This window comes from Cupressus sempervirens, chromosome 1 (assembly GCF_028749045.1).
Source record: "Cupressus sempervirens isolate cs-2001-9-10 chromosome 1, ASM2874904v1, whole genome shotgun sequence".
NCBI classification, from domain to species: domain Eukaryota; kingdom Viridiplantae; phylum Streptophyta; class Pinopsida; order Cupressales; family Cupressaceae; genus Cupressus; species Cupressus sempervirens.
Genome location: NC_143118.1, coordinates 137,418,978 through 137,563,156, shown reverse-complemented (window position 1 = coordinate 137,563,156; position 144,179 = coordinate 137,418,978). Strand labels below are relative to the sequence as shown.

General features: G+C 34.3%; 4 protein-coding genes across 4 annotated transcripts in view; 1 reads left to right on the top strand and 3 right to left on the bottom strand.

Annotated features, from left to right (window-relative positions):
• Positions 1-2,819: 2,819 nt before the first annotated feature.
• On the bottom strand, positions 2,820-3,957 carry LOC149576556 (uncharacterized). The gene has a single exon (XM_089816630.1). It carries the CDS (start codon positions 3,599-3,601, stop codon positions 2,954-2,956), a length of 648 nt encoding a protein of 215 aa, XP_089672756.1. The 5' UTR covers positions 3,602-3,957; the 3' UTR covers positions 2,820-2,953.
• An 18,868-nt stretch (positions 3,958-22,825) lies between these two features.
• Positions 22,826-26,679, top strand: LOC149576555 (uncharacterized). Its single transcript, XM_089816601.1, has 11 exons — positions 22,826-23,276; positions 23,374-23,467; positions 23,872-23,885; positions 23,986-24,210; positions 24,461-24,532; positions 24,646-24,732; positions 24,818-24,856; positions 24,959-25,057; positions 25,802-25,973; positions 26,129-26,238; positions 26,341-26,679. The coding sequence occupies exons 1-11, from the start codon at positions 22,968-22,970 to the stop codon at positions 26,440-26,442; spliced, it is 1,323 nt and encodes a 440-aa protein (XP_089672727.1). The 5' UTR covers positions 22,826-22,967; the 3' UTR covers positions 26,443-26,679.
• Positions 26,680-55,351: 28,672 nt separating this feature from the next.
• On the bottom strand, positions 55,352-117,931 carry LOC149576554 (DNA-directed RNA polymerase subunit beta (DUF616)). The gene is made up of 9 exons (XM_089794722.1): positions 117,670-117,931; positions 116,773-116,963; positions 89,936-90,428; positions 89,675-89,797; positions 86,782-86,999; positions 86,335-86,511; positions 86,080-86,235; positions 60,147-60,423; positions 55,352-55,888 (listed from the first exon to the last, which is right to left on the bottom strand). The coding sequence occupies exons 1-9, from the start codon at positions 117,929-117,931 to the stop codon at positions 55,650-55,652; spliced, it is 2,136 nt and encodes a 711-aa protein (XP_089650848.1). The 3' UTR covers positions 55,352-55,649.
• A 16,609-nt stretch (positions 117,932-134,540) lies between these two features.
• VTE5 (phytol kinase 1 VTE5) overlaps positions 134,541-144,179 on the bottom strand; it is an 18,157-nt gene continuing 8,518 nt past the window's right edge. The window contains exons 3-6 of the mRNA XM_089817821.1: positions 136,190-136,321; positions 135,900-136,015; positions 135,059-135,173; positions 134,541-134,837 (exon numbers count right to left, since the gene is read on the bottom strand). Coding sequence (XP_089673947.1) covers positions 134,651-134,837; positions 135,059-135,173; positions 135,900-136,015; positions 136,190-136,321 — 550 coding nt within the window. The 3' untranslated portion in view covers positions 134,541-134,650. The remainder of the gene's footprint in view (positions 134,838-135,058; positions 135,174-135,899; positions 136,016-136,189; positions 136,322-144,179) is intronic.

Here is a 144,179-nt window from a genome sequence, read left to right as displayed (position 1 = left end):
CATCAATAAATTTAACATCCACAAACACGTTAGGAGTTCTATGACTTTAGCTAAGTCCAAATTCCATGGGTTTTCCTTTGGAACACATGCATCCCTTTTATTATAGAAATACCAAAACAACGTTTGACCTTAGACTAGTATTTTTTGCATCCCTATGCTCTCCCCATAAGTCATAAAATGAATCCTTATCACCAATATAATTTAACCCTGAAAATGCATCTAATAAAATGTTCTCCACAAGAGCCTTGGGTTCTTTTTTCCTTTTACATGTATCCATAGTTTATACAACTTCCTTCTTTTTATAGGCATCAATGGATTGAAATATTTCAAGCTCAAAGAGAAGTTTAAACTTACTCATTAACTCCTACCTATGAAATTTATGAACTTCTACAACTAGTGTCAGAACTAATTCAAGTTCTCTACACCTGCTATGCCCATAACTTAAAAATCTCAAAAACCCAAATGGCCATTTGTGTACATTTATTGAATGTACCATTTTTTTTATTTACAAGCTTATCAAAATTTAATTTACTTTGTGTACTCATGTGTGTGTTTTTCCATCATAGTAAAGTGGCGGTAGTTTCACTTTAATTTATCCTTCTCCATATAGCAAGTCCATCTTTTTGCTTCCAAAAAATTGTGACAAGCTTTTGCAAGTGGTCACAAATGCCTTCATGGAATAGTAATTTTTCCCACTTTGCAATGCCCTAATAACTTACTTGTAAAATAGTGGTATTTATCTATATTGCAACCCTTTATTTCATACCATGTGAAACAACTGACTTCAATAATTCCTGGCCCCTCTTTTGGCAACTATGAAACAAAAAATTATATAGGAACTAAGGCAAGAAAATTTATTAAGAACTTTTCAAATGTTATGATGACACTTATGGTTCAATTTTGAGAAAAGTAGTACTCTTTGGGTATCAAAACACATAAATCTTGTAATGCTCTATGGAAAAAAGTATTGATATAAGTTTTGACTACTTGTTGCAAGAAAACTTTTTAAACTTCAACCTTTATAAAGGTCTCTCCCTACTTGATCAAATACAAAAGTTTAGTGATGACTTGTGAGAGGTGACAGAGGGAACGACTAATCAAAATACTTCAAATTTGAAGTTTTTTCAAAATTTAAAGGCTCCATTAGGGTTTAAAAATTTTGAATGGATAACAATGATTTGAATATAGATAGAAATATAAAGATGTAAAAGAAATGCTAAAGAGAAAATGTATACATATAATATATAGTCATAAATAAGGGGTTTTTAATTTAGCTTGTTTATTGGGAGGGGGTGACAAGAAAGGAGTATAAGGAAACTCTTTTTCAAAAGAGGGGATTTTTTAGTATGCCACGAACGAGCGTTCTATAATCCAAGTTCACTAAGTGAAGCCCTTGTGAAGCTTCCATAATGCTTGTAATTCTCTATAGCTTATCTGCTCATGGAATAATTTTTTAGTTGTTTATTTGCAAGTATTGTTATGCTATACTATGAAGCTGAAATTACTTTGAAAATCAACATTTTAAACATTGAAAGAACCTTCCTCTACAAATATTTATAGCCATTGTTTAATTTATAGGTGATGAAAATTGTGTCATGTGGATTTGGACACCCATCTCTTGTATCTTCCTCTAGAAGCTTCCTTCATGCTTGAAACTGTCTATAATTTGTATGCTTATCGAGTGATTTGTAAGTTGTTCATTTGCAAGTATTTGTATTCTATTGAGATGTTGAAATTACTCCCAAAATAAACATCTCGAACACTCCAAAGAAACTTACTACACAAGTGTGTGTAACCATTGTTTAATTTGTAATATATTGAGAAAGCTCTTGAAATGTGGGGTTATTCTCCAAAAATAGTTGAATTTCCTATGTATATCTTGTGTTGTGTCATTTTATACTTGCATGTGACACTAGTTGACCTTTCGTATATTTAGCAATCGCATCATTATACAAGTCACCTAATTAGATTTGTGTGAGAATATGTGTTCTCCATACCTTGCTTACTTTAAATATTCTCAAATGAATTTAATTAAGCTCAATTAGATCATGCTTAAATATGGCAAAGTTAAAAACTTATGAAATCTTAGTATGAACTAAACAAGCTGTATTGACTGATGTCGCCAATAAACTTTAGAATTAAAAAATATTTTTAAAAATAAAAAATAAAGTAAACTATGATATTAATAAATAAAAATTCGAATAACATTATATATTCTAATACAAAAAATTAAATTTTTAAAAAAATTGCCTAAAAATCAGATCACTGATTGATAATATTAAATATAGAAATGTGTGTTGATGTACAAGGGACTTGGGGAAAAATGAAGATTTAAACAATGTAGATTTAAACTAGTGTGAAAACATGACTAGATCTCTTAAAACTCCAAACTCGGAATATCAAATGGAAGCAACATAAAAACCAATTTCAACAAAATTACCTCTAATATTTTTATTTAGGAATAGAGAAATAACTTCTTTGAGAACCATAAAATAGTAGCCTATACAAGAAAAAATGTTATTTCTAACTGGATTTAGAAGAAAACAATAGTATTATCATTTTTATTTTTAGGACATAGATAAGAGTGCTAGTGTCAATGTATAGTTCAACATTTTAATTTTCCGATCAACTAACGTTACAAATTAATTTAGAGCAATCCTCCCTAGGCAAAGGGCTTTGATTTTCATTATCAAGGTTTTGAATCACACTACATAATCCATCATCAGAATAAAAAAGAGTTGAAAGTATAAAAATGATGAATCACAAAATATGATTCGAAATATATTGATACTATAAATTTTTGACACGGTTAAAAAAAATGAGAAACAATATGTCACAATTATTGAATTACAGAAATCTAATATTTTCCATATGTGAGGAACAATTTGATATAGAATGAACTTCAATTACATCACATGAAATAGGTAAAATTCCCAAAGACAGAATTGTGTTTTCAATCTGTAGGCTGGCCTTTATCTGGTTTCCAAATCTCAGGCCAATTCTTTTGGGCCTCAGTCCATCCAAGGAGAGAGCCTTCTTGTTCAGGATCCCAGCTTGCAGAGACTGCTCCATACATTATTCCCAATGCTGATGTTCCAAATGTGAAGAACACCGTCACAACAGGAATCCATATTGGAACATCCACATTCAGACCACTCTTGAGATAATCATAAGATGGGAACAAAATGAAGCCCATGATGATGGGTGCCACCACATAAAACCCAATTCTCTTGATGATTCTGTTGAACACAACCTCCGGAATCTCATCATCTTCAACAATCTTTGCATCCATTCCATCCCCTTCAACAGTCTCTTCTAATTCTATTGTCTTAATCTTTTTCCTCTTGTATCTCTTCTTTGGGTCCTGCCCAAACCCATTGGGACTCTTCGTTGATTTACATTCTATGAGTCTGTATTTGGGCAATGATTTTGAAGTCATGGGTTTCATTGCATATTTGTTCAAATTGGGAAAACCCTGCAATGCTGTTATATTGAAGATGGTATTTGAGGGTTTCAATTGTATAGTATGGAGGTTTAATCCCAAGTAGGCAGAGGATACACATGAGGCCATTATTGTGTGGGAAGAACTGTAACAGGCCATACTCTTAGGATTGAGTTTCACATAATAATCTATCTACTAAGGCATCAAAATCCATTAATGCATTCATGGAAACAAAGGCATCAAACTATGACTTGGTTTATACCCAATAAGCCCACTTCCCACAACACTGCTTATGCTTACAGTGTTCCAAAAAAATGGGAAAATTGCTTACCGTGTTTGCAAGAAATCATACAGAATACTGAACATATTTCTGCTTCTTCCTATCATCCAAGTTAGATATTCTGAGCTTACGCAGTCCACATATGATTTTCTTTCTTTGTTTTATCACAATCATGTGAACCTTATCCTTTCTTGACTCTCTCGAGCAACATATGTCCTCCGCACAAATGAAATAACTATCGGGGATTTGCCGCAATATATTAAGGCTCTTATGGGCATGGTATCTACAAATATATATCTCAGATTTTAATTACTTTTTTAACTTTTATTACATGTCTACATACATTTAGCATTATTTCTTATTCATATACAAATTTTACATCAATTCATACTTGGAAATGACCCAGTAGCCTACAAGCTAACTTCGTTCACCTACAGTTTCAAATCTGTACGTCGAAATTTGCCAATTATTACAGTGAACCTCCATAGGTGAGTGAAGAGCTTAAAGCTAACCTTTTGGCTTTCCCACGTTTACGGAGTTCTTTGTAGAACTCGTAGAGTGCGAGGTGGTCTTACAGTGTCATTTTAAAATGTTCGCCCAATACCCACCACTAAGACCCCCAAATAGCCATTATAGTACTTTTTAGACAAGTGGACCAATCAGCAATCAAAAAAATGAAAAAATGAAAAAAAATCAAACATCAATTGGTGTTCATGGTGATTTATTTTGGCATGTTTGTATGCACTGAGGTTTTTTTGGGCAGTAATTGTGGGGGAAAGGTAATGGTTAACGTGGCGACATTGTGTACATGGGCGGCAACTGGCTCGTTTCCCCTTAGTGGTGTACTATTTGATGAACGTTGACTTAGAAAATGATTATCATTTATCTATGTCTATTACTTGTAGCTTTACACAAACCAACTTCCAATAAGATGAGAGGGGGAAAAAAATCTGCTATGAACTTAACGTGGCAAAAGTGATATGCATGGAATGCCATGGAAAGTTAATTTTAGGCATCCCATAAGAGAGGAGCCTCCATAAAGTGAGGCTTTGATGGTAAGAAACAAGGAAAATGTGTAGGTTAATGTGAATGTATCATTAGCCCTCTTTAGACTAAGTTGTATTTCCTAGTTTGTAACATAATAAGTAGGAGATATTTTCCATGGCAAGTCAAATTGTGATGTTGTTGCCAGGATTGTAGTTTTTGAGTCAAACTCATTGACTCATATTTCATGAGTAGTGATTTACACAAACTCATCTCTCATGATAATGAATACAACACTTAGTGAAGCACCAAGACTTCCCAAGAGGTCACCCACCCCAGTACTGCTCTAGCTCAAGCACACTTAACTACAGAGTTTCTTCCATGGTTAAACCCACATTGCTTACAACCCCTTGCAAAAACTTCAAAAAGTGTTGTGCCTTATGAATCATTCATTAGAAAGCCCCTTAAGCTCATTTGCAAATGGGGTTGCAAGTGAAGTGGATTTGACCATGGAGGAAACTCTGTAGTTAAGTGTGCTCAACTTGGAGTAGTCTTGGGATGCATGACCTCTCAGGAAATCCCAGTGCTTCACCTTTGTGAGCATCACCTAGGAATCATGATAGTAATATCACAAATTGCAACATAATGTTTAGAAGGTAATTGTGTGAATGTGCATATTATTATCCCACCTCTAGAAGAGATATTTTCTTATTGGTATAAAGTATTTATAGTTAAGGGATGATTATCACTAGTCATTATAGTTAGCTTTGAATATTCTAAGTTTCTGAATAATTCATTAGATTTTGACAAGAAGAAAATTTGTTGCCTTCCAACGCTTCTCAAATGCTTATAGGTAGTATTTTGGCTTATGGATAGCTACAACAAATGCTATGTTATTTTTTATGCACACAAAGGTCATATAATAGTCATTTTTGGTTGCCAACTCTTATATATTTCATTTTGTCTTGTTAAGTAGTCACTTGACCACCATAAAACTTGCAAAATTGGTCCAGTACTTATGCACAAATGCCCCAATATTTGTAGGGCATTAACACCAACAAGTTGCATGATTAGTCTATTCACTAACTTTTTTCCTACTTACTAAGTATACTAAAGAGAAAATATTGGTTGATTAGATATTTTTTAGTGGGTTTTTAATTAGTGAAAGCCAATGAATAGTAATTAGAACATAGGTGGCAATTGGGTTCCTTCCCCTACATTGGTGAAGAGCGTGAAGGGGATGTTGATTCATTTTGATTTATCTAGAAAAACTACACGTAATATATATGTGGATTAATTTTATTGATTAAAATTATGTCTAGATTATATATGGTCATTTAAGTAAAACTTATTAGGAGATTATATGAGATATAAAAGTGTAATGTCCCCCTTTTAGATTATTTGGACACTACATAGGTGAATGAGTATAAGTGTAGTTATATGACTTATGATAGTGAATTATGAACACTAATTAATGAAGTATGTAAATGACTAGGAAATTCCAAATGCTATGATAATGGAAATGCACTAATTATAATGCAACAATTTGACACAATGTATGAATGACCAACAATTCTAAATGCAATGATAATGGAAGTGCACATACAAATTATGTAATGGAAAAGGAAAATATGTATATATTACTGTAATTTCAAATGTCATAATGGATAGTGTAGTTCTATCATAGTTACACCAATGATTGGTATATTTATTTAGCAACTTGAATAATGTATAATTCAATATTTGTGTAAATTGGTTGCCCCTAATTTAGCTATATAAAATATGCACATTACCCTCTAAGTCGTCTCTAATATGCAATTAGATGTGTGCCACTAGTTAATGTTGATCACATATTGGTTTTGATATATGAGTGACAATACACTTAAGTCATTACTTAACAATACTTAGTGCATGTCGAGTAAGTAGTATATGTCGAGCATAAGTTGTCACATAATGCATGACAAGTGAAATATATAGTATGTGCCGAGCACCAGTATGTATCGAGTAGACAAATAGTGCCAAGTCACTTTAGTGACAAGAAAGCTAATACATGTCGAGTGATTTAGATGTCGAGTGAATAGTGAATGTCGATTCATTCAGAGGTTGTGTTACAGCACTGAAGATATAGTGGATGTCGAGCATCAGAGGTTTCAAGTGTCGAGTAAATAGTTTTGAACATAGTTGTTTGTAATGGCACAAACTCCTATGTAAACCATTTTTGGGTCGACTTAAGGATTGTTTTACGATTCTAGGAGATAAGAACAAATCTACATTGAGAATCCTTGTATAGTACATGCAACCAATCAGATAAAGGGATGAATTAAGCAAAAAAATGGGTGAATCACAATTATTGATTCCTACTTAACCTTAGGTCACCTAAGTATTTTTAAGAAGGGTAAACCCTAAAGATTTTATGTGCAAAGAGAGAATTTTGCATGCATAGACAAAGCATTCATGGTGACTAAGGAGTTGTGAGAAAGATGTGAATTGTAGAATCAGTTAGAGAGAACAAAGGAAAGCAGAGAGAGGACAAAAGTGATACGCCTGATCAGGAGGATCAAGTATACATCAGGAAAGAAAGGATATGATATCTAGCAGACCAGTGCTAACTGAAGGATCAAGGTTGAAACATTCTAATAGGTGAATCAATAAAAATCTATTAATCAAGTAGTCCTAGTAGGTTTTTGTAAATCCTTTAATGGGGTGCTTAGTTTATTGTAAGTTGATGTCCTTTAACCAAACACACTTTTAGCAGGGTGTTGAAATCCTTTAACAAGTAAGATTTAACAGTCTTTGTAAGCCTTTAACAGGTCAGACCTTTCATAAAGTAGATCATAGTTTATGATCAAACAAGTGTAACCTTTATTGGATACACTTTAAGACTGCAGTAGTGAAGATTTGTGGGTGTCATCCCCACCCCATTTTTACCTTCTCATAGGAGGGTTTCTAAGTAACCAATATTTTGTGTCATATGTGTTAATTTTTTTCATGCTATGAATGAATATGATTAGTTTGGTTTTTTATTTTCAATGCAAATTGTGAGACGGATGTGTGGTGAATATTTTAATAGTTAGAGTTTTGAAGTATTAATTCACCCCCCACCTCTCTCAGAGTTTAATTTCCCTATTGTTATTTCCAACAATTGGTATTTGAGACTTGTTCTCTAGAAAGGAAAGCTTTGTAGCTTTGAGGAAATATCTTGAAGATGGAAATCTACAAGTTGGGAAAAGTTGTTGACAACCAGAAGATTGAAATTCAGCTTGCCCTACACTAACTCAATGAAGCAAGAGATGAGTTGAAGTGCTCATTAAAGAGAAGGAAAGAGATAGCTATTGAGGAGAATGACACACATTACCAAGAGGAAGACACTACTGAATTGTTTCTAGATTAAAACTCAAGTGAGTTTGATGCAGTAGTTGCAGATCTAATGGAAAGGAATGGTGCCCTAACTGAAAAGGTTGAAAATCTTAAGATAGAACAAGATGTCCAATCATTATTGCTATGTGAGGTGACCGAACAGAAAAATAAAGATGAGGAAAACAAAGTCATGATTGAAGATGACAAAAGGAAACTAACCAATAGACCAGAAGAGAAAACATCAAAGGTACAAAGGATTGCTAACATGCAACTGAAAACAATGAATCAAGTGATGATTGCCAATCATGAATTGAATGGTAAGGAAATTGAGATCACAACCCTAAAGTTACATAATGAAAAACTGAGGAATGAACTAAGAAGAGAACAAAAAATTGCTAAAAGTTTCAACAAACCCAATGAAGCCATCAAATACTTTGAGAAATTGATGAAATCTCCTAGATCTAGCAATGATACTATTGGGTTGGGATACACCAGTACTAAGAAAGGAGAATCATCTAAAAGTGGTAAATAAATAAGCAATAAAGGTAAGAACTACAAACCCACTTGTCATAGTTGTGAAAATCTAGGTCATACAACTAATGTTTGTAGGAGCAACAATCCAAATCAAAACCCTAAGTAGAAATTCATGGGTTATTGTCATAAGTGCAACAAGTAAGGACATCAAGCACATGAATATTAGATCAAGACTTCAAGCACACAAAGATTTGAAGAATATTGCCACAATTGTCAGAAGTCTGGACATAAAGCATATGAATGTAGATCTAATGCCAAGCGGACATCTAACAAGAAGACAAAGGTGCAACACAATGGAAAATCCTATAGTTGGGATTACAATACAAGGTATAGTTGTCACTATTGCAAGAGTATGGATATGTTGCTAATAATTGCATAAGAACACATTTCAAAAGTGATTACAATAGATGGTTGAGTCAAACTACATGCTTTAGTTGTTTAAAGACTGGTCACATCAGTAAGAACTATCCAACAAGGTCAAAAGCACCAAGCAATGAATTCAATAAAGGCAAAGAGAAGGTTGATGTTGAGAAAGTCAAAGTGTAGATGAATAAGACATGGAAGAAAAAGGAAGATTCCAACACATCAAGTTCAGATGATGTCACTTCATCCGATGGATCAGGCGATCACAACACCCCCAACTAGGCAATCAAAAGGTATGTGGGACTGATATTTTAATGATATATTTTACATTAGTTCCAAGAATCTAATTTCTGAAAAGATTATATATGCATGAATTAAGATGCAATGTATTGGTCATAACATGGAAGAAATATATAAGTTTTTGTTAGGATAAACCACGGACAGAAAATAAAAAAAAACTACATGCAAATATAACCAATAACAGAAAAAATAATAGAACACACAGAAATGAACACAAGGCACCAAGATTTAACGTGGTTCACCTAATCCCTGGGCTATGTCCACCAAACAACAAGTTCGATCTTATTACAATCCAGTGATTACAACCTGATTATAATCCGTAATCCCTTACAGCTCAATACCGCCGCAAGAACCAATTTCGCATCACAACATAATGAAAAATACCCAACCCTAAGCCCTTTTATACAAGTATTAAACCGCTTTAGGGTTATAACATGTCGGCCATAATATGTCGGCTACCATGTCGGCCACTGCCCAAAAAAAAAATTTATGAAGTATGTACAGTACTTTCCTGATCAGTCACCACAATCTAACAATCTCCCACTTGGGGACTGATCAGGCTCCACACTAAACAACAATCTCCCACTTGGAGACTGATCCTATAGCAATACAACTACCACATGGGGCTCCCACTGGATCAAACCACCCTGGATTCTGTTGTTCTTTTATTCACGTTTAGTCTAAAAGACCAACTGAAGCTGAAGAGGAGTTCAGCTTCTCCCTTGTTACAACCTTTGTCAACATATCTGATGGATTGTCATTGGTATGTATCTTCTCCAGCTTTAACTGTCCATCCTCCAAAACTGACCGAATGAAATGGTACCGCAACTGTATGTGTTTGGTCTTAGAATGCAGAGCTGAATTCTTAGCAAGATGAATGGCACTCTGACTATCTGTAAACAAATAATTATCCTTCTGAGGATGTCCCAATTCTTCCAAGAAGAACTGAAGCCATATCATCTCCTTGGCTGCCTCTGTAGCAGCAACATACTCTGACTCTGTAGTGGATAAAGCATTAATCTTCTGTAACCTAGAAACCCAGCTCACGGCTGCCCCACCAATAGTAAAGACATAACCTGTAGTACTCCGCCTGGTATCAATATCCCCTGCCAAATCTGAGTCAACATAGCCCTGTAAATCAGTAGTACAACCCCCAAAGTGTAAACACTTATTGGATGTCCCTCTCAAATATCTAAGAATTCACTTGACAGCATTCTAATGCTCAAATCCTGGATGACTCATATACCTACTAACGACTCCCACTGCATGTGCAATATCTAGCCTAGTGCATACCATAGCATACATCAAACTTCCTACAGCTGAAGCATAGGGTACCTTGGACATCTTATCCTCCTCTTCTTGTGTCTTGGGACACATCTCTTTAGTCAATTTCAAATGACCAGGTAAAGGTGTGCTGACAGATTTAGCATTCTCCATACAAAAACGTTGCAACACCTTCTCAACATAATCAACCTGAGATAGCGTCAAGGTTCTGTTCTTCCTATCTCTACAAATCTTCATACCAAGGATTTTTTTTTCTGCCCCCAAATCCTTCATAGCAAATGCATGTGCTAACTGGCGTTTTAGGCCCTTAATATGATGCATGTTAGACCCAGCTATAAGCATATCATCAACATATAGACATAAAATAATGTAGTTATCATCATCCAACCTCTTAAAATAAACACAATAATCTGAATGACACCTGTTATATCCATGCTCATGCATAAAACTGTAAAATTTTAGATACCATTGCCGAGGTGCTTGCTTCAAGCCATATAAACTTTTCTTCAATTTGCACACTAAGTTCTCCTTACCTTTGACCTCAAAACCCTGTGGCTGAGCCATATATATTTCTTCATCCAAATCACCATGAAGAAAGGTTGTTTTAACATCCATCTGCTCTAAATGCAAATCTTCAGTAGCCACAAGACTTAAAACAGTACGAATAGAAGTCATTTTAACAACAGGAAAAAATATCTCATCAAAATCAATTCCCTTTTTCTATGCAAATCCTTTTACAATAACCTGGCCTTAAATCTTTTCTTACCTCCTTCCTCTTCTTTCAACCTGTGAACCCATTTATTCTGTAAAGCCTTTTTACCTGCAGGCAACTTGCACAAATCTCATGTCTTATTTTTCAGCAAAGAGTCCATTTCATCTTTCATTGCAGACTCCCACTGAATCTTAGTATCCACCTGCACAGCTTCATCATAACTTTCAGGTTCACCAGCATCAATAAGTAAAATAGAATACAAAGAGGGAGAAAACCTTTGTGGAGGTCTAATTTTCCTTGTTGACCGTCTAACATTTACTGGTGTGTGTGGTATTTGTTGTTGCAGTTGTTGCACATCATGAGGAATGGTTGGAACATCAATTTTTGGAGTATCATCCAGCACTACATAATCATCTTCTTTCTTCGCATGTTGCTGCAACAGATCTTTGTACAACACTTTCTCATTGAATATGACATCCCGACTTCTAACAATTTTAAGATTTTCAAAATCCCAAAGCCTATAACCAAATTCATTAATGCCATATCCAACAAAGACACATTTCTTTGATTTAGCTTCTAGCTTGGTTCTATTTTCAGAGTCTATATGAGCAAAAGCTTCACAACCGAAGGTCTTGAGAAAAGAATAACTCACCTTCTTACCAGTCCATGCTTCCTCTGGAATACCACAACCCAAAGGAGTAGAGGGACCTCTATTAATCAAATATACTGCACTATTGATAGCCTCCGCCCATATGTGTAAGGGCAACCCTGCATGCAACCTCATGCTCCTTGCGCGCTCCATTATAGTCTTGTTCATGCGTTCAGCCACTCCATTTTCCTGTGGAGTCCTTGGAACAGTTTTTTGTCTACGAATACCATTAGTGGAGCAATAATCTTCAAATTCATGACTGCAATACTCACCACCATTATCAGATCTGAGACATTTTAATTTCTTACCAGTCTCATTTTCAACCAAGCATTTCCATTTCTTCAAAGTTTGAAATACATCAGATTTCTGTCTAAGGAAATAAACCCATACTTTTCTAGTTGCATCATCAATAAATGTAACATAATAATGAGAGCCACCAAGGGAAGATACCTGAGCCGATCCCCATACATCTGTATGCACAAGCTCTAATTTCTCCTTTTTTGTTTTCCTTCCCTGTCTTTACAAAACTCACTCTCTTTTGTTTTCCATACACACAACTTTCACAGAAATCCATATTCACACATTTCAGACCTGGTAAAACTTTCCTTGAATGAAGTACTTTCATACCTTTCTCACTCATGTGCCCAAGTCTATTGTGCCACAACGTTGTATCAGAATCTACAGTAGCTATTTGTTCTCCCTGCTCAACTGCAGTAATTGTTCCTGAATATTCATTTTTCTCTGAAACAATCAAAGTAGAAGGAACAATATGACCTGTACAAAGATATAAGGTGCCTACTTTCACACCTTTTGCTACTATAAGGGAACCTATTGAAACCTTCCAATTTTTATCATTAAAAGTAACTACACAACCCTCATCACCGAGTTGCCCTGCTGAAATTAAATTTCTACTTAGTTTTGGAACATGTCTTACCTCATGTAGTAGCCAATGATTCCCATTCTGCAACTTAATCTTAATTTTTCCCTTTCCAACAATCTGACAGGGTTCATTATCCCCCAAATAAACAAGCCCAAAATCCCCTTGGACATAATCAATGAAATAACCTCTATGAGGTGTAGCATGAAATGAAGCACCAGAATCTAAAACCCATGAATCATCAACACTCTCTAAAGATAGAAGCAAAGCATCCTCTTCGGATTTGTTACTTACCACATTTGCCTCCTTGTCTCCATCTGATTTATCTCCTTCATTTTTCTTTCGATTCCAGCAATCTTTCTTTTTGTGCCCTGGTTTCCCACAGTACCAGCAATCATTTGGTCCTCTCGATTGAGACCTCCTCCCCTTTGACTTTCCTCTTGATTTCCCACAATTTATAGAGTTACTTCCTCTTTCAGTCGTTCTGCCCCTGCTTTGTGCATTTAAAGCACTTCCTGATGTAGATCCACCTGAGGATTTTCTACGAGTTTTCTCACTTAAAATAACACCGATCACATCATCATATTTTAGGGTACTAGATCCAGGAACAGAATTACTCACCGCCATTACCAAGCCATTCCAGCTTTCAGGCAAAGAACACAAAATCAAGAGGGCCCTAATTTCTTCATCAAAATTGATACCCACAGAAGATAATTGACTAGTAATAGTATTAAACTCATTTAAATGATCTGCAACAGATCCACCTTCTTCCATTTTCATATTAAGTAAACGCTTCATGAGAAATACCTTGTTTGAAGCAGAGGGCTTTTCATACAGTGTCGCTAGGGTTTTCATCAAATCTTCTGTCGTCTTTGCTTTTGTAATATTAAATGCCACCGATGGTGCCAAGCATAATCGAATGCTTCCGAGTGCCTTTCTATCCAAAAGATCCCATTCATCCTCTGACATAGTTCCCTGATTCTTGGCTTTTCCTTCCAACGGCTTCCATAAATCCTTCTGATATAGATAGTCTTCCATTTGCATCTTCCATAATTGGAAGTTCTGCCCATTAAACCTGTCAACCCTCAACTTACCCTCATCTTCCATCGCTCCCACTCAATCGTGAGACTCCCACTTAACCGTGAGACTTTCCTGCAGAGGATAACTGAAAGACAACCTCGCTCTGATACCACTTGTTAGGATAAACCACGGATAGAAAATTAAAAAAACCTACATGCAAATATAACCAATAACAGAAAAAATAATAGAACACATAGAAATGAACACAAGGCACCAAGATTTAACGTGGTTCACCCAATCCCTGGGCTACGTCCACCAAACAGCAAGTCTGATCTTATTACAATCCAGTGATTACAACTTGATTACAATCTGTAATCCCTTACAGCTCAATACCGCCGCAAGAACCAATTTCGCATCACAACATAATGAAAAATACCCAACCCTAAGCCCTTTTATACAAGTATTAAACCGCTTTAGGGTTATAACATGTCGGCCATAATATGTCGGCTACCATGTCGGCCACTGCCAAAAAAAAAAATTATGAAGTATGTACAGTACTTTCCTGATCAGTCACCCCAATCTAACAGTTTTGTTAGTTTTCATGTTGTTTCTGAGCATGAAAAGTTTCACAGTTGTTGCCAAGTGAAAATGAAATTTTAGTTGATGTCAAGTTATTAAGAGTGATGGTATTGGTCGATCTTTTTGTGGTTGCGGAGCACAGTAGGAATTATGTGTAAGCCGAGTGAGTTGAAATTGCTATGGTAGTCAAGCTTACAATTGTCTAAGCACTAAGCATTTTTTGTCGAGTTTTAAGGGTTATATAGTCAATTTTCAACTCATTTGCATTCATTCAAGATTGAAGAGAGCACGAAGAGTATAAGGCAAACTGAGGAGAACGATTCAAGTGTTTTTGAACTAGATGTAGCTACTACTTGTCACCAATCATCTAATTTGTAAGGTATTTGTCATGTGCCAAGCTACGTTGTCTAAATTATCACAAACCCTAGTTATTTAAAATAGTGTCTAGCTCTTCTACTAATGTTAGGAAGGAAGGAAGAGGTTTTGAATGTTCAATTAATAAGTAATGAGATTAAACAACTACCTTCCTAGCTATTCCTGAGATAGCATACAAGGGAGATCCTACTAGTGCGTTATCAATGATACCACCATAGGTTTTGATGATACAAGATGTTAGATGCTACTACACTTGTAAGGTTGGTAGTATTAGAGACATGGAAATGAGAGATTTGTATGGGAAACTCTGTGTAGATGGAGTATTGAAGGAGGAAAAGAAAATTGTAGAGAGAAAAGGATTAACTTGTGCCCTAGATTTTCTAAATGTATTCAAAATGGAATGGATTAAGATAGAACTTAGCAGAATACATGATCACTCTATATGGTTGGAAAATGGCCCTACCAAGATCACAAAAAGGATCATCTAATGAGTAACAGGGTATCCTACCCTAGATAGACCCACGACCATGTGAAGTGATGCTAAGGAGGTAATTGAGAATAATACATGGGCTAAGTCACATGTTGATCATCATAATAAGGAAATCTAAGATGCTAAACCAATGAGCAATAGATAATCCAATACAACAATTCATATCTTCTAGACATATGCTAAACATCATAATATGGTAATGCATTAAATAAACTAACATCATCTAAACATGATATCCAAGCATTCCAATGAAAGCATAAATCATAAGAAAGCATACTCTGAAACCTGAAGCATCAAGTGAAAACATCCAGCAACAGTCGTACTAGGATAAGAGACTGTCTCTATACACTAGTCCCTAGCAGTGGTGAAGGTAGCTATGCATCCCAACCATGTGGCGCCCATAGGTCGACACCCACCATGCTGATGGAGATAAAGATCCAACCACAAACACACAAAAACAACATCTATGGCTAACACTCACACTAGACAGTATGATGGCTAAAACCAAGAACTTAAGACAATGCAAGGAGTATAGGTCCTGGACAGACACTCAATAGGCTACTAAGTAGGGACTGACATCATGGAGAGTCACTTGGCATCGAAAAGCCCAAGCTTGGATCATGCGGATTCAGCATCCCTCAACGGAATGGCTCGGCATAGCATTTTATTATCTTAAGTTTTATTACCACTCACACATTTATTTAGTTATCACTTATTTAAAACTTCCTATCCTCTGCCAACCCTATGGGACTAAGGTCACTAGGCTGTACAAGATAGAAGCCCCCTCCATATGCTACCCTACCCTACCCATGCTCATCCTACAACAAGTGCCTGTGGGCATGCATACTCCCATCCCAACCCCAATGATCATAACTTTCGAAAGTACCATGGAAGATCGAGCCTCGCAAGTCACCTGACACATGTATGCGCACGTACTCGTGTGTGGTGCACCACCATCATGAAGATGACAACACAAGGACAGGATGAAAATACAATACAAAGAAAACAACCACCTGAAAGCAACACGGGAAGGATGGATTCTACACGGTTCCCATAGCCAATAAAATCATACATCATGAAATCACTCAATCAATCTCAATCCGACAGTATGGATTCTACATGAATCCCAATGATGCAACAAGACCAAACATCATGAACTCACTCAATTGACCTCAATCTGGGAGCATGGATTCTACACGAATCCTAGTGTCCACGAAACAATAACAAGGGTCCAAAAGAAACCATAACAATAGGTATAAAATCACTCAACCAACCATAGTGTTAGGAGTACAGATGTAACGCGCACCCTAATGCAATATAAAAGTGCAATAGTGGTCTGACTGATATCCAAACAGATCATCAAGGTCCACGACCCACATTGTGCCAAGAAAACCTAAGAAAATAGGGCGGCACGCAAAATGAGGTAAAAACTCCAAAATTTGGGAAATCTTCAAAATTAAAACCCATTTGGCCTTTGGGTACAAAAGCCCCAAAAATTTAAAAATAAATGGAATCGAACACCGTATGCAAAAAAGGCCAGCATAACGGTGCAAAATCCCAAACCCTCATCCCAAAAAATAGGAAAATGTTCATACCCGCCCAACTGGGTAGAACTAGCATACAGAAACAGAGGGGAACACTAGTTCTCAGCCTCCAAACAAATGGCTACCAAAAACAGAAGCAGAAACAATAAAATAGGAAAGCCCTACCTCACAGCCAAAAGGCCAAATAGGAATCTAAACCAAAAAATAAAACACCTACAGAAGTGGCCAAAAATCGTGGTAATCCAAGGTTTCTCCGAGCTAGATCCAACGAGCTCAACCTCGTGACGATCCCACGCCCGTAGCTCCCACAACGAACAAAACAATAAATCCTCATGAAGAGGATTTTAGGTTTTACTCTCCAACTTTTTAATTCAAAAGTGAGAAGTGAGGAATTAAATTTCTTTTTAGTTATTTATTCACTTTTCAAGTGAATAATCAATTAGGGCAATTAACTAGCCAACCTAGTTAAACCTTGAATTGACCCAAACGAAAATAGGTTATTCCTACAAATAGGAATTCAACTATGGCAAAGCTGCCAGAAATTAAAATAAATAAATTAAAAAGCCTGAAAATCCAAAAACACATAAATTTCCTTAATAACTTTCGCAAGAATGCTAACCTCTAAATGCACAGACACACTTACTGGTCTAATCACATAATGCAAATGAGTTCGGATTTAATAATCACCGAAAGGTTTAATTAAACAATTAAAATAAGGATACATCAACCATACAAGGATGACATTGGTAAAATGAATAGCTGAATCATTAGCTCCATGTGCCACTACCAGGGATATAAATCATGCACACTAAACACATGATCAAGTGCAATTGCATATAATAACATAGCCAAAGAAATAAATACATTAAATCACCTAATTTAACCATTTATTTAATTATATTAAAATAATCTACTTACATCACTCATGTTTGCATAAAGCATAACAACGTAGGAATGAAGTAAATAACCATAGCATTAAGTCTATTATAAAATATAATCAATGATATGTCCAAATACAGGATAACCAAGTATCATCATAAAACACACTGTCATCTCAAAATGGCATCATCAAACAAAATGATCAATTGAACAACATAGTAGTCTAAAATCTATGATACTGAAATCAAAGTAAAACATTTGACCCTCATGTCCTCTCAAATATAAAAGATCACATAAGTAACAGATAACTCTCAGATCAAAATATGACAAGGAAAATGTTCGCAGCACATAACCAAATAATCCAACATGAACAATCCATTTCTAATTACTTAAGCATTAATAATGATTGTTTAAACAACACTTAAAGGGACTTAAAACACATAAGTGAACACAATCATAAACATGACTATCCACTGCTACAGGAACCTAGTCCAATGTAGCATGGTAATAGTACACAGTGCAATCTCTGCACACATCTCAAGGAAATCACAGAACAACCTCATGATACCACATTGATCTTGGTAAGCACTGGCACAAACCTCAATGAACCATAAATCATATCATAATCTCCTAAATCAGTCAAAGCATAATCAAAGCAATTGATGCAGAAACATAAATCCAAACACCTCAATGATGTAGACCACTCATGGTCACAATCATGATCCATCACAACAAAAGATCAACAAGGTTGCATCCATCAAGATGACTAACAAAAGTCAAATGGGAGAGGCACTACAGTTACCGTTCAAAAATAGGTTGAAGCGTTCAACAACTATGAAATGTGGCATGACGTTCATCTTTAGATTCACTAATGCTAAGCCCTTTGAATGAATGGACAACTCAAGAAATTATACAAGAAACAGTAGAGTATAATGAAATAAACATAGATAGATATATTGTAGACTAAAATGGTGTTCTAGATTTGCCAAAACCAAAGAAAAGTAATACACTGACAGAATAGGGTGAAGTTGAATCCCACTGAAACTGGAGAAAGTCAAGTAGGAAAGATCTTCCACTTCTAAAATGGCGAACAATACTGAGCTCTAACAGGAATTCATAGTACAAGGAAATAATTCAATTCACATACCTACTACTACCTACATGTCATGCTTAAATACCCTTCGAAGAAACTTCCCAACAGTTTACAAAGATAGCCAACAACCAAACCTATGGAAATTATTAAATAAAAATGGGTTCGGGATATACTAAATCAATCGGCCCATTAAGAAAGGTTTGACTAAATATTTATTTTATGATAGGAACATTACAATTCTTTCACAATCATGTCCTTTTGCCTCAGATTTTACATCTTCCTTCATAGATTCACCTGGTAATCAGCAGGGAAAAACTTCTTCTTCATCTTTCCAATCCTCTTTGTCCATGTCTTGATCTTTTCTTTCCCCTTTTCTGTCTCAGTTTGCAAATTGTCCTACCAAAGTGAAGCATGACCCTTCAACTTTGTGACTCTTATCTTAACCTTCTTGTTATCCTTTGTACTCAAAGTATTTATTCATCTAAACAATCCAATCGAATGCAACATTTGTCTCAAGTCTTCCATCATAGCAAGCAACTTCAATAGAAGGTCTAGCATTCGCCCTAGAAAAAACTCTCAAAATTCTTTCCTTATCTTGCTCAACCTCAAGTTCAAGATTAGGATTTGATGCTTCCTCTTCATCATCACTAACATCCTCAAGATGTACACCTCTTCGATCATTGTGTTGTCTCAACCACTTCAAGTCTCATTGTAATCTATCTCAGCATGTCCATAATAGCATTATCAACATTTCCTCTACCATGAACCATCTTGACAATAGTTCCTACAAGATCATAACCTTCTACAAGTTATAGGTCAAATTTTAGATCTGCTACCCTACAACCAATCCAACAAGGTTCTCCATTATCCAAGCCACAAGAAATAACTTCGCTTCGATGCCACCCAACACAAGAAGTAATAGTAACTCATGAAAACATGTGGAATAAACCCATCTTAACCTACCAACACTTCCCTTCCCAAAGTTACACATGGAAGTTACACATAGAAATTAGATAACCACAGACAACACAAGGCCAGATGCAACATATATAGGTGTAAGTATTTAATTTTGCATACAAAACAACAACATGCACGGTTGTGAGGCATTCTAGGTTGCGGCCTTATACAAAGTAAGAATTATAATTTCAAAGTCTCAACTGACATCTTCTACCTTCCTCCTCTAAGAGTGCTACTTCTTACATCTAACCAAGTTTCTTATATAGACAAGTAAGCCACAAGTCGACTAGTTAGGCATTTAATTACAATATAGGTTCAATCTTGGAAGAGTAAACCAAAACTCAAGCAAAGGACAACATATAAAATCACACGCACTTAAAGGTAGGTCCACACGTGTGTTAGGAGTTGGCTCCCAACTGCGCAAGATGTCATGTAAGAATAGGAAACCATGCTAATCAAAACAACACACTTCACTGGATGAAAATAGCAGGAAACAGGAACTACAAAGGATGGTGCGAAACTCAAGAAATATGGAACATTAGAACTCATGGACTTAGGAAAAGGATCATGGATAGTTCCTTGACATGATATCAACTCCGCACAACAGGAAATCGAAAGCAGTAATTGCTACTTCACAAACAATAGATTGGTACAGAAAATAAAAAAAAATTTTGGTTGATGCAAGATTGCTCAAAGATCCAAGATGCTCTTGCATCATATGGGGACTCTATATAGATATGGATAAGGTAGGTCAAATATGGGAGAAAGTATGTTAATGAGCCTGATTTTCCACAAGATTACACCATTAATCAATATATCTTGCATTAAGTTGTTCTCTCAAAATAAATGCAAAACCTAAATGAGTTCTATGAATATGTAGAAATTGACCATTACTTACATCTATTTCAAAAATATGTATATCACATCTAACTCTAAAAAAGAGGATTTTGATTACCTTAATCCCATTCTATACACTAGTTAAAACTAAAGCTCCAAATCACATTTTTTTATTTGTTTTAGATTATGTAGTGAGGATCAATAAATGCAAAACCCAAATGAGTTCTATGAATATGTAGAAATTTAACATTATTTACATCTATTTCAAAAATATATGTAACACATCTAACACTAAAAAAGAGGATTTTGATTACCTTAACCCCATTTTATACACTAGTTAAAACTAAAGCTCCAAATCACATTTGCTTGCTTTTTTTAGATACTGTAGTGAGATCAATAATAGGGATCCACCCCTAGAAACTAAACTTGTTATTGTTTTTTATGTAATGATTTTCTAGTAGGGATACCATTGGGACTTACAACTCTCCTACTTGTGCTCCTACAACTTGATTGCCTCACCTACTTCTCGCTTCCTTCCTCCTCTTACAAATCATCTATTTCCATCAAATCCATGTTCCTATCTTTTAAACAATTCCCCTTTCCATCTCCTCATAATAGAAACTATTTATTTTTCTTCCTCCCATTCATCTTCAATCCCTAATAAGCCTACTACATACTAATACTAAAATGAAAATATTACTCCAACATAATCATCAATGCTAAAATATCCCTAACAAAATTAAACTTTAAAATAAAAGCCTAATAATATTTCGAATTAGCCACAACCCCTTTCAAAATTCAATTTCTTTAAAAAACTAAAATTTAAAACCAAAAAGTATAATTTTAAAGCAAGTTGGAGTTGAAGAGTCACATGTCATGATTTTCCATGAAATAATTATTACTAAATGCAAAACGGATACATTGTCAAGTCATAGCACATGATTTCCATCATCATCAGGCACACAACTCAAAAAGCGTGCAGTTGTTTTTAACAAGCGAAAACATTGGCATCATTAGTGCTTATCCATTATATGACAGCAATCACAGATTTGTACTAAAATTTTGAACGTGGCAAGCAATTTCATATAAGATCATAACAAATTTTAAGTAAAGAGCTGAAAGAGAAATATTTATTAAAATAAATATTTGAAAAATGTAAAGAAGGCTAGAAGAATTTAAAGTTTTGTGTGTGAGTATAGATGTTTTATGACAGATTTAGTGTATTTAGGTTCAAATTTATGTGTTTTATTTCAATATTATATATTGTAAGTATATTGGAGAGAGGTTTAATCTTGATGATTACAACAATATTATCATTTGATCATTAAATTCTATAACATATCTTAAGGTTGTCTCTTCATTTATAATTTTAAGTTTAATTCAAGAATCTGAATTTAAAATTATAGTTTTAAACTCTAATTTTGATAGATGAATTCAATAACAGTTGAAATGAGAAAAACTATAGTACACAAAAGTCATTTACCTGGTCCATTTAGTAGCGGGAATATGAGTGGAATAGGCATATGTAGATTCTTAAAATTTCAATTTCTCCGTTTGGGTGCATCAAATCAGAATTGTGAATAGGAATATGTATTCCAATTTTGACCCAAAAATGAGTGTTTGCAATTCCACCTAAATAGGTGGAATTGAAATACTTATTCCTATTTCATTTTATTTATTTTAGAAAACATAAATTTTTGGATCTGTGAATTCCCACTGAACCAAACAAGAATAGAAATACGTATTCTTATTCTCAATTCTGGAATAACAATTCTAGAATATGTATTCCTATTCCCATATTCTTATTCTCGCAGCAAACAGACTAAATACAAAGGTTGAATGCTTTGTATAATATAGCTAATATTTTGAAGTATTCTTAAATAGATGTGTTCTATTGAAACTAAAAATTTAGATTCATAGTTAAAAATAATTTTGACAAAATAGAAAATCAATTTTGAGTATTGTATTATTATTTGAACTCTTCTTATAAAAGGGATAGGCTAATCTCTAGACAAAATGCAATTTTGTTGTTATTTTTGAGTACAAATTATGCAGATCATGAAGATCAAATGATGAAATTTTCAAAATCCTTGTAGAGAGGATAGCCGCGTCCGAATAATAAGATCCATACTCTCATAAAAAAATGTTTATCTCAATTAAAAGAAAACAGAAGTAAGAGAAAACTACTTTTGAAATTGAAAATATATTTTTTCTTCTTTAGCTCTATATTCTGGTCATAACCAAGAGTATATTTTTCCCCTCTCATAAGGCTTTAATCCCTTTGACCATGATACACGTGATGGATCCTTCCCTTTTACTCCACTCAGTAAACTACAAATCATTCTACAGGCTTCTGCACGTGCCCACTTGAGACTGCAAGTTGCTGATTCCACAAACCAAGTTGAGTAGATATGTCCAAACCAGTCTATAAAAATACACTACTTTCAGTGCCCCTTATCTCTTATTCATCTCTACCAATGACAAACTCATCGAATGAATTCAAGATTATGCATGGAAGCTTGGGACCCAAAAAATCTGAGTGCTTGTTTTTGTTACTAACACTCACAAGTCTGTTGCTTTTGACAAACTCTGAGCAACTTGATTGCTGTGAGAAAGAGAAACCATATGTTGAAGATGCAAATCTTTTTACAATTTCTTATGATGACTCTTTCAAAATGGTAAAGAATTTGCTTCACAACATGTCTTATAAGCTTATGGAGGTAAGCTATTGTCTGATCCATCTACTCTTGATTGATTTCATAGAAATTGCTCTAGACATCTCACTTGTTTGTTGTTTTTCTTCCATGGATGTTACAGCAAAACAGCAATGTTTCTGCCTTTGACCAGTGTAAGACCGCTAGAAGTTTCCACATTCCCTTGAATAACTATACAACAGACAGCACAATTTCAGGTATTGACAATTTGGCTCTTACAAATAATCAGTTAAACTTTCAGTGTCTATTCAAATGTCAAATAGTTGGCATTAGTTTGTCACAGTTCATATAGTTTTTATAACCAACTCATACGATTTTGAATAGACATTTTGATCACAAGATGTCATTTGAAAGAGAGTTTTCCTGATAATAGATTACACCTAACTCTGTATGTTCTTGAATGTTTTGGATCTCTGAATGTGATTTTAAAAAGAATCTACATAATGATCGATCATACTTAACCCTGTATGAGAGAATGATTCAAAAACATGTACAGTTGATTCAAGAAACAATCTTTTAAATATCATATTTTTAATTTTGGTAAACAATTGTCATGTTTAAGCTTTTAACTAACAAAAATGGTGTTTTTTTTGTGTTGCAGTGGCATACTTTGAGGTGGGTTCCTGTAAATTTGAGATACTTGAGAGCAAGAGGTAATGAATTTATGAAATAGATTTGATGAAAAAGACTGAGCAATTTGACATGTAAATTGCAGTTGTTGGGGATTTTGTACAAGATGAAAGGAGTAACCACAGAATACATATCATCTCCATGTGTATTGAAGTATATAAGGCAGGGTAAAATTAAGCCCATCGATGCCTCAGATCCTGCCCAAACATCAACATATGGTGGAGTTTTCACCTCGTTAATTCCAAGCAGTGAAACAACTCGTTGCACCAATATAAGCTTTGATTCTACTTTTGATCCAGGGCCTCTCAAGGTGATCCAAAAATGCAAATTTTAATAAGAACTTTTTTGCTAGTCGAATCTATTTAGCCTTTAGGTTTCTCAAAATTCAAGTTTTTAGTGGTGAGTAATAGCAAATCACTAATTCGATGACTGTTCAGAAAATTTTATACAGCTTTTGATTAAGCAAATTCAATAAGAAAACAACAAACAAAATAAATTTTATATAATCAATTTGGGAAAAAAAAATATTATCCACTTGAACTGACCATGATTTCATGCAGAGAGCCGAATGGATAAGATATATAGCAGCCTTTTTTAACTGCGAGAAAAGGGCAACATATGTTTACAAAAAGGTAAGGATACATAACTTCCATATTTTTTCATTTAGAATAATTATTATTATTATTATTATATATATATAGATTTCATATACATGAATTGTTTATGAGCAAAAATGTTTCTCCAGATTAAAAAGAATTACAATTGCCTGAAGATACAAGCATCCAAAACCACAATGAAAAAGCCCAATGTTGCATGGCTTTCATATTATCAAGTAAGAAAGCAAGCGTAATTTTTTTGTGGAGTTGTTGCTGAATTTGTGATTACTAAGCCCATTTCATCTGTAAACCTTATTTCAGGGCATTTGGTCTTATTCTGGGGCAACGTACAAATTACAGGCAAGATATTATTGAGAATCTCTTTTAAAATGTATTAAGGATGGCTATAGCAACCTAATAAGATAATATTCTGTTGAGATATCTAACAGTGAATTGCTGCAGTATATTTTAGATGCTGGAGGCAGAGCCTTGAATCCATCCCAGAGTACATTCAATATGTCTAAGCATAGAGATGTGAAATTGTTTCACAGCTATCTTGAGGTAAAACTAAACTATTATTTATAGCTATTCTAAAAGTAGAGTATTATTTATCTATGTATATTTGATCTATTATAAAAATAGAGTATTATCTATTAAATGGTAAGTTTTGTATATTAGAACTTAGAACTTTTATTCAAATTATAATTTGGTCATCCATCTGAATTGGTGAATTTGTATTCTTGTAAAAGAAGTCACAAGTTCAAATCTTTCAGAAACTAAGATATTATAATTTCCATACTTTTATTTCTATAGTATATTGTTTTTATTTCCATCATCGAAGTTCAAATCCCCACTAGACTACTGAGTTTACAGGGTTTAGAACTTCACCGCATTTTTGTGCTCACGAGTTTGAAACTCTAGAGTGGTTCTTGTCCACTAAGTTCAAGCCCCCATTGAGTAGAAATGACTATCCAGCCCCCTAAAATGCACCAACACATAAGTTATAATCTATAAGGATAATTTTGCACTGATGCAATCTACAAATTAAACATCCATTTCCATGGACTGAATTGCACATAAAAATTAATAGAAATGTTAAATGCCCAAAGGAAGAGGTACTTCTTGTGACCTCCACCATTATGAGGCCAATCGAAATAATCTCTGTTGAAAATCTACAAAATTATTATTATTTTAATTGTAAACTAGAAATTCTTAAAATGACATTTATATGAATAAATTTTGTTTTCCATTTTTAACTTATTAACTGAAGAAATAACTATCTTTTTCTACCTGATTGAACTTAAGAGATTGGAGGTGTTCATAGATGAGACTTATGCTCCTATTCCTAAAGATTACACTTTAAGCAGCTTCCTGAATGCAGCAGTAATCAATTCATCTCAAACAGCAAGCTTTCCATTCTTAAAACACAAAGCAGTCTGGAGATATGATAAACGAGTTGGGAATACATATGGACTTGGTAAATTATTATTTATATGTACTCAATACCATCCTTCAATTTTATTGCTTTCAGTATATTTAACACTCTAAATTTCAAGATTTAAGTTTTTCATGTCCTAAATCTGAATTCATGAAGTTTTTCATGTCCTAAAACAATTTCAACTTGCTATGCAGATTGGTTTGAAGGAGCCATTGCACAGCCACAAGTTGTGCTGTGGGATCTCATTCAAGCTTTTAATAGATCTGATAATTACATCACTGTTTTCTTCAGGAACATTGCAAAGGCGAGATCTTTCTCTAGTTGTTTTGATGACTCTATTTTATTTTATTCTCTTCCTCATGGTTTTGCTTCTTTCTAATGGTGCCTGTATTTTGGATTTTGGCAGGTGGAGAGCATAGTAAATACAAGTACATTGAATTGCTCTCACACCATAAAAACTCCCTTACAACCGGAGATTATTCCATGTCATTCTGTGAGTTCCACTTGATCTCATTCAGAAAACTTCACCAGATAACTTCAGCAAAAACGAAGTAAATTGGCAATAACACACCTACCATATTGAAAGATAATATGTGAGCAATAATTGTCTAGACCAATAAATCTTAATGATTTTTCCCCCTTTTTTCATCTCTTCTAAGATTTGGTTTTCTTGTAGAACATTGAGTCAGTTGATATATTTGAGGAAAATAAAAAGGAAAACAGAGTTATTGTAGAACTTAACAAATGTTCTTTGTTCAAGTATGGATCTTTTTAGAAAAAAATAAGAATTTTTTTTTACATGAATCATTTTATAGTTCTAATAGAAAGTTTTATGGAGAGGTTTAGATTCAAACTTCTATGATTATAATGATTCTTTTGGTTTCATTATTTATTTCTTGTCATCCTTTTTACAGGTTTAAGGTCTGTATTATCAAAAGTTGTGTTTTTTATTGTAGTTTATGTTGTTTCTTGACTACAAGGTTTTAAGGTCTTTCAAAACCCTAATTTAGTTTATAGCTTCATCTAAATGTGTCTAGTAAAAATCAGTTTCTAAGAACTTAAAAAAAAATTCTATTAAATATCTTCATCAATATAATATGATTTAATTTTTACTTATATTCAAAGTTAAATTTGACTTTTTGGATTTACAAAAACTTGAATTGTCTTGTTGTACATTCCAATTATCAATGAAAGTTTGTGTGTTTAGATAATTGATGAGATTATAAATTACTTAGTTGTATTAAAAAACTTAATATTCAATGTCACCTTAGCATACAATCATATGTTAATTATAGGAATCTTTAATAATTTCATTAAGGAGAAACGGACCATATTTTTTAATTAATAAAATTTAAAAACTAATTGAAATCTAAATATATATTTTTATTAAGGAAAATTAATTTCAAAAATAAGATAAACCTTCTCCACTAGAAAGAACAACTCAAAGCCAATTTACAATCAGCTCCCTAGCATATTCAAACTACAAAACATCAACAACTATAGGACAATCCAACACAATACATCCAAGATCGCAAAAACCAAAAGAGTATTTCTATTGGAATCTTAAATTCTGGTAAAATTTAAAACAACAGAGAACATTAAACACTCTTGCATAGCCTTCTTCATGCTTTTTTTGGTCATCGCCAAATTTTTGTTGACGCTATGACTACCCTTAAACATCACACACTAAGAAAAAAATTTAAAATATATATACAATCGACAAGCATTTCAACATATCATTTCATCGAAAAAATATCTATCCCTAAAAGCATAACTGTCAAAATCAAAGGCAAAATGTGTTGGCGTTGGCCTAAGCTTCGTAATAGTATTCTCGTGGGAACAATATGTTTCATGCTTCCCTGGTGATAGAATTGAGAAAGGGTATCTGGATTCAAGCATTGCACAATATGAAAAAGCAATCGAAGGGAGTTGTGTTGATAATACAAGGAGGACTCACATAACACAGATCACATCGAAGAGACATATTGAAAGGCTCACCGATCAAGCAGAGAGATGTATAAATGGCACAAGACCAAAATACGTTATTATATCACTCTAAGTTGTAGCAATAAAGACCGGTTGTCACTTCAGCTTTTGGAATTTCAAAATATAGCATTGAGTTTCCAATTGCATTAACAATGAATCAAATGAGACATGAATAAATGCCTCCAAGTTGTTTATCTGATTTAGAATTTATATAGCAGAGTTGTATCTGATTTAGAATTTTTATAGCAGATTTGTAAAAGTAGTGTCTTGTAAGGAAGAGGAACTATAAAATATGTTGATGATTTAAATATTATATATTTTAAGACTTGATTTTTACACTAAAAATGTTAAATAGTCAAACTTATTTTCCTTCTTTTATAAACCAATCTTTTGTTAATCCTTCAAATTACATCAATGAAAAATCTTAATAGTTCAAGAAAAAAATAAGAAAAGAAAATGAAGATAAGAAAAGGAAAATAAAAATAAAAATTGAATGAAAAACAACTAGAAAACTTTATCAGGAAAGCAAATCATCTCAGAAGAACAAGGAGGCTTTATTGTAGGAAGATAAATTTTGGATGGGGTGGTTATTGTTGCTGAGGTTATCCACTCTATGGCTACTTCAAGGGAGAAATTTATGTTTACTAAGTTGGATATGGCTAAGGCCTATGATAGAGTCAAATGAAGTTTCCTTGCAAATGTTCTTCTTGTCTTTGGCTTCAGCCTAGAATAGGTGAGCTAGACTATGAGTTGTGTTACTTTTGCTTCATTCTATGTTCTTCTTAATGGCCAACCATCCCAGTTATTTGGGGCCTCTAGGAGTCCCCAACAGGGTGATCCTCTCTCCCTCTATCTTTTTATTATTATAGCTAAAGGTTTGGGCTGATTTATCAAGTTTTAGGTATCTCAAAACATAATTCATGGATGGCATTGGGATAATGGGTCACCTTCTCTTTCTCGTCTTCAATTTGTTGATGACACTGCACTTGCGAGAATTGCTCGAATAAGTTAATTAACATAAATCCTTAATATATTTTTTAACACGCCACTTCTTCATACTAGTTAATTCATGAGACTAATTCATGAGACCCAAAAGAAGTGTCAATATGGTTCCCAAATTGATCAAGGAACAAGTCTACAAAATATTGCCAACTAGTTATATAATTTTTAGGCAACCCTTTGTACCATTCTTCATTAGTTAGAGACTGAACAAATAATTTCATGAATACATCTTTGTTATGTTCTTCTAATTCTTCAATGGTACTTTTAAGATTAGTGACATGTATTTCTACAAATTGATCTCCTTCCCCATAGAATTTAGGTATACCACATCTCATATCATTGGATATAGGATTAGGGTAACCTGCTATTCCTCGGAAATTTAGTTGCTTATATCCTTCTATGTTCGTATGCGCTCTCGCCAGTTGATTATTTTGATTAAAGTTAAACCTCCTCGCATTGTTTTGATTGTTAACAGTATTGTTCCTCCAATTGTTCACGTCTCTATTTTCCTAGTTTTTATTTTAGTCAACAAAATTATTTTTTTCCTCATTGTTATACAATGGATTTTTATGCACAGTATTGAAAGAGGAATTTGTATTTTTATGGGGGGTGTATTTGGATGACTGGCCTTTGTCTTTATTTACTTTTTCTTCAACACGCTTTGGTGTAGTAATAGCATCTCTACTCAAGCCATATTTTTCCAATAATTCTTTGAGAACTCCTCTTAACGCCTTTGTAACCCTTCTCAAAGACTATAGAATTTCTAATACCCCTATGATATTTTGAGCATCCTCATTTGTTTATTCATCGTCTTCTTCTTCACATGATTCATGACAATTTGGTGGGCTCCAAATCGCCTTAAGCTCCATTCAAAAAATAGATTTTCTTCATGTTGAGTATCTATCTGATCGTCATCTCACAAATGTTTTTCTCTTTTTGCAAAAATTTTATATGTTAATGACATTTCCGCTGATTGCTTATCTTTTCTCCTTCTTTTTTCTAAAGTATACTGTAAATATTTTCCAAAATGCACAGACCTTCTTCCCCACATAAACTTCAAGGATGAATGTATGTTACTTCTTCTATTCTCAAGTACACACAATTGAACACACAAAATAGTAGAGTTGCCAATTTTTCTTCAATCAAAATTTCATACTCCAATAGAGTGTAAAAAGATTCGCTTTGAGAAAACACTACTTACTAGGTCTTTTGAGTTCTTGCTCTAGTAAAGCTACAAATTTATTTTCTCAATTTATTGGTCTATAAAATTGAAAATCTCTAGGTAATTGCACAATGTGAATTGTGAACAACTCTCCCCAGTAGAATTGTCAATCTGATGGTGCACAAAATTGTTGGTCGACTTCCTACAAGCTTTCCTACTTGATGCTAGGAAACTCAACACAATTTTAGCCAACTAAGAAGATTGAATCTTGATTTTATTCAATCTCCACACTTCAGGCTCTGCGAGACCTAGGTGGTTGTACCTTAACTTGTAATGAAATAATGATTGTGATTTCAGACTCAGGAATGCTCTTGAGTTGGCAAAAATTCTCAAGGAGAAATTGATTATAATAACAAATTTTGCAATAAATAGGGATGATCTCAAACAAAATGTAATAGCACATGAAAGCGAGTTGATACTAATTGTTTACCTTCCACAAAATAGTCCTCAATTTCTAAATTTTGATATGACCAATAACTTATGAATTGGAGAGTAGAGTCAACTTTAACAATTACTAAATTAATCGTATGTCTTGGAGATGGATGTGCCACCATCAACTAATAAGTAGCCAAACTGAGAGATTTTAACAAACTTCAAATAATTGAATTTAACTTCAAGATGAAGACCAATTACACAAAACATGAATAAGGATATGAGTTCTATTTTGACTAGTTTGCCTAAATTTTGTTCTGCAAATAGTATAAATCCAAGAGAGATTTAAATTCAAAAAAATCAATGACCAATTAAATATCTTTTAGAAAAGAACACGATATATTTTATTAATTCTAAAAATGAGGTACAACTAGGCTATAACAAGATGCAGTATCTAACTTTTGCTATTTATCCTATATTGACAATGTCTATATTTCCTTTTTGTCTCTATCTCTATCTATACAAGGCCCTGGTATCCTTTGTTATAGAATATGACGAAAGGATGCAAAGAAGCTTCAGACATGTTCATCCTAACTAAATAAAAACTAACTACAACTTGTTACAGATTAATTACAATCAAAAAGAGATTTATAATTCTCTCATCATATCAAGAATTTCTTTTGAGCGCTCAACCACTTCCTTGTCCAGCACTCCGACAAGCATATTCAAAGCTTCCTCTTTTTCCTCTTCCATCAAGATCTCATGGCAGTCACTCTAGTACCAGGCATATGTTGTCCATAAATCCCATGTTTTTGCATACATGTTGTTGATGACATCAAATTAGTCTTCTTCAATTGGTGCCAACTCAAGTTGCATGACCAGGAAAGGCAAGGTATTGCATTCTTGTCACATGATTGTACTGGTAAACCCAAATCTTCTACCTTGCAAAACAAACACATAAAATTGCACAAGATTGGTTTTTTCTATAAAATAATAAACTTACTAAATGTCCTTATATTTATGATCAAAGCAGAATGCATTTAATGACCATATTTCCTTCAAATCCTTCGCTCGAGCCATCCTCAATTAATGTCATATTTGAGAGAAAATTGGACGAATGAAATAAATCCTTGACATAACCTCTTATGCCAGTTTATTAATGAAATAAATGCCTCCTTTGTGATTCTCGAAACTACAAAATGTTTGAGAACTATTGGCATCGAAATCACAAAATCGGAGACCAATGATATCTTCCATTTGTGAGCATAACTGAAAGTCCAATTCCGAAATCAGAGAATCACATGAGACTCAGTTCCAAAATCATGAAATCAAAGTCTAAGAATTTCATATATCCTGAAATCGTGAAATTGAAATGTTGTTCAGGGTTGGATCTCGATTTTGTGAAATTTGGCAAGAGCACTCAAATTTGAGGTTCCATCAAGCTCTCCTCTCACCTTTTACTTCATTGGATATAGGGTGGGGGGCCTTTTTCTATTTCCTTTCCTTATGCTTCGATGTATCTTAGTGTGATCTGAATGAGGCAATATAGACTAGGTGAGCTTGGCATTTCAATATTATGTAGCTAGTAGTTCGTTGTAGCTACACTTTTATGTAGGGCCCTCTCTTACCATATTTGTGGTATTTTGATATTTTCTAAAGATTTGGCCTACTTTCTTTTTGCTATGATATGTGATCTTGTGATTACAAGTTTATAACTATCTTTCTTGGACTATCTCTACAGCCAAAAAAGATGTTCTTAAAATTAAATTATGTTTGGGCCCTTTCATCTTATTAGCTCTTCTCCTATGTATCTTGGCCCTCAAAGTTCATGTTTTTTTCCAATCCCTTTAGCAGAATATGGTCTTTGGACACCATTACTATTCCTTAATTGTTGAAAAGTGCTTTGGTGTGGGGACCTAAGTTCCCCAGAAGCCTATGCATTCCTCTAGCTTTGGTCCATTATTTTGAGCTCTATATGCAATGGTTTTGGGTTTTATTGTTACAAATTGGTTTTTCATACAAGGCCCTCAGTTAATCATGGCCTTGGATTATTATTATTACAAATTTTCCTCATGGGTGATGAAATTCTATTGTGTTGTATGGTTGGTTTATTATTTTGTGAATAACATGATTGTTGACTAGCACTAACCTTAACAATGCCCAATTCAACACATATGCTCGACTCATGAAGCATAAGGGTTATTGTTCTCCTAATCTTTTCCCCAATCTCAACTCCTATAGAATTCCTTAGTTGAGGGTTAAAGATAAAGAGTTGAGCTATATAATACTTTGAGGATTTCAAGGTCTCTTATCCCAACCCTCAGATATATTCTAAAGCTCCTATTTTTTGTCTGTCTCAAAATATCCCTCCTAGGAATTTTGTTTGGGGGTCTCCCTTCCCCTGCTACCCACCCTTATGCTTCTAAACCTCCAAACAAGAGAAATCCTTCACTAATTTTATCTAGATTGATCATTAATGGATTGGATTGTGTTGGGCATCTAGCTATTAAGGAGCTTGTGTCTCCTACTTAGGTAAAAGCACAAACCTATGTCACCTTTTATAAAGAAACAAGATATAAGAATGTGACAGTTCAACATCAATGACCAAAAAAAATGGTATTTGTGTTTAAAATATGAAGATGATGTAAATTGATGAAATGTGTAGAATTGGATGAATTTTATGTCTATAATTTTTATAATTTTTTTGAGTAATAATTTATTCATTTTATTTTATTTTGAAGTCCCTTTTTTAACTATAAAAAATATAGGGTGTAGTTCCTATCAAACAAGTATATGTAAATCATCTTTTTTTGTTCTAAATTGAAAATATCTTATAGATGACATGTATAGCTAGTGAACAAAAAAAGAAATAATTATTTTTTATGTATATTTTCTTTGTTATAAGTACTCAAGTTCGACTTTATCAGAATCCAACAGTTTTTCCCCCGTCAAAACTTCCCTATCAAATCTATACCTTCTTGAAAAAAAAATACATATTCGTGAAGAGGATTCTCTCCTCTAGAGGTAAATATTATTTTTATATTTTTTTGATATGATTTACTATTTTTTTCTCTTTTTTGAGGAAGCATCTTTTGAAATGTTGAAATATCGACTTATAATATTTTGATATTATAACATATTATAACTAATCAAAACACTAAAAAATTTATATAATGATGATATTGAATTTGAGATCTATAAAAGGGTATTTTTAGTTTTTGAAAAATTTTGATTTTTGATAGAGAAATGAGATTTGACCAAAACAAGTTTTGGTATCATAGATGGTGACACAAATCTATACTTTGTTCTATGATGGAATATTATTATTACTCTCTAAATTAACATGCCATAAATACATATTTCTTTATGATTATTTAGCTACTCTAGTCTATTTCATGCTAATGCAAGGGTTCTTTTCATACTAAGCTTGATATAATTGAGTATCTTTTCCTACAACTATGTTGGTTACTAATGGATCATTGTGGTTTTGGTTCTCTATTAGATGGGCTAGCTATCACTTTTTCTACAATTGCTAACCTATTATATCAAGATGAATTATGTTCTCTCTCTTTTTGGGTGGGGGAGCCACTAACCATCTCCCTCCCTCAATCTATGGTGTGCTTTTATCTTGGCTATCTTGTGGATGCAGGGGAGCTAAGTGTAGAGGATCTAGAAGCTTTTATGTTAAAAATTGTCCCTCTTCTTGCTATAGTCCTCTTTTTGATATATATGTTGAAGGGATAATCCCTTTCAAAGAGGCTCTTTGAATTCAAACTCTGATATGTAAGGATTGGTATGCTAGCTCAAAAACTCGCTTGGAGGCACTTTTAAAGGCTACATGCCACCTCTACCATCTGATTATGGCCATGTAAACCAAGGGTATGCCCTTTTTATTTGTAATGGAGGTTCCCCTCCCTTTGTATACAGGACTATGGTCTCGAGCTAGACTAGGGGTTTTCTTCCTTGTTCTTAATAGAATTCGGCAATTTCCTATTATTGATCTTTTATGTTAAAAATTGTCCCTCTTCTTGCTATAGTCCTCTTTTTGATATATACGTTGAAGGGATAATCCCTTTCAAAGAGGCTCTTTGAATTCAAACTCTGATATGTAAGGATTGGTATGCTAGCTCAAAAACTCGCTTGGAGGCACTTTTAAAGGCTACATGCCACCTCTACCATCTGATTATGGCCATGTAAACCAAGGGTATGCCCTTTTTATTTGTAATGGAGGTTCCCCTCCCTTTTTATACAGGACTATGGTCTCGAGCTAGACTAGGGGTTTTCTTCCTTGTTCTTAATAGAATTTGGCAATTTCCTATATATATATATATATATATATATATGGTTTTTATTAAAATCTAGGCAAGAGCATACAACATAATGGTAAACTTTGAGCCTCTTATTTGGGAGGTCTTGGGTTCGAATCTACACGAGCTTAATAAATAATAATAATCAATCACAACACATAATAATAAGTGATCTTGGCTTCGACCTCTTACCTATCAAAATAAAATATTAAAATTTGAAATTAATAATTAATTTTTTTAATTATGATTTCAAAAATCTACATATATTTTTAAAGAAATAAAAAGAAGCTTGGATGCATTATTTTCACATGCATATGTACTTTTAAACATGCAAGACTATTATATCAATCTTTTTCTAACATGCATTTATTCATTTGCACATGCATAAATATATTTGTTCTTTTATATGGATAACTACATTGATTGACATATATTCATTTTTTAACATAATTATTTTCACAATTAATATATTCTATTTTATTTATTAAATATGTAAATATATTTTGACATCTTATTTTTTCAAAAAGAAAAATTTAGATATTAGAGTTAACTTCTAATTTGCATAGTAATGTCTAATTTATCTTTGACTTTCAATTTGTTTAAATTTTATAAATTATTTACAATGGCATTTAATCAAACTCCTACACTTAATGAAACACATTTAATGACCATGTTTCCTTCAAATCTTTAGCACAAGCCATCCTCGATTAATGTCATATTTGAGATAAAACTGGACGAATGAAATAAATCCTTGACATAATGTCTTATGCTAGTTAATTAATCAAATAAATGCCTCCTTTGTGTTTCTCGTAACTACAAAATGTCAGAGAGTTCTTGGCATTGAAATCGCAAAATTGTAGACCAAAGATATCTTCTGTGTCAAATTCACAAAATCAGAGCACAACTAAAAGTCCAAATTTGAAAGCAAGAGACTCAGTTCTAAAATCGTGAAATCAGAGTCTGAAAATATCATATATCACGAAATTGAAATGTTGTTCAGGGTTGGATCTCGATTTTGCAAAACTTGGCAAGAGCACTCAAATTTTGAGATTCCATCAGGATCTCCTCTCACCTTTTATTTCATTGGATATAGGGTGGGGACCCTTTTTCTTTTTCCTTTCCTTATGCTTTGATGTATCTTAGTGTGATCTGAATGAGGCAATATAGACTGGGTGAGCTTGGCATTTTGATTTGTGGTATTTTGGGGTTCTCTAAAGCTTTGGCCTACTTGCTTTTTGCTATGATATGTGATCTTGTGGTTTCAAGTTTATAATTGTCTTTCTTGGACTACCTCTACAGCCAAAAAAGATGGTCTTAAAATTAAATTATGTATGGGCCTTTTTATCTTATTAGCTCTTCTCCTATGTATCTTGGCCCTTAGAGTTAATGTTTGTTTTCAATCCCTTTGATAGAATATGGGCTTCAAGCACCATTACTATTTCTTCAATATTGAAAAGTGCTTTGGTGTGGGGACCTAAGTTCCCCAAAAGCCTACGCATTCATCTAGCTTTGGTTCCATTATCCTGAGCTCTATATGCAATGGTTTTGTGTTTTATTGTTACAATTTGGTTTCTTATATGAGGCCCTTAGCTAATCATGGCCTTGGATTATTATTATTGCAAATTTGCCTCATGGGTAATGATATTCTATTGTATTGTATGGTTGGTTTATTATTTTGTGAATAACATGATTGTTGAGTGGTACTAACCTTAACAATGCCCAATTCAACACATATGCTCGGCTCATGAAGCATAAGGGTTATTGTTCCCCTAATCTTTTTCCCAATCTCAACTCCTGTAGAATTCCTCAGTTGAGGGGTAAGGAGAAAGAGTTGAGCTATATAATACTTTGAGGATTTCAAGGCCTCTCATCCCAACCCTCGAATATGTTATAAAGCTATTATTTCTTACCTGTCTCAAAATATCCCTCCTAGGAATTTTGTTTGGGGGTCTCCCTTCCCCTGCTACCCACCCTTATGCTTCTAAGCCTCCAAGTGAGGGAATCCTTCAAGAATTTTATCTAGATTGATCATTAATGGATTGGATTGTGTTGGGCATCTAGTTGTTAAGGAGCCAATGTTTACTAACAATGATGAAATATTATTATTACTCTCTAGATTAACATGCCATAAATACATATTTCTTTAGGATTATTTAACTAGTCCAATTTGTTTCATGCTAATGCAAGGGTTATGTTCATATTAAGCTTGATATAATTGAGTATCTTTTCCTACAACTATGTTGGCTACTAATGGATCATTACAGTTTTGGTTCTCTCTTAGATGGGCTAGCTTGTCACTTTTTCTGCAATTGTTAACCTATTATATCAGGATGAATTCTGGTCTCTCTTTTTTTGGGTGGGGAAGCCACTAACCCTCCCCCTCCCTCAATCTCTAGTGTGCTTTTCTCTTGGCTATCTTGTGGATGCAGAGGAGCTGAGTGTAGAGGATCTAGAAGCTTTTATGCTGAAAATTTTCTATCTTCTCGCTATGTTCCTCTTTTTGATATATAAGTTGAAGGGATATATCCCTTTCAAAGTGGCTCTTTCAATTCAAACATTTTTATGTAACAGTTGGTATGCTAGCTCAAGACCTCACTTGGAGGCACTTGTAAAGACAGCATGCCACCTCTATCTTTTTCTGATTATGGCCATGTAAACCAAGGGTATGCCCTTGTTATTTGTAACAGAGGTTCCCCTCCCTTTGTATATAGGACTATGATCTTGAGCTAGACTAGGGATTTTCTTCCCCGTTCTTTGTCCCCTAGTGCCTGTACTTTGAATGGGATAGAAATGATGTAAATATTTATTAACTTTTAATAGAATTTCCTATTATTGATCTTATATATATATATTTGATTTTTATTAAAATCTAGGCAAGAGCCTACAACATAATGGCAAATTTTGAGCCTCTTATTTGGGAGGTCTTGGGTTCAAATCTACTTGAGCTTAATAAATAATAATAATTAATCACAACACATAATAATAATTGATCTTCGCTTCGGCCTCTTAAATCTGCATATATATTTAAAGAAATAAAAAGAAGCTTGGATGCATTATTTTCACATGCATATTTACTTTTAAACATGCAAGATTATTATATCATTTTTTTCCTAACATGTATTTATTCATTTGCATGTGGGTAAATATATTTATTCGTTTATATGAATAACTACATTGATTGACATATATTCATTTTTTAACATAATTATTTTCACAATTAATATACTCTATTTTGTTTATTAAATATGTAAATATATTTTGACATCTTATTTTTTCAACAACAAAAAATTAGATATTAGATTTAACTTCTAATTTGCATAATAATTTCTAATTTATCTTTGACTTTCAATTTATTTAAATTTTATAAATTATTTACAATGACATTTAAGCAAACTCTAAATTGGATGAATATTCATATTTTCTAATTATTTTGTATGTAAGTTTTCGCAAGAACAACTTAGGGTTTTGACATATTTCCTTCAATATAATTTCACTAATATTAAAACAAGGGTTTCTAGATTTAAGTTTCATCACAAATTTCTACACAAGTTATAACCCAGAAGTAATTTCTCTTTAAATTTTCATAATAAAAATCATTATTAATTTCAACAATCACTATAACAATATGACAAACACGAAGAAGAGAATTTTTTTAAAGAAAGATTTGTAAGGTTATCAAACCCTACCTCAAATCTATGACCAAAATTTTCAAGACAACATAAACCCAAATTTAAACAATCCAAAATACTCATAAGCTTTTAACAATTTCTTTAACTTTACTCCTAACAACTACTTTCCTAAAATTTGTCTCTGACTCTAAAATGACCAAAAAGCCTCTAATAGAGAGCCTTAAACCTAACTAGGGTTTTCTAATTTTGAATTTAATAAAAAATCCTTTATTTGTTTTGTATGATGGTTTTAGAATCATAATTTATTATTTTAATTAATAATTATAATTACATCTCATTATTTAAATGCAACTTTAATTCAATTATTATTAATTAAATAACTATAATAAATCAATATTTGCTCTTTAATATTTTAATTCTCTTATACTCAATTTTCTAATTTAGATTTTTAAATTAAAGCACACTTTTAATTAATTTATATTTCATTAAATATTATCATATATATATATATATATATATATATATATATATATATATATATATATATATATATATATATAATTAAATCAAATAATATGTAATAATTTGAATATGATAAGAATAATCCAAGCATCATAACTAAATAATTTATTAAGAAAATCACATAGTCAAACCCACATAATAGCAATGTAAGCAAGATCGAACAAAAGTCCAAATCAAACAACATGTACAATGAAAAACTCATGGGTTTTGAAAGGGTGGGTAGTAAGATAAATGTCCTTCTCAAGAAAATTAATTAGGCCTTGTGATGCAGAAGCATCCTAGGTGTAAGGGAAATCTTGCATCACCCAAAAATATTTTATTTTTCAGACTTTTCTATTTCAATAAGGGCTGGTAGACAGGGTGGTTACTGTTAATGGGAACTTGCTATTTTTATTAAATTTTTCATTTGAGCTTGGAATGTTTTCATTTTCTACAGTAAGGTTTATTTTAGAGATATAAGCCTACCATAAAAATCTCATTGCTCCAGCTTAAGTATCAAAGAAGTTATTGTGGATTTTCAGTAGAAAAATCTATAGATCAGGAGCTATCATTTTTGAAAAGTGGTTATAATAGCCAATTGGAGCAATGGTTCGTGACTTATATGGCCTTTCAAAGTTGGGCTACCCAAATATCTAAAATAATTGTCAAAGATGTATTTGGTTGACTCTATATGTATTGTTAGGGTCTGTCGGCCCTAGGTATTAAGTTTGAGCATCTAGAACCTTCCCATACAGCATAAAATTGCCTATTTAAGAAAGGACTAAAATTTGTCTAGGACAGCTCTGGGTGATAGTTCGCAGCTTGTCTTGCAAATTATTGTATTGAAGGTGCCCATGGGGGTTAGCATATTGTACTTAAGAATTCTGCAATTCCATCTTTGCGGAACAAATAAGTCATCCATATTTGTTCTCACATTTTCTATTGTTTCTTTGTTTCTGTTAAGAGTTTATGGTATTAAGGGGAGCACCTTGCATTAAGTGGTATCAAAGCTAGAGTTCTTGAGTGTGTGGACAAATTTCCAATCATGAGGTAGTTGACACCAAGATCGTGGTTTGGGTTGAGTGTGTAGACAGATCGCCAATTGTGAGGCAGTTTGCACTAGGGTTTCAATAGAAGCGCAAAAATGCCTCCATGAAGAGAGCGTGGTGGAAGAGCTATAGGTGTTACACCTAAGGGTTTATGAGCCCTCCAAAGGAAAATGCAAGCATTGGAAGAACAAATGCAAAGAGGACTAAATCTTCCAATAAGAGATGAAAGCAAGGATGAGGACAAAGTAGAAGAAAATGCCAGAGAAGAGGCAGTACTGAACCCAGAGGAAGAGAGGCTTTTTAGGGCTATCTCAAAGATTGGAAAAAAGACCTATGTTTGAAGTTCCCACATTTTCAGGAAATCTTAATCAAGAGGAGTTAATCAATTGGATCAATGAACTAGAGGAGTACTTTGAGTATGATGATATTGAAGATCTTGATAGGGTCAAAGTTTGCGAAGGCAAAATTGAAGGGACATGTCAAGATTTGGTCATAGGAGGTTCAGTTGGAGTTAAATAGAAAGGGAAAGGACAAAATCGCAAGATGGGAACAAATGGTAGCTAAACTAAAATGGCAATTCATTCCCATGGATTATGAGCTTGATCTGTTGAAGAAAATGCAAGGGTTGAAGCAAGTGGAAAAATCTGTTCAAGAGTATACTGAAGAGTTCTACCGAGTTCTCATTAGAACTGGCCATGCAGAAGCTGATAAGGAGAAAGTTGCCCATTATCTTAATGTGTTAAGGCAAAGAATTCAGGACGAGTTGAGTCTAGTTCAAATGAATAGTATTGAGGAGGCATACCAGTTTGTCCTAAGAGTTAAGGAGAAATTGAGCAAGAAGTTTGACAATAAGAATAGTGGAAGAGATCGTCGTGGAAGATCTAGTGGACCATCTTATGGTGGTTGTAATGATGATCAAAAGAACAAGGATGAGGTTGGAAGTAGTAGTCAAAACCAGAGGGGAAGCAATTTCAATTGTTTCCGTGATCAAAACAATAGAAATCAGAGAGGACGAGGTAGAGGACAAGGATCTCGAAGAGGAGGCTTCCATGAGAAATGTTTTCATTGTGAGGAAGAAGGGCATAGAGCATTTGAATGTACCCAACGCCAAGGAAGGACAGGTCAAAGAACAGAAGGCCAAGCCAGAGTTGCACATGATGAAGATGTCAGATCCTCACATTTTAAAAATGTTGAAAGAGGAGAAGTCCTAGTTAACCAAAGAGTCTTATTGAGTGGTGAGAATGAACCTAAACAAAGAAGGAGTTTGTTTTGCACAAGGTGCATATGTGAAGATAAGTATTGTGATGTGATCATTAATGGTGGAAGTATTAACAATCTAGTGTTGGAAATGATGGTCACCAAGTTGAAGTTGAAAAGGCAGAAACACCCGCATCCATACTATATTGCTTGGGTGCAAGATGACCATAAGGTCATGGTCAATGAGCAGTGCTCAGTGAAGTTCAAGATTAGAAGCTACCAAGATGAGGTACTATGTGATATCATACCTATGGACATATGTCATATGTTGTTGGGTAGGCTGTGGTAGTTTGACAGACATGTTGTACACGATGGGCGAGAAAACACCTACACTCTAACTAAAGATGGAGTGAAACATAAGTTGAAGTCATTGAAGGATAAAGAAGAAAAGGTATGAAATGTTGCCAGAATATGTTTTGTTGATGGAAAAGAGTTTCTTAAAGGTATAAAGCATGAGCATATGTGTTTTGATATAACTCCTAAAGATAGTAAAGAAGAAGTAGAGGAGGTACCTGTAGAAGTTATAGATATGTTGAGAGAGTTTTCTAATATAGCATCAGATAATGTACCTGAAGGATTGCCCCAAGTGAGGAAGATCAATCACTAGATGGATTTGGTTCCAGGAGCCAGTTTTCCAAACAAGGTAGTGCATAGAATGACACCAACGAAAAGTGAAAAGTTGAACAAGCAAGTTCATGAGTTGCTGCAGAAGGGGTCGATTCAAGAGAGTCTAAGTCCATGTGTTGTACCAGCAGTATTAGCACCAAAAAAGAATGGAGAATGAAGGATGTGCATAGATTCTTGCATTATCAACAAGATCACAATAAAGTATAGATTTCCATTGCCAAGGATGGATCATATTATGGATTGTTTGAGTGGAGCTGAGTATTTCACAGAGATAGATCTGAAGAGTGGGTACCATCAGATTCGTATCAGAGAGGGTGGTGAGTGGAAGACTTTTTTCAAGACAAGGGAAGGACTATATGAGTGGTTAGTCATGCCTTTTGGGCTAACCAATGCACCAACCACTTTCATGAGGCTCATGAAGGAGGTACTAAAGGAGTTTCTAGGAAAGTTTTTCATTGTTTACCTAGATGATATATTGATCTTTAGTAAGACATTGGAGGACCATTTGATTCATATTCACGAGGTATTTGATAAGTTATGCGAAGAAAAATTATTGATGAAGAAAAATTTTTGATAAACCTAAAGAAGTGCAGTTTTCTAAAGGAGTTGGTGTACCTAGGATTTGTAGTCTCGAGAGAAGGTCTGAAAATGGACCCAGAGAAAGTGAAGGATATACTTGAATGGCCTACTCCAAGGAGTGTGACAGAGGTAAGATATTTACATGGACTAGCTACATTTTAGAGAAAGTTCATAAGAAGTTTTAGCAATATTTGTGGACCCTTGACTGAAACAATGAGAGGGGATAGAAAAGAGTTTAAGTAAACTACAGGAGTAGATAAGAGTTTTAATTTGTTGAAATAGAAAGTTATTGAGCAGCCTATTTTAACACTTCCTGATTTTAACAAGGTGTTTCAAGTAGATTGTGATGGTAGTGGTTCTACAATAGGAGCTATTTTGAGCCAAGAAGGTAGACCTATTGCTTATTTCAATGAGAAGTTAAATGATGCAAAAAGAAAATATTCTATTTATGCTCAGGAATTTTATGCTATAGTTCAAGCATGGAAGAAGTGGAGATGTTATCTTCTTCCTAAGGAATTTGTTTTGTACTAATCATCAAGCTTTGCTATATTTGAATAGCCAAGGAAAATTGAACCAAAGGCATTTAAAGTGTGTTGAGTTTTTGCAGAGTTATATATTTAATTTGAAACACAAGAGTGGGAACTCTAACAAAGTTGTAGATGCTCTTAGTAGAAGATAACTTTTGATAACAGAAATGCAGATAGAGGTGGTTGGGTTCAAGGAACTCAGTACTTTGTATCCATATTATTCTAATTTTGGTGAAGCATGGAAGGCTTGTGCAGAACCTATTACACTTGACAAGACAAGGTGGTTAGATTTCATGATCCAGGACAATATGTTGTTCAAAGGAAGCTAGTTGTGCATTCCTAGAAGCTCAATGAGAGAGAATCTCATCAAGGAGAAGCATAGTGTAGGATTGGCTAGACATTTTGGTAGAGATAAAACCATAGCTTTGGTTGCTGAAAATTATTACTAGCCACAGTTGCAACAAGATGTGATGAAATTTTTACAAAGTTGCAAAGTATGTCAGATGGCGAAAGGAGTGAAGTAGAATGCAAGGTTGTATCAACCATTACCTATACTAGAGAAGTTGTGGGAAGATGTCAACATGGATTTTGTTCTTGGATTGTTGAGGACACAGCACGAGCATGATTTTATTTTTGTGGTGGTTGACAGGTTTTCAAAGATGGCACATTTTATTCCTTGCAAGAAGACTAGTGATATTGTTCATGTAGCAGAGTTGTTTTTCAGAGAAGTGGTGAGATTACATGGTCTACCAAAGAGTATAGTTTTAGATAGAGATACCAAATTTGTTGGGTATTTCTGATGTACATTGTGGAAGAAGTTGAAGATAGATTTGAATTTCAGTTCATCACATCATCCACAGACTGATGGACAGACAAAAGTTGTGAATCACAGTTTAGGAAACTTGCTAAGATGCTTGGTTGGAGATAAACCAAAAGGATGGGATATGATTTTACCATAGGAGAAATTTGCATATAATAATTCTATCAATAGGAGTACTAGTAAATCACCATGGAAAATTGTATATGGGAGTAGTCCCAGAAATGCTTCTGAATTGAGGCAATTGGATAAAGGAGAGATAAGTAGTGTTGAAGTAGAAGATCTTGTTGAACATTTGAAGAACATCCATGAGGAGGTGAGAAAGCACATCATAAAGATGAATACACAATATAAGGCAAAGGCAAATGTGAAAAGGAGATATAAGGACTTTCAGATTGGAGATGAAGCCGTGGTTCATTTGAGAAAGGAGCGTTTTCTAGTAGGTACATATAATAAGCTGAAGATGAAGAAGTTTGGACCGTGCAAGATAGTGAAGAAGCATGATTCTGGATATGCATATGAAGTGGAGTTGCTTGCTGAATTGAATATTTCACCAGTATTTAATATTTTAGATTTGATAGAGTATTATGAAGGAGGTGATGGAGATGAAGTTGCAGAAGTGTAGTGGAGCATTCCAGTAGCTAGTTTAGCTACAAAGGAGATTTAGGAGATATTGAATAGTCGTGTTGGCAAAAGTACCAGAAATAGAACTTATGAGAAATATCTGGTCAAATGGAAAGGGAGGCCAGTTGAGGATTCATCATGGCTAGCAAAGGAGGTTAACCATCTTGGTTTTCCTCTGAACACCTGAGATGTGACAAGGTCACTTCTCAAATTACCCCGAGTGTCTGATGCAGGAGCATCCTGGGTGTAAGGGCAATCTTGCACCACCCAAAAATATTTTATAATTAGACTTTTCTATTTCAATAAGGGCTAGTAGATAGGGTGGTTACTACTAATGGGAATTTTCTATTTTTAGTAAGTTTGTCATTTGAGCTCAGAATGTTCTCATTTTCTACAGGAAGGTTCATTTTAGAGATATAAGCCTACCATAAAAATCACATTGCTCCAACTTAAGTATCAGAGAAGTTATTGTGGATTATTGTGGATTTTCGATGGGAAAATTTGCAAAAAATTCTTCAGGCTCATCATTGGAGGCCTTAGAGTGCCCGGATGGGGTCTGAAAACTCGATGGAAGGGCACTAGTGTGATTCCAAACCTGTAGATCAAGAGCTGGCATTTTTGAAAAATGGTTATAATAGCCAATCGGAGCAATGTTTCATGAGTTATGGCCTTTCAAAGTTGGGCTATCCACTAAAATAATTGTCAAAAATGTATTTAGCCAACTCTATATGTATTTTTAGGGTCTGTAGACCCTAAGTATTAAGTTTAAGCATCTAGAACCTTCTCGAGCAGCATAAAACAGCCTATTTAAAAAAGGCTCGAACATTGTCTAGGATAGCTCTGGGTGATAGTTTGCAGCTTGTCCTACAAATTATTCTACTGAAGGTGCCCATGGGTGCCCATGGGGGTTAGCATGTTGTACTTATGAATTCTGTAATTCCACATTTGCGGTGCAAATAAGAAGTCCATATTTGTTCTCGCATTTTCTGTTGTTTTTTTTGTTTGTATTAAGAGTTTATGGTATTAAGGGGAGCACCCTGCATTACTTTGGTACGATGTACCACTCCCCAACTCACAGATGAATACAACTCCCTCCCTCAACCACATCAGGCTCGTCAAACATAAATATAAAATAGACATGCACACCATACACATGCAAGCATAAGTAGCATTATATTCTAATATAAACAACTCATCATCATTGTGGAAGCAATTACATTTACTAACTAAGAGTAATTTACAAAGATAATCATAATTATCGAATAGACACATGAAAGTATCATCATTGTAAGTAACCATTACTATCTAGTATTATCAATTACCTTATATATCAAAGTATCATATTTCAAATATCAGTTAAGGGCTAACATGTCTCCAGAAGAGTCAAACAAAACTTTAATAATGAAGTCTACAATGATAGTAAAGGAGGGGTATTACAAAAAAGAAAAAAAAAATTATAATTTTCTATGAGTACTTTTTTTACAATTTTTTGAAGTGATTGTATGTTGAAAATATGGTACCTATTCATGTGTTGGGCATAACTTATATCAAAGCAATTGAAAATGCAATCCTCTTTTTTCAAAATATATAGACTCAAGTATAGAACTATGATATATAATTTATTTCACAATTGGTCAAGTAGATCAAAAGTTAATAAAAAAATGGTAGATGTATGTTTGTGACGCATATCAAGACACTAGTAGAAATAATTAAATTTCACCATGTTAATATTGTTCAAAAAAATTAAAATAATATGGTTAGAAAGATGAGAAAATGTGTGAGATTATGGTGATAATTTTAGAGATGTTTACTTGATCATTTGTAAACCTGATGAAGATGGAGTTGAGAATTGATGTTGGAAGATCAAAAAATGTGTAAAGGAACTAAAATGGAGGGGAAATGGAATTCCAAGCCTTAGGGTTATTTACCAACCCTTTTTTCAAGCCTAAATTGTGTATGATTTATTTTATCCGTCATAACAAGCTCAAGTTTTGAAAAACAAAAAGTACATTTCAAGTTTTGCAAAATGTGTACACATTTTGGAGATGTAAAGGCATGCACTTTTGGTTTTACATAACACTACATGTTTTGAGAATGTAAAGGCATGCCTCTTCTTGTTTCCTCTATCTATCTCACTTTCCTTCCTTCGTCAACTTCTCTATCTATTATGAGTCATAATTATCCTCCTTGATCTCTATCTCATCTTTCTCCCCTTCCCTCTTCTATTTTTCTCATATAGCTCACACTCTTCTCCTTCTCATGTCTTTTCTACCTTGTCTCTCTCACCCTCTTTACATTCTCTCTCTTTCCCCCTATCTCATTGTCTCCCTTTCACCATCTCTCTCCCTCTACTCTCTCATCTCTCTCTCTGCCTCTTTATCTCTCCCCCTACCTCTCTTCCTCCCTCTAGATTATTATATTGTTGGTATAAAATGGTACTAAGAGGGGGGTGAATCAGTACAATAGTTAATCTAATAATTCAAACTACTAGTTAAACTATTCAACCAAATAACTAGTGTAATTAAATAAACTTAGTTCACCAATCATTCACAACACATAACACTAGTATTTTGGTTATGTGAGAAAATCTCTATTAGAAGGTAATATCTGTGGTGGGGATGATAACCACAAGCCTTTCACTACAATTAAAAGGTTGCCCTTTTAAGAGCTTACAAATACTCGTTCTATGGGTTCACCTTGCTAAGAATGTTTTGTACACTGTTAGGAGTAAAATGAGATATGTTAGGATCTAACTTAGTTAAAGGATTTAGAACTCCTTCTAAGAGTCCACCTTGTTAAAGGGTTTTACAATAACAAGATCAGTTAAGGTCTACCTAGTTAAGGGATTGCCCTCATTATGATTGTTAGGAAACAATAAGATGACCTATCTTTGCAACTTCTTTCCTATTAAATCTTTTTTGTTCTGCTCTTTCTATAGTTTTTCTCCAATCAATATCTACTTCTACAAATGTATTCATTTCATTGTCTCTTTCTTCACATGTTTCTGTGTGTATTGCTCACTTTCTCTTTGTTCTCTCTTTGTTCATTTTCACTGCTCATCCTTCCTTTACCTATGCTCATTTCATTTGTTGATTAACATATTTTGTCTCTTAATCTCATCCCTCAATTCACATTATTTCCTTTCCACATGTGCACCTTGTTCTCTTCACTTATCTTTATGTCCTTGGCACAATCCCAATCTTTATCTTTGACCATTATTAGATCTTCTTGTTTAATTCCCAAGATAAGTCAAAATGTGTTTGACCTGTTAAGGTTTCTTCTTGAATTCTCTTTACATGTCTTTCTTCCACCTTCCAACTATCAAGTTATTATCACTTCTTTTGAGAAAAAATCATCATTATTACTTTTCCTTCGACCATACAAATTATGCTAAACATTTAACCATGTTTCATGTCATAGGTTTATGTTACCTATCACTTTTCCTTACATTACCGGTCGTGACTAAGTGTCACCAGTCATGTTGGTTTCTTTTGTCACTTTGCTTCTGCAAATGAGTTGTCATTATCACTCACCTTCTTAATACTAAGTTTCCATTATGACAACCTAATGACTACTTGTCACTTATTTGGCTTTGATGGGTACATCATTAATCTCCCAAACTTCTTTTCCAAATGTCAACAATCACCCCCTATGGAATTGATGAAAAAAAATTGAATCTTTCTTGAATTTCCTCAAATTCTCAAACTATTCTTCAAACAATATGTCTTCTTTTCTCCCCCGAATTTCCTCAAATTCTCAAAATATTCTTCAAACAATATGTCTTTTCTTTTCTCCCCCTTTTTTCATCAATTACAAAGGTGTTTCATAGTTTATCAAAGATTTCTTTGAAATATACCTTAGCTCTTTTTGTTGATGCCTCTAAGGATTTCTTCAAGTGTGATAGAATAACTAGTTGCTCATGCACTCCTTCTCATTCCACCTTGGAATCCAAACTGCTCATATTAGGTAAACTAAGTAATTCCTAACACTTTGTTGAATCTTCTTCAATGTAGGTGATAGATAGGATTATAGGTCCAATAGTTTAGTTGTCGTTTTCTTTTCCTCTTCTTGCATTTGTTTTAGCTTTAGAGTAATCATTTTCACCTTTGAGTAGTATTCCATTGTTGAACCTGATACTAGATCAAATTGTTCAATTAATGAATCCATTTCCTTTTATATTGTTTGTTTGTACTTCACCATGTCATCTATGAATTCTGACAATTTTGATACTTCGATCACTAGTTGTTCAACTTCCTTAAGTATTATCTTTGTTTCACTCATCTATTGAGATAATGTAACCATGTCCTTGTCTATTTTTTTGTCTCTCATAGTTATCTACATACATTATTGTTTCCAACTTTGGTACTTGGTTTATAATTGCCTTAATCAATGTGTCAATTTGATCAATGATGCTCTTATCCAACATCTGGTACTAGTTTTCCAAGAATGTCTCTTTGAGACATGATATTTAGTTTATTTCATAAATGCAAAAAGGTGCAATCTTGTTGTTGCATAGCCATTTCGATATCGAAGTATATGACTGGATAGTCATTGCACATGTTGTGCTCATCAATGTCACCCCTACTACATCAATAAGAGCATTTTTATTGCTGGAAATGGAATTGAAGGATATTCCCATGGAGGAGGATGCCACTGACCTTGACAGACCTCTCAACCTATCTTGAATTTATTTCACAACCAAATTTTGAGTAAGCATAAGCATCGCTACTAGGAGAGGGCCTTAGCACGTGAGGTCATTGCATAGGAAGAGAGAGAGTCCTTGATTCCTACATAACTACTCCCACTCTTGCTTCTACTTCTGTATCTATTGCTCCAGCTTTTCATCCAACCACATATTATGTCTTGCTTCCCTCTACACTAGGAGTGACTCTAGCTTTTCATTTCTCCTTTGTATGAGCCCACATTAATCACATCCTTCATAGATATCTCACTTCTTTTTTTCTCCTATGAGCATGTCCCAAGAACAAGTCGTGTCTAATGTAGTTATGTCTACTCAATCAACACGAACTCCATATATTTTTTGTCATCTTATCTTTCCCAAGGTTTTAAGGCCAACAATAGTGGAACAAAGAGTCTCTCCACCATGCTTCAAGAAAAGGTTTGAGCAAGGCCTTGTGCCTAAGCTTCACTGCCAACAACACGTCTCTCACTCATCTCAATTGAGCTCTTGAATGAGGACATTGAAGCGGCCTCATCCTTGGCGTTGGTTGTCGGTGGGGGTACTTAGGGCTGCTATAGTGTTATAGTTTCAATCCTTCCCATGTGATCAAAGATTTAGAGGACAATTATTTACTACTCGATGATTTATCATAGCAATATCCACTTCTATATCTCTAGACTAGAGTGTGCCTATTTATGTTCCTTAATGTTTTTTCTTAATGTTGTTGCACTCTAGAAGACCCTTGTACTTAATTGAGAGCTAGAAATATAAGGTTATATGTTGTACACCTATCTGTCATCTTATTCGTTCATTTTTTGTATATTGATTTTTGACATTTGGTAATGTTGCAAAGTGTTGAGAGCATTTAGAGTTCCCTTTCATGCTAACTCATTATTTTCTATCTTCATGTGTTATTCTTCAAAATTGAGATGTGTATGTCGTGATGAAATACTCATGAGAGATCTTATATCGTATATCTCTATCCCTCTTCTGGGTTCTGATGCTAAGTAATCATATCCTACTATCTCCTATTGGATGTTGTGGATATTCATGGGTCACCCTTAAAAGTGATATTACATGGAAACATCTTGTATGTTGAAATAGTCACAATTTCTATTTCTCTCCTCCAAATGCCTTGTGTTCCCCTCTAAGCAACAAAATCCATTTTGAGGGGAGTTTGTTATCTATTGTCTTATTATATGATTGTCTTATTATCTCATGGTCTCTACATCACAAGTTCTTTTCAAAAAATTATAAAAATTGTTCTATTTGTCTATCTTTGTGGAGGGAATCCACTTATCAAATCTCTCATTCTATCATTCAACCATCTAGCATTCTCTACTTGTATCAATTTAGCCAAAGTCGCTCTCTCACATAACTATCTAGCTTTTTCTACTCCTATCAATGTGTATCTAAAGTCATCATATCATTGTGACTATCTACCTTGTGCTACTCATATTGACACACATCTAAAGTTTTCCTATCATGCAACTATCTAGCATCTTACTACTAGAGTTAGTTCACTCAAAATTACCCTATCATATAGCTATCTAGTATAACACAACTTCTTACCCATACCATCCTACCATTGGCGGTCTTTATTTGGCAAGCTATCATTATTATCTAGTATGCTTATCTATGTCTTGCATGTTGGATGCAACCTTTCCATGATTTAGGGCTTTCACCTAGGATCAACCCTATGGAGATGAAAGAGCCATGGGTAAGTTAGGTAATTTTTCTATATTTTAGCTTGCAACTTGTGTTATAATATGGTCACTAAAGTAGGGGCAAAGTGCAATGCCACAAATTTGAACCATTGTGTAATTTACCATCATTTATTGTCCCTATCTTAGCCAAAATATGAAATTCCATCCAAGCCTTTGTTATGCCTTGTCATCCTCCATTCATAGTCTTAGCCACACATCCTAGTTGGCACAAGACATGTATGTTGTTGTGAAGTATGTATTCATCCCAAAAATCTTCAAACATGCATTGAATCGTTGAGACATTAAAATTGCCACCTCTCTAGTGTAATGCTCATTGATGCCAATATTCAAACTAGTAGCGTAAAAGTTGTTCTTTTTCTTTTATTTCATCTTTTGTATGTTTGTTTTCACTTTACTATCACACGAACTCCAATTTTATAGTTGCTTCGCCATATTATTGAGCTTCTTATTGTCTTGAGATAACTTATATAAAGTTTCCTCCTTGAAGCATTGAGTATTCATTGTCATATTCATCTTGCCTTAACTTTATCAAGCCTTTGGCTTTCTAGTCTTAGAGGGAAGTCTCTTACCCTCTCTTTTCACATTTCATTGGGTATATCATAACATTGTTAGAGTAGTATTGTTGACTATTAAATTTGCCATTATGTATATTGACTTCTCATTGTCTTTGTGGTAATTTGTCATCAACGTCTATCTAGTTGCTGGGGAAGTCGAAACACTAAAGCAGAGACTTGAGGCAAGTCTCAAAATAGCCCCAATAGTTTATTTGTTTTTGTATACAAGTTTTGTAGGAGAGAGTGGAGTTCTTTTTAGGATTCTTCTACCTCTTGAATTCTAGTTGTGAGTTCTCCTTGTGCTTTGATTACTTGTGTTATCTTTGTATCTTTAGTGTAATCATTGTCAACGTGTTCGTCCCTTGAGACAATCAAATATTTTTCTTCACTTTTGGAAAGAATTTGATTACAAGGTCATCAACAATTTTGTTTGTCATTTATGAAGGACAGTGATTATACCTTTCATATGGGACATTCTACATTCACTCCCATTTTAGTGGATGTCAACATCTTTAAGCATCTTCGTGGCAATGTGGTCTTGGTGATTATGAACAGGTCTTAATACAATTGTTGGATTATGAGTGCCTCCCTTCAAATACTAGTGTTGTTTTTTATATAGATTATTTGGCTTCAAATTGATCTCTCACCTCTAAACTGAATTGCTACATGGTGTAAGAACACTAATCGGGATCACTAGATGGTTGAGGATCATCTCTCTCCCTTTGATGGCTCTTCCTCATATTCTGGCATATCTATTTTTTATATGCTTTGTCAAACATAGAGGTCCTTGCTAAGGCCTCTCTATTTATGTGTTCTCTAGTACAGCCAATAATCCCACTTTTGTCTTCTCTTGATATTAATTCCCACCTTTTGCATTTTCTTATGATTGCTTCTAATATAAATTGTCCCCAAACATGGGATCTTCTCTTGTTTCCCCTTATAGAGGGGCCATGGATGATAGCATTGATTGGACTATGGTACATAAGAGGAAAAATCCTTATTCAATTCATATGTTCAGAGAGATCAGCCTTAAGTGTAGGGGTGTTTCCCTAGTTTCTCATTGATTCCTTATTCCAATCAAAAGCTTCTTTAGTTTTGGTTCACACAATCTTACTGCTAGACTTGCCCTACTTGCCTTGAAGAGTTGTAATGAATATGGGCCCTTTCTCAAGCATATCTAATCAAAATAATGAATTTTTATAATCACTATGAGAACAACTGATAGCAAGATTGGAATGATTCTTGTTCTTGGCAATTCTAAGGAAGAGAGAATCAATAATTGTGTTAGAGTACTAGTTTTATGCTAGGATCTTGGAGATGGTGATGAAAATTTGTGGGTTTTATGGATGGAGACACTTAACCCTATATAGGAGCAGTAGGAGACCATATTTCCCTAGTTTTTTGTGTTTGTTGCTTCTAATGACAAAGCAACTCTAAGGTTGTATAGGGATTTTCTCTTCAATACAACGTGTTCTCCTTCCTTAATATTGATCTTGGAGTTGATTGTGGCATTGGTAACCACATTTAATGAAGGGCTTCCTTGTGATCCCACAAGATTATCATATAGGGGCTGCCACTTATGCTGCCCAAGCCTAAAATGTTTTACATACAACCTCTCCTCCTATGTTAGACTCAATTCTCACGTCTTGGTCAAATTTCAATTGAGTACTTGAAGGTTCAATTGATGTGCCTTCTTAATACATGGTTTTGACTTATGCAAGGCTTCCCTTCACCAAGTGGTTGCTCAAGTCAAAAGGATCATTCTCTCACAAGACCCATGGCGTACCTTTTCTCCCTCAATATGTGTTGCTTCACTCCAATGGTGTGTTTGTGAACTTTGAAATAATGCTCTATATTCCTCCTTCAATCCCTCCCATGCAATGCTCAATGTTGTCACCACCTTCTACCTTGAGGACCCATGATGCTTTGGTGAACAGAACTTCTATTGGATTGCAATCTACCCTTACTCGGAGACTAATTAGAATTTGACCGAACATTGATAATATTCAATACTAATATGTTAAAGGATCACTTGCTCTCCTTTTAATCTTTGGAGGATTGTTTGTGTTTCCTTTGGGAGGAGCTTGGTTCCTTGGTGAGGCTTATCTTCACATAATAAAGATACATTTTCAGTTTTGATGCTACTAAGGTGAACCTGTCTTCTATGCACGGGTAAAGTTCCCTAATCTTTTGTTGGAATTTGGAAAGATGGTATCATTGAAGGCATTGCTAATGTTATTGACCAATGTGCTGCCATTGAGAATGCTACAAAATTTCAAGGAAGTTCCATCTATACCAAATTGTCGTTGTGTCAAAAATGATGAGGTTTTGCCAAGCAATTCTGAATCATCCTCTAAGCAAAGTGTTTGAGAGGTCAAAAACTACTAGTCTTCTTCCTCAACCAAAGAACACTCAATGTGAAGGCAAGAAACAAAGGTTTCGGAAATCACTATGGTGACCCACTCAAATGAGAATTTTTCTTACTCTCGCAAGCAAAAAGGATAAATAAAAGTTAGATTTTAGTGCCCTTTGATTTAGATTTCTACCTCTTTCAAAAATGGTAGAGCAATTAATTCCGATCGTACTCCTCTTAAGAGTCATTTGATTATATTTGCTTTCAAGCCACTTTGACTACTGGTTTGGTCTCTTTTGATTTGATGGTTCTGTTGCCACTTGTCTTTTTTTGTGGGGGAGAGGGGATCTTTGTCTTTCTTTGTTTCATGTCCTTCATCTTGATGATAATGGTTTAGGGAAACTTGCAAAAACCATCTCTGGTTGATAGCTACTGTCCCAATTGTTTATGTTGATCACAACTACTACTTATAAACATCAATGCATTAGTAAAGTCCATCTCCAGCAATCACCACATAACATATAGACCCCATGAGCTCATACCCCTGCCATTGAAGGTCATACAAGAAGACTGGTGCTGATGTGTAACTATAATTTGCCATAATTAATACTCAACAGTGATATAATAACCACAAGAAACTATGAATTCAAATATCAATCATTTATTATTTGCACACGCAATAATTATAAAATGTAAGTTGTATAGAGGTGGGCATCAAACGACAGGGAAAAGTGTGCTTGATGACATCTCTTCATGCTAATCAATTAGAACTAGTAGACAAAACTTCAGACCTGACGTTCAAGATTAATGGTTCTCCAGGGGAATCATTAAAATCACACATCTATTTTAAAGTACAGAATTAGAATCAATTTAATTAGCATTAGAGCTACCATATAGCACTTGCAGTAACTATTTAATTAAGCTATAGCTCCATTTTCCTTCATCGAGTGAACCAATATGTCAAGTGAGCACAAGGGGTAGACTAAATTTTCATCATTTCACATATTTAACTGCATAAAACATATTCCCCGGCAGTTTAATGTCACATATGTTAATTGTGTAGCATTTAATCTGCAAAATAAATTGAAGATTTTGCTGAACAAAAGAAGAAAAAGTTGTAGATCAAAAACAGGGAAAACTTTGCTTATGAATAATAAAAATGACATTCTATATATCATTGTATTCACTGATTACAAAGCATGAAGATTTGAAACGAAGATTAACCATCGTTTGAAAGAGAAGATTGCAGTGAAGGCAGCCTCAGTTATCTCTAATGTAGGCAATGAACTAACCTTAGACTCAAGTTCACCGAAGGAAGACATGTGATCCACCAATTAGAGAATAGAATGAAGGCATAGCATGCAGTTAGAAACGTACAGTTGAAATTAATGCATGTGAGTTGGAATTAATCACCAACAAACTGTCTCATAAATAAATTGCTAGTCAACATTTACTATTTTAATTTGAAAATGATCAATTGCTGAATCGGAAATGCGCTAAAAAGTAAATTTATTTATTTTTAAATAAAGGAATTGAAACAAAAAATTCTACCGTCTTTGCCCGTCACCATGTAACATGCATTTTGTCCACAATGACACTAGAATTTCTGAGCTGCAACCCGAAGGTTTCATTCATATTTACATCAATATAAAACCGTACAAAATTTAAATATACATTTTTTAGTGAAGGAATTTCAATACAAAAAATTTCTCTACTGTTTGTTCATCATGTTATGCATTTTCTGCACAAAGATCAAAGAATTGCTGAATGCAACATGAAGGCCAGCTTAAAATTCGCCTTCACGTTTACACCACTATAAAATCATGTGTTAAAGAGCAACTCACAAAATGCACCAAGCATATGGCATTAAAATCAAGATGATTTCATGAAACACGGGCAATTTAAAAGGCTTCTCGTATCAGTGGCTTTGCTTTATGTTTGTGACCCATGCTGTTTACAAGTGCCCTACGAGTACAAACAGGAAACATGTTGATTTGCAATGCCGGTAAATGTTTTAAGACAAATGGGAAACTTAATTGATCCCTTGAAGTGAACCTGACCACCTCATTGAACCAAAGACACATTAATAAGTTTGTTATTGGTGTGTGCTCCCTCACAATAACAGAGGCTTCGGCAAGAGCTGCATTATGCAATAAAAGGGTTAAAATAAAGCAACCCATAAAATTTTAACACAACATAGCAAAATAATTTAAGTACAGAAATTGAAAGAATCATGGTGGTATTCACTAGATCCTTTATACACATCAATGCACAACTCAGAATAGCTACTACTTGAAATTTTACAACTTCATCAACCACTCATGCCATACTCGCATTGATAGAATTTTAAAACAGGAGATTGTGTAGACGTAGTTCTTATTTATTCATAATAAAATTTTAAAATGATAGATTTCTACAAATTAAATCCCCACTCATCAAGTTGAAAAGCCCTGCAGATGTTGCAACTGTAATAAATTCAATGCAAAGTTAAAGCCCTGTAAAAATTATGTACATAAAAAAACAGTTCAAAATTGAAACTGAAAAGCCAAAGAGTTTGTATCATGCCTTTGAAAAATTTTGCGACTATTGATTTGACCCTGACAATCATTATACCTTATTCTTTTTGACATCAAGGTGTTCTCCACAATTTTGTGTTGGCATCCCATTTTGTCTATATTGTGTGATGCATGAAACTCATATTTAGATTTGGCAGTTTTTATACTTCACTTGTCTCTGTAGACGTGTATATACGGATATTTTTATTTTGTTGGCAATCTAGATGATTGTCGGTTATCAAATTTCTATGTTTATGGTGTGGATTTGAGATAGATGATTCTCTCATCCTAACCTTGTCTTGTGTTAGAATCAATAATCATCATCATCATCATCATGGTGTACTACCACTCTATTGTTAGATCCTCGTGGTTATTTCATAACAAAATTTGTAATTCCACTTGTCCTACACTGCTTGGAGCAATGGTGATCTCTTGTAAGTATTGTCGATGTCTTGTGATGTGCATGACATGATGCATCACCATAATGGCCTTGTTAAGTTGTGTTTGCCATTGTGCTTGATATGCTATGAAAGCATACAGTGCAGCACATTAGTGTTGCGTCTTATTTGCTTAGAGTCATTCTTATGTTGTTCTTTCAAACAAAAGAGTTGTTTGCATAGCTAATGCCCTGGCTGTGAAGCTTGGGGTGTCACAGTTTCAACCACATGTTCTATCCTACCAAAACTAATCAAAATGTTAAGACCCTTTTGCTTACCTAGATCCTCCGAGGACTTTAGAACCTTCTAATTCTATAACCTCTGATATCCCAAATGATTTTATATGGTGTTTGATGATTTGTTAACATGGCATTTTGAGTTAAGTTTGAGCAATCCTCATCCAAAGCTATTAACACTTACTACAGGAAATTCTCTGAGTGGGCTGATTCGAATGAACACTGGTTTACCTCTACAGAAGTGCTGGATGTAAGCTTTTATATATACCAGTAAATTTACAATTTCAAAATATAGATCTGTAAGAATTTGGTGATGGAACATCTATTCTCCACCCTAATGATGTAATAGGACTTAGTTTTCATATTAGTACAATATGGTTCAATTGTAAGACCATTTGGCTTGAGTGGCAAACATATAAGCCCTCAAGTCAAACCTGGTCAACAAACCACAAAATTGTCAATTAGCATCTAGAATTCCAATTAGGGATGTTTTACATCATTTCTAGTCATCAGGTGGGTTTTCATTATCAAAAAGATTCATAATTCACAATTTTGCAAAATGTTGCTTGACAACCTTTTGTCAAGAAGTTGCAAAATATGCAACAACTCAACCCAACAGTCATTTGGTTCAAATAACAGTTGAGGGAGTTGTATAATGTCATTTTAAGCATGAATTAATCGAAGGAACACCAGGTTGGTTGGAGCACATGTAATTTTGGCTTTCAAACTAATAAAATTACTCTGATTTCCTACAGTTTCCATGTTTTCATGATTGTTATTTGCTTATTTTGATATATCTGATTGAAAAGGCTATTGAAGTAGATGGCATTGTGAGTAATGGATTGATTGCAATTGGTTTGAAGACATTCCATTAAGTTTTGAGCAAGATATTGCTGTTTTTGTTGTGACAGGTCTGAAACCTTCACTCTGCCTGGGGCTTGGGACAAAAATGGTCCTAATTTGAATTCTAACCATAGGATTTTAACAGCCATTGGTGGAATTCAACCTAGGACCATGCCCTCTCAGATTCCAAAAGCTCTGACCGAGAGATGTTGGTTTATTATTAAAAACTTCAATGCCCTAGGCCAGGCATCTCAATGTGACTGGCCATAGCAGTTATGAAATTTGCCTTGAAGATGCCAAAAGGAGTGAATCTCTTCAAGATTTGTTGTCTCTAGTCTTTGTTGAACATATCAAACCTATTCCAGGCATTGGATTGATCAGGCATAACCATTGGTGTGTACATGTAGTTCATTTGCAATCAATTAGGCCTATTAGCCCATAATAGCGCATGTGGGGTTTTCCCATCAAACCACCATATCAGGATTTTTAAGTTTGAAATCCTGTAAAACTCCAAAATGAATGTCTGAAACAATGATCTGTTTGGTGGGTCATTTGTAGTTTTTGAAAGTTATAGCCAGAAAACTTAATAGGTCGACCTAATTCAGTTAGGTCTATCCTACTACACTTAATTGTGCAAATAACGAAATCGGTATTGGAGAATGGGTTTGATGTTTGAAGTTGATCATTTTGGTGATGAGAATGACCTCTAGGTTCACTCCTATCCTTGTAGAGGTCCTGTTAGGTATATTGCACTCTTGAAGAGCAAGGATCAAAGGATCTTGCAATACATATAGAAAGTTGCACTAAGATCAATATATAGAGATTGGAGAAGATTGACAAATGGATCTTGAGACGAAATTGCTTGTGATATTTGGCCCTTGAAAGAGGATTTGTCACCTAGATCAAGATAGTGGAGATTTCCTTACCTTGCCCTGTGGAAGTTGGTCTATTTCCCACATTCTCTAATGCAATGAATTCGAACAAAATCTCAGAAATGCTAATCAAGCAACAGTCTGCAGACTAGGACTAAATATTATCATAGTTGCAGCAGCATCTACACATCTTTTTTAAAGCCTTTTTATACTGCTATTATGTCACTATTCTAAAAACCTATTTTACCAAATCCTTCCTTGGAAACCCAGGATCCTGGTCCGATCCGGCCTGACTTTTGGTCTGGATTCAGTCTGCCAAAATTCATCCAGGGTTTGGAATGTAGCCAAATTTGTCCTTCACAGCCCAAGGTCCTGATCTGGTGCAGCCCAAATCCTAGTCCAAATCCAATCCTGCCAAATTTGTCCATGATTCGGAATTTTAACTGTGGGTTCGCAGTGAAGGACCCGGAGAGAATCTAGAGGAATTTGGAATGAGTTTTGACTTGAGCAGCAGAAACCAGGAAGAATTTGACCAGTTTTAGGCTGCTTCTTTTTTTTGAAGTTATTTTTTTGGTCTATTATAGTTTTACATTATGTAGGGATTGTGTTCTCTATATTTAGTAATGTTGCTGATGCTTGATTGTTGTTTTAGGCAAGATGCTGGTGTTGCAGAATTATACATATGGATGAGAAAGTGCATAATTCTCCTTTTGTAATTTTAGTCTGTAGACGAGTGACTAAAGTAAAAGTATGCATTCAATATTCTAATTTAGGTGTCTTGAGAGCATAACAAAAGGTTGTGTTTCGGTTCAATGGACTTAACAATATGGGCCCCAAACAGATGATGGCATATGTAAATACATGTTTTTTAGGAGTTAGTTATCTGCAACCATTAGGAATAGGGAGACCTACCATTGGAGATTGAAAAGAGTGTTAGTAGAAAATTCTGTGCTTCCATTAAATACTAAAAGGACAAATCTACAAACTTGGAGGATGAAATTAGACAAAAATAGAGCAAAACAAGACTTATAATAAATGGTGGTGTATTTTTCTATGTTGCTTTACTATTTGCTGGTATATGTATAAATATATATCTATAGGCACACGCGCACGCACACACACAAGTTTTTGTATTTGTACAGATGAACCCAAAGAGAACCCCACAGCCCACCCCCAAAAAAAATTGAACAAATCTTGAACCCAAATCCAAATCTGAACTGAGTCTAGCAACTTAGCTAGAAAAAGATACTTATTAAAGCATAAAGATTTATAAGATTCTAAGTAAGATGGATCAAAGGCTCAATTCCTGAACAACATAATGAATCTAGATGAAACATGCTTCCTAAATGTGTTTCTTTCTGCATATATATCATATTCCTATTTTCAAATTTTAAAACTTTGTTCTACAGTATGTGAAAGACAATATACAAACAACCCACAACATTGGACACTTACCTTTGTGGCCACCAAATCGAGCATCTTTTGGTAACCCATCAAGACGATATTGGGTTAGTTGTCTATGTACCTCCTCTGGAGTAGCTTTGTTCTTTTTAACTATTGCATTTCCCTCGTCATAAACGCAGCTCCGAGCACCATGCTCTGAAATAGCAAGTACAGAATTTGTACGCCAAAGAAGTGCCTCAAATACACCAATTGGATCTCTGCGGAACTGGGACTTAGAATCAACCCAGATGGAGTATCTAGCTTGAGGAAAAAGTCGATGGCTTAGCATCTGCAGTCAAGAGCAAATAAAAAATTATGTTATAAGAGCTACAAAGTATTTAGTTCAAGAGAATAAAAACAATTATTAAACTCTTTAACACTCTTAGTCCTCCAAAAGCATGCATTTGAGATTGCAGAATCTCGAATCCCAGACATACCTTATTGGTATAAAACATATTTAGGTATTCTTTCCTTGCTACATTTTCTAACAGAAAAAGATCAAAAATGATGAAAACAGACAGAAGGAATGTATAAAGACATTAGGAAATCAACTGTAAGATGAATATTTGGTAAAACAATAGAATGTATATTAGGCAGACAACTTCAGCAACTGAGATAGTTTGTTGATTGTTTAGTAATAAATTTTTTATGCAGTCGATTTGTTCTACACACACACATATGTATATATATTATATACATATATATTTACTATTGTAGTATTTTGTGTGGCCTATAGTGTTTGGTATGTACTGTTTCAATCTTCAATTCAACTAACTGTTTCAATCTTCAATTCAACTATTAAAGAGGGGATCATGAAATCAGCTCTGATGATAGAAGATAATGTGTTGTTTGTTTTGTAATAAATGTCATCCAGTTGGCTGATTCTATATATATATATATATATATATATAGGCTCTTATACAACTAGGCCCGTCCTAAATATAAGCTCTGATGGTTGCAGGGCTCCATTTATGATGAATAGACAGGAGATTAAAAAAATTGGTGCAGTCAGTCCTCTCTCTCTCTCTCTCTCTCTAGGATGCTACCATTACAGAGAGTCTAATGAAGGCAGCTTTCATGGCTGCAGGCCTCAATGTAGGATGAACAGATAGTCTATCAGTTATCACTGACATGTGGGCATAACATTTACATGACTAATTCAATGCACTAACCTTTCAACTCAGCTGTGAATTTGTTTACACTTGGAGCCATTGCATCAGTATTGAGAATGTAGTATGGAGGGCAGTTAAGCCTGTTGATTTGTCAACAACCACTATGGCCAAGTATGTTATTGTTAACTATAGAAACTACACGACTGGAACCACGAGCTGGGTTACAGGCAAATGACAGAAAACAATTGTAGGAGAACATAAAAAGTGATGCTCTTATTTAAGGGCTATTATTCAGTACAACACTGACAGTGCAAACTGGACGTGTCATAAAATCAATGCCTTTGCCCTGACAATGGCAGTGCTATTTCAGGGACCAACAGTTATTAAGTCTTAGACACAGCCATGAATCTAACTGTTTACAACCACCATATATCTTGCATTATGTGACAATAATAACAACATAACTAAAGTTGACACAACAGCATTAACACAAACACATTGCAATCTAGATTCTAAAGAGATCAACCTGTTTAAGTAATGATGAAGGTACATTAGAAGAACCACAAGAAATGCCACAGTACTGTCCCTGATATTATACTAGATATCTGCTTCCTCAGACATGAAAGATTGTTAGATAGGAATAACATCCAAGTCAGGATGCTCTGGCTCTACATCCCACAACTATATTACCCATTTAAAAATATAACACATCTTTTAATTCGAGAAAAAAGGTTGGTTGTGCCCACAAGAACGCCAAAACCACATTAAACAATAGCAAAGCATAATATAAGAATAAAATATCCAAACAGAAGGAATAAAAAACTCATTTTCACACTGCAAAGGAGAAGAATAGTAACAGAAGAAAGGGCAGCTGGTCAAGGAGTGAACAGCATTTGAAGGAGGAGATTAGGGCATTCAATCTACCTGATTTAATCTCTCAGACTTACCATCTGTTGATTTAGATTACGGACAGTAATATCTTATGATATTTTTGTAGTTCCATGTTAAATTGTTCACAATTTAACAATTTATTATTTATGTCATTTCAGGGTTGAAATTTGGAGCCTTTGGGCATTTTTGTTATAACTTGAATATGATATGTAAGTACATTGACTATGAAAGTTTCTTCAATGATTAATCACTTTTCCAAATCCTCCCAAACTTATTAAGCTTCTACAATATAAACAATGAATGCTTCCTCAATGTTATGATATGCATATTTGTCTATAGTTCAAAAAATAACAATGTTTTAACAGCGTTCCCCTAAAAAAAAGGCCGTGAAGTATCCCCGAACCAAAAATACATCCCACCATCCCCATCCCAGAAACTCAGTGTGGAACATAGGTATGGTAGCATCCTCCTCAACAAAAATTAAGGATCTTGAAGCTGCAATATTTTGGAGTCAATGCAAAGGCAATGAGCAATGTAGTGATCATTTTGTTCCACCATTCAACACAAGTTGTCTACACCAATTTGAAAACAAATTCTTCAAGATCTTGCTCTTTGTCATTTATAATCACCTTCTAAGTCAATGTCATCATATACCTCTCCCAAGTGTGGCTTATTCATGACAATAAGATCAATAATACTCAAAAGAACTTTAATGAAACCAAGAAGATATTCTACAAAATCCCACAGTTTTATTAGGATCATCTACTAAATATTAACTACCCTCACAATGTTAGATTGCCTCCATACGAACCAAAGCTGAGTGATAACCAGACTAGAAAGCATAACATGCACCTTCACAAGCCTATAGAAACTATTTGAGAACAAATATAATGGAAAACATATTTTATTTTCTTTAAATAAATTAATAAAGTGAAGAATTGTTTTTTGTTTCACTTACCTTCAACAACTCCAATTTCAAAGATGATCTATTACCTATGGGATGTGATGGCCGATTTCTTTGACCTCTATATGCACCTATTCAAATGTTCCACTTAAGTCTTTATCACTACTGATTGAGAAAGTGTACAACACAACGTATTCAAAGATGTATAAATAGTATGCCTCGACCACAAAACCAACTGCTTTGCGACTTCGGAAGTTGTTCTTAATGGCTTTTAACACATTTTTATGCTCTACTTCCTCAATGACTTGTATAGCAATGTTAGCAATGATTAATGCATCATTCCACTACCCTTCAAAATCCACAACTCTCAAAAACATTGCCCCTTCAAAGACGTACTGATGTGTGTTTTATGACTCACCAATAGTAGAACAAGCTCTTGAGATATTTTTTCTTCTTGATCAAAATCTTGTGTGTGCTCATATTGTGGAAGATCACACAGATGCAATCTTCTAATCATGAGGGGCTTTACGTTTGCTCTACTCAAGTTAATTTCAGATGATAATAGAGATAGGAATTACCAAGATATATGGCAATATGGTACTTTTTATATTTTCACAAAATATGCAGAAAGTGAGGGAATAAAGTTTAGATATTCTAATCTACTCCCCAGGGTAATGACAACAATAAATAATGCTTTGATCGACATATTCCAAAATAACCAAGCTCCGCTTCGCCGAGATAAACTACTATGCAAGAACTGGTGCAATCTTCAATGGGTCATGCAAATGATTTTCATACCACAATGAGCACCATCAGAACAAGCAATGCATGTTGAGTGAAAGAAGTTAAGCATCCATAAAAGTAGGGTTCAAGCTAACTTTGCACAACAACTTACAATTAGCAAACCATCAAAAGTATGAACCATGGAATTCTTCAAAACATCAACACATTCTCCATTCAAACCAAAACACATTATCAAACAAATCCAATCTAAATGAGGGAACAATGAAACCATGCAAGTACCAAAATATATCAAATGATCACCATGAAACCAACAATGAACACTATTATCTTAGTAGCTCTAAGCAAAAATCTCAAAATTCTACTGCTTACAAATGAGAAATGAGGCATTTATATAAGTCCTCAATTACAACGAATCGCCCTGCCAGATTTTTCCACATAAGCCTTGGTTAAGGTTAGGAAAAGAAGGAATCTACATTAACGAAGAGGTCCATATGGACCAACCAAGAGAGAACCACCATCTTAGTGGGCAACAAATGCCCACTACACATGCCCATTCAACAAGAGCGTAGGGTAACATGAATGCTTTCTAGGCATGCCCACTAAGCATTTCATGCTTTGTCTTTCCAAAATAGCATGACATTTATTCCTTTGCTTCAATGCAGATAATCTGAACATGTCAACCTACTAAGGTGATTAAGCACCACTTTTGTTGAGCATTTTGTCATTGTTGAAGTCCTTCGTACTTAAATTGGATCTAAGGAGCTTGAATGCCTAATATTAAAATCCTTTCTTTTTTCGTGACTACAATCTTTGGATTTATTGGAAGAATTTTAAGGTGATATACTCTTCCTCCTTCATTTATACTTAAATTTAGATGTCTTCAACATTGGAACTAGAACTCTCGGATTTGAATGTCTTCCTCGAATATCTGCAACTAGAATTCTTCCTACTACAAAATGAGATAATCTACAAAAGAATCACATAAAATAATTCCTTTCAGATTTTCTCTCTAAAAACTCTTTCCAACATTCTCACGCCTATTTCTCTATTTCCTCAAACCATTTGCAAATTCTCCTCTCTAGAACTTTCCTCTCCTCAAACTCTATCTTCTATTTCTCATGCCCCTATCTTGTCTCTCTACAAATCGCACACTTCTCTTTCTTCTCTTATGGGTACACATTTGATTCATTTGATTCCAAACAATCAATTTATTTTCCGATTTCGCCACTTTTTCAATTTTTATTGAATAAATATTAAATAAAATCCAATACTTCATTAATTTTCAATTTAAATTCAAAAATATATTCATATTCACTTTGTGATTTTCCTCGATTTATTAATTAAATATGAAACTCGATATTTACTCAATTTTGAATTTAATTCCCAAAAACAAATTATTTTTCAAATTGACTCCTCAATCTCAACTTGGGTTTTAAGTCCATCTTCACAATTTGGCATAAGCACTTGAACGTTGGCATGGGATCTCATCACTTGAAAAAAAATTGGTCCCACCAAAGACTTTTATCTTCCAAATTTTACCCTTCCTTAGCACATATAATCAACAAAGGAAAAGATTTATATGTTTGCAAGACTTCAATCATAAAACTTGAGCATGTAGTTGCCTAGGTCAAGGATTATTAACTTTCCCTTCTAAGCTTCTAAAAGTCATTAAAATATGTACTCAAACATATTTTGTAGTTAACTACAAATTTGTCTTTTAATGAACACTACCTTGTTGATGCCAAATTGCGATCAAGCACATTTTAGGCCTTGTCGTGGACACTTTCCTTACTTTGCATTTTGTGGTTGAGTCAAACTAGCACTAAGCACAATTTATAAAGCATTATGGATTACTTCTTATATAGACCATCCTCCATTTATCTTAAATCGCACTGGGTGGACTGCAAACCTTTTCTTACAAGTCATGTTTCCTTCACCGCTACAAAATCACGTCGGAGCACGTTTTGTCCTCCACATAGTACAAATATTCCTTCACTCAGATGAAATAACCTTCAATGGATTTGAGGCTATTGGCGGATTTATTTTGCAAAACTCCTTCACATCAAAGAATTCACGTTGTAACGCATTGTGTTCCATGATGCACTGTTTTTTGAATCACCTTAGTTTTGTATTGTATTGCATGCTCAAAAATATGCTTTGAGCACACATAAGGGCAAATTGTCGATTTTCTCTTTTGTCAATATTCCTTCACTGACGTGAAACAACATTGGGGTTTTTCTCCTCCCGTGGACTCTTTTGCAAAATGTTTACTTCAATAATTCTAATTCATGATGGGAGCATTTATGGAACTCACTAGCGAACAATCTTGTGTGAGGGGGATTCCACATCCATACAAGATTTGCATTGTTCTTGTACTTTCATTGTTCTAGCTATACTTATGTTTAAGTAGATTGTCATACTAACTTGCATTTGGTCAGCATTCAATGATGGTGAAGATTTGTGTTGGGGAGTGTATATTTTATTACAGATTTTCCCTTTTGCTAGTGCTAATGGGTACATAACTTCCATTTGTGGTAGTTTTAAGCATTAGTAACAAGGCTCTATGGCACTTTTCGTTGGCACCCCCAAGTTTTCATGAGCAAGGAAAGTGCATATAAGGTTTGAAGACCCATTTTTAATTTGAGCATTTTCCCTAAGCACTTATAACATAGATTGACATTAGCAACAAACTTTTATGCTCGAAATGAATTCCTTGGCTTCATCAAAACCACATTGGGCATGAATGCAATTCTTAAGCACAATTTCATTTCGAAATGCTTCTTTATTCTGCAAAGTACACAATGAACTTTCCTTTTTGCATTTGCTAGATATTCTTTCAGACTCGATAAACAAATCCTCAACAGAAATGGGCATTAACCATTCATTCATCCATAGTCTCTTCTATTGAACAAAATTCCTTAACTATGTGAATATGCGCTAGGTGTATTTAGGATTACTTACAAACCATGTTTCAGTCTCTACCCCAAACTTTCCATTTGCATTGATTTCGTGACATGGATATTGTGTTGTAGCGTGACTAGGGCTTGATGCCTGACTTTTCATTTTGTAGTTCCATGACTTTTGTGAGGATGCACTCGAGCGCATTTGGTGTGTCATGATGGAATTTTATTTTTGCAATATTCCCCCAACTCAATGAAATGATGCTCTAATGAATTGCTTCCTTTGAAGTGCTCTCGTGCATTCAACTTTCCATTTTGGGTGGAAGAATGATTTGGTAGAAAGGATTCAATGTCAACAACCAAATTCTCTCTCCCGACATTATTGGGAATGTGCTCCAGGCTCCGAGGCACGATTTGGGGCTTTTCAAAAACTCACACTTGAAACATCTTTCATGCATTCATGTATATGCATTTTCAGCGTTAATTGGCTAGCACTGCAAACAATTTCCTCTCAAAACTTTCCTTCGTTATGATTGCATCATTCAAGCTCACTGGGAAAGCATTTGCACTATTCACTTAGGCAAGATTATGTGTGGAGTGCACGCAGAAATTAGGGCCATATTGAGGATATCACTTGATCAATTCATCCTTAGCACCATCAATTCCATAGCTCTAGGCATGACATGGTATAGGTGGGGTTGGTAATACATCGAATGTCTTCAAATATTCTTCACCATTTGTGTTTGGGTATCATTTGAGAAGGAATAGAGCCTTATGAAATGTCTATGACTTCTTCGAAGCTTTAATTGGTTTGTGACTATATCTCACTCTTGCTAATTTCCACAGTTCCAAGGATTTTGTCATGTCTATAAATATCATTATGTTTTGATATAGGAAGAGATTTGGTTACTTGGAATTTCAGCCTCTTGATTTATATTTTGAAACCATGGATCTGTAATGAGAATTTCAAAGCTCATTCATTCCCATGTCTTCCTAAGTTCTTAGATCTCTATCTAATAAGCACTTGACCTTTTCCCAAACCTTTTCCATCTAGAACCTTGATGGGATAAAACCAAGGATGTTTCCTTCCCCCTTGGCAAAATTTTATGTTCTCTTGTTCCATAGGTGCCTTTTCAAATTGCATTTCTAGGAATGTCTTCTTTGTGTTTATTGGTAATTTGACATGACAAAAGTAGGGGGTTCATATAGACTTTCAAATCTCGTAGGCTCTCATTGAAAAGATTCAACTTGGAATCTCAAAAACCAAGAAGTGCTTCAAAATTGGGACCTTGAAAGATAGGGAATAGAAACTTGACTCGAAACTTAGCCAAACTTACCATTTCTCAGCTAGAATGAATGAAGCCTAGAGAGACCAAAGCTAAAGCTACTGAGACAATGAAAACCAAAAAAACCAAGTGAACGAAAGGATAGGGGGTCCCATCTTTCATGGACGATGCGTGAATTGGTCACAATCATATTGATATAAGGTTGACTTTTAGCATCCTTCCATCCATTAAACACAATGGACATCTATCTAGATCCACAAATCCCTTAAGAACTAGGGTGAATTATCTACATATTTCACTTGCTTTGCTAATTAAGTGTTGTGCACCCACTACACACCCAAGCACTTGTACATTTTGGAGCCTCATTAATTTTTGCACCATTTCTTCTCAATAAGCTAACCAAACATTGAAAGGCCACCCCTTCTCAAACACATCACGATTGTGTTATTTAGTTGTCTCTAGAGATTCATGTTAGTATTACTTCTCAAATGACCCCTTCATCCTCTTATGTGTACTAGCCTCTTCTTCATACATGGCCAAAACTAGGTGTCTCACAATCACAACTAGAGGAACACTGCAAGATAGGGAAGGAGGGATTTGTTTGATCACTAATCTATTGCAAATGGTCTTGGTATCCTTCATAGAAGATGAAAGGATGTATACAAGCTTCTGTAAAGCAACACTGCGAGATAGAGAAGGGGGGAACTCTATTTGCATAAGGATGCCTAATCTAAATGCAATTGTAGCATTTGCTTGCTCTTACTCTAAAATGTATTCAAGCACTCTAATTGTTGTTTGGATCCATTATTCTTGCCTAGGCACTATTGGATGCTCATGCCAAGAATACCACAAATGGGCACTTGATCATTCACACCAAACCCATTACAAATCCAAGTATACGTCCAACCACCTTGTACTTGTGTTGTCATGTCAATGAAGAAACAAAGCGGTACATAAACCTCACAAATAAATCAAAAGCTCCAACATCAACAACCAAAATAGTATTATATCACACTAAACAATGTTCTCGAGTATAAAATGTAATTGCGAATTATTGGTCAAACTACACAACCAAGAAAATAAAATCTGCAAAAATGTCATTACAAATTATTGGTCAAACTACACGATCAGAAAAATAAAACTTGCAAAAATGTCATTGCAAATTATTGATCAAACTACATGACCAGGAAAACAAAATCTGCAAGGTTTTTAGTAGAAGATTTAAAATCTTACTTTTGTTATCTCATAACCTAACATTTATCAAGAAGCTAAGAGCAAGCTTGAAATAGGTGTTAGAAAGGACAAGGTTGCCATTGCACCAAAAGATCGACCTGTTAATGCCCAATACAACCAATAGTCTTATAGAACCACAGGAGGCAGGTAAGCCATGTTGCAAATCCTACGAGGGACGCTGGCCCACTGCCAACAATCCCCCTCCCAACGTCACTCACCGTGGCCAACAAGGTTCAAACTTGTGACCAAGCTCTGATACTAATTGTTAGAAAGGACAAGGTTGTCACTGCACCAAAAGATTGACCTGTTAATGCCCGATACAACCAATAGTCTTATAGAACCACAGGAGGCAATTAAGCCATGTCATCAATCCTACGAGGGACGCCAACCCACTGCCAACAATAGGATCTTCCATAAGGGTGGAGTTTGATGCCCCTAATACAAGGCAAGACTTGGGTATTGTCAAAAATTATCCCAAGGTAAGAAAGTAAATTTGTTATCCAATGCACTAGGGAGCTAGAATGCTATTGAAGCTTGACATAAAAAAGGCATATGATAAACTTGATTAAAGGTTCTTATGCAAAGTATTGGAGGCCTTTGGATTCAACAAATACTGGATTAATTGGATATTCACATGTATCTCCACTCCCAAGCATTCAATCTTGGTAAATGGCGCTCTAGAGAAATGTTTTGAAGCTTCAAGAGTATTTTGGCAAAGGGATTCTCTCTCCCCCTTCCTATTCACAATAATGGCAGAAGCTCTTGGCAGGGCAATTAGAATTGGACAAGTGAATGAAATTGTCAAAGTCATTAAAGTGATTGGTATAATGGAGGCCATCACGCATTAGCAATTTGTGGATGACACAATGTTGTTTGGTTCAGCAAATAAAAAGAATGCCAAAACAATTTAATAAGCTATTCAAGCAATATTTGATAGCCTCAGCTCAAGATATCAGTCAAGAGAAATCTGAGATATTCTTTTTCTCACTCACTCCAAGAATGTAAACAGAAATTTTTAGAACATTGGAATTCAAAAAATGCAAACTGCCATGCACATATCTTGGACTTCCAACTGACAAAATGTGAAGAAACATTAAATTATTGGATCCTTTAAAAGAATAAGCTGACAAGAGATTCTCATCCTGGAAAGGTAGCTGGCTCTCTTGGGCTTCTACAATGGTCATGTTGAAAGCAGCCATCTCGTCTAATCTAATTTGTTTTCTATCCTGTGTTGCTGTCATCTCACTCCAAGAAAGGAAACAGAAATTTTGAGAATATTGGAATGCAAAGAAGGCAAACTGCCTTGCACATATCTTGGACTTCCAATTGATAAAATGTGAAGAAACATTAAATTATTGGATCCTTTAAAAGAATAAGTTGACAAGAGATCACCATCCTGGAAAGGCAGCTGGCTCTCTTGGGCTGGTACGATCATCATGTTGAAAGCAGCCATCTCGTCTAATCTAATTTCCTTGCTGTCCTGTGGTGCTGTCATAGCTGGAGTAAATCAGTTTCTAAATCAGAAAATGTGGGGAAAAAATTGGCAAGGGAAGGCTGACAACGATAAAGTTATCTCTAATATTCAGTGTAAAAGTCTGTAAGAGGGATTTGGTGGAAAAATTGGCCAAAGGAACCATTTGTGGCAAAGTAAGGCTCTTTTCTAATATTCAGTGTAAAAGTCTGTAAGGCGGAGGGATTTGGTGGAAAAATTGGCCAAAGGAACCATTTGTGGCAAAGTAAGGCTCTTGGAGCAAAGGCTTATATGGAAAGTGTAGAAAAAAACAAAATTAAAATGGGTAAAGATCCTCCAATGCAAAATATCTGAAAAGAAACAACTCAACGGACATATTAAGAATTGCTAATCCACCAAAAGGTTCCAAGATTTGGAACTTTATGCTGACCAGCAGATCAGTCCTAACAGAGTTAACAGAATTCTTGTCATAAGATAAGATAAGATAATAACATTAATGTCCAACAAAAACCACAAGGGTTTATGGGACTAAGCATACAAATAGAAGAGCCGACCAAAACAGGTGCACCAAACGGTGACTGAGAAGAAACAAAAGAAGACACGAAACCAGACAAACCTGTAAAGTTTCTGCAACTTCTGCTATAAATCAAACTGATATAATGCCTTTCTGATTGCTGAAGATGATCTTGAATATACAGACCTGTATATGAAGTGTTACTTGAAGTATAATAATTATTCTGAAAATGTTTTTTTATCCCTGCTATAAATCGCATAAGGCAGTAATGCTAGAGGAGAAGACTTAATTGTATTTGTGTGTCCTCTATCCACATTCTTACCTTCCTTTATAGCAAACCCAAAGGACATGTCCTTACAAAGGACATTACCCTTTCTAGGTCGGCCCTCCATAAGACATATTATTATGCCAAGATAGGCATCTCCATTTGCTAACTAATAGTTAGTTAAACTAACTGCATTTAGTGTTCACAAAGGATTGCGATCTGTATTATAGTTTAGTATATCTTAAAGGCCAATGCTATAAAGGAAATTCATGCTTTATCAGATCTGTATGATCTGTAGAATCAGACCAGTATGATGTCAGAGTTACAGAATTAACAAAACCAAGGTAAGGACTAAGGCTCCTTCCTTGGTACAAAGAAATCAGTCACAGAAGGGTAAAACCGTGAACATTCCAGAGTCTTAGATCGTCACCAAGAACCGCTGGAGCCTTGACCGTTAGATGGTAACTCAGCTTTGTTCTAGCAAGAGTCTTGAGGAGGCTTCAGAATTCAGACAGCATTTTAGCAATGAATCAAACCAAAAATAATCTTAAAGAGAATTGGGGTTGTGCTCTGAGGAATTATGTAATTTTCTTCAATAATGATCCAACCTAACTTAAACAGAATTGGGGCTGTGCTCTCAGGAATTATGTTACTTTCTTCAATAATCCAACTTTAGATTGGAAATGGAGAGACCTATCCCTTCTCGCTCTGCTCAAGGTAGAGATCAATAGGCTAACAAATGCTCTCAAGAACAAAAGAATAACCATCAAAAGTGGGGAAGATGGACTAGATTGGGTTAGGTCCAATCTTAAAGAGAATTGGGGTTGTGCTCTCAGGAATTATGTAATTTTCTTCAATAATGATCCAACCTAACTTAAACAGAATTGGGTCTGTGCTCTCAGGAATTATGTAACTTTCTTCAATAATGGTCCAACTTTAGGTTGGAAATGGAGAGACCTATCCCTTCTGCCTCTGCTCAAGGTAGAGATCAATAGGCTTACGAATGATCTCAAGAACAAAAGAATAACCATCAGAAGAGTGGGGAAGATGGACTAGATTCAGTTGCATCTAAAATTCAATGCAAAGAATGGTTAATGGATCATTGCAGAAGACGTTCAACAAGGAGCTACTGAGATCTCAATTCAACTCTGCTGGAGTAAGTTTTGCCTGCCTAAGGCAGCAGTGGTACTTGGGCAGCCTTACAGAAAAGGAGTTAGACTTCAGACAAGTTTCAAATGATAAGCTTTCTGGGCATGTCCAGGTGTGTTTTGTGTAAAAGCAATGAAGAAACGGTAGATCATTTTATGTTGGGATGTCCCTTCTCTTAAAAATTTGGAGGCGGTAATGTGCTGAGCTTGTATGGTGACTGCACTTCCAAATTATATTTTGAGCCTGTTCAAAGGATGGCCAATCAAAACTAGAATGGGTCTATAAAAGAGTTTGTGGATTACTCGTCCCTCCATATTCCTTTGGGAAATATAGAAAGAGAGAAAAAAAAGAATTTTTTAATAAATTTTAATACTATGAATGTATAGTTTTTTCTCAATAAAGTAGAAGCAGCAGTTGTTGAAACCACGAATAGCAAAGCTATTGTGCATCCGAAGAAAGGGAAGTTTTCAGAGTGGGATGGCAATATGAGATTAAGATGGAATGAACAGAAAATACATCCATTCATTGGGGATAATCAGTTGCGGACTCCAAACACAAGAAACTGGGCAAAATGGAAGCCCAATATATGCTTTTTGGATGGGGGGCGTTGAAAGATTAACTATTCTACTTGTGAAGACACCAATTATGTGGTAGAATCCTTTGCTCTCATCCAAGGCTTATAACTCTTCAAAGACGTTGACATCAAGGTGGAAATCAAAGGTGATTCAGCGATAATTGTCAACGCCATTAGAAGAGGGGGAACACCAAATTGGAAATTGGGAGCTATGGTTCATAGAGAAATGGAAATTTTAAAAATTTCTGACTACACTATTAATCATGTTTTACTGAGAAGCTAATAATGAAGCAGACGCACTTGATAACTTGGCTTCTGGCAAGGCGGCTTATAGGTCGATTGGCACAAAATCATGGCAGTCATCATTACATGGCCATCCGATTTGTTGAAGTAAAAGCACTAAATTATTATGATGCACTTCTCAGGCGTTACACATGCCATAATCTACACAAAATATTGAATTGCAAGTTCCAATAGTTGAATGCTTAATTTGTTAACAGCAGTAATGAAAAAGGCACCATATCAGTTGGCAGAGGCTCACATTTATGAAAGCTTAGTTATATGCAATCAAGGACACATGAGGCTTATATAAGCAGCAGCGATATGGATGGTCACATGATTATAATTCATTCACCTTGTATGTATGGTCACATTTTACAAATTACCTACGACAAACAACATACTGATGAGTTTTATCACAGATTGTGTAGGATGGAATGAGAGTTATCAATAAATTGATCCCTAATTAAGTTGTTGACATCTCCTAGCTTAATGGCTCTGCTACCTCTTGTTCCTTTATTCCATAGTTTCTCATGGATTCTCCAATTTGGATGGAATCTAATAAGCGACAGATGTCCTTCATTGAGGATATTAAGGAGGAGAGGCACAAAATAATTATGAAATGATCGCATGGATTGTATTGCATTTTGTGCAAATGAATACTTGGCGGGGAATTTATATATTCGGACAACCAAAATAGAGTAAACACAAATATTATCACATTGTTTTTGGCTACCATTCTAGTGATCGGTGAGTCTAAGGTGGCTGCCAAGCACCTGTGCAGAAAGGTCTTGAAGGAAGCTCTTTTGGGAGAATCGGATTTGGTAATTGCTAATGTGGACGAAGATCTGAGAAATCCTTGTTCACGAGACTATTTTGTAGTTTGTGTATGTAGGAGCAGTAAAGAAGTTTTAAAATGGCCAATACTCATGGTTTGGAATCCCTTTCATACTGGGGAGAATGAACTTCTTAAAAAAGCTTATGGGTCTGAAAATGGAGGATGAAGGAGACTAGATTAATGTCTTTAAAAGGGAAAAGGACCTCGGCAGTGAGGAAGATGAGGATTTCAAAACAGAGATTCAAGAAGAATTGTCTAACGAGACGACAAGGGGTGCTCACCGACCCAGTCATTGTGGTGCAGGCTGCTCATCTATGAAGCATCAATATTTGTCAAATGGTTATTATGTTTTCCTCTATGTCTTCTATTTTTTGTTTTGCATACTAGAATTTTGTTATATGTAAGGTGTGCTTCAGTGGTCAATTTAGGAGTTAGGGTTGTTTGATAGTAGAATTTTGAAATCATTCTCTACCAAATTTGGTAATTAGGGTAGGTGATAGGTGGATTTTTTTTTTCCTGCCAATTTTGATAGTATATGAATACAAACAATGGCATTCTACTTATTGAACCAACGTAATTACTAATTATCAATGTAATGTTTACCAAGTGACAAAAACGGAAGCACAATTGTTGTAAATGAATTTACAAGACAAAATGTAGATCAAAATTAATCTTTGGACAAACACGAAATGTGACTTGTCACCATAAAATATGCAAGATAGGAAGGGACAAAAGAAATAGTTTCCCCTAATCTAATGTCAACTTTTGATCTTGATTTGGAGAGAAGATTTATAAATGGATGCTAATTGTGTCTTTCTAAAATGAAGACTTGCCAAAGGACTACATGGATTACCTCCCAGTGATTCTAGGTTCCAACGAAAGAGTATTTAGTTTGCACATTAATTAAGTCCTTGTATGGATGTAAAATTGTACTCCTCAATCCCACTACATCGATATTTGTCAACACTTGGAAATCTAGGATGCAAAATAAGTCTTTTTATCCATATCTCATATGTCAAAAATAGTGATAATGATATTGCCATCAGTGATAGTGAAAGCCCATATAATTAAAATCTGGACGTCCTACACTATTCCTAGGTGTACAATTTGAGCAACTTGATCAAACCATTTTTTTATCACAAACAAGTATACAAAAGCATAGATGGAAGACTCACCGGTTACTCGGCGAGTTTTTAAAACTCGCTGAGTATTTTGGGACGGCGAGTAAATCGCCCAAAAACTCACCTGCCAAAAAACTCGGCGTGAGTCCAAAAACTTGCCGAGTAATCGGCGAGTTAATATAAAAAACTCGCAATTCAGGGAACCCGCGGCCAATGACGCCTAAATAGGTCAAAATGCATTGTTTTTTGCATTGTTTCTTTCATTTGTGTGGAGCAAAGAAGGTTTTAGCTGATTGCAAGTGATTAAAGGCAGATTGGAGTGGATTTTGGAGGATTCTAACCGAATTTAGAAGAGAAATTTCTTTCCAGGTATGTTCATCTTATCATTGTTTGAAAACTTTTTATAGTTTTAAGCAAAGCTTTTATTGTTTTTGTTGTTGTTTGTAAATGATTTCAAATCATTTGAAAGTTGAAACCCTGGTTGTTCTAAACTTCTAGCTTCTAAATTCTAACTCTAAGTTCTAACTTTGTTTATTCGTTTTTCTATAAATTTAATTATTTATGTGTAGGGCAGCAGACAAGCATTAAGAAAACATGACAAACCCGCAAGAAGAGTGGCAACAAACACCATGCCCATCTGGATATATAGGCACTCAGCCTAAAAATGCAAGAGATAAGGCATGGCGGTATGCCTATGAAGCTCCAAGTCCAAATGATATTGGGAAGGTGATATGCATTCCCTGTGAGAGAATTATTTCTGGAGGCATAAACCGCCTCAAATACCACCTTGCAGGCATAAAGAAACATGACTCAAATCCTTGTCTCAAGGTAACTGATGAAGAAAAAAGATTCATCCATGCCCTACTTGCAGCTGCTGAAGAGAAAAAATTGAATTGGGAGAGGGCAAAATTATCTATGAGGGCAGCCATAGCTGAATCTGAAGGAGCTCCTTTTGATATGCAAGAGGAAGAAGAAGCACTTGAGAACATACCAGGATCTCTTCGTGGCCCATGGATCCGCAAACAAAATTTCTCTTTTACCGATTCCACTTCTTCTACATCTCCTACTTCTTCATCATCACCATCCGGATCCCCATCAGGGATAGGTGGTTATTTTGTGCCCAAGAACACACCTGGAGCACAGCCATCATTAGAAGGCACTGCATGGTTTAAGGAGGTGCATGAGGAAACTGATATTGTAGCAGCTGATTTTTGGTTTTTCAACAATATCTCAATGAATACCGCTGATAGTCCCTATTGGGTCAATATGGTGAATGCAATGACAATATCAGGCAAAGGGTACAAGCCGCCTAATTGCAAGGATATGAGTGGAAAGTTAGTATTTTACTATTTAGTAATTGTAAATAATTGTGATTCACTTTAGTTCATTGTTATATTTTAAATCTTAATTGTTATAACTTATTTCCTAATTTTTTACTAACACTTACACTTTATTTAATATTAAACCTAAATTTTGTAGGTTGCTTGACAAAGCGGTTGGTAGGGCAACATTGTTGATAGAAGACCAAAAGAAAGAGTGGAAGAAGTATGGCTGCACCATTTTATCTGATGGATGGACAGATGGAAGAAGTAGAACCATTATTAACTTCTTGATTGCTTGCAAAGATGATGTGGTGTTTTGGAAATCTGTCAATGCAGCCACATTGGCTTTAATGTTGGAGAATGTTGTCATGGAGGTGGGAATAAAGAATGTGGTGCAAATAATCATAGATAATGCAGCAGCATATGTGGCAGCAGGTAGATTTAATTTTTTATATTTGAATCAATATGAATCATGAATGTAATGCTATGGTATTATTCAATTTAGATTTGATGTAATTTGTAAATACTAAATATGGAAAGTTTGTTACTGATTATTGATTTTTTGCTAATCTTTTAGGTAGAATCCTCCAAGAGAGGCATCCCACACTTTTTTGGTCACCTTGTGCAGCACATGTCCTTGACCTTCTTTTGGAGGACATAGGAAAACTTGATTGGGTGAGTCCAGTTGTGGAAGATGCTAGGCGAGTCACGAAATATATCTATAATCACCCATGGGTTCTCAGTTTGATGAGAAAAGCCACTAAAGACAAAGATTTGATGAGACCAGCTATGACAAGGTTTGCAACGGTCTTCTTGACATTGCAAAGTATTCTTGACCACGTATTGGCTTTGAATCAAATGTTTGTGTGTGCTGATTGGGTTGCTTCACCTTACTCAAAGAAGCCCGAAGGAGAGGCTGTGGCACGAATAGTCTTCGATGATAGCTTTTTTGCAAAGGCTAAGGAGATTGTGGAGGTAACTTCATTATATTTTTAGTTTATTCAAGTTTCATTATCAATTCATAACTTACTATGTTATTAACTAATTTGTATTTTTCAAATTTCAAATGTAGATGTCTCTGCCCCTGGTTCTAGTCTTGCACACGTGTGATGGGCAGCAATCCCCAATGGGATGTCTTTATGAGGCCATGGATAGGGTGAAAGAGGCTGTTAGAAGTTACTATCACGGGGACAGTCTCAGATTTGACCCCATTTGGGAAATAATTGATAGGAGGTGGAACAATATGCTCCACCAACCTATTCATGCAGCAGGCTACTTCCTCAATCCCAAATTCAGGTACTATGATAATTGATTGTCCTTGAAGTTGGAATTTTAATAAGTCTTTATTTTACTTTACTTTTTAAGGTTGTGTAGTAAGACTTGATATCATTTTCTATTTGTTTTAGGGCTGATGATTCCTACTCAGATTCTAATGGACAGGTCATGGAAGGTCTCTCTAAATGCATTGTGAGAATGATATCAAGTGAAGAGGAGAGAGACCTTATTGTGACCGAACAACAAATCTATGTGGAATCAAGGGGTCCTTTGTTCTCTTCTATGCTAGCAAAGAAAGCAAGATCTACTCAAGCACCAGGTAAAGCATCAAACTTTAAAACTTTTGCTAATTGATAAGTTGTGCTTCTGATTTTTTTTTTTATTGCTTTACAACTTTTTTAATTTTGTTTTGCAGATGCTTGGTGGGCAAGTCGGGGTGGCAATACCCCCAATTTAAGGAAATTTGCTCTCAGAGTCCTATCCCAGCCTTGTAGCTCATCCCATTGTGAGCGCAATTGGAGCTTATTTGAGTCCATCCATACAAAGAAAAGAAACAGAATGACTCAAAAATGGCTTAATTATCTTGTTTATGTGCACTATAATCTTAAATTGCACATAAAAAAAGCACAGCTCTTAGAACTACCTGGTCCGCTTGATCTAGATGAGATAGATCCTTATTCTGATTGGACAGCACAGGAGCCAAGTTCATTGTTTACACCAGATGAGATCGCTGATTTGGAGAGGCAAGCCATGGAGGGGGAGGCTAACACTGATTTTTAGTTCACTATGGATGACATTGAGGATGAGGACGAGGATGATGATGATTCAGGCGAGGATCAGGCATTACCATTAGGAGGAGATGCATCCTCTTCTAGGACGCCGAGCCAGTCAGTAGGGACGTCAAGCGAGGGGGCACAGCCACAGAGTTCACAGTCACGCAGCTCACGCCCTATCCCAGTGCGGGGCACTTCTTCTAGGACTAGACCCCCTCGCTTTCCTGCTAGTGCAAGTGGAAAGAGGAAGATGTGATTGACATTGTATTGATGTATTTAGACTTTTAGTATTTACTTCTAGTTTGACAGATTGAAACTATTTAATAATTTACTATTTTGCTTCCTACCATGAGCATTCTGCATGAGAATGCAATTTTGTACGCATTATGCATTTATATATATCTAAACTTTGTTTCTTTCTTTTGTATTGTCTTTAATTAACTTATTAGATTCATCTTCTCATTAAATTTTGCAAAATAAGTGTATTTTTAATTAAATTTCAGCGGTTTTTTAGGTTCCCGAGTTTTTCCCGAGTTTTTTTTTTAAATCGCCAAGTTTTTCCCGATTAAACTTTTGGGGGGCTTGGTGAGTTTTTGCATTTGGCGAGTTTTCCAACTATGTACAAAAGCACTTTTGCAAAAATTGACTTTACTAAACAAATCCAAAATCTATGCATATGAAAGCAGGTCTAAAGCAATTAACTTCAACTGATTCACAACATTTAAATCATCAATTGGTAGGTAGTATCATTAATCTTCTAATTACTCAATAAATAAATAAATTGCAATAAGCAATCTCTCTAAATACAAGTCTATAAAGTCGAGTTACCTGGTGACACGTCCTTGGGCCTAATAGACCCATCCTAAAACAGGAACAGTCCTTAGCTGTCACATAGCATTAATGTTTGAATTTTGATAATTTAATTGACTTTGACTCTCACGTGAACAGTCAATTTAAGTTACTTAACAGAAATGTTATATAAGATCTATTAGATTTCCACAATCCATTAGAATGAGATATGCTTTCTAGATTTGATTGTGTAGAGATTTTTATCATCAATAATGTATAAGTGGATGTTTTATCCATGTTTTCATATGAATATTTGAAATTTCGCAATATATTTTGAATTTTCTGTGCCCTTTGCCTCATTATGTGTTGAGGCAAAATATAAAGCAGCAAATGCTATAGATTGCAAAGCAATTTGGTTGCACAGGGTATCTATCAATCTTCAAACAGACAAAACAGCAGAAACCTCATTTCTTGTGGCAATCAAAGTGTTCTCGAATCCATAGAGAACATCCATTTCATGTCAAACCCAAGCATCTAGAAGTCTGTCACCATTACATACAACAATTGTCTTTATAAATGTTCTAAATAAGTGCAGACATAACAACTAAACCCATAACAATTGAACACCTGGTAAGAGATACATTTATCAAATTCAGAAATTAAAAAAGGTATTGTATGTTGTTTAATTATTATAAGAGGTAGTAGAAAAAAAGGTAAAACAACAATGATGTTAAAATTGGTGAATCATTTCAACCAACAAGATAATATTTGCTGTTTGCTTTGAAGTGCATTTGTTGTGCGGTCACCTGGTTATATACAGGCACTTTTATAATTGTTTTTGCAATCTGTGTACTCATACCATGTTTCTCCAATCCACCAGCTGATATTTTAGAAAAGGATGCAAAATAAAATCCGTCAAATCAAGAATTACAGTTTGTAACTAGAGCTCAAAATAAACAGGAAACAGAATCTTCAAACTAAGTGTTTAATATGACAAGACCGTGGACACTGACATACTGATTTTCATCACAAAAGAATTCATAATATTCTAAAAGCTTTTGTGTACATGGATGCATCTAAAAAAATTGGGGCTCGAGTTGTTTTGGATTTGTTCATACAAATAGCATTTAAAAATGTGAGTGTGTAAACTCACACCTGTGCACATGGGCATGTGTGTCTGTGTGTGTATGCTTGTGTGTGTTTCTTTGTGTGTGTCTGCATGTGTGCATCTCCATGTATGTTTCTATGTCTCTGTGTCCATATATCTGTTGTACGTGTATATCTTTGTCTGTAAGTTTGTGAGTGCATATGCACTCTCAAAACAGTAATTAATTTCAGAATACCACAAAGCATCTATTTTATTAAGTCTATTTATAGTAAATTTCCCTACCTCCCAAATTGAACTTATTTTGACTTTTGGACAACTTATTATTTTTAGAAAGTTCATTTTTGGCAAGTCTATTTTGGCAAAAAGTGAGCTCCGGATGAGGTAAGAGCCTACAACACAACTATAAATTGTGAGCCTCTTATCTAGAGGTCTTGGGTTCGAGCTGCTCAAGCTTAATAAATAATAATAATAATAAATCACAACACAATAATTAATCTTAGCTTCGACCTCTTACCAATTAAAAAACAAGTGAGCGTTGGATGATAAAGAGACAAAAGGGTATCTATTTCTATATCCTAAAGAATGAGAAACAACGGCAGTCAATCAGAAAATGGTTAAGTCTCGAATCACCCTTGAAATATCCAAAAGTAGAAAGGCGTGAAAATATCAGGAAAAAATGGTTGTCATAGAATTCTTCTATCATTGACAAAATCCCTGACCACTCAAAAAATCACACCTTGGAGAAAATCGTCATCATGGAATTCCATCACGGATAAAATCCATGACCACTCAAAAATCTTGTCTTGGAGAAAAATGGTTGTCGTGGAATTTTTCCATCATGGACAAAATCCATGACCACTCAAAGAAATTCCGCCTTGGAGAAAAATGGTTGTTATGGAATTCTTCCATCATGGACAAAATCCATGAGCACTCAAGAAATCCCACCTTGGAGAAAAATGGTTGTTACAAAATTCTTTCATCATGGGCAAAATCCATGACCACTCGAAAAATCCTGTCATGGAGAAAAATGGTTGTTGCATAATTCTTACATCATGGACAAAATCCATTACCACTCAAAAAAACTCGCCTTCGGAAAAAATGGTTGTTTTGGAATTCTACCATCATGGACAAAATCAATGACCACACAAAAAATCTCACCTTGGAGAAAAATGGTTGCTACGGAATTCTTCCATCATGGGCAAAATCCATGACCACTCAAAAAATCCTGCCTTGGAGAAAAAAGGTTGTTGCAGAATTCTTCCATAATGGACAATATCCGTGATCACTAAAAAAATCCCACCTTGGAGAAAAATGGTTGTCGTGAAATTCGTCCATCATAGACAAAATCCATGACCACTCAAAAATTCTTGCTTAGTTGTTGCAAAATTCTTCCATCATGGACAAAATCCTTGACCACTCAAAAAATCCTGCCTTGGAGAAAAATGGTTGTTGCAGAATTCTTCCATTATGGACAAAATTCATGACCCCTCAAAATTTTCACCAGCAAAAAAACAAGAATTCTTGGAAAAAATGGCTAAATTTCTCCTACATGGAAGAAAAAACAACAAAATGTTGGAAATTTTCTCCTTCATGGAAGAATAAACGGCTAAGTGTTGGAAAGTTTCTCCTTCATGGCAGAAAAAATGTGTAAGTGTTGAAAATTTCTCCTTCACGGAAGAAAAAATGGCTAAATGTTGAAAAACTTCTCCATTATGGAAGAAAAAATGGGCAAGTGTTGGAAAATTTCTCCTTCATGGAAGAAAAAATGGCTAAGTGTTGGGAATTTCTCCTTCGTGGAAGAAAAATAACGGTCGAGTGTTTTTATCCTTCATGGAAGAAAAAATGTTTTAAGTGTTGGAAATTTTCTCCTTCAAGGAAAAAAACGACTAAGTGTTGGAAATTTCTCCTTCATAGAAGAAAAAATGACCAAGTGTTGCACATTTCTCCTTCATGGAACAAGAACTATCCAAATGTTGGAAATACTCCCACGACTGAAGAGATAATTGATGATGATAAACAAGGGAAGGGGAATTCTTCAAAAACATTAAAAAAGGTGTAACAAAGTGAATTTAAAGCATTTGAAGAGAAAGGTGTAGAGAGAGAGAGAGAGAGAGAACTTTGGAGAAAGAAAATATCATTCTAGAGAGAGAATATATACCAGGACTATGTTTCATTTTAATTTCTTACACGATTCTTATATCAATTATTTCTATTTTGCAAGAGGAGAAAACTCCAATTTTAGAAATTCAAGAAAGATGCTCAAATCCCAAATTCTAGTCCCAACATCAAAGACGTCCAAGTACTGAGTGATTCAATCCCAGGCATTCAAAGTTCAAAGATCAAAGTCCAATCCGAAAATCCAAGAACATGGCAAAGGAAGTTTCATATGAGGAAATTCTAAAGTGACATTATCATCAACAAGGGGTTTGTTTCATTTAGGGAGATAAATTTCCAGGCAGGTACATCGAAGATGAGAATGTTTGAGAGATTTTCATAAAATCAATCAAAGTTGGATCTTAGTTACAAAATGACACGGTTGGAAGGGACTCAAGCTCACATGGCCTCCATCATGATTTCGTGGGACCCAATTATCTTTGCTGGTGAGTTTAAGGTCTCCAAGTCAAACTTCTTTGCATTCAAGGAATGGAATCAAGAATAGTCTATTCAAGGAAGAATGAGCATTTATCAAGTAATGGACATGCATAGTGGACATTTATTGCACCCCACTCTCTATCAGTGCAAGCATGCATAGTGGGCATTTTTACCCACTATGGTAATGGATTTCTTATTGTATAAATGTAGATTCCTTTTCTTTCCCTAACCCTAATTAGGGTTGATGTGGCATGATTTGAGTCATCGGTTATTATTTTCATCAAGGCCAACCATTGTAATCGAGGACCTATAAAAATGCCTCCCTTCTCATTTGCATAGGAGAACTTTCCGAGATTGTTGCTATCAGCTACTATGATAATAGAGTTTTCATTGAAGTTTGGTGAATACTTGATGTGTCTTGGTGCTTGCTTATTCTCTTGAATTCCCTCATTTAGATTTAGTTTAGTTTAGTTAAAGTGTTGTGATTGTAATGGAGAATATGATGGTGTATTGATGAATTTCTTTGGTTCATGCTTTTGACATTTTAGTGATTCTAAATCGTTGTGCAAAGTTAGCTTGAACCCCCTTCTTGCATACATTTAATTTATGTCATTCATATACATTGTTCTTTATGATGGTGTATGTGGTGGTATGAAAATCTATCACATAAGTCTTGAAGATTGCACCAATTCACGTGTAGTTGTAGTATAACTTGGCAAAGCAGAGCTTGGTAAATTAAGGAATTTGTCCACCGAAGTACCATCTATTGTCATCACTTCCCTTAAGAGTAGAAAAGAACCTCTAAACCCTATACCATTTCACTTAGGCATATTTTGTGACAGCCAAAAAAGTACTTCATTGCAAAATCTTTGGATAGCTCTAACATCTAGTATGGCTTGAAATGAATCTGAGTAAACATATGCAAGGCCCTTTGTGATTATCGGCAAATCAAGTCAACCACTAAGCTTTTGCACAATCATGACCTGACATTGAAGGAACCTTGGAGTCATCGCATGATCTTCTTGCAATCTTAGCATACACGAGACTTTGTTCAAGAGAGGATAAGATACTTTGGTATTTTGTTCTACTGTTTGGTGGGTCATAAAACACACATCAACAAATGTCAATGACCAAGAGTTGCCAAAAAAAACTGAGAAGATTGTCCCCCTCTTCAGAATGGCCTGCAACATGAGACAAGAACCTGCCACTGACACTATTATTGAAATAAGTTTGTTACTAACCCTCCCAAAATCTGCAAAACTTTCACCAGAAATGATTACAAAACATCCAACCTGATATTAGATAACTGAGTTGCCCTTCCCTATAGATAGAAACACACACTGAGAATAGTTGTCACAATTTTGAGGGAAAATCAACAAACCCTCCAAACTATGCAAATGAGCATGATGCTCTGAAAAAACTGCCATAATTTGAAGTTTACAAAGCATTACTTTTACAGAAAACCAAAAAAAAAACTGTAAAATCCCTAAAAAAATGATTTTTTAGGAGAAAAAACAATCAATACCAAACACATAATATATAACTTTGTTGTTAAGGAAAAATGGTCATACCCAACTGAATTATTTTTTTTGAACGGAAACCCACTAGATAATTTTTTAGGAAAATTTATTAAAACCCACAGATAACTTTTGAGGAAAATTTTATTAAAACACTCCCACAAGGAAGTCACACCTAAGTGATTGTATTAACAATACACACACTTGAATAGAGTTTTATACAAATGCTAAAAATAGGGTGAAATAAAAAGAAAGTTGACTAAATAAAGACGATGTCTAAAATAGACCAAATTGAAACAATAAAAAAATAAAGCCTAAATGACCATTCACTAAGGTTCTAGAAGAACAAGCTAAAATAAACCAAGAACCTAGGATAATTATAAATATTTATGGGCATTCATGACCACTAACTAAGCCTGAATGACCATTGATTCATTCAATCAATCAATACAGGAATTACATTATGCTTTTCTAAATCAACCCCTCTCACAACATTGTATAGCACTCAATCTCAGCTTGTTTTCTTCAGATGCAATAGGATATTTGATTGCAGGTAATGTATTGGAGTTGTGGGGTTCATTATCAACTCCAACAATAATGTGTGGCTCGAGCTGGAGTTAATTAGTTGCTAAACACTTGATATGGCATTGATCCTATGTTAGCATGCCATTCATTTACGTTAGTCCTTGACTCCTTGTGATTGTTCATCCCAGCACTACCCTCCTCAAACACAAATACCTTAGGAAGCATTCTGTACTTATCCATCTATGGACAAAATTCCACTTCAAAATCAGGTATTCATCTAGAACAAGAAAGAGACATCACCTTACAACAGGTAAATTTAATCTTTAAGACCTAAATATTAAATCTTAATCCACCAAAGCAATCCTTCGTAATACTGTATATCTTGATTCTTGATAGTCATACATCTGGATCTTGAAGAAAATTCAAAAAACAAGCACCATTTTTTTATCAAGCACATATGTTTTTGCCTTAAATCACTCATCATTTCACTTTCATTTTATAGCAATATTACTACTGCCGTCACTTTTGTCAGGATGCCAGTGCCTCGTATGTCAGTAAGCCTTGTATTTGACTCAGCCTATTATAACAATAATTTGATGCCACCTCATCGCCAAAAAGTACAGGCCAAATAGGATTCCTATATTCATTTATAGAATTTGGAAGCAACAGAGAGTTATTTTCCATACCAAATAAGTTAAAAACCTTAAAGTGGAAGCAGCCCATATACCTTAACAATATAAAATAGCATGATCCAGTATCTTACCTTTGGGATTTTACCATTTAGTCTTTGATCCGCAAAAGGAAGGTTGCGGACAACAACAATATGCCATAGTCCAATTGTGCGGTTGTCACTAAGCTTCTTTCCTTCTTTTTCTTGTTCCAATAAAGTGATTTCATCCCAAAATGCCACATAGCAGACCTGCATGTCTTTTTTTCATTAATATATGCCTCATAGATCCAGCATCCATAATTTGAGAACTGGAAGTCTTAATTTGAACTGTAAGACATAGTTGAACACCTTTCTTAATGATGCCTGAGACATGCCAATAGGTTGGTATAGATCATCGCCACCACCAAAAGTACATGTGGACACGATTGCTTTGCAGCTATTCATAAATGTTTTATCTTCAAAATCAATATCAAAACCTCCATGGTCACTATAGAAAGCACAGTGTACAGTCATTGTCTCTCTTACCTAATCACAACATCCAAAAACCATTTAGAAACAACTATTCAGATGAAGCATTGCACAGAACTTGAACAAACATATGTTTTGGTTGTGGACAGAGAAACATGACACATGGCAGAACCTCTAAGTCATTATCCACAAAATGTGTCATGCCTATCTAAGTGTTGGACAAATTGCTCATGTGACTTACTGTTATATCAAAAGTTACATTTGGCCAAACATTTGGACTCCCATAAAAATCTCAGTAATATCTGATATCTTGAGGCAGCTTATAACCTTGAAACTTTCTTGTCTTTCTTGGAGTGTTTGATACCCCGTGAACATATTGAAATTGTGGCTTTCTGTCTCTGATTGCTTCAAAGATGTTGAATTGTCTGCATCTGTTGTACTCTCCAATAGCTCATAGGCTATGTTTCTAATCAGACTACCACGTGTCTGCACAAGAGGCAACTCCAAGTGTTCGATGTCCTCTGAAGGTAGAAGCTTCAAACAAGCTGTCCAGACAAATAAAAATTAGTATGAATACACCTCAAACTCAACATTTAGAATACAATTTTAAACAACTGCTCTAGTAGTTTAGTAATCCAATAATGTGCATCATTGTAGCACAAAAGTTGTACTTCTGAACTGCTACTGAGGAAATGAAGCATGCCATTGCAAAGTTCAAATGTAGCTTATACTAGAGAAAATTCAAAATCCTTTAATATATATGCATGTGATCAACAAAAGTAACAAATAGTACAAACTACAAAGCTAAATATAAAGAGCTCTATACTGAACACAATATGTTTCATATAGAGGTCTCCTGACACAAGGTTCCATTTGGATAATAAATAATCAATCTACAAAAATTGAACGAGAATACCGCAGAAATTCATCGTAAGCTAAATAAAATAAGAATAATGTTCCGCAAAAGAAAAAGATGGTTACAGTTTTCCAATAATTTAGTGGCAAAAAGATGTCGGACGATACTTCAAAATAGCCAAAGCAATTTCAATACGCCAAAACTCCTGCTTCATAAGATATAATAGAAATTTGAGAGTTATGACATAAAAGTAAACTCTTGAGGAGGAGGAAGAGTAGAGAGTATTTCATCACCGATTCCAAAATGTGATGCAAATGAGCATAACTGCAGCCCAAGACTCTTCGCAACAATAAAGTCTGCCATTGTTAGCTTCCATTGTAAGAGAAATGGCTTATAGCACAAGAATATTATTAATTAACATCTACATCCATGTCTATTGTATGGAAAGAGCAATCATATTAAAGAGATGTGTTGGAAGGAGCACATCACAAAACAGCCCAAACACTTCATGAAGAAAGCAAGCAACGGGCAACACTCCCAAAAAGAAGTCAAAAGAGGCAAGAGACATGGTCATTCTTCAGGGCAAGTAAAATGCAAAAAGATGTAATCCATGATGGACAAACTATTGCACTTCTTGCCACATACAAAGTCATTGCTATCCTAACTATATGTTACTTCACCGAAAGCAAAGTGCAAAAGGATTTCCAGAAGGAGATGCCAGTTGTTCAGACGCCTACAGAACAAGAGGGTAAAGAAGGTCATTTGCAGCACCAAGCTGTCCAAAGAAAAAGCCATTAAGGAGCGGCAGCACATAAGGTGTCTCCATTTCATGCCCAAGAAGCTAGACATGGTAAAAAGTTACTTCTGGTTTCTTAGAAACAGATGACCATCTTAGATTCTGTTTCTGCAGATAGTTGTCGAGCACAAAAAGACTTGAAGAATATTAGCAGGTGACAGCGTCAGCCTTAGCCAATGTGGTCATGCAGGTTTAGCTTGGGTCAAATTCATCATACTGTCAAAGTTCAAACCGAGGGAACCAAAATATACTTGCAGTATTGTGCTGGGGATTGTCTAATCATTGTTTCAGGGACAGCATTGCATAGATGAAAAATAAGATTCAAAATAGAAAGTGGAAGCCATTGACTTGAGAAAACAAATAAAAGAGACAAATGAGAGGACAATGCAAAGAAGTTTCCTATCTGTCAATGTCTTGGGTATGCATGTGATCTCCTCCTCCATAAAATTACAACACCTTTGTCAATTCGTCTGGCTTCCTCAATATAAGGCCCAATGAAAATAGGCATTTCAGTTATTGCAGTTCAGATAGTGCCGAAATTTGCATGCATCATATCCACAGAGCCTCAAAGAAAACTTTGAAATTTTGCCGACTATATCTTCAGTAAAGTACAACTCAAATCAAAAGAGAATCAGAAGGCCTAAATCTTGTAGATATTATTAATTCAATTGATAGTTTTCCCAACAAAAAATAATTATTATTAATTTTTTTTAATTTTATCAATTTTTTCACCAATTTCCCATGGACAGGCGACTGAGGACCAATAACCCCACAGAAGAATTCATATTTTCTTGATTATTGGTGCATCAGAGAGGAACAAATAAACTACGAAAAAAAATTAACACTTGGCAAATCAATTTAACATGGCCGGTAATGCCTTGCGTTTTCTTCCACTATAGACCCTCGTCTGGCTCCTTGGGTGGAAACAAACCATACTCTTAACAGAGAAAAAAAAAAACCATTGCTTATGCTTCGTACACTATATCCCTCGAGAAAACTGTGCAAATAGTAAGACACAATCTTTAGTAGACAATGTGACTCTGGCACCTAACGAAAACTTTGGGCAAGAAAAGAACGAGTCTTCGCAGGACACAGCAAGATTTTTGCCTGGAAAGAAATATATCCACATATTTGTATACTGCTGATATTTATCTAACCGAAAAAAAGGTTTTGAGGATGTCATACTGTATCTTATATGTTCTTTTCAATCAAAGCGGAAACGGCAAAGACAGAACTGCGACTAATTATTTCAATCACTATCCCACATACAAATCTTAAGATGAAGTGCAAATAAGCTCGAATCCTACCACAGAACTGCTAAGCTTTCCATGTCACAGTAGCGCAAATGGGGAGCCTGCCTACTTATCTCTGAGGATTGTAAGCAAGCGCTTAAATAAAAAGGACTCCGAGCGTTCTCTACAACAAATTTTTTAAAGCAGTTCACAACCTCACCAAGAGTTGCCAAACGAAAAATAAAAATCTCTTATCAATCCGGGCAGCCGAAGATTTTAGTTTTTACGAAAAGATTAGAAAGTAAGGGCATACTCCAAAGCAAAAAATCCACTTACGCTCTCTCACGCCATTCACAGATCGCGTAGGCATGTCCAGACGATTTAAATTGCTCTCTCCCAGCTTCTCCGTTTCTTTCCCGCCCCGTATGCGTCCTTGGCTGCTATTTGAAGACATCGTGTCTGTGACAAACAGAACGGAAAAACATCAAAAAAACCATCAAAAAGAATCGTTATTCTCCAAAGCTAGTGTAAATGTATATATCTCTCCTGCTACCCTCCCCAGATAGTCTGAAACCCTGATCTAGGATATTTCCGTACCTGATGGTGTGTGCTGGCGATGTGAGGAATTAAAGAGTACAAAAAAGAAGAACCCAATCGCAGGCAGAAGTAGCAAAAGAATCCAGCGTTTCCAAATCTTTCTGAAAGTCCTGAGCTGTAAGCTGGGCCGCTCATTTCTTCTCTTTCTTTTCACTTTAAATCTCATTTTGGAGGCGGCCTCATCGGAATCGTCCTCAGCAACAACTACAGAAATGCTGTTGTATGATGGTCGATCGGGTGAAGTGGAGCTTCGAGATGTTGAATTACTCCACGACGCCACCATTTTTTCACCAATTGGCCCAGAAAACTTATGTTTCCCGCTACAAAAATCTGGAGAGGTCTGAACACAGTCATCAGCATACCATAATTTTCTGTGAAAGAAATTGGAACAGAAAAAACGTTCACATCCGTTATAAAGGACGTTACGTTTCCCAGACCCAATACACACGTGGGGGCAAATTGAATTTAGAAGAAGAGAATTTATCACAGTAGACTGAAAAGAAGAAGATAATTTATGATTACAAGTTGATTGAGAAATTAGTGAATTGCTTTAATATCTATCTTTCAATCATACAAAATCATTAATCAAATATTTAGAAAGTTTATATATTAATTAATTAATATTAAACTATTTATCTGTATGGTGATTGGTCTATTTGATTTGGTGTTATAGGACTCTTCTTTCATTGATTTACCTTTTTTTTTGGTGTTATTGGACAATCAATTATCACATAGTGGCTTGTATTTTGGTAAGTTATAATAGTTTAATTAAGTACGATAGTTGAGATTAAAATATAAATAATTATAATAATAATATTTAACATAATTTAATCAGTATATTCAAAAATCAAATAGTTGAATTCGCTTGCTGGTAAACTATGAAATGAAGCCCTAGCCTGGCTTCTGTGTTCTACACTCTACGACCCCTTCCTGGAGATTGCTCAATGTTCAACTATTATGTTAAAGAGCCTAGTTTGCCACAAAGTACTTCACTTTTCTAATTTAATGGTTGCAATAAAGAGCCCAAAAGAAAATATAATTTTTATGTTCTATTGTTCTACAATCAAAATTAGATCATAAGACAGTTACAGAGGAGTAGTCAAAGTACTTGGCGAGCTTGTCCAACATGGGTACAACGAAGTAGACATGGAATGATTGTTGAACCTGTCATTTCTACAACAATTTTAATTTTTCATCTATCAAGCTATTTCAACTATCGGAAGGACAATTTGAGATTGAATCTCTTGGGCTAACAATCAAAAGATCACGTGTTGTTCATTGTGGCATATTTGTATTCGATCACCTTCGCTAAAAGTTTAGTGTTAAATATAGGACTATAGATTCAATCAAAAGTTCTGAGTGGCAGCAGCATAGGGATCGAACAACTCCTGCGTACATACTTTTCTTGAGGGAAGTCGACTACACTATTTTTTATAATTGATGAATATGTAACTCTTTTTTTTTCACATCAAGGAGGGCAAAATACAGAAAAATGGCAAGAATTATAGAAGTTGTGAATCAAGCGAATAAATCAGCATTTCCTAGATTCGTAAATTACTCCTTTTCTAGAAAACACCAACATCAACAATCAATGGCAAATAAATTTTGCCCTGATAAGGGTTCGACTTTTTCCCAATCAACATATAAGCAACAAGAAGACAGGCTGAAAGAAAATTAGGTGATCCCATGTATTTCGATCAGCAACAGATTTGCAGTTTTAAACAAAGATCATTCAAAGTCGAATACATTTAGTGCCCTAGTTAAACAACATGAAGCCAGGGATAGGAAGATGATAAAGTTAAACAAAGAACCATGTGAAAATAACAATGGGTGGAAGTTGTAATTTCAAACAGGAATCGAAGAAGAAATGCATTGCAACAAAATAGAGGCCAATGATGGAAGAAAATAAAAATCGCTAGAAACAGTCCACCCAAATTATCAAACCGGTAGAGGAAGAAAAGCGAATGACAAAATCGATAACTTCCCCAGCAAAAGCAGACAAAAATTGTAAGCAAGCAATATATAAATCTACCAAAATTTTTGAAGCTAACTGTATTCTGCTAGGCCAAAAACAGCAGCAAGCAAACTTAGAAAAAAAGTGCTTAGGGTTTATGAGAAAAATCAAAAAATATATATACCACCACATAAAAGGGAGAATGGTAATTCAAATTATACAAAGCTACTAACACATAAAAGCAATATGACAACCTCGCCACCAGACAAGGTAAAGGAAATTAATTGCTATAATTGTTCTGATATATTAATCATTAGTGAAAGGTACACAGAAGAAAAGTGGAAGGAATACTCAGAGCTAGGAGTATATGTTTACTAGAGTGGACCAGACAAGCATTTATCAAAATTGACAAAGAAATTAGAGAAGATCTGCAAACAATAAGTAAGTATTAGTACTTCCTCAAAATCATCAAGTTAACTTCATTGCAAAAATAAAGAAATTAGAAATAAAATACTTTTGATATCAAAATGTTATTATAAAGGGCATGTAGTTAAATTTCAAACTTGGATACCTAATTGGAATGATGAAAAAGAGCATATGATACCAACTTGGTATGAATGTAGTAATCTTCCAGTAGAAATTAAACTTTTATATACATTATTCAGAATAGGTAAATTAATTGGTAAACTTATAGGTATAGACTCAGAGTATGACAAAACCAGTAATGTTAAATTCCTAATAGATAAGGAACCAAATCAAAAAATGATTAGAAGCAAAAAGTTTATAACAAATAGATCCATTTATGAGATTGAATTTAAGAAATATGAAGGGGAAATTAAAGGCATTATTAACACAAATCTAGAAATTGATCATAATTTGTCAACCATAGAGGAATTCTTTAGAAGTATTAAAATAAAGATGAGGGAACACAAGATTAAGGCAATTAATAAGGACAAAAATAAGAAGATGGAAAAACTAGATGAAAGGAAAAATTTTGAGCAGAGCACACAAACAAAAAATACACCTATAGTAAGAGTAAAGAACAAAATCAACTAGAATGTTTAGAAGTACCAGAACAGAGAATCGAAGGTATACACAAGGAAATGACAACAGTAACAGTGTTGAAAGGATGCAATATTTGTTAGAAGGAAAATGATATCTTGAAAGAAACAAAAAGAAGCATTAAAGAATGGTATAAAATGACACATGAGATTAAATTATTACAAGAAGACATTGAAGATCAGGCTATGTTAGGAGAACAATTTCATCAGGAATATGAGGTAAGACAACAACTTACAGATCAAAGAAAAGAGAAGGAGAATTATAATTCAAAGACAAAAATTGGGGTCAATATGGACAATAGGATGGCAAACAGATTAGATATAAACTATTTTAAGGAAGACACTAGTCAAATGCATTGGGATGGGGAAGACATGAACCAACAACTAGAATTTGCAAAGGAAAACACAGAAGAAGAAGGTTTAGAGCCAATAGAGTGTACAAAAGATCAGGAAGAAGAATATATAATTCCAGCAACAGATTCAGAACAATAGAGTAATAAAACAATTAGAAAAAATTCAAAAAAGAAAAGTTATAAATTTTGGCAAACACCAATAGATGGGAAAGATATCTTTGAAATTAAATATATAGAGGTGAAGGATAAAACAAAGGAATATAGTATCCCTCCAAAATTTGAAGCTTTTCTAAAGGAGTTTGAAATGTACAATCAAGAATATTTTATTACAAAGACTGAGCTTATTGAAGTGTCACAAAACTAGGAGGAATTTTGGGTACTAAAAGAGACCCCAAAAACATTGGAAAAGGAAAATTTAGAAAAAGATATAGGTATAGATGTAGAGGAAAATGAAATAATAGAACAAATATTAGAAGATTTAATAAATGAGGAAGAAGATAAAGATGGAACTACAAAAGAAAACAATAACCATATAAGTATAGATAATTTGGCTATTTCAATTAACCAAGAAGGATTTAGAACTTCAAAATGTGGCAAATCAAAGTTGAAAAGAGCAAGAAAATCACTCAAGGAATTAAAAGATGTAGATTGTCAGGCCAAGGAACAAAAAAAGATATTTCAGGTTCTTAAATCTGGGAAGGGGAAGTGCTTCCCGAAGAGCAATGAGGATCATAACATGGAATACTAGGGGCCTGAATGCTCCTAGTAAACAAAGAGTGTTAAAATGTAACCTAACACTCTTTGAGTCAGATATAATTATGATACAAGAAACTAAGCTTAACAAAGAAGAAGAGGAAAAGCTAAGAAAAAGACTAGGCAGATGGAATGCGGAATTGAAGGAATCAGATGGAGCATCCGGTGGAATGGGAATCATTTGGAATACCAAAACAACAAACATTAAAATTATAGTATTGAATAGCAATTGGATGGGGAGTGTGGTTTCAAGTAATAAGCATAATCTCCAATTTATTCTCATTAATGTTTATGGCCCAATACGAACTTCAGATAAATAGAAAGTCTGGGATGATATATCTGTCTTTATAGAGTTAGATCATAGACAAACATGATCATAGTTGGTGACTTCAATGTCATACTTGACCTCAAAGAAAAAAATGGAGGTTCTTAGATTTTAATAAGAAACATAGTAGAATTCAGAGAATGGGTCAGAGTTAATAAATTGATAGAAATACCAACCATCAATGGAGTATTCACATGGAATAATAGAAGAAAAGACTTCAGTTATATTGCAGAAAAATTGGACAGATTCTTTTTTAAAGGAGAATTAGTAGAATTGGATCTCACAATCATTGCCTCCATTCAGTCTAATGCAGGATCAGATCATTATCCAATCAAAATTGAATTAACATAACCTATAAAACCTAATAGGAATCCCTTCAAATGTGAAAAGATGTGGTTCTTAGATAAAACATTCATGGAGAACCTTAAACAATGGTAAGACGAAGGCAAGTTTATAGGATAAAAAATGTATTGTTTTGCATCAAAACTTAAAATACTCAAAGAAAACATACAAATATGAGAATAAAACAAATTTCAATAATATATTCCAAGACAAACTGAATAATGAAGAAAATCTTTAAAAACTAAATAATGAAATTATTAAAAATGGTATGGATAATTAAAAATTCATTAAAGAAAAAGAACTATGAATCATACAAGAAGACATTTTAGCAAAAGAAGAAGTCTTTTGAAGACAAAATTCAAGGGAAAAATGGTTAGTAGAAGGAGATAGAAATACAAAATTCATTCACAACAGTACAATACACAACAGGGCTTTTAAAACTATTATTCAAATTAAAGATTATAATGGTAGTACTATTGATAATCCAATAGAAATTGCTCAAACCTTCCTCACATACTATGAGAATCTATTAAACAATTATGACTTGTCAAATTTAACTAAATAAAAAATTATGCTTAACAAGAGCTCTTTGGGAGCTAGAGTAGGGACCTTTGGGGATCATTGCGGGGATCTAGGTAATAGTAATTGTTTGAAAAATCATTTTGTGTGCACTTATAAAACTTATCTATAAGTGCACTATAATTGAAAGATTTGTATAAGATGACAGATATCTAAGCTTGGTTGAAGAAAAAGTCAAATGATAGTTTAGCATTTTTAAATTTATTTCCACTTTGCTAAATTCATTTAAGTTGATTTGGAATTAAAATTATAAAGAAAATAATTAGAAATATAAAAGAAAATATTAAATGTATAATAATGTATATCTAGATATTTTAGGTATAATTGGTCGATGGAAATAGTTTTTTATTATTTTTTAATTAAAATATATAATTGACACCGAAAAATAGTAATATAATTTAATTGACTATTTACTATATTTGTATACTAATGATGCTTCTTTTTTATAATTTATGTTGAATTTGTAGTTTAAAATATTTTATAATTATAATTTCTAATAAGAATAATATAATTTCAAATTCCCTTAGAAATTAATAATGAAAATATTTAATTTATTAATTATTTATAAAGAAATTTTAGAAAAACTGATACAAATAATTTTTAATCTCATAAATTTCAAATTTTTAATATATTTATAACCTTAGCATTAGCCATTTACTCGTCTACTTTATCTTTTTTTTCCATATTTCAATAATTTTAAAAAAATACTATGTATTGTGGATAAATTAAATAGTTCCTTTAATGACTATTATTAGTAAGGCAATTTTAAAAAGAATTTATTTACGCCTTCAAATATGCCCTTTCACATTTTTAAATTACAAAAATAATTGAAATAGACCTTCCTCACTATATACTAAATAAAAAACATAATAATAAAAATTGTCATTTTCATTTAAAAAATTAATAAAAATAATATGAATATTTTTCCTAACAATTTGGGATGAATACTAATTCCAGTAGTAGTGAAAATGTTGTCATACGTTGTCTGTTGGGCATTTATTACATTGTTATCATCAATCTTTTACAATTGTTTATCCTTGTCCTTATATATTAACTCTAAAAAATCACAAAAACCTAGCAAAAATAGGCCTAACCAATAGGAAATTTGGAATTCATATTTAATAAATGGATTTTTGTAATCATAGCACACAAACTTTAGAATATGTCCATGCTTCAGTAGAAAAAAAATAAAACAATAGTTCAAAGACAAGAACTAATAATACTCTTCCTATACAATACACAAAATTGTGATAAAATCATTCATATAATTTAACCTAAATATTTATGCACTCTTTTCTTATCATCATACAAATCACATCAAATGTGTTAATAATGATCCAATCTAGGTGGGGTAGTAGATACCTCTGTCAACTCCACAAATTTTATTTTAAAAAAACACGTAAGAAAAAACCAATCAATTCCCTATGTGTCAAATGCTAAATTCTAAAAGCATTCATAATACCTAACTGCCATATAGTCAAATGGTTAATAAATGCAGCAAAGATTAGCATATGAAAGCACAATATGTGTCACTTCATGAGGGGCAATGTCACTTCATGAGGGGCACTGTGAGTAGTTGTTGTGTACATTTGCCACCTGCTACTCATTTAACTAGTATTTCATGTTCCATAGACTCATCTAAATAATGACTAAGCACATTCAATTCTGACATGAGTATTAATTATATTCTTATCGTTAGTGTTTTTTTTTTTTTTTTTTTTTTACATTTTTCAATTCGAAAAATTAAGATATATGTCCAGGAAAATGGTCCTTGGCCAATCAGACAAAAAGATTTTTCTTTTGATAAATGAATTGTAAAATATACAACCTAAAACTTTAGAGATATGATTATGGGAAAAAAAAAAAAAAACAAATAGACAAGGGGGTTAGACATAAACATTAGTACCATGCCTTATATAATATAAGGCAGGTACTAATAATACACCTAAAGTTATCACAGAATTTGACAACATGGAACTCAATAAACTTTTTACAAAAGATGAAATCAAATTAGCCCTTTTTAAGCTTAGCCCAAATAAATCTCTAGGGCTTGATGGTTTCCAAGCTTTTTTCTTCCAAAAATGTTGGAAAATCTTAGGGGAAGAATTATGGAAAGCAATAGAGGTAGCTAGAAATGGGGGATCAATCTTAACTAAATTTAATCATACTTTTTCAGCATTAATACCAAAAAAAGTTGTAGCAGTGTCACCTTTACATTTTCACCCCATTGCATTATGTAATACAATATATATAATTTACTCAAAAGCAATAACAAATAGGATTAAAACTTTGCTTCCAAAAATTATCTCAAAAGAACAAATTGGGTTTGTACCTGGTAGATTAATACTCGATGGAATATCCATCATTCAGGAAACTATACATTTAATAGTTAATAACAAAAAAACATGTATGCTTATGAAGTTAGATATACAAAAAGCATATGACACAGTAAATTGGAGGTTTTTATCTAAATGCTTAGAAAAGTTTGGATTTTCCAAACAATGGATACAGATAATTTTTAATTGTATATCTACTCCAAAAATCTCACTACTTATTAATGGCACTCCTGAAGGTTTCTTGAAGATTTCAAGGGGTATCCAACAAGAAGACCCCATGTCACCTTTTCTTTTTATAATTATGGAAGAAGCATTTGGTAGAGCTATTCAAAAGGCACAAGGTGTAGGATTAATTAAAGGCATTAAGTTGTTACTGAGAATGTTCCAAATACTACCCATCAGCAGTTTGTTGATGATGGCATTCTTCCAGGAATTAGTACCAAGGAAGAAATCAAAGCTTTTAAACAAATTATATTGGATTATTCATCAACATCAGGACAAAAGGTTAATGAAGAAAAATAAAAATTTAAAAATTTAAACACTCCAGAGAACATGGAGGAATACATATGCAATTATATGAGATACAAAAAGAGTAACTTTCCATGCAAATATTTAGAGATATACTTAGAAGAAGGAGTTAGGAGTAAAAAAGGATGGGATAATATCTTAGAAAGAGTAGAAAAACAAAGAGAATCATGGAAAGGAAAATGGCTAACTAAAGCTAGGAGAGTAACAAAAATTAAATCTATTCTATCAGCTATTCCTACTTATCCTCTATCTTGTCTTCCACAACTGAATAATGCTAATAAAAAAATGGAAGGAAAACTTATAAATTTTTGCTAGAGTGGAACAGAAGAGAAAAAAGAAATAAGCACTAATAAAATGGAATAAGATATGTTGTCCTAAGAATAAAGGAGGATTGGGTATAAAAAATCTCAGTTAGCAAAATGAGGCATTAGGAGCAAAGCTAGTGTGGCATCTATACAAGGAAAATGATTTTTAAAAAAAGGGCAAAAATACTTTATAATAAACATCTTAATCCATTAGACCCTTCCTCTCTCTTTAGAATCAGAAATCCACCAAGTGCTTCAAAAAACTGGAATTTTATGATGAAGTGTAGGCTTCTGGTCAGAAAATATCTAACTTGGGATTTAGGTAGAGGTGATGAGGCATTATTCTGGGATGATTCATGGGATGGTCAACCCCCGATTATTAATTTTGGAATATCCAGAAATAACATCAATGTCATTACTAATATTTGGGGACCCAAGGTTTTAGATGCCAAAACACTTATCAGGATTGATGAGACTGAGACTTGGGTATGAAAATCTTTGGACAATATTAATATTCCAAGTATAGATAAAACTATCCTCAAAAATATCCTTAAGGGTAGATCTGTGATTCATAATAATCGAGTAGATAAACTCGTTTGGGAAGTATCTAATGATGGAGTATACAAAGTTAAGTTAGGATATGATCTTATAATTAACTCACATAGATGGGATAATATTGCTATACCCTTGGATCTATGTTGGGATTAAGCATGCCTACCTAAGGTTGGTATCTTTCTTTGGATGACAATTCAAAATTGGATTCTTACAACTGATAGATTCTCTAAAATGGGTTTTGAAGGACCATCCAGATGTAGTCTATGTAAAAATGAATTTGAAAATATAGAGCATATTTTGTTTAAGTGCCCCTTTGCACAAGATTGTTGGTATTGGGTTAAGAATAAATTGAATTGGACATCCCCTATACCTCAGGATATTGAGGGATTTCTTAGGGGTTGGCCTATTAAGAATAGGTTTAGCATATATGAGAAATTATGGAATATCACACCTACAATCATTATGTGGGAAATATGGAAGGAAAGCAATTTAGAACTTAGTAAGATAAAAAAAAATCAGTAAAATCGAGGCAACCATCATAGAAGTTATGAATCGCCATCTCAAGAACACACCCAAGGTGGAAGGTGCATTCTCAGTATGGGATGAGAATATGAGGAAAAACTGGCCACATTTGATTAATCCTCCCTTAGTTTATCCTGAAAAGGATAATATAGCCAAGAAAGAATGTAAATGGGTTACACCTCTGATAGAATAGAAGAAATTAAACTTTGATGGAGCTTTTAGAGGGAATCATGGGAAAACAAGATTGGGTTGTATAGTTAGATCAGAAAACAAAGATTGGATATTAAAACGAGCTAAACCATTAGGTAATGTAACTAATAATATAGTTGAATTGGAAGCATTGAAAGAAAGGTTAAAATTAAACATAAAAAATAATATTAAGAAATTAATTATTGAAAGTGATTCACAAATCATCCTAAATGCAATTAGAAAGTGACAAACATAGAACTGGATACTAAATGCTAAACTAGAAAGTGTACTTAATCTTGTAGATTAATTTAGGGATATTAGAATTCAACATATTTATCAAGAAGGTAATTTAAAAGCTGATAAATTGACAAATAAAGGAGTGGAGGGAGAAGACTTTATATATTTAGTAGGACAAAATTAAGTTAAGCAGAATCCTAAGATTAGAGCAAAGGATAGTTTAGTAGAAGTATGACACACCTTTATAAGAAGTAATTATTAGACAGACATTCATAGCAAGTAAATCTACTTACATTTATAAGGCATCTGAGATACAATCATGAAACATTAAGTATAGTCTCTTTTAGTGTATTTTAATAATTCTACACAAATATGAGTAGGCATCAATCAATGCTTAACAACCCAAGAGTTGCCATCTGTTATTTAACACTCAGAGTATTAAATCTTTTTACGACTCTTCTTTCTTAATAAACCCTATAGTTTCTCTATGAGCATGGAGTCTTCAATTGCCCCCTTTTATGCTCTAGAAGTGAGGACAATGGTGTTCAAAGGATCTGTCAAACAAGATAGGTGGAATAGGATCATTAACCTGGCAGATGATGTTTCTAGGTTTTTTTATTACTTTAGTTGTTGCCTTAGCCTAGCTTGGATTGAAGCCTCTTATGTTCCCTTTTGATTTCTTCTTTCTGATCTTTTGGGACTGAGCTAGATCTTTATTATAAAAGATTATAATCATTATTGAACAAATGTTGGTGGTTTTTAGCTACTAATGATGATCTATGATCTGTTATTTTATTGAGTTTATTTCCTCAATAATAATTAATGAAGGAGACTTAGATAGAATATTAAGTCAATTTGTATTTGTGAGGTATTTAAAATAAACCTTTGGGCCTATATGCATGAATTTATATTGTATTTGGTTACCACTGCTCTACTTCTTCCACTTCATCATTATGGATTTAGTTTGCACTTCATTATACTTTAAGCAGAGGAAGGTGTTTATTGATTCCCCTGCTACTAATTATTTTATAACCTTATTTAGGCAATATGTATGAATTCAAGTTGGCTACTGATTCAGACTTCTCCTCTTAAACTCATAAGTATACGATAAGAATAAGATGAAACAATGAACATCTTAAATTATTGAAATTAGTTAATATAATCTTGATTGATCTATTCATTTGAACTAGTTAAGAACCCTGAATATCTAATCCACTCTAAGTAAAAACCAGTAAACTGAATAGGATAAGGGATGAGATTTTAGATAAAGATTCATTTAAAGCCTATTATAAAACTCTTCTAATTAACTCCATTGGTACAATTTAGAATTCTTATTGTATGAATAGCCTCTTAGTATGTTGATTGGTCTTTTTACTCCTCCCATTTTTCTGATCACATTGATCTGGTTCTAATCCCATTTTGGAAGATAGTTGTATTTTGTCATGCAAATGGTTGGTTGATCACTTCTTCATGGTAGGATCCTTGATGAATTTAGTTCAGAACCTTGCCTCTCCTTTGATTTATATTCTCATTTTCAAAGGAAGTTTATTTGTTATTAATTATTTCATCAAATTTTGTATAAACCTATACAAAGTTTCATATAAACTGGGGTATGCCCCTTTTAAATTGTATAATATTGGACTTTGGTCCTGCGTGAGACTAGAGGTTTTCTTGCTCTATCCTTTCCTACTAGTGCCCGTTTGAACGGAGAATTCTGTAAATTCAATTTTATTTTATTCAATATAATACAAGGCTTCGATTGTTTACTGATTAAAAATAATAATATTTTAATTAATATTTTAATATAATTAGATAAAAAATATATATATAATTTCTAATTTAGAATTATAAAAACATTTATCGTTCTATTGTAAATACATATTTAAATATTTAAATAATAATATATGTAATAGAAAATATATACAATGAAAAATAATTTCTAATTTGATATAAATGTAATTTTATAATTATAATCTAACTATAATATTAAAATTTCTTAAAATGTAAAATCATTAAAGAATTGTTAGATATTTTTTATGTCTTTTATATTCTTATATATAATTGTTTGGGCATTTTTAACCTATACTTTCTAATTTTATTTTCTTGGTTCTTCTAGATGAACTTCATTTGGCTTAAAATTTGTCTTTAAAAACTCAATCAAATAAACTATTTTAAATTTATTTAGTCAAAATTATTAAAAATACAAAAACAAGAAAACTGGAAATAGAAATATTTCTTAATGATACAAGATTTCCCTTACACCCAGGATGCTCTTGCATCATACACCAGGGGTAATTTGAGTAGTGACCATGTTATGTCTCAGGTAGTCAGATGAAAACCAAGACGATCAACCTCCTCATGTGTTAGCCATGATAAATCCTCCACTAGCCTCACTTTCAATTTGACTACACACTCTTCATATTTATATTCCTTGTGCCTCTTCCCTCACAACTATCCAATATTGCCTCGATCTACTGTGTAGCTGACGTAGATGTCATAATACTCTATTGTGCTTCTTTCACTTCATCTGCATCACCTCACTCATAATATTTTGGCAAATCTTAATATTGAACACTAGTCAAATATTTAGTTTAGCAGGAAACTCTGCTTCGTAGGCATTTTTGCAATCATGTCTTTTTGCTATTTTGCATAATCCAAACTTCTTCATTTTTAGATTATTAAATGCACCTAGTAGAAATATCTCCTTCCTCAAATGAACCATGACTTTATCACCAATCTAAAATTCTTTATACATCATTTTCACATTTGTCTTAGCCTTATATTGTGTATTCATCTTTGTAATGTGCTTCCTTACCTCCTCATGGATTTTCTTCAAATGTTCAACAAAATCCTCTTCTTTAGCACTACTTATCTCTCCTTTATCCAACTACCTCAATTCAGAAGCATTTATGGGACTGCTTCCATATACAATTTGGAATGGTGATTTACCAATAATCTTATTGACAAAATTATTGTTTGCATATTTTTTCTGTGGTATAATCATATCCCAACCTTTTGGTTTATCTCTAACCAAACATCTCAACAAATTCACCAAACTCTAATTCACAACGTTTATTTGTCCATCAATTTGTGGATGGTGTGATGAACTAAACTTTGAATGTGTCTTTAACTTCTTCCACAATGTATGTCAGAAATACCCAACAAAATTTGTATCGCAATCATGAACTATACTCTTTGCCAAACCTTGTAGTCTCACCACTTCTCTAAAAAATAACTTTGCCACATGAATAAGATCACTAGTCCTCTTGCATGGAATATATGTATCCTCTTTGAAAATCTGCCAACCACCACATATATGGAATCATGCCTTGGTTGTATCCTTGGTAAACCAAGAATGAAATCCATGCTGACATCTTCCCATGGCTTCTCAGGTATAGGTAATTTATGATACAATCTTGTATTCTACTTCATGCCTTTTTCCATTTGACATACTCTGCAACTCTGTACAAACTTCTTAACATCTCATTGCAATTGTAGCTAGTAATAATTCTTAGCAACCAAAGCAATGATTTTATCTCTACCAAAAGGTCCAACCAATCCTCCACTATGCTTCTCCCTAATGAGATTCTTCCTCATAGAACTTATGGGAATGCACAATTGACTTGCCTTGAACAACATACCATCTTGGATCATGAAATCCAACCACTTTATACTATCAAGTGTAACAGTAATTGTACAAGCTTTCAAGCCTCACCAAAATCAAGATCATCCAGATTAATATTCTTGAGTTCCTTGAACCTAACCGCCTCAATCTACATTTTTGTTAGCAAAAGTTGTCTTCTCCTAAGAGCATCTACAACTCTGTTAAACTTCTCACTCTTGGGTTTCAAAATAGATGTATAACTCTACACAAACTAAACCCATTTAAAATGCCTTTGATTCAATTTTCCCTAACTATTTGAATATTGTAAAGCTTGATGATCAGTATAAATAAACATTCCTTAGGAAGAAGATAGTGTCTCCACTTCTTTAATATCTAAACTATAGAATCAAATTATTGATCATAAATAAAATACTTTCTTTTGGCATCATTTATTTTTTCACTGAAATAAGCAATAGGTCTACCTTCTTGGCTCAAAACAACTCCTATTGCAATACCACTAGCATTATAGTCTACTTGAAACACCTTACTAAAATCTAGAAGTGCTAGAATAGTCTGCTTTGTAACTTTATGTTTCAATAGATTAAAACTCTTATCCACTCCTACAATCCACTTAAATTATTTCCTATCTCCTATCATTGTTTCAGTCAAAAGGTCCACAAATACTACTAAAACCTCTTATAAACTTTCTATAAAATCTAGACAGTCCATGAAAAAATCTTAGCTTTGTTGCACTCCTTAGAGCAAGCCATTGAAGAATAGCCTTCACTTTCTCAAGGTCCATATTTAGACCTTATGTTGATACCACAAATCCCAAGTACACCAACTCTTTCACAAAACTACACTTCAAATTTATCAGCAATTTTGCCTCACTCAACTTATCAAACACATTACAAATGTACATCAAATGCTCCTCCAATGTATTAATAAAAATCAAAATATCATCTAGGTAAACAATGACAAACTTATCCAGAAACTCCTTCAGCACCTCATTCATGAGCCTCGTGAATGTGCTCGATGCATTGGTTAGCCCAAAATGCATGACTAACCAAACGTACAATCTATCCCTTGTCTTGAAGGCTATCTTACACTCATCTCCTTCTCTAATGTGAATCCAACAATACACACTCTTCATGTCTATATTTTCAAAATATACAACTCCACTCAAATAGTCCATAATATCATCCATCCATGGTAATGGAAATCTATATTTTATTGTGATCTTGTTCATAGCTTAAGAATTTGTATGTGTCCTTTATTCTTCATTCTTCTTAGGTGCCAATACTACCAGTACAACACTTGGACTTAAACTGTAGCGTATGACTATGACATGGATTAATCTTATTATATGTGTGGACCTATTTGGGATCTTAGTCATTTCTCCTATGTGCATTTAATGATTGTTGTAAACCGACTAAGGCATATTAAGTTTATTTGGGTTCTAGATTGTTCTATTTGCAATAGGTTGACTTGTGGTCATGCAAAAGTTTATAAGGAGGGGTTTAGGTAGTCTTTAGGCATTCCATGAGAGTAGCAGAGATTCAAGCTAGGAATCTGGAGTTACAAATTTGTGAGCAGAGCTAGTAGCTAAATGTGGGCTTAAGAAACAAAGAGATTGCTTGGTAGCTTGCGAACACAAGTTTAGACCTTGCTTGGGGTTTCTACTAGATTATTGTTGCAAATCTAGGCTAGTTAGTGTTTGGGTTAGATCTCAAGAGATCTTGCAGAACTATTACTTGCTTTGTATTTGGCTATAATCAGGAAGGTTTTACATCTTGACACATTATATGCAATCAGTTGTTTGCAAATAAAGAAATTAAATTTGGTATTAGACCATGTGTCTTGTGTTGTGTTTCCATTTTGGTGTTTATTAGCTTGGACATCTCCTTTGGGGATTCTCTAGGCCTTCCACTGCATCATGGGGTATCAAAGAGAAGGTTTGATCTAGTTGGCAATTGTTGGAGCATGGTTCCAAAGAGTTCATGTGATTCATATTGCAGATTTGTGCTCATGGACTTGTGATTTGTTCTTGGTTGTTTGTGCAAGGTGGCAGGTTGCGATATGTCTTGCAAGCAACTCGGGTTTGTCACAAGGTGCTTGGATAGGATTTGTTGCAAAGAGTTTTTGAGGATCTTGGAAGATGCCTCTAAGAATATTGAACCCTAGGATGATTGCAGATCTTCATGATGTAGTTGAGGCAAAGGTAAAAGAGGAATTTTCTTTGGTGGGCATTGTTTTGTCCAAGTGAGTTGGAGAATGAAAGAAGGAAGTCATGCATCACTAGAGTTGGAATCTATCAATCCTGAAGAGAGTTGTCTAACCGATGAACAAGATTGTGCAAGGAAGAGGGCATAAAAAGGTTGAGGTGGAGGTTAGTTTTGTTGATCAGTTTGTGGAGTCTCATGTGAAACCTGTAGAGCAACTTGTGGTTGTTGCTAAAGAGATTCCTAACCTTGTTGGTGTTGGAATGGAGATTTGATTTCATGATCAATTGGTTGTGTCTAACATGGAAATTTTGGAGCACTTGGTCATGGATAATCAGGTTATTGTGGGTGATGACTTACATGTTGCATAACATCTTATTGTGAGCCACGGGCTTGTTGATGTTGAGAGTTTTCCATGTGTTGGTGAGGGCTTTCATGTTGGTCCTTATGTGGTTGGAGATCTACATGTTGTTGTTTTTGCGAATGTGGAGTTAGATGCACTTGTTACAAATATGGATGGTAGTGATAAGTTGCACATTGATTGGTTAGTGGTGATACAAATGATTTTGATGTTTGAGTGAATGAAGCAGAGCTATTGGATTTACAAATTTATTCTCTTGTTGTAGAGGGAGTGGAAGCCTTTGTGAAGATGAAGTTGGGTGCAAAATTTCCTTATGGTATCAAAGTTTGGAACATACTTTTCTATTTACCTAGGGAGTTTGATGTAGGAGCATCTTGGATTTTTAGTGGTTTATGTTTGGTAACTACTTTGGAGTTCTTGGAGGGGTGTTTGGTAGTTTCTTTGGAGTGTTCTTTGGTTTCGATTGAACATGCTTGACAGATGAGCTTGTGCTCGGTAGATGTTGCTCAGTCATCTCTTCCCAGTTCTTGGTCAGAAGATGTGTGGCTTCACTAATGAACTTGGTGGCTAAATGGAGTAGGTGATCTTGGTAGTGCTCAGTGGAACTCGAGCTTGGTGATCTTTGTGGTGCTTGATTGGTAAATAGATTGGTGGATGCATAACTCAGCTAACACTATACTCAGTGGATATGTGTGAGTTGGTTCAAGTGTTCTTTCACCGAGTGGCTCAATGTCTATTGATGATACGTGGTGATGATGCTCAGTGATGTGGCTCACCAAATGAATGTTCTTAAAGATTGGATCGATGGACTTGGTGCATTTAATATACATAGTGTGTGATTGTTATGTGGATCGATATTGGGATATGTGTTGACCTATTTGGGTCTTAGTCATTTCTCCTATGTGCATCTAATAATTGTTGCAAGCCTACTAAGGCATATTATGTTTATCTAGGTTCTAAAGGATTCTATTTGTAATAGGCCGACTTGTGGTCGTACAAGCCTAGAAGGAGGGGTTTGGGTAGTGTTTAGGCATTCAGGGGGAGTAGTAGATATTCAAGTTGGGAATATGGAGTTGTGAATTTGTGAGCAAAGCTAGTAGCTAAATATGGGCTTAAGAAACAAGGCTATTGTTTGGTGGCTTGCGAGCATAAGTTTAGATCTTGCTTGGGATTTCTACCATATTATTGTTATAGATCTAGGCTAGCTAGTGTTTGGGTTGGATCTTGAGGGATCTTGGAAAACTATTTCTTGCTTTGTATTTGGCCATAAGAGGGAAGGCCTTACAACCTAACATATTACAACTAATCAGTTGCTTATGAATAAAGAAGTTGAATTTGGTATCAGATCTTGTGTGTTGTACTGTGTTTGCATTGTTGTGTTATTAGTTAGGGGCTTGGACATCTCCTTTGGGGATTCTTTGGACCTTTCACCGCATCACAAAAGTTATGGTGTAACCCAACCCAAATCAAGAGATTGAAAATTTTATAGCCCCACTAAAAAATATGAAATATTACTTACCCTCACATGATTCAAATCTCAATCCCTCCCAATTACAATAAACACATGACGAGGTTATGGCCAATGATTAAAGGTTGTAAGTCTTAAGAGTCTAACTCAAGCACACTTGAGCCATCTCCATACTCAAAGAAAAAATTATCCCTTAATCATCAATGTAGTTAATTTGCAGGCAACATTATACTCTTCTATCATGTGAAAAATCGCCATCTAAAAAGAAAATGTTTGGTTTAATTCACTCTATCATGGAACCTTGACAATAAGTTTGCAATCATTTGGCACATTGATAGTCTAAAAATAATATCATCTAAACCAAATGATACAACATGACGATTCCTCAACACCATGTCATTGCTCTAAAATTATGTTGCTATATATTAGTCATTGAGATTTGAGAGCTTATCCTGTTTCAAGGCTGCTTAAAGTTGAGCTTTGTAGGCTTGACAGAAAGGTTGTGACACTATGGTTGCTACTAAGATTTCTACTTCCACCTTAGAGCCTATTTTTTTTCTTGTTTTATGCATGCACCCCCAATGCCCACTCTTCTAGAGATCCTTCTTATAAAACCTCCTTCATTCCCACTATGCCACTCACCTTTTCTCAAACATCCAGTCTTTTATCAACATGACCGGTACGCAAATGTCCCCAAATTCTATCATGTAAAATATACATGGCATTTCAAACTTAGCATATTCAACCAATTCATTCTTACTAGGTGGTCATGGTGTCGTGTCAGCTCTTAAAGACACAAAGGTAATATATTGTGAAGTTAAAAAGGGATGACTTCAAAAAGAGGAATTATAGCCTTAATTATAAAAAGAATCAAGGTTATGCATTTAATAATTTGATTGTTCACAACACACATATGGTCACTTGTAAACAACACATGCTAAGTAAAAAATTAAGTTTGGAAAAAGCAAGCCAACTTTGACTATTTAACACTTCTAATTTAGGAATCAAGTATTAGAGTGTGATGTTTAAGTTGTCCGTGCATATATATGAATGAAGGCTTCCTTGAAAATTTATTGGCATCTTTGCTAAATTCAATGACTTATTTGACGAAAGATAATATCTTCGAAAGAACACAATGAACATTAGGAGATAGCCAAAATTGAATTCAATATTAAATTTTATATAAATATATTTGGAGATTATTGTCAACAATGAGAGTTGATGATTATAATCATTATTATTATTATGACAAAGCCCCTCACCCCCCTTTTTAATAAATTAATTTGACTGACCACTAAAAATAAATTTAAACTTAATAAAGTTGAAATGGAGGGATGGAATATTCCCTGTAATGAAATGTAAGTCCAAGAGTTGTACCACAAACATTCAAGGATGAGAAGGGTGGTGAATAAATAGAAGGATAGACAATTGACTTCTTAGTTTACCTATGATAGGAAAATGATAAACATTGATCCTATAACATCGTGACCTTGATTGTCTAGGATGCACTAACTCTATGATGTCAAATCTTACCAAACTTTCAATTTTGTCTTTAGACACAATCATTCAACACACCCTTTTTCCAATGACACCTTATCTCCTTCATAATGACCATGATACTCTTGTGTCTAATTGTAGAACAAGTAGTTAGACTAGTCACAATTTTGACAAAGCATTAATAACTTTTTGACTTACAAAATTTTACTTCTACTCAATAAGAATAGTTCAAACATGTATTACATCATTAGAACATACAATTTCATAACTGATAAGAGATAACCAATTTTACTCTCTAAGCATTTCATATCATCAAATCTATTGTTTCGATCTAAACCATTTATGGTACGAAAGAAAACCATTCTTTGAAATTATAAAAGAAAAACGTTTAGGACATAATATAGACAAAACCACTAGTTCTATATACAAAACCACTTAGGGCATCAAAACCATTGATTTAGCAAAGGTAAACCACTTAGGACATCAAACGATATGCCGAAAGAAATCTAGAAGTTTTTACCACTATTTTATATATGCTCCAATCTCATAACAACATGGGTAAGAAGTACATCAAAGACCAAAAGGAGCTCTTCTAATTTATCACAAAAGATTGGGCCGCAATTATGTTGGCAAACAAATGACAAGGAACTTAGGTTGGGGTCCTGTCTACTAGTAATATTCATTTTAATATTTTTGATACAATGTTGAACTTTGGCAATATTTTGATAATTATAGCCTACTTTATAAAGATGGATATTGTTGGATTGCCTTTGACACCCAAGTTTTAAAATTTTGAAACTAAGCTCCATGGAGAAATTTCTCCAATTTATTTTAGCATATTACATCAATTTTGGTTTAATAATGCTTTTGTGAGTTTTTGTTAAAAAAGGCATTGGGAAGATTAATTTAACTTGAAGCTCAAACCTCAAAGATTCAAGATGCACGCTTTGAAGTTCAAATGCACCAAATTCAAAAGCTCACCTTCAAGTTCAAAGACATAATCATCATTTCCAAATTACAAACCTAAGAGTCGGGTTTAAAAACACAGGCATCATAGGTACAATTGAGTTACTGAGTTCGCTAGTTCACAAGGACTAATCAGGACAATAAGTCCAAAGGATTAGGTGAGATGATTTCAATGGTTTAGAATTCAAATTTTAAAGACTCAAATTGTGAATGTGGAATGCAATAGGTTCACTTTTGTCATGAAATGTACCAATGGAATAAAAGAAGACTATCATTATGAATATCACTAATCTTGTGGTTTATACACATGTACTCTCTCCTCCTTATAGAACTCACGTTGTCACCCATTGGTTTTGACTAATGATCCCTTGTCTTGTTTGAGATGTCATATAGTACCTTGGAGGATGCATGCAAACTATATGACAGAATGCCCAAGCCCAATAAGTGTGTGTCGACCAGTTCAATCATAGGTGGAAGGTTCATTTTATTAGAAAAACAGAACAACAAAATCAAAGAAGATGGAAAAGAGAAATAATATGCTCTTCCAGCTTGTTATTCTTGAATAATAGATGCATATTTGTACAATAGATTGACCCACCAATATTCCTTTATTGGTAAATAGATTGACAACAAACTAATTCATGATTGAGAGCACCCACATATATGAGAGACACATTTATGACATCTACAACTAGTCATTTTTACAACTCAAACTCTTTGCCACATATGCAACACACATAATCAGATATGATTTATTTCCTAGAATTAGAACATTAACTCCAACACATTTTTGCATATGCAATACACAAATGAGAAGGAATTTGCAGTGACACTAAAATGAACCATGTTGAGATCTCTCGGAAAGGGCCAAGAAAAAGATCATTATTGCACTTTGATATAAATATTTGCATGTATGAAATATCTGTTAGCACTTCACTTATCATCAAAATGGAGAGCAGTTGCGAGTACTTTTATAATGTACTAAAAAACATCCTCTAAAAGATCAAGCATGATTCTCAATTTTTAATTTATAAGTTTCTTCAAGGCCCAAAATATTTACACACTACAAAGATACCTCAAACCTAACAATCTCCAGTTGAATGCCAAGACAATTGGACTATTTAATTGCCCCTTGTCTAAATGAAATATAAGTGGATCAGCACTTCTTTTAATTCCACATCATTACTTCTATGGTCGAAGGTATTTGGTGATCAAAAGAAGAGGGAACATATTTTTCAGATTAAACAACACTAGTAATATCAAGGATCACAATTAAACGATAATTTCATTTAGTAAAAATGATGTTATGGGAATGAATTCAAAGATTACTATTAATCATTTAGAAACCTTATTTCAAGAGTCAGTTACAAAACTAAATGAGGTTTTTCATAAACATTATATATTGTAAAAGGTTCTGATTTTTCCAACAGTTATGGGGCTATGAGAAGGAGAGAATACATTTTTTTGAGTTGTGATTGTAAGAGATAGGGGGAAATAATATATTTTGATTTATGTATAACTTGATTGAGGACAAGAATTATTCTTATTATGTATTTGGATTAAAGATAAATGTATTTTCATATCTTATGGTGTGAGATTTATTTTTCATTGAAAATGATCTTATGGTCATTCCAATCACATTCCTTTTGTTGTCCTACTTTTTCTTATCAAGTGTATGCAATATTGTAAAATCTTGTGGTTTTGTATGTATTCATATATATGCAAGCAAAATGTTAAAGGTTTCCTTTTGTTTCTCTATAATGGAAAGAGATAGCATGTAGTTTCTAGTCTGTTTGCGTATTCTTTTCTTAGTTATTTCAATGTAATTTCCATGTTGATGGGTGAATGTTATTGCCTTTTCTTCTCATTAAAGACATAATCAATGTTTAATTCATTGTAAATCTTAAGAGGGTTATCAATCTAATGGTATCTTGTCCAAGTATTAGTGGCATTTGTTCTTCTATTAAGACGTTTTGAGTCGTTTCTTGTATCTCTTTTCAAAGGACAATTGTGTTTACTAACATGTATAATGCTCTACTCTAGTGGTAGCTTAGTTATTCATATGTTTAAAGGTTATCTTTTGGATATTTTTGATGAGTGATGTTAGGATGACTAGTTATATTTCATACCTTGTTAAACTACTAATTATGCTCTTTTGTTGATGATGTTAATATGTGGTTAATGTTCATCTATTGTTGATAGTTCTTTGTTGTTAATCACCCTTTGGACTAGTCATAAAGGGACAACACTCTTCCTTTGTTACATTGTTTTATCAAAAACGTCCAATTAAAAAACAGTATAAAAAATTATCACTATTTCTTTAAATTAATAATTTTTGACATTCTGTAAAAGTTGAATGAGAATTATTCTTTGAGTTTTGAAAGCAAAAGTCTTACCATTTGTTATCAAATGTTGTTAATGCATTGGCATGTAATAAGGATTTTAAAATGAAAAATTAAAATAAGTTGTTTGTCGTTTATGTTAGGATCTATGTTTCCAAGGGACTCATTTCCAAGATGTTTTGAGGAAGGAGACAAAAAGGAAACACCTCATTTCCAATTGCAAAATAATATGCAAGAAATGGTAGGAAATGTCCCTTGACATTTGAGGGGCTAGTCATCCTCAAATTACCTAGGGGACACCAAAACATTCCCTATCTGTCTTCAAAATAAATAAGTGCCCCTTACATATTCAAATGATTTTTGACATTAAAAAAATTGTGATTAAATATATCTTAATTTTTAATTTTTAATTTTTTTGATCGGTAAACGGCCAAGGCCTTGATTATTTTATTAATATAAAAGATAAAAAGTAGATTAGCTATCTTTGTTCAAACGGGCACTGGTAGGAAAGAATGGAGAAGAAAACCTCTAGTCTAGCCCGGGACAAACGTCCTTTATTATTACATATTAAAAGGGGCATACCCTAGTCACCAATAATCAAAGTTCAAAATATATCCAATTGTTATGCAGTAGAAGGGGAATGAACCCCAGATTAATTACACAATTTCTTAATTAATTGGACCATATGCTTTGTCAGAAGCCACTATGATACTTCAAATAGGTACTCATTCACCTTGTGCTAACTTACTTCCCACTCTGATGCGAATAAACAGTCCACTCTATAATCTACTCAATGAACATGGTTAGAGACAAACAATAACTTTAATAAAAATAGCAATCTTTCATCGTCAACAAATTATCCTAATCTGAAAACCTACCATAAACAAAACAATACCGGCTTATTATCATGCCAAATAAAGATGGAGGAATGTAAGATTATCTAACAACTAGAATAATTACTCTTCTAATCATAGCATTTAATCCACTATAATCAAGATAAGCAAATTAATATATGCTAATCATCTACCTTGTAACCAAGAAATTAATATTATACAAACCCCTGCCCAAAGAGATACCTGACATGGTCACAAGCCTATTTATTTAAGTAGAGTAGAAACACTTCAGATGCTTAATCAGATCAAATTCGGAGCACCAAAAATGATAAATACAATGTCGCAATCCAGCTAACTTAACTTTTATCATGGTCATTACATCTAATTTCAACTCACCCAAACATTCATAGAGGCCTTATCACCAGGAACACACATCATCTCAGAGTCTCTGGCTTATTGAATTAATGAATACTCATATCAATCAGGCTAAATAACTAAATTAAGAGCCTTAAAAAGACATTCAATCAACAGACTTGGCCATAGAATGCTAGTCTAGAGCATCCCCAATCAACAAGGATGTCTCTGGCTCATTGAATTGAAATACCCATAACAATTAATCTGAATAGCTAAATTAAGAGTCTCAATAGTTCATTCAAACAAAAAACCTCATCTCAGAATGCTAATAAAGATCAACCCCAATCAATGAGTCAATAATTAGAGATAATGCAAGCCCAATTTGTGAGGTGAAATTCCAACTGGGAGGTAGATAGCAAATTAACCAATGAAGAACTGTTAGAAATGATTGAATTGATAATAAGAGTTGTTGGAATGATAAAGAATGTTCTCAATCATTGTTTTGTCATTGATGTCAAACTTGCTACTTGCAGGAATGACAATTGCTTTAGTGATCCAAATACTATCAATTAGTTGGTTGACAAGGTGGTGGCAATCAATAAGATGTAACTAGAACACCTAGAGAAAGGTTGAAGTTATGATGTTGTAATGAAGTACTAGGATCAGCTAAGCCATTGATGAAAAAGTGTATTTGATAACATACTATAAGATACAGAAAAAAGGGCACACTGAAACATATTAAAGAGGTTAGGTGTTAGCTAAGTCTTTTACAAAGCTCAACTAAGAGAAGGTGCCGAGTATATCATATAAGCCGAGTGATCTTCAGGTGTCGAGTATATCATATAAGCCGAGTGATCTTCAGGTGTCGAGTAAAGAGTAGGTGCCGAGTAACACAGTTTTCTGTAGGTGCCGAGTAACACAGTTTTCTGTAGGTGCCGAGTAACACAGTTTTCTGTAAGTGCCGAGTAACATAGTTTTGTGTAGATGCTGAGTAACACCGAGATGCCGAGCATCAGTAAAACAAATAATGTCGAGTTGCTGCATTATTTCGAAGATCGAAGATTCGCCAGAACTAAGCCGACAAGGTTATTACTTAGAAGTTTGTAAATTAAATAGAAGATAAGAATGATGAGCTGGTGGCACAGAACACCATGTAAAACATTTTTGAGGATACAACTGGCGAAGTTTCTAGAAGAGAACAAGATATGGGGTAGATACATTGTATTTTACCTAATCCATATTGAAACCCTAAAAGTGAAGAGGGAGAATTGAGCGGCAAAGGCATATCAGATCTCTATATAAGGAGTCATTAGTTAATGAAAAAAATGAATGAGAGAGGGGTGGTCAAGCATGAAAGTGTAAAGTGCTGAAGAAGGTGGAAAAGAGGAAAGAGAGCATAGTTACTCTATTTCAGTAAGAAGACCCCTGATATGGATGCATTAGTACAGTGAGGAGACGAAGCTTGAATAGATGACAAGCAGTCAGAGCTGAAGAGATAAAAGCCAAGCATAAGGACTAAACTGAAAGTGTGATCTGAAATTTGCAAAGTATGTTGTAAGTTATATCAGATCAAAAGTTCATTGTTGTTACTTTCTAGCAATTGTAACAATTAGTTTAAATCCTATGGACTTAGGTTGGTTTGATAGCCATGAGATAAATCCTTTAACAGGGTGACATTCCCAGTGAATGTTCTAAAGTCCTTTAACCAGGCCCATTCCTAACAGTGTGGTGAAATCCTCTAACAAGGTCACATTTAACAGTGTGTTGTAAGCCTTTAACAGGGAATCACTTCAGAAGAGTGAGAATCAAGTAGCATGTTACTGGTGGTTTTTCCCAAATTGGGTTTCCACGTCATGTGTTGATCTTGCATGTTTTACCTGTGCATGTTGATTTACTGTAACTTTCTAATATGATTGATTTAAGCTTGGATGGTTAAAAGGTTTATGAGTTCACTACATTTAGTATTAAAAAAAAAAGTTTTATTAGGGCATTTGGGACCTTGAATAACTGATTCACCCCCCCCCCCCCCCCCCCCCCCCCCCTCTCAGTTATTCTAAAAGATTCTAACAAGAACCTCCTCAAAATAGTATAGATTCAAAAGACTAAAGCTATCAACATATAACCAACTGCCATCTACAACTATCAAGCATGAAAGCATCGAGATAAATCCTCTTGAATTTATAGAATAGAATAGGGAGCCCAAACTATAGAGATTAGATTAGCAGAGTTATTATCACTCATCCATATAAGCATTTAATAATATGCTTTCAGTCTAATTAACCATCAACATAAGTTATAAGAAACGAGAGCTAACAATAATCAAAATAGCCAACATCAGCTATCCAACTGCCAAACCAACTAATCTCAACCAAGATAACCAAACAAATATAAGATATACACATACCATTATATATTAACCAGAGCTATTCGTAAGAACCATATAACATATTATCCTTGCATTGTCTGTTTGGAAGTAAAGGAGCAAGTGTCTCCATACCGAGGTGAAGAGCTATATACAACCTATCACCTATTACATACATAGTCATAAACAAACTAGTACAAACCAAAACTAAGCATAAAGCTATACAAAAAATGCCAACCCTAAAAACATATTGGTTCGGCCATTACAAAATTTAAACATATTATCCAATTGAACTAGCAAAATTCCTTATTTCTAGTATACCATTATGACATCAGAGATGTCATTAGGATTTTCTACTTGAAAATTAGGGGGAAATTTGAAATCAAATTTAGCCCTACTTGTCCTTTCTACATTTGGAGTGCAGAAATTTAGGGCTTCTACATCCTCAAAGGTAACCCCTAGCTGAATGTAAGCATTAAATGCTTTTAGATAATTGATTAACCAATCTTTATTCTCCTCCTCCACAATGGTCATCCAACGGAGAAGGAATTGGATATTGGCCTCCATTTTGAGCCATTCTCTATAAAAGACGTAATTTTCTCGAATGACTAAGGATGGACGGTGGAAAGCAACTCTCAGCTATGGCGAGCCCAGCAGGAGATCCATGTACTTCTTTGGCAGTGGGATCCTCAGCTTTTCATCGATACTAAAAACCAATTGTTCTAACCCCTTCCTCCATGTAGGGTCAAAAATACTACAGCAGATACAGATGATATCATCAGAATTCACCTTTGGCCTCGCCATACATCTAATGAAGGAACCAATTATGTCAGTATTAGTTCTCCATGTATATTTATAATCGAAGACACCCTCCCCAATTGCTCTGCTCACTTTAGTTCTTGCCATTTCGTCCATAGGATTTAGAATCCAATTCCAATGTTCAGGTTTGACGTTGCCACAAAATGCCATGGTGCAGGATTCTGAAGTATGGAAAACATAAACATTCGAATCCATGATCAACGATCTCAATCAAACATAAAGCAGAGAAAATGACCCCAATAAAGACAACAAGAGAACCCTCTAGAAGCCCAACCTATCATGACCTCATCTAGCTAACGATAGCAAACCTAATCATAGGGAAAATACCATAATGCTATTACCAAAACAATGAAATCATATCATACAAATAAAATACAGAAAGGAAGCCACCACTCCTAATGATAGGAGAAAAAGGATATGATTAGCTCATATCCTAATCCCAAAACACCGACGTAGAAAGCATATGAGAATAAAACCAAGAAGGCACCTCCCCATACCAAGGCCAAATAACATAACTAAATTAAAAGAGAATAAAATAGGATTTAATAAACCTAAAAAAGGATAGAGAAAACATGACCTATAAGGATGAACTCACTAGGACGAAATATGAACTATCCATCATTATAAATCTGAAAATTTACCTTGTCAGCTCCTTTGTTTGCTAAACAATCTGCTTTTTGATTGCCTTTTCAAAAAAATGACAGATTTGAATATCCTCAAATTGATCTAAAAGAACAAGAACCTCGCCTAATTTTGAATTCAAGACCCAATTGGGGGTAACGTGCTTCCTAACTGCATTTAGGATTATCTGAGAGTCACCTTCTGTGATGACCCTAGTCAATCCTAATTCAAGACATAACTACAAACCTTTGTCCAATGCTTCCAGTTTTGTTAGGTTATTAGAGGTAGGTAGAATGGACATAGCTTTCTTTGCTACCCACTTATCAATATCATCGTTAATGATACAACCTAGTCCTGCCACACCAAGATTACCTCTAGTTGCTCCGTCAAAATTGAGTTTAAACCGTCCATATGGGGGAGGTGCCCATTTGCACTTATACCTAGGCTCCTTGCTTTTCTTAAGGCGTACAAGAGGCGGGTTAATCAAGTTGGTCCAATTCTTCTTCATAATACCATCCCAAATAGAGAAAGATCCTTCCTCTTTCATGGATTTTCTAAGATGGGAATTCATCACTTCCACTATGCTAGCCTCAATCTTTAATAACAAATCTTCTAATTTCATTTTGGTTTCACGAAAAATATGACGGTTTCTCTCCTTCTAGATCTCCCATGCCACAATAGAGGGGCATATTTTCCATAGTTTATTATATACTCCTTTTACCATGCTTGTAGGCCAAGCTTTAAGGAAATATATGAAGGATTTTGACATAGGTGTTGACCACCCTAACCTAAGTTTAAGCCACTCCTAGTAGGCCTGGGAAAAAGGACACCTATATAACAGATGATCCATGTCCTCATTGTTATGTTTACATAGCACACACCACGATGGACCTAAAACACCAAATTTGGATAATCTATCAACTGTCAAGATTCTATTTTGGAATGCTAGCCATAAAAAGAAGCCTACCTTAGGGAGACAAGCTGCATCCCAACAAAGTTTGAGAGGATTTTCAATTTTGCTCCAACTTTGAGAATGGACCAAGGCTTTGTATCCATTTTTCACACTATACTTTTCCATTATTTGATGCAGCCTGAATAAGTTCATCTTTCCTTTCTGATTGCTTAATCTTCCCATCTGACAAAATCTTCTCATAAGCCTCAATAGATAAAGGGTCTAACCCCAACCCTTCCAAAGATCTCCAAACCCATCGATAGGTACCTTCCGAAGAAATTTTAGTCTTATAATTACTAATTTTATCACCCCATAATGAAACCAATTTATCTTTGAGATCCTTAGGGAAGGGACTAGAAGTAATCGAAGGGAGTCCATCCCAGGAGTCTTCCCAAAATAAGGCTTGATCACCCAGACCCACATCCCAAGTGAGAAACTTGTAGATTAAAAGTTGGCATTTTGTCATAAAATTCCAGCTTTCTGACCCTCTAGGGAGATTTATCATTCTGAATATTGACAAAGGATCATTTGGATTAAGATATTTGTTGTAAAATATCTTAGCCCACTTGTGTTCACTTTCTTTATAAAGATGCCAAATTAATTTTTCACCTAAAGCTTCATTTTTCCATTGAAGATTCTTAATCCCTAATCCCCCCATATCCTTAGGTTTACATATATTCTCCCATTTGATGAATGCCAATTTTTTATGTTTTTTACAATCTTTCCACAAAAAATTTCTAAGTTTGGCTTTGAATTTCAAAAGCGAACTTTTAGAGAGGGGAAGACAGGAAAGAGGAAAGGTTGGAATGACAAATAAGACATAACTAATTTTAACAGTTTTTCCTGCCTTTGAGAGCCATTTATCTTTCCAGCTACCAATTCTTGCATCTAGCTTGTCAAAAGTATTATGCCAAACCTTACTAGATTTTGAACCCTTCTCTAAAGCAATCCCTAGGTAATTGCATGGAAACTGACCTTTTTTATAACCCATTATCTTACAAATCTGATCTTCCATTTCTATTTTAGTATTTAAAAAATATATCTCTGATTTGAGTTTATTCACTTTTTGGCCTGAAGCATCCATATGTGACTTAATGATGGCCTTAAAACCCAATGCTTTTGAAACTATACTCTTGCCTAGCAGAATTGTGTCATCTGTAAATTGTACTTGATACATGATGTTGGGCATATTTCTAGCAACAGTGATACCAGAGATTTTTTGATTATGATAGGCATATGATATAGCTATTCCAAAGGCTTCTGCCATAATGACAAAGAGGGAAGGAGATAACGGGTCTCCTTGTCTTATACCTCTTGATATTTCAAAAAACCCTTCGGGCATCCCATTAATGAGAATAAAATTTTTGGGAGTGGAAATAAATTTAAATACAAGATTAATCCATTGTTGAGAGAAACCAAAGGCTTCGAGGACCTTGCAAAGAAAACACCAATCAACCATATCATATGCTTTTTGTATATCCAATTTCAGAAACATGCATGGCTCTTTATTTTTCGAAGCTGAATGAATGGTTTTTTGAATTGTAAGAATGCCATCAAGAATAGATCCGCGAGGGACAAAACTTGTTTGTTCCTCAGAAATTAACTTCAGAAGAAAAACCTTAAGCCTATTTGCTAGAATCTTGGAGAAGATTTTATAAATTGTATTGCATAATGCGATAGGCTGGAAGTCCCCTAGATTCTTAGGTTCATTCTTTTTAGGGATCAGAGTAAGAAAGGGGTAGTTGATCTCCGACAATAGAGCTCCTCCATTCCTCGAAGCTTCAATGGCTTTCCATAGATCCTCCCCAATAATATCCTAGCATTTTTGAAAAAAGAAGGCCTGAAAGCCATCTAGACCTAGAAATTTATCCGAATTCATGTTAAAAACTACCGATCTCACTTCTTCCAAAGTGATCAATTTATTTAAAACCTTATTATCTTTGGGTGACATTAATTTCGAGATAAATCTAAGTAGTTTCGCTTGGGCCTCTCTATTTGATCCTTCATAATTATTTAATATATCCTAGAAATGGGCTACGAATGTATCTACAATTTCTTTTGGTTTCTTAGTTTGTATACCCAAGTGATTTTTAATACTAGTAATTTTACTCTTTAATCTATTATATAGAGTGGAGTTGTGGAAGAATTTCGTATTCTGATCTCCCTCATCTAGCCATTTTTCTCATGATTTCTGTCTCCAAAATATTTCTTCTTTGGATAATATGTCTTTTTGTCTAGCGAGAAGTTCTTTTTCTAGCAAAAAACTTTCATTATTCATGCCTTTCTTAATTATTTATAGGTTTAGATTTTTTAAATTATCTTCTATATCCATTTTTTCTTTAAAGATATTATTGAAATGTTCTTTATTCCATCTTAGGATCCTTTATTTTAACATTTTCAGTTTAGAAACAAAGATAAACATCTTGGAACCTTTAAATTGATCTTGTACCCACCAATCTCTAATGTTCTTAATGAAATTAGGATCTTGGAACCACATCTTTTCAGGTTTAAATGGATTCCTAGTAGGTTTTAAAGGCTCACTGAATTCGAAACGGACTGGGTAGTGATCAGACCCAGCAATAGGCAGAATGGAGGATTGGAAATTTAAGTTATAATCATCTATATTTCCTATTATAAAAAACCTATCTATTTTTTCAACAATGTACACAAAATACTTCCTTTATTGTTCCATGTAAAATTTCCATTATTGGTTGGAATGTCTATCATATTATGCTTATCAAACCATGCTTTAAAATCCAAAGACGATTGTGAGAGATGCTGAATACCACTTGCTTTTTCTTCTAGGTTTAAAATAGTGTTAAAATCACCTCCTACCAGAAAAGATTTTTCCTTAAATTCATAAATGAAAGAGCTAATTTCATCCCAGATGACTCTTTTCCCTACATGACTATTCGGGCCATATATATTAATCAAAATGAAATGCAGGTTTGATTTAAGACTCTGTACACTTACACTTATCGAATTGTTACTAAATTTTAAATAATGGACGATTACCTTCCTAGGATTCCAAATTAAACCTAGACCCCTGATGCACCTATAGACTCTTGACAGATGGAACCCCAAAGACCTAGCATCTTATTTAATGTAATACCTTCTGTCTTATTTAACTTTGTTTCCTATACTAAAATGATTTCTGATTCAAAGGTTTTAAGATTTTGCTTTAGTAACCTTTTTTTACTAAGTGCATTTAAGCCCCTAGCGTTCCATGTAGTGATCCTCATGATTCCTTGAGAAAACACTTCCCCTTCCCATTATTTATTAGCTGATCTATCTTTTGTTGTTCTCTACTAAGTCCATCTGCTTCCATGAGTTCCTTCAGTGATTTCCTACCTCTTTTGCCTTTCATTCTACCATATTTAGGTGAACTCAAGCCTTCTTGATTCATCTGGATTCCGAGGTGCTCAATATTATTTTTTGCACTTTGAATAGCAGTGATCTTGTAGCCACTTTGTCCTTCCAACTCTTCATTTTTTAGTTCACTTATGATCTGATGAATTATGCTTGGCTGATCTCCAATTTCACCATTTAAACCTTCCATATTATCTTTACCGGTCCCTTTATTTTCCTGCTCTATTACATTTCCACATATCTGAGTCTGTCCCATGATATTATCCTCAATCTCTATTTTTAACAAATCTCTTCTTAAATCTTCAGCTAAATAATTGTTACCTCCTAATTTAAGGATTCTTTGAATTAATTTCTCCTTCTGAGTTTTTGAGCTATTATCAATATTATCCCAATTGAATACCTAGATTAACTCATCAATTAATTGATCAAGATCCTTATCTTCTAAATTTAAGGTATCCAATGTTGGATCCATAATGATATCCTTATTTAAAAAAATCTGAACTTCTTTTGCCAAGGAGCTATCTATACTTTTAGCATTACACTTCTGATCTTTTTTATTACCATCTGGAGTAAAAGGAGAACTAACAATGGCTAATGGAGTCTGCCAGAACTTGGAAGAGCTAATATCAACCTCTTTGTTGGGAGTAATATTTCTGTCTTCTATGACCTACTTCTAGCATTGTTCTATATGGATATCTTCCTTTATTAGTTTATAAATTTCATCTCTATCTGTATTTGGTTCAAAATGCAAGGAATTCTCTAAGTTATCTATTTTATCTTTTTCAGGAATCCCTGCTACCTTATTTTGTGTTGGTGCTGATATCTCTTTGTCTAGTTCTTCCTCTCCTGTTAGACTTAACTAATTAACTGGAGCTCTACTGCGAGAGGTATTTATGACTTGTTGTTTCGTATTGGTGGGACTAGATGACGTTAATCCCCTTTCACCACTAGTAGCTTGTTCTTGAATCATTTCTGCCTTTGTCTCATTGTTTTTCATGTCTTCCCCTTTGTCTGATATCATTCTCTGCCCTAGATTGTTCTTTGAGACTTTCTGCTTCTTTTTAGATCTTCATTTAGATGAAACATCTTTCTTTTTTATCCCTTCAAGACTCTCTTTGTGATCAACCACTATGATGGATTTGATTCTTGCATCAGGTTCTAGACTATTCTTATACTTTCCATAATCCATGTTTTCAGTACATCATAGATCAAATTGAGTGTCAATCTTTCCATAAAACTGTGAGGATGTGATCGAATTTGAGGATCTAATTCCCAGCTTCTTTTTCTGGGTACTTATCATGGGAAACATACTCTGAAAGTCTGAAGTGAGAGGTAGATTTTTAAAACCTGTTCCTTTATTGTCCTCTACCTTTATAATTTTTGAAATTTCCCCTTCGAATGTTTGTAAAATTAAATCGTAAGATGCCTTCTTTGTTATCACTTTTTTATGTACAGGAAGAGTTTGATTAAATTTTGTTCTAATCAGCAATTTCACATTGTTGAAATACTAAAAGGAGGCATCTATCCCTATGAACTCTCCTATAGCATGCCCTATTGATTTGAGAATCTCAATCTGATTCAACTCTGGCGGTAAAGCCTGAGTGTTGAACCATATTGGGCACCTAAAATCTATCCCTTCTATCTTAAAATTTGGACTCCATTCTACAAATTTGACAGCATGTTCATTGAAATTTTTTTTGATACATTAATAAATTCTTTTTTAATAACTTCATCCATACAATGCAAATATAGGGTTTTATCTGAATAGTAAGAGATACTTGGTCACGACAGTTTTCTTCTAACCAATTTGAGAGAAAGAATAGGTCTTCATTAGGGCCATTCCATACTACAAAAATTCCAACTTTTTGGAATTCACACCATGTGGCTTCGAATTCCTCATTGTGAATGAAGATGGAGTTATCCTCGCAAGCTAGATTAGCCTTAGAATCTGTCTTTCCTTTAGGGTTTGAAGAATTCATGTTAACCCTCTTCATGGATCGTCGGTGTGGAGGGGTGTAGGGATACAGAGACTTATCATTAGACTCAATTGATTTGAGGAAATTGGAATGACAAGGAGTGGAAGATGCTGACCTATCAAACTCTAATAGAGGTGGCTTGCAAGGGTTGAGGTGGGCATACTTTGTAAGATTGAAGACCCTAAATTGATCATTCAAACTCTTAGTAGTAAAAATTGACTGTGGATGAAAGTTACCAAATAATTATGATGTGTTATGGATGGATTTAGCTTGATAACTCTTTGGCCCAGGACTTCTTCCACAAAACACCTCTTGTTGCGGATTTGATTCACAGATATTCTGGCTCTATCGCTTTTTGTCTTCCAAGTTTGCCAAGATGGAGAACTTATTTGCAGTTTTGATCGCATATTGTGATTGTGGTAAATCCCGGGTACTCGCAGAGGCTTCCTTTGATTTTTTTGCAAGAATGCCAAATTTTGCCTTTTTTTTTTTTTTTGATAGTTTCATTTAAATTTTTAATTTAAACATATATATATATATATATATATATATATATATATATATATATATATATATATATATATATATATATATATTATGAATTTAATATTTAATATTTAATTAAAATTTTAATATTCATCAAAATAATCACATTAATTTTTATGAATTAAATACAAATATGATTAAAAAAATACAATAAATAAAAGTATATTATAATTATAAATTTAATTTAATACCTTTTCAATATTCAATTATTAGTCATCCAATAAAACAATAATTCCAATTAATGTTTTTTCTATATCTATAAAATTTAAAGTTATATTTAAAAAAAGCAAACCAAAATAAAAATGAAAACTAAATTCTAAATATTAAAAAATACAACATTTTATATTGATTTGAATATTTAGATTTGATAGACCATGGTTTTGATGTATAAGGTTGATGTTATCAATTGTTGACCCCTCTCTCTCTCTCTCAAAATATTTTGTGTACATATATAACTTGTATACTTTCATCCCCTATCTTTGACCATTTAAAAAAGTCCTAGAAATGCATCCCTAAAAGTTGAAGAACATACTAATTTACATATAATGTACATTTGATAGATGACCTTGTCGTACATCTTTGTAAATGTGGTTTTCTTTAAATTGTCCTTTAGTAAGATTGTTATAGCTGAACCAAGGATTTGTGATGGGTGTGGTGTACTTGTTATTTCGAGAGGCACTATTATCAACATTGAATTTAGTACATCTCAAATAAAAGTTACTGTATTTATACACGATTTTGTTTGATGGACGTGAGATCTAATGTCATTTGCATCAATATGGCATGATTAGGTTGCAATAATATTCACACAATGCTCAAGTAGGAAGTGTGAAATGTCACAATCATTGATTTGTGGTCTTAACTTAAAGGGCTCTCTTTGGTTGATTGACTGACCTCCCTACTATAGCTTTAAATGGAAGATAATCTTTTATCATAAGAGATTATTTTCTCCATAATTTGTTTGCTACTCTCCTTGTGAAGTTATGGTTTCTCCGAACTCCTAACCAAGCAGCCACCATTTCTTAGCAATTTAATTACTTGTGTTACCCCGTTAAGGGCTCCAATGTCAAAACAAACAGGGAAAAAACAACGTAATACAAAATTGTAGTTATTAAAGAGATAAGAAGTATCAAACACATTGAAACAACAAATTCATGCGGTTCACCAATTTGGCTATATCCACAAGAAAAATTGCCCAGATTTCTCTTTATTTAATACATGACTTTTTTTGGTGTGAGATAACATGCCTTTTGTTAATGTTTTAGTGTCATTAGAAGTAAAACATGGATTATCTGATATACTAATCTAAGCTTATAAATGAATTAAATTGTTACCGATTATCATAACTACATTTATGTAAGTACACACACACACACACACACACACACACACACACACACACACACACTTATGTATATGTGGTATTGTATGTATTGAATATGATTAACAACAACCATTTAATATACTGTTATTGAGCTCTATATTGTTATCGGCATATATATTCATCGTGCCTCATTATATGTTATTGGGCCTTATGATTATCGAGCTTGTGTTAAGCGCATAATATTGTTTTTGTTAATGGACTACCATGCCTCCGAAGAAGCATGACTCTATGTGGCCTTTGGGCCACGTAGAGTCATGACTCTTCGGAGTCATGGCCCCTTGCACAAATATAAATATGTCATTCTGATCAGAGTTCAAGGACATCAATCCACGACATCTCCTATACCTACGATCAAAATATATACATTATTTATAATAGTTTACTTTGCAGAGCAATTCACATTAAATATATTACTTCCATTCATTCCAATCTAAAGTCGAAGGAAGGCAAATTGTAATCAATTGGTAAAGCAATAAAAGGAGAACATACATTCAACACTGTAACTATTCAAATAAGGACATTCTCTATTGTTATCATTATTGTAATTGTTTTGTCTATCAGAGATACACAAATTTAACATGGTATCAGAGCTATACTGATAAGAAAAAATATTACAAAGTAAATTCTAAAACTTCAAAAGCTAAAAAGAAAGAGGTTAAAAACATATTATTAAAATGGTGAATCAAGTGAGAATAGAAAACAGGCTTGAGGGGGCATCAAATTTCTCCTCCTGGAAAATCAGATTATTAATAGTATTAAGAGAAATAGAATTAGAGAAATATATTGAATCAAATTTACCCATGCGTGAAAATGAATCAGAAAAAGTAACATAGAAAAGACATAATAATAAAGCAATGAAGATCATTATAGATTCAATAAAAGATCATATTCTTCCATCAATAGCTAATCTTCATACTGCATTCGAAATGTTCTCCTCTATTCAAAATACATTTGAAATCAACAATACTAATAGATTATTAACTCTGAAACAAGATCTACTATATATAAAGATGAAAAATGGAGAATTTATAACCTCATATTTCTTAAGGATTACTGAACTAAAAGATCAACTCGCAACTATGAAAAATCATGTTGATGACAAGGAGCTAAGCATGATTGCTCTAGGAGGTCTTCCTCTTTCATGGGAAACTTGTATTCAAAGTTTAAGTTTGCGACCCAAACTTCCTAAATTTGATCAGTTATAGAATGAATGCACTCAAGAAGAATCCAGACTGACTTCAAGAGGACTAAGTACAAATCAAGAGGGAGACATCCAAGCACTTTATGCTAAATCAAACAAGAAAAGAAAATTCAAGCATAACAAAAAGGAATCTAACAAAAATCACAAATCAAACAAGCAATGTGATTGGTCCAAAGTTAGATGCTTTAAATGTGATAAAATTGGTCACTCTTATATGTTCTACCTTGAAAAGAAGAAAATACAAGCGGCCTTAGTAGAAATTAAAGGGGAAAGTAAAGAGAAAGAAGAAAGAGAAAATTATGCTTTTTACTTAGCCCTTTCAAGTGAAATAAATTCTAACCACAACATTTGGATAATAGACAGTGGAGCATCTCAACACATCACCGACTTTAAAGACAAATTTGAAACCTTCTCTAAACAAGCCTCAGAAGAAATTACCATTGGAGATAACTCTACTTATCCTATTAAAGGAATTGGTTCTTGTTCAATATAACTAAATTCAAGAATTAGACTATAACTCAAAAATGTTTTATATGGACCAGGAATCAAAAGAAACCTAGTCTCTATTTTTGGTCTTGTTAATCAAGGCTTTAGAATTACATTTCAAGAAGACAGAGTTCTATCTTGGCACAAGAACTCTAATATTAAGAATGCCATTTCCATTAGATTTAGAGATGGAAGTCTTTATAAACTTTGTAATAATCAGAATCTAAACCTAAATCTTAGTCATGAAACTTCAAATTCCTCTAAAATTTGGCATAGTAGACTAGGTCATCTTAACTATTGGGCATTATCATCTATAGGGAAAATTGTAAAAAGTCCACCTAATCTAAAATCTGATCATTCAAGTATTTGTAAAGGATGTGCATTAGGTAAGAATACTAAGCAATCCTTCCCTAAAAGTGATAATAAATCCAAATCCATTCATGAACTAATTCATACAGATTTTTGTGGCTCTATGTCAGTTCCCTCTCTTAATGGGTGTCTCTACTATATAATTTTTATTGATGATTACTCTAAGAGAACTTGGATCTATTTTCTAAAACAAAAAGAGTCATTTGAAGTATTATCCAAATTCAAATAATTCAAAGCCTTATTTGAAAACCAATTAGGACAAAAGATTAAAACCCTAAGATCAGACAATGGGGGTGAATACATATTTGATATTTTTTAAGAACTTTTGCATTATTGTTGGGATTAAGAGGGAGTTTTCTGTACCTTATAATCCTCAACAGAATGGAATAGTTAAAAAGAAAAATATATCTATAGTTGAATCAACTAGAGCTATGTTGCATGATCAAAATCTTCATTATTCATTTTGGGTCAAAGCATCTAACACAACAGTCTACATTCAAAATCGATGCCCACACTCTATATTAGAGAACACCACTCCAGGGGAAGTATTCATAGGCATTAAACCTGATCTAAGTCACCTAAGAATATTTGGATGTTCAGTTTATATTCACATACCAAAAGAGAAAAGAACAAAATTAGAACCTTCCAGAAAGAAGGGAATATTTATTGGATATAGTGAAATCACGAAAGGATACATGATCTACATTCCAGGTCAAAGAACAATTGATATTAGCAGAGATGTGAAATTTGAAGAAGACACATCCTTTAAAATTTCCAGTAACAGTGATGAATCCATTACAGAGTCCATATCTGAAGAAGATCAACCTACATAAATTGAGAGGGAGAATGATTCCGAACCTTCATCTATGTCTAGAGATTTTTGAAAACATCAATAATAATAAAAAGAGACCTCTTTGGGTTACAAAAATGATAGAAGAAAATTAGGTTAAACCAGATGAAGTAATTCAAGAAAGCAAAAGGATTAGAAATCAATCATGTTATGTTGCATTGTTAATTGAACTTATAAAATCATAACTTTCTAATGTTGAAGAAGCACTTTCAAATCAGTCCTAGAAAGAAGCAATGATTGAAGAATATAACTCTTTATTAAAAAATGATGTATGGGATGTTGTAACAAGACCAAAGAACAAATCAGTTGTCTCTTCCAAATGGTTATTCAAAATTAAACATGCATCAGATGGTAGTATTGAAAAATACAAAGCAAGATTTGTAACTCGAGGGTTCTCTTAGAAAGACGGCATTGATTATGAATAAACATTTGCTCCAATTGCCAGGTATACTTCAGTCAGAACCATCTTGGCAATCGCAGCATCCAAAGGATGGAAGGTACATCAAATGGATGTCAAAACAATGTTTCTCAATAGCAAGATTGAAGAAGAAGTCTATATTGAATAGCCAGAAGGGTTCAATACTTACGATAGCAAAACTCATGTTTGTAAATTAAAGAAAGCACTTTATAGACTCAAACAGGCTCCTAGAACTTGGTATGAAAGCATAGACAACCACCTATTGAAGTTAGGATATTCCAAAAATGAAGCTGACCCAAATCTATATTTCAAAACTAATGGTGATGATATGATTATCCTTGTATTATATGTTGATGATTTGCTAATAACAAGTGAGGAACATTTCACAAAGAAATGCAAACAAGAACTCATAGCAAAATTTGAAATGAAAGACTTAGGGCTACTTCACTACTTTGTGGGATTAAAAGTCTGGCAACAAGACAACTGCATTATTCTAAATCAGGGAAAATATACAATTGACATTTTAAGAAAATTTGGAATGATGGAATGTAAACGAACAGCTACTCCTATGGAAGTAAATCTACACAAATTAAAAGATGACATGAACAAATTTGAACCTGCAGATCCTACTTACTATAGATAGATTATTGGATCCCTAATGTATTTGGTAAATAATCATCCTAACATATGCTATGCTACTCATGTCTTGAGTCAATTTATGTGTGTACCTAAGAAGATACATCTACATCCAGTTATATATATTTTGAGATACCTAAAGGGCACTATTGGAATGACAATCAGATATGATAAAGTCAACATTGAACTTCTTGGATATTCAGATTCTGATTGGGCTAGCAGCTCTATTGAACGTAAGAGTACTTTAGGATATTGCTTCAATCTAGGATTTGGGATGGTTTCTTGGTCCAGTCGGAAACAAACTTCAATTGCATTAAGTTCCACTGAAGTTGAATATATTGCATCTTCCTTGGGTGCTAGAGAAGCAGTATGGCTATAGAAGTTGTTATCAAACTTATTCAAAAGACATTTGAAGCCCACTGTGATTTATTGTGATAATCAAAGTTGCATTAAACTTTCATCAAATCTAGTATTTTACAAGTGCTCCAAACATATTGAAATTTTGTTTCATTACATCAGATACATGGTGAATCAAGGAGTCATTCAACTAGTATATATATGTACAAATGAGCAAATGGTTGATATCTTTACCAAGCCTCTTGCTAAAGTGAAGTTGAAATACTTCAGAGAAAAACTTGGTATGATTAATTGTAATAATGAAATTTGAACTAAATGTTTATTTCATTTGAGTTTATGCTTCTATTTGATTACTTAGCAACATTTGATATGTAATGAAAGGTGACAACCTTTCATGGACATATTTCATTATAAGGAAATTATTTGCAAGGTGATGATCTTGTAAATAATAGACCAGAGTGTATTATGGGCATCTCTAGACATTGCTTAAGTGCAAATAGAGATTATATGTGTATCATGGACATCTCTAGACATTGCTTAAGTGCAAGTAGAGATCATAAGTGTATTATGGGCATCTCTAAACATTGCTTAAGTGCAAGTATAGATCATATGTGTATCATGGACATCTCTAAACATTGCTTAAGTGCAAGTAGAGATCATGAGTGTGTCATGGATATCTCTAAACATTGCTTAAGTGCAAGTAGAGATCATGAAAATTTTAATCACTATGGACATCTCTAGACATTGCTTAAGTGCAAGTAGAGATCATAAGATATACTTTATGTTCTTAAGAGATTTTAATAGACATTGTGTTGATTACATAATGATTCTGATTCTAATCTAATGATGTTTTACTTCTCCCTTGCTAAAGAGGGAGTGTTAATGTTTTAGCGTCAGTAGAAGTAAAACATGGATTATCTGATATACTGATCTAAGCTTATAAATGAATTAAATTGCTGCTGATTATCATAACTACATTTATGTAAGTATACATACATACATACATACATACATACATATATACACTTATGTATATGTAGTAGTGTATGTATTGAATATGATTACCAACCATTTAATATACTGTTATCGGGCTCCATATTGTTATCAACATATATATTTATCGTGTCTCATTATATGTTATCAAGCCTTATGATTATTGGGCTTGTGTTAAGCACATAATATTGTTTTTGTTCATGGACTGCCATGCCTTCGAAGAGGCATGACTCTACGGAGTCATGGCCCCTTGCACAAATATAAATATGTCGTTCTGATCACAGTTGAAGGACATCAATCCATGACATCTCCTATACTTGAGATCATAATATATACATTGTTTATAATAGTTTACTTTGCAGAGCAATTCACATTAAATATATTACTTCCATTCATTCCAATCTAAAGTCGAAGGAAGGCATATTGTAATCAACTGGTAAAGCAATAAAGGAGAACATACATTCAGCATTGTAACTATTCAAGTAAGGACATTCTTTGCTATTATCATTATTGTAATTGTTTTGTTTATCAGAGATCCACAAATTTAATACCTTTATCCCTAGTATATATATACAAAGTCTTCAAATCATTTGAAGAGACAGAAAGACAAAGAAGCTGAAAAGTTTGTGATGGTTGGACTTCATGATCAAATTATTTCCCACTTTAAGTCCACCTCATGTTGCAAATAGCTAAGCTTGGAGATCTCACCTTCTTTTCTAGGCTTTTTGTCACATCTTTACCAAACCAAGAGAAGATCAGCAAAAATCAAACTTCCCTTTTGAAACAACCTTCACCAAAGCATCTATAGGACCAAGGCTAGTGTATGTCTTCTCCAACTTCAGCTTACCTTTTTCAAGGGCACTTCGGATAAATATCAAAACTCATGTATGTGCTTCATTCTTGAATGAAAGGTTGTAGTTTTAATGTCACTATATAGAGCAAAAAGTTGTTTACTACCCAATTCATTTAATAGTCATTGCAATCACAACATATACTTAGCTTCTAAGATTGCAAAATATTTTTCTTTTGTAGTGGAAATTTCAGTGTTGTAGTCAAAATATCATTGTACTTGTGCATCTTCACCCTTAAAACTCAACACGTTATTTGATGTGCCCTTCAAATATCTCAAAATCCACTTTACACCCTGCCAATGGAATCTTCCTAGATTACTCATTTACCTTTTCACCACTCCCACTACATGACCAATGTTGAGTCTTGTACTACCCCTTGCATCCATAATGCTTCCAACAGTAGAGGTGTAAGACACTCTTTCCATTAATTATTTTAACTTTCAAATTTCCATGAATTATTTCAACTTTCAAATTATCTTCAACTCAAGCTTTATTTTTTTTTCTCGTGGGGTATGAACAAAGCTTCACATCCACCCATAAATGATTGTAGGAAAACTTTTTTGTCAGGCACCTCTCTTCAAGAACCTCAAAATCTAATCAAGAGGATAGACCTTGGTTAATCAAATACACTAATGTATTTATAGCCTTCACCCAAAATAGTTTTCCTATACTAGCATTTGAGAGCATACTATGTGCTCTTTCCAAAATGGCTTTGTTCCATCATTTGCTTCACCCTTTTTTTGTGGTGTCAGAGGATTAGTTTTAATTCTTTGAATACCATTCTCTATACAAAACAGATTTTATTGAACAATATTCACCCTGATTTTTACAAGTGCCTTTAAATTTTTAAAAATATCAAGCTCAGATTTTTCCTTTAACATACAAATCCAAACCTTTCTAGTGCTCTTGTAAAAAAGAATCAAGAAAATATGAAGCACCAATAGGCGGTGCCTCTATGGGGTCAAAGACATCCAATTGCCCTAATTCCAATAGTCATGATCCCTTCTTATGCTCCTTGGTGAACTTGTTCACTTTTGTTTGCCACATATGAAGTGCTCACTAACTCCAAATCTATTAATTTCAGACCTAGTCGTTGACCCTTTTTGTGCAAAATCTAATGAATTTCTTGCTCATGTGACCAAGCAGTTTCTACCAAAGATTTGTTCTATTGTTTGCAGTTGCGACACCTATCTGACTTTCTAACACATACAAAGTGCTTGATTTGCTTCCTCTAGTGATCACCAATGCTCGTTTTTTACCTTATATGCTCTTGACTCGAAAGTGATATTGATGCCCAGCTGAAAACAATGTTTTTTAAGGAGCATGTTTAACATCCTTTAGCAAAAAATTGTTAACGAACTTTTTATTTTGCTAAAATATCTTTCTTGCTAATAATATAACAAGGCTCATTAACATTGCCAACTTTATCGACATGATAATTTTAAAAATAATTCGTCCATGATGTGGCGTGAAATGAGGATCCTAAGTCAAGCACCCAAACATTTGCATTGATTTGTTCTCTAGATAAATAAGAGCAAGGACATCTTCATAAGACTACATTAGCTTCATTTTCTCTTGATTGGTCTTTAACTTTCTTGTTTTCAATGACCAACCATTATTCTTCATATCATTTTCTTTTGATTGGTCTTGTTTATAGTGACCAAGTTTGCTTCATATCATTTTTTCAAGGGTCTTTATCCTTCTTATTTTACAATGATCACTTGTAGGCTTCCCTCATCAACAACTCGTATGAGAACTATTGAGGGCTCCGTGAATTAGAAATATTGTGAAACGCAGATGCATCCCCCCAAACCCCCAAGTTTCTAGAATAGTGACGTCTAAGAGACTTGGGATGGGGACTTGATGCCTCCCTACTAACACTCAACCACTACTCAACCTCTGTCGGAACACAAGGACTACTAGATATATATATATATATATATATATATATATATATATATATATATATATATATATATATATATATATATATATATATATAATTGGTTGATTCAATGTTGAGGCCAATGGAAATATAACTGTGGATGACATGCCCTGTGTCCTATCATGACAGTCAAGAGACCCAAAGGCCTTCAAATGTCTCATAGTATTTCACTATTCTGCTAGGTGCAACCTATCACTTAACAGGGTCTCTTAGGAAGTCACCTTTACAGAAGCAACCATCTTCACATTGGCATCCTTGGTCACATGTGACAAAAAATTCCCTTGGTTAGATCTTTCTATCTCCTATGAGCATTCATGAGTGCACACAAGGAATAATAATGAACAGGGTATCAAGATGCATATGGTTGGGACAGCAAATCTCCTCACAAAGCTGCAGAGTCAATTGGATGGTTGGAACAACAATTAAGACTCTCCTAGTGCTAGTGCAGGTGCCGCTTGTGCATGTTTTTATGCATCTTTCCATATTTTATAAGTTGATGCTTTGGTTAGATGATTTTGATGATATAGTTATGGTTAGTGTAAACTGTGGCTGTGAGCCTTCTGGTTTTGAAAATACAACAAATTATTGGTTTTATCTCAGGCCTCATGCTCTTTATGTTGAGGCATGATACCTTTCTGTGGGCAATTTTGTTTTTTGTTCACTGTTGACAACTAAAATGTGAATAGATGGGTTAATCAACAAAAACTATCAAACCACCATTTATGAAAGATATTCAACATAATTTATATATGTGAGCCAACATATTTGAATTGGAACTAACCCCTTTGGCAGGTAAATGATTTCCTTACATAAACTCAAAAATAAATCTTGTTCACAACACAGGCTTTGCCAAATCTCATCAGATTGGCTCTTTAAATCCCCTTGAAATGAGCATTAAATTGTAAAAAGCCAGAGCCCCACAATTATGCATGTTAAAGGAACTGAGATGTTATCGTCCAAAAACTGTGTTACAGGCAGAGATTCAACAATTGTTGCTGCCACTGATATCACTGCAACATTTTTAACTATGGTTTCCCAGTTCAGATGAATGAATTCAAATGCAGAAAAGTAGCTTAGAACCCTGCACATTTATCCAGCATGTTAACAATAACAGGAAACCATAAGCCATACCCAGTCTAAGTGCTAGACTGGATAATGAGATGTAAAATACTACAAATTCATTAGATAATGAAATCAATGCATTTCAAATCACAACACATACATACATATTAAGGAATCTTTTCATTTCCCTTTATATGCTAATTAGAGGTCTGTATTATGCGCAAGTAGTCACCAACTTACCCAAGGGAAGTGAGGAAGCCAAACACAAACATAGATAAACTACCAGCCCAGCTCTTTTCACGATTACAAGGAAGCTTAAAGCCCCCAAACCTTCTTCCCATGATATCAGCTATACCTGCAAGCAATTGAGAAATCATACTTTGCTTGAATGAAATTTAGAGAGTTCTATAAACTCTGAGACTCTGAACAATAGATCAGCTGAGAAATCTTAGTATTTGGTTTCAATGATATAACAAAAAAGGAGTTGTAGAATACAATACTTCTTTCAAGATACATAATTAAAGGAGATTTTTTGGGCACTGGTCTAACCAACACACCAAGAATGGACAGTAGGATTCCTCTTCCAGAGGCAAGGTGAGTTTTTCACCCTATCTATATATTTTAAAACTTGTGTACTTCCTTGGATTTCCACCTCAAGATAGTACCATCTTTCAGAATACAATATTCTCAATGTGCATGAAAATGAATCCCCAACTAAAAACCTAATCAGTCTTTGGGGAGAGAAATCCACTTGCATTTATCAAGCATTGTGAGCATGATTGTTTGTAATGAAGATGCCAATGTTTCCAGATATATAGCACCTGTGAAAATAGGTGTGTAACAAAACAAAGCAATCTTATGTGTGCAAATGCAGGGTACCTCGATTCAAGTTAGATGCATTGTTAATGTGATACAAAAAGCTTCATGGTTTTGACTTTTGAGAATGCAAAAGCTTCACAGAATGCATATTATTTGACATGCAAGAATCTCCATGGCTCTTCTGATGTGTTGCCTCTCCAAGTCTCCCATAGCGAGTAGAGAAAATAAAATTCAGCAATCTATGGTAAGGTAAGAACAATACCATCCCCTCCGCACATCATTGCCAAAGCAACCACTCCTATAGGTGACTCCCGCCAAAACAAAGTAGTGCAGAAAATTAGGACCAGGACATAATACATAGGCCCTCTTAATAGTTCCCTGCAAATCATTGGCATTTCCAAAGACTTTAAACAACTTCAATTTCACAAGAGCACACAAAATAATCTGATTATAGCAATATGTAATTTATTATTTTGGGTCGATTAAGGCTTAGGGATCAAATTTAGCCAATCATGAAAATACATGGGAGTGTGAAGGTAGTGAATCTCTTACCCAGGGTTGCCTTCTCGAGTAACAGCCTTCACTAACCCTTCATTGGTAGCATATGACAGTCCGTAAATCAGAAGTCTTGCACAATTAGCAAAAGGAACAATAGCAGCAATATAACGAGCATCTGCTGAAGAGCTGTGAATACAAATTCAAACCGATATGTTTATAAATGATAAAATTCAAGGATAATGAAGTAGATAACCAATCTATTTGAGAGCTTTTGGAATATAAATATTTACTTCCAAGGTCACATATAATTCATCACCCTGCTTTCCTGCAACGAAAATTGACACTAGGGCAGCAAGATCACTAAGCAAACTGTTTCATTAAAAAACAATAAGGTCAACCTGTTCCTCTGCCATGATGGCACTCATTGATCAGGGCCTTGTCAATTCTTGTCTTCTCTACAATTGCTGGCACTCCCCAGTCAAGTTGGCAAATGATGCAGAATTTTATCTTCTGAACTAATATTGTTTAAGCTTTTTAAAAAAATATATATTTATAGCAGATAAGCCATTAAAAAAGTGAAAATGGGGGCAAAGTGAAAATGGGGGCACCTATGGCCAACTACCACTCTGATCAGTACAACACCTGAGTACACACATAAGCATAACTACTGTCACCTGTGTACCATCATAATCAGACCATTTACATAATTGGGTCTATAAACCCCCAAGAAACTGACTACAACAGACCAAGATGCCATTGGACCAATTATTTAGGTAAAATTCTCCCTTAAGTGGGATCTGGCTCAGATAAAGTTGCATTCTTTGATGGCTGGACATTTGTTTGCATTTGGATTTTTATCGCATTTTATTTTTTTGTTAATGAATATTTTTAGTTTCAAATTTACTTGAAATTTTGAAATTAGATTCATATTAATGTCCACAAATGACTAAGTGCATACATTACAGACAAATTACCAAGGTTCAATCTCCCACAGGGTCACTCTCTACCATGTCAACAATGGAGAGCCTTTAATTTGATCGTTGGTGAAGTAGTGGGGCTTCTTGCTTGTGGAGCTTACAACCAAGTTTCAACAAATTAAGGGCTTGGCCCTTTGGTGAAATGGTGGGGCTTCTTGCTTGTAGTGCCAACAACCAAGGTTCAATTTCCCACCGGGTCGCTCTCTACCATGTCAACAATGAAGAGTTTTTACCTTGATCCTTGGTGAAATAGGGGGTCTTCTTGCCTTTAGAGCATAAAACCAAGGTTCAATAAGTTTTAGTTTTGGACAAACCAGAAAGCAGATCATAGGCAACAGTTGTGGTTTCCTGCAAACGACAATGAGGATCAAAGGGATTGGTTTGTAGGATGTGGCAGAGGTCGGAGAGGCACGAGTCTCCCATGGCGACCATCAGGTCAAGCTTGGGAGCTTCCAAAAAGGAGCTGAGGTTTTCTTCAAAGGATTCCAACTGGGGAGCTCTATCTAGAAGGGGTGAGGACAGAAACGAGTGGGGGTATTTCAGGATTTTTAGTGGGTTGAAGGACGGTTTCAAACCCTTGGAGAAGAAGGAATGGCAATTGAAGGATACTTTTTTACCAATGCATAAGGCAGCTGAGAAACCTGTGACAACAGATAATAGGGCTATTTCAGTGCACATTGAATGTGATGAATAGAGGGATTCTGTTTGTGACCTAAGAGAGAGGGGTTTCTTCATGAAAGGGGTACAGGATGGTCAACTTACCCTCAAATCCGGAAGTGGATAGATGATAACCAGGGAAAACATTTTTCCTTGAAATCCTTACCAAATAGATTTTTCCTGGTTATTAATAGCAATGCTAGGGAGAAACAATGGGTAATAAACAATGGCCCTTTCATGATGGGAGGAATAGGTTTATTTAATAAAGAGTGAGCTCCAAATTTTAATCCAAAGCAAGCCTTCGTTGAGAAGTCCCAATCTGGGTAAGCTTGTATAACTTTTTGCATTAGTGCCGGAATAAAGAGATCTTAAAAGCCATTTGTAATAAGTTTGGAAAATTCATCAAGGCAGATAAAACAATAGAGAAAAAAGATTTAAGCATGTATGCCACAATATGGATTGTTTGCAGACCACACCTGCCTCTTCCCCATGCGATTGAGATCCGAACTAGTGAACGCTATTGATGGCAGGAAATAGAGGTAGACGAAATAAAGAAGAAATGCGGTAAATGTAAAGAATGGGGTCAACAAGCAAAAGCGTGTCCGAGTGGTAAGATAGGTAAGGGTTTGGAGGTTGATAGAATGGAAACAAGAATCGCAAAGCTTACAAATAATCAAAGCAAGGAGGTGATGGAAGATGCTACTAAGGCAACAAAAGATCATCAGACAAGGGGTGAATAGGAAAGTAAGGATCTCGTGAATCACACAAAAGAACAAAGTCATGGGGGCAATGACGGGTTGATTTGGAGATGTTAATCATGGACTAGGGATGATGGAGAAAGAACAAGGTAGGAAAAGCGAGTGGAAAAAAGAGGGAGAGAACTAGATATAGAAGAACAGACCAAGAAACCTGAAGTGGAGGAAATGTTGGAGGGACATCCAATAGTTTTGGACTCCCCACATCAATTGCACTAAGATGGCAATAACGAGATGCGAGCTACCCTCACAGGAAAGATTTTTGTTGAAAAAAGTCAAGGCAGGGATGATACTTCAAAGTCTTTAGACTCTTCTCAGATAAATGTCTCAGATTGAGGAGGTTGTTATAGAGAACATTGTGTATACAGAGAAGAGCAATTTAATGGTCGATGTAGAGACATTGCTTGAGAATGAATGAAATATGGTCCATCCAAAGTCATTAAGGTCGGAGGGTGACAGAGTAATTGAAGAAATTTTAGTCAAAGGTGATTGGGCCTAACAGATGGCGAAGGCATCTTGGAGAACATAACAAGTAAAACGACAAGATCCAAAATTCAGAAGGCAAACATAGGGAGACAAAAATCTAGAGGAAGATGGTGCAACAGTTGTTGGAAAGTGTTGTGAACAAAAATGACCCAAGCAGACTTAGATCCGGGAGAGACTTGTTCTCTCCTAGGAAGCAAAACAGTACTAGCATGGAATGTCAGGGGCCGCAATGCGCCTAACAAAACACATCTGATCAAAAGATGTTTTGATCAGGCTAAACTGGATGTAGTTTGCTTACAAGAAACCAAATTAGATCAAGCGGTGGCATCAAGATTTTTGGGTGTTCATCAAAGGTGGTGGTTGGGTTGCTTTGTGAGCTCGGAAGGTGCCTTTGGTGGCTTGGAAATTCTATGGAATCCAAGAACAATAAAGGTGGAAGGTATTCCTCAAACTAGGTATTGGCAATTGGTCACAGTCAGATTGTTTCACTTGCAGATTTCAATTTTCTTGATTAATGTGTAAGACCTGAACAAAACCGATGAAAAGAAAGAGGCCCTAAATAGTATCTTAGTGGCTTTGAGTGGGTTAGATTTGGGGTCTGCAGTAATCAGAAGGGACTTCAATCCTACTTTGGGAATGTCTGAAAAGGTGGGAAGGGGATGATAAACAAAAATACAAATTGACTTTCAGAACTATGTAACTGGCAATGGGATGTGGGAAGTGAAGACAAAAAATGAGACATACTCTTGGACGAACAGGCAATTGGGTTTTCCAATATTGCTAAAGGGCTGGACTAAATGTTTTTAGCAGGTGATTGGGGTGGCCTTCCCTTGACTTTTGAAGCTGAGATTTTGCCTATTACTGGATCAAATCATTTTCTAGTGTGGTGTTATTATAAAAGTATTCGGTTCCAATAAGAAGCCCATTCAAAATGGAGAAAATGTGGTTTAGAGAAAGTGGCTTCTGAGATATGGTGGCAGAACACTTTGACGATTTATGGTAATATGGGTTTCCAAATTTTTTAAAGGTTGCAATATGTAAAACATAATTTAAAGAGGTGGAACAAAGAGCATTTTAAGGAATCTTTGCAGAAAAAGAAATTCAGAGGAACAATTATAAGCTTTATAATGTAAAGTGATTAAAGAAGGAATGGATTAAATAGACTTCTTGACAGAAAAATACTTGAAGCAGCAATATGGAAAGATTCTAATGTGAGAAGAGGTGTCAAAAATCTAGGGAGAATTGGCTTAAAGAAGGCAACCGAAACACATAAATTTACCATGGTCCAGTGAAGACAAGAAGATCAGTCAACAGAATCTGCTCGAACAAGCTGTCGGATGGGCAGTTGTCTTTGAATCGGAGGCCATCAACAAAGAAGCGATAATCTTTTTTTCTAACCTCTGGCTGGCAAATGAAGATATAAAAGAGGCAGATTATGATTAGGTTCTGGACATGATTCCTCCTTTAGTCTTGGAGGAGGGTAATAGAATGCTGCAAGAACCAATCCAAATAAAGGAATTGAAGTCTGTAGTTTTTTCTCTAGAGGGGGCAAAGCACCGGGCCTGGATGCCTTCCATGCATTCTTTTATCAAAAATTTTGGGATGTATTGAAGGATGATGTTTTAAGATTTGCTGAGGAGTCAAGATCAAAAGGCTTTGTATAGAAGGATTTTAATATCACTCTTGTTGTGTTGATTCCCAAAAAGAAGAAAGAAAACACCTTCAAGGAGTTCCGAGCCATTTATAAACTGAAGAAGATCTTGGACAAACTGATCTCACTGGAGCAAAGTGGATTTAAGCCCAACAGATCAATTGTGGAAGGCATTATTATGTGCATGATGCAATTCACTCACTTCAAGCAAGCAAGATAAAGATGTCTGTCAAGCTGGATATAGGAAAAGCGTATGACAGAGTTGATAGAAGATTTTGTTAGGATTAATGAGACAAAAATAACATTTACATGCAAATATAACCAATATCAGAAAATAATAAATCGCATAGAATAGAACACAAGACACAAAGATTTAATGTGGTTCACCCAATCCCTAGGTTATATCCACCAAATGACAAGTTCAATATTTATAATGCTAAGTTTCTAGAATAGATTGTGTAGAGATTTTTCATCAACGTTTCGAATCACACTACGTGATCCATCATCAGGAAGAGAGAGCAAGAGGTGTCCAATTATGGATCACGTAGTGTGATTCGAAACGTTGATGAAAAATCTCTACACAATCTATTCCAGAAACTTAGCATTATAAATCATGGATTGTGGAAATCTGATTGCATTAAGTTCAATATTGTTATTATCCAGTGATTACAACCTGATTATAATTTGTAATCCCTTACAACTCAATACTGCTGCAAGAAGCTACAATCTCATCATACATAATGAAATCCCTAATCCTAAGCCATTTTATACAAGTTTTTTGCCGCTTACAAAATTAGTAACCTAAGCCAAACCCTGTACTGCAACAAGGAGTGCACCTAGGCCTCTGCCCCAGGACCCCGCAAGGGGCGCTGCCCCCAAACCCCTGTAGTAAAACCTATGATGAAATTGCATCGAAAAAAGTCAAGAAAAATTAATCTTTGAGTTTGATTAGGCTCCACATCACAACAAATTTTTGTATAGAGTTTCAAAAAAGTTTGGTTTTCCAACAACTGGGTTGATTGGATAAAAGGAATGAAGATAGAATATCGAGCCTAAATACTGGTCAATGGTAGCCCACATGGCTTCTTCTCAACTTCAAGGGGGTTGCGACAAGGTGATCCAATTTCCCCATTCCTCTTCATCCTGATGATAGAAGTTTTGAGCAGAATGATCACTAAACAAAGAATCTAGGGTCAACGGAAAGGTGTGGAAATTACTAGAGGCATAGATCTTGTATATCATTCACAATTTGCAGATAATACGTTCCTAATAGGAAAGGCATCCATGAAAGAAGCAAGATTGATGAAGAGGGTCTTAGACAAATACAGTCAGGCATTTGGATAAAGCACCAATTGGCACAAATTTGATATATTCATTTTAAGCACATATGTGAATGCTCCAAAAGAAATTGCTATGGCTTTTGGAGAATGGATTGGGAAACTCTCAGGTAAGTTTCTTGATATACCATTATTTGCAAGTGCAGTCAACTCTTCAGTTTGGAAGCGTATGATTGGCGAATGTTTAGGAAAGATGGAAGGGTGCAAGAGACATTGGCTCACATTAATGTTAGTTGGGTTAGCTTGGACAATTGTTCGTCCATTTGCAATAATTAGAAATATTTGTTCTTCCTAGGTACTTTGGTTAGTGTGAAAACAATTATTTGTTTAATTTTTGGTTTCTTCAAGGACACCTTGCAACCAATTTATTATTGGTTGTTAGGTTGTTTTTAATCTCAATCGTCGATTGAGAATCAATGTAGGCCGTTAGCAAGAGCACAGTGATAGCATTGGGGGCTATCAGCGGGAGAAATTGGGAGGTTGTCAGAGTTCTACCAGTACGAGGCAAGGAATTTTTAATCTCTTGATTTGCTGAAGTTTAATAAAATCCCTCATCTGTAGAAATGATTTTCCCTAAGGGGTTTTGCAAGGATGACTTGTCCAAAAGTATTGTGTTATTATGTTGCAAACTTTCTTTATGTATTTCATTAGTGAAATCGCAATTGTGTTATTTTTCGATATTAAGTTGTGAATTAATTTTTAGCAGTTAAATAACCGTTTAAGATAGAAGATTAATAAGTACTAACTGCAATAGTAATTTTGACATGGTATCAAAGTAGTGTTGACGGTATAAAAGTTTTCCCTAGGAAAGAAATTAAGGGTTTATAAAACCTAGATTGATTTCTTTAAATTTATTATTGCTTTAATCTCTTGAGATGGCTTCAACTGGTTTGAGAGATTAGGGCAAATTGGACGGTGCCTCGAATTTGGGTGTCTGAAAGGTTAGACTTGTTATAAACAATAGTCCACCAAGATAACTGAGAGGGGGTGAATCAGTTATCCAATAATTAAAACATTTATTAATCTTAAGCAATCTTATCCATTCAACCAAAGTAAACAACTATAACAAGATGCACATAGACAATTACACCAGATATGTTAACTAGGGAAACCTTTGATCAGAGGGAAAACCTCGGTGGGAATGATGCCCACAAGACAATGTACTAATATAAATATTCCGTGTTAGAGGATGGACCCTATTAGGACTCTATTACAACATTTAGTACATAGAGTCCATGTTAGGAGACTTTGAATCCCTGTTAGGAGATGCCAACCCTATTAGGAGTTGTGCCAAACTTGTTAAAAGTTGTAGTACAATGTATGCAAGAAACATGCAATTTCAATTACAAGAAGAGCTCACTGCCCAAACAAGTAATTTACTGTTAAGTTCCTCTTTCCTCTGTTCTGTCAACCGAACCAATCACTGTCAAACCTTGTAGACCAAGTCACGAAACTCAGATCCAAGTATCCAACTTCAGATCACTCAATAAAACCTCAACAATAAAGTTTCCTTCACTTCCGCTCTACTCTGCTCAACTTCGCATTCCGCTCTTCGTGCTACTTATAATCATCTCATATCTTTCTTCTAAGATAAAGGAAAATCTCCTTCCTTTATACTGAATCCATAAAACAATTCCCTGAGTCGGTTGTTACACCTTCTCAATTAATTACTATAGGATCACATTAAGAACACGTTATGCTTAGCAATAACATTAATCTTCCACCTTGCAACTTGAATAACTTTCCATACGTGTAATATTATGACGAGCGAGCTTAATCACGTCATCATCAACATGTCTTCCTCACATCCTCAGCCTCAATTCTTAGAATAACAATTTTGCTAAGAGATATAACAAGTTTACCAGAACATGCCTCTATAAACTTTATCTCAGAACAAACATTACCAAAACTTGCATAACTTCTTCCAAACTTAACATTTCTTCACCCGACGTTAACTGCATATACTAGATACTTAGAAGTATCTCCCATAACCTTGGATTGAGAATACTCAACTAGCCATTCGTACCAACTTGATCTTTCCACTATTCTTCTGTTAGATACCACAGAAAACTACTATGTTGACATCAATGACAAATAGTCATGAATGTAACATATCATCATGATAATGATCTAGCCATGTATCTATAATACTCCCCCATAGGAATATAATCAGCATTCATG

Excerpts from the sequence above, each read along its gene's own strand:
- LOC149576556 (XM_089816630.1), bottom strand. The coding sequence starts at position 3,601 with ATGGCCTGTTACAGTTCTTCCCACACAATAATGGCCTCATGTGTATCC.
- LOC149576555 (XM_089816601.1), top strand. The coding sequence starts at position 22,968 with ATGTCCAAACCAGTCTATAAAAATACACTACTTTCAGTGCCCCTTATC. Across the intron at positions 25,974-26,128 it reads TGGGAATACATATGGACTTG|ATTGGTTTGAAGGAGCCATT; the intron begins GTAAATTATTAT and ends CTTGCTATGCAG. Across the intron at positions 26,239-26,340 it reads TCTTCAGGAACATTGCAAAG|GTGGAGAGCATAGTAAATAC; the intron begins GCGAGATCTTTC and ends GGATTTTGGCAG.
- LOC149576554 (XM_089794722.1), bottom strand. The coding sequence starts at position 117,931 with ATGAAGAAGAATTGGACCAACTTGATTAACCCGCCTCTTGTACGCCTT. Across the intron at positions 90,429-116,772 it reads GATGTATGGCGAGGCCAAAG|TCTACTGTGATAAATTCTCT; the intron begins GTGAATTCTGAT and ends TCTTCTTTTCAG. Across the intron at positions 87,000-89,674 it reads TGTGAATGGCGTGAGAGAGC|CTTGTTTGAAGCTTCTACCT; the intron begins GTAAGTGGATTT and ends TTGTCTGGACAG.